Below are 144,179 nucleotides of genomic sequence, written 5' to 3'. Positions count from 1 at the left end.
AGTTGTTTCAAAGTACAGGACATTAAACTCACACACTGTAGAATAATAGAAATGGTCTCAGCTAGATTTTGTTTCTGATTACAGCTTTTGCTGAGCAACAGAACCTGATGGACTGTCATTAACCCAAGAATCTAAAAATGCTGGTTAGTAGATGAATAAACGCTGCTTACTCCCTTAAACAGCTATTAGTGAATGCACTTTGACATCTGACTTTGATTCTTACACTCTTTCTTTAGGAAATTGTGATGAGGACCTTTTTCTTTTGCTATAATGCACAACAGAAATGAGGATCTGGTGAATAAGGTAAAAAAAAATTGAGAGATGAGATGTAAAGGCATTAAATGCTTTCAGACAGGGCTTTCAAGAGGAGGGTGTGATCATAAACAAGAAATGCTATAACATTTTTGTTAATGATAAAGGACAACCCATGATGGGAGTTTAATGGGCTTCATAATGCATTTTATCAGATGTTTTTATGTTCCAAGCTGGTCTCTTCCACAAGGCTGGCAAGCTCTTTCAACATGCTGAGGGAAATCCAATCTGCAAAGACCAACCACTTACAAAAACTGAGTGTTGATGAGGTGCAGAAATAAAAAAAATGCAGGAAGACAGGATATAATGACTCCAGCTGCCTGGGTGGAGGGAAGGGCAGCCATTATCCAAATACAGCTCATTACAAGAGACAGATGGAAGCAGAGGGCCAGACCTCTTGAAAAGGAAACCCAGGCAGGTATCTGCAGGCAAGAGAGTATGGGGGCAAGTTTTTGGGAGCACTGAGAAGGGCTCTTTGTGCACTGATGTCTGAGCACCACCTGCGTGCCTGTTCTCTGCAAGGATTGCATGCAGTGACAATAAGGAGCTGCTCGGGTGCCTGCATTGCATCCTCAGCCTCCCCTGGGAACAGGGGGAAGGCTGATAAACTTTGGCAGTAGCCTTTCTTTCTGTCAGTAAATTACAGGCTGGAGTGTGGCACTTAAAGTGCTCTGTAGGAAGGAAGATGAGAGATCTTTATTTTCAATTATATGGAAATGCACGCAGAAGTTTTGATATTTAAACTGGCATACATTCATGGAGGTGGAGGCATAAGAAATTGAACTCCCATCAAGAGTGCCAGACTACTTCTCTTCAAGGAAAAGAGAAGAAGATGAGAATTCAGATAAAGTAGCTTGTTCTTGGAGTTCAGGGATCAGCACCATGTAGAGCAGCTCTTCCTAGGCCCAGATTTCATCTGAGGTTCTTGTTTTCCTGTATTTGAGAGACCAAAGAAAGCATCAGATCAGTATGTCCATATGCAGGCATTCCCTTTTGCATGCCACTGGTCTATATTAATGGTTTAATGCAAGGGAGACATTCCCTTGCACATAAGGAATTATTTTCTACAATAACATAGGTACATAGGTATCTGGGAATATGACTTCATAGTCCCATCTCCTCTGCATGGCTTGAACGCTGTATTTACTGTCAAAGTTAAACTGCTTCTTCTTCAAACAAATCATCATCTGTGCTAAAAATTAACTTCAGTATGATGCAATGCCAGTATTAGACCTTTTTATTACTATTAAAGTTATTTGCTTAGCATTCATGATTTGCTTACATGGACAATTAAACTATATCTGGTACTTAATTTGTTTCCAATTGGTTTAATTTCATGATGTGACTAGCATAGCAGCGTGTTATTTAAGGGTACACACTATGAAAAAATAGAAGGAAGTTCATACATTATTTAAAAATTTGCAAAAAATAACTCTCTTAATGGTTTGTTTTTTTTTTTTTTTTTGGCATAAGCAAGCCTCTCAGTGACTGTTTAGGCTACAGAAATGAAACTACTGCTGGGCATCTAGCCCCTAACCTTTGAAACACTGAAATAAAAGAGATGGTTCCTAATAATAGGGTTCTTGATAACTCCCAAATTTCTTGAGCTAGGTCACACCACTGTTTTACAACTAAGAAACAAATTATATAAAATGATGCATGCAGTGTTTCAGTCCTCAGAAAACTTCTATTCTTATGTCCTCATGCATCCCATGAATAATGTGGTTTCGATAGGGAAATTACTGCTGCTGGACAATATAACTATAGAAACGCTTTCTAGTATGATGAATCTCAGAATCACAGCAATGAGGACTGGAAAGGAGTCTAAGAGCTCATCTAGTTCATCCTTTTGCCTTGTGGCAGAGCCAGCCAGACCTTTTCCACATCGAGCAGATGTTATTAAGGCCACTTTCTGGCCTCCTTGTCCTGTCTCCCAGCCTTTACAGTTAAACTCTTTTTCTCCTAACATGTAACCTAAGTCTTCCTTGTTGCATTTGAAACCCTTTAGATCACATCTTCTCCATAGGAAATATTCTGATAAATAGTACTTCATTCCACTTTTCCAACCACTTACATATTTCAAGAGGCATCACATTCCCTGTCTTAATTCTTCTCCTTGCCTGACAAGAGAATTCCAATTCTTTTAACCTGTGCTTATAAAGCACAGTGTCTGATAACAGGGAGTTATATGTTGCTCTCACCCACCAGATACATCCTCTCCTCAGCCTGTTCTCCCACCATGCAAGAGTAAGTTTGACTTTTCTGTTAAATTAATGAGATACTTCAATTAGAAATGGTGCATGTAAATTAGTTAATGGTAATTCTTGTGATATGTAAACAATGTAAAGGATGAAATAGAAGAGATTATATGCAAAACACCTCTCTTTTTGGTTGACTTTGTAGTGGAACCTACCCCTTGCTGTCCAATTTTTACCATTTGCACAGAAAGAATATGTTGTTACTTGCATTCCTGGAGTTTCTGGTGACTGTAAATTTTTGTTTTCTCTCCTTTTGTCAGGGCTGATAGTGCCATCAATCCTCCAAGGGTAATATCCCAGTGAAGATCTGCTGAAACAGATCTGAAGACTCAAAACCTATTCAAATTTATAATTCTTCTAATGTCAAAAATATTTTATCTCATTCACAAAAACTGAGATGAGAAGTAAGATATTTAAGGTAAACTAGCCTGTTATATACTTGCTTTAAAGAGGTTTCCCACGTGTATTCTCTTAGAATCAATCACAGGATCCCCTAGGTTGCTTTTTCTGTATTGCATTCTACTGCAAGAATTTAGTGTAAGAGAAAAGCAGACAATTTTTTCAGTAGATGTCTAAAAATAACATTTGGGTTCTTATGTTAAAAGATTCTGAATCTTCCTGGAACTTCTTAGAAATGTTAACCTAGTGGGATATTTCTAAGTGCTGAGCTGCCTAATTTCATGAGAATCAAGTGGAGCTTGCTAGCTAAATATTTAGGCATTTTGGAAAGTCTCTTTAGCACCTGTCAGTGGTCACGGCAGATGTCCAATGCCATTCTTTGAGCAATTTGACTGTTTTGGTTCAGCTCAGTGAGATGAAAGTGCAAAGGACCGAAAGACTTTTCTTAATAATTTCTTATGCCTTGAAGGAGCACTGCTTTTTTTTTTCCCCAGATCTCAGCAATACACTGTAGCAGATTTCAGAGAATTACTAAAAAATTCATAACCTAGAAACATAAAAATGTAAACAGTAATACTGGATGCTGCACTATGCATGAAAATAACTGATGCCAATTCTAAATGTATACTGCTAATCAACGTAACTAGATTTGTAGACACTAAAATGACATCTTTGTCTTTCTTCCAACATGGGAAAATGAAACTACAAGAGGCAAAAACATCTCACAGCAGAAAACAAACTCAGTGTTGAAATCGGTCAGTAGTGCTTTCCACAGTCACTTGCTTAATTGTTTCTTGCTTTCCTTGTGCTGCTGCCAAGAACAAAGGTCATATTTAATGACTGCCTAAATAACTTGCAATATTTTTTAGACTTGACCTAGAGGTGGCTGATGTGGATCCTTTCATACATGGTAGGAAAGTCTCATATAGATTACCCAGTTAAAGAAACATTATCCTTCTAAACTGATGCAAATCCCTTCACATCCTCCAAAATACACACTTTTTCTTTTCTGTTTCATGCCAAATACTGTAGTGACAGCTCAAACAAGACAATAGTGTTTTTTCAAGATTATAGAACACTCAGGACATCCACATCACCTTTGAAGTAAGTTTTTGAAGCTATAATCCTCTGCCAAACAAAAAAAGAATATATGTCATCATAGCATCATTGTAATGACATGACCTTAACCAGGAGTTAGAGACAACAGCAAAAGCTGAGGACCTAAGTCTTCTCTGTCTTGTCCCTCAAGTAGAAAATGTCATGGCTCCATCACTTAGAAGTAGTGGTTTACTGTCTCTGGTCTAGAAAGTGAAATCCAATACAATCTCATTTTTTTTAATGACAGGGCACTCCTGGTATTTACACATCCTTGTCTTCTTGCTTTATTATAGGCCAGTAGTTGGGCAGTAAACAAAAGGAAAGTATGTTGTAACAAAACACTTCATGGTGAGGTGAAAACAGAAGCAAGAATAGAAGAAAAGGGAATATTAATTTCATAATATCAAGGACAGTCTGAGACAGACTGTTAGCTTCCCATTGGTCCCAAGACTGGGACACATGTGCCATGTTGAGGAGGGCTGGCAGTGGAAAGCATTGGGGCTCAAGAAAATGAATTTCATTCCATCTGAGGGACCTAGATCCTATTACAAAAGTGACCCTGTACTTTCTGTATTTTCAAAAACATCTCAGTAGGGCAGAGGGTGATCACAGAGGTGATGCCAAAAGCAGCATTACACAGATACTAAGAGAGTTTCCTTCTGTTCTCTTCTCCCATCAATAAAGGTGTTCCTGCCCCAGAGAATAAATAGGAATTCCACATTTTTTAATGTTTCTTTGAAAACTGATCATTGAAAACACAGATTAACTACTTAAATCTGCCTTGATGATTAAAATACAGTGTTTAATGTTTAGTGCATGACAGTTACTTTTCAACACTGCTGGTATCTGCCCTTGCTGTCATTTAAGTCCATAGCATCACAACACCATAGAATCACAGAATCATAGAATATGATGTGTTGGAAGAGACCCATCAGGATCATTGAGTCCAACTCCTGGCCCTGAACAGGACACCCCAAGAATCACACCATGTGCCTGAGAATGGTGTCCAAATGCTTCTTGAACTCTGTCTGACTTAGAGCTGTGGCCACTTCCCTGGGGAGCTGTTCCAGTGTCCATTCACCCTGTGGGTGAAAAACCTTTACCTGGTATCCAACCTAAACCTCCCCTGACTCTGCTTCATGCCATTTCCTCAAGTCCTGTCACTGGTCACGAGAGTGAAGAGATCAGTGCCTGCCCCTCCTCTTCCCATTGTGAGGATGCTGAAGACCACAGTGAGGTCTCCCCTCAGTCTCTTCTTCTCCAAGCCAAAGAGACCAAGTGATCTCATAAGGCCTCCCCACTTACTGATCCTGATGGGTCCCTTCCAAATCTGCATATTCCATGACTGTGCAATTCATTATCCTTGTGGCCTTCCTTCGGATGCTTTCTCATAGTTTAATGTCTTTTTTGTGTTGTGGCACTCAAAATTGCCCCCGGCACATGAGGTGAGGCTACCTCAGTGCCGAGCAGAGCAGGACAATCCCCTCCCTTGCTCAGCTGGCGATGCTGTGCCTCATGCACCCCAGGACACTGTTGACCCTCCTGGCTGCCAGGGCCCTGCTGACTCATGTTCAACTTGCCATCAACCATGACCCACAGTTCCCTTTCCACAGGGCTTCTCTCAGGCCTCTTGTTCCCTGGTCTATACACACAACCAGGATTGTCCTGTCCCAGGTGTCAAATCCTGCACTCTCCCTTGCTGAACTTCATTTAATTGGTGATTTCCCAAATCTAATTATTTGTCAAGGTCTCTCTGCAAGGCTGCTCTGCCCTTGAGGGAGTCCACAGCTTCTCCCAATTCAGTGTCATTGGCAAACTTTGGGTCCTGTGTCCAAGTCATTCATGAAGATGTTGAAGAGAAATGGGTGGAGGATGGTCCTGGTTTAGGGCAAATTTGGGAGAAAACTTGGTTTTCAGTCTAGAGCAGGGCTGATCAGTTCCAAGAAAAAGAAAAATCACAGTCTAGGGAACTTCTCTGCCTCAGCTGGCTAAAAAAAACTAAGAGCAAAGGAGAGCTCTCTCCCGCTGTCCGTGCTGCAGACAACAAAGTCCGGGAGAGAGAATGTATGGGAGCAAGTGCAGTTTCTGAAAACAGTTTCTGGGTTTTCTATCTCCCCTTTGCTCTCAGAACAGTCTTAAAGGTGTAGAATTTAATATCCAGCATAAATAGAACAGATGGCTGGGGATACAAGCATCATAAAGTCACCCAGGACAAGGATGGAGTCCTGGGGAACCCCCCTAGGACAGGACACCAGTCTAATGTCACCCCATTCCCTGTAATGCTTTGTGCCCGACCCGTGAGCCAGTTGCTCACCCATTGCATAACACTGTTATCCAGCTGTGTGCTGGACATTTTGTCCAGAAGGATACTGTGAGAGACAGTTTCAAAAGCTTTGCTGAAATCCAAAAAGATTACATCTACTGGTTTATGAGGTAATCCAAGTGGAAAGGCGCCTCTGGAGGGCTCCTGTCCTCAGGGCTCTAAACAGTCAGGTTCTTTAAAACCTCCAAGGATGCAGACTGTACAACCTCTCTGGGCAATGCTTTCCCATCCTCAATTTGCCTCATGATGTTTCTTTATATCCAGCCAGAGCATCTCCTCTTTCAAGCTACACCTGTTTTTTCACATGCCCTTGCCATGCACCACCATGAAAACCCTGTTTTTGTTTCCTCAAAAACCTCCTTATAGGCGCTGGAATTAAATGATGTGCAAAAGCAGAAGTAAATCCTAATTAGGCTACAATTTGTCAACAGTAAGATGAGAACTTCATATCAGTGTCTCCCATTTCCTCTCCTTCTTGATCCTTACTGAGCATTGGCTCCCTGTCCTTCCCCAGCATGCTGATCCACGAAGGTGTGACAAACAACTGCAAGGACACCTATGTAGAGGACCACTGACTTAAGACAAACTTTCATATGCATAAACAGTCTCTCAGAAACATGAGTGGCTACACTGTAACATCTTCATCTTCAGTATCATTCTTGGCTTGGAGCTAGGATTAACCATCCATTATCTCTCAGTCACAAAAGCTGGAAACCAAGCTTGAATTTATATTTTAAATGCAAACTGATATTCTGAAATCATTCCTTGGCCCGGGACTATGTGCTGGTAACACATTAACCAATGTGAGAACTGGTAACACTGCATCTATACCTAGGCATGTGCTTTCAGACCTTGCCAGACAGAGGGAAGAGAGAACAGCTAAGCCTTGCATATGCTCAGTTTCCCTCAACAAGACCATAAACCAGCAAATTGTTACACTAACCTTAACTCGCACATCGAGACATTCCATTGAAATGATACACTGTAGGCTTGTGATTAGCTATCAACAGATTGTCACTTAAATGTCATCCTTCACGAGTTATTTAAGATGAAATAAATTTAGCCGAGAACCAAGCCACACTGGGAGAAGTTCAGCTCATAGAAATTTGCTGTCCTATTAGCTCTGAGCCACAGTCATTTTTAGTAGTGTGTAATGACATGGGTAAAACTTACCCATATTTTGTATGATGGAGACACAGCAAATGTTAATAATGATTTAATTAGTCATTTGTACCAACAGTAAAAATATCCACAATTACTCTTATTAAGCCCAAACTGGAAGACTGCCTTTCATTCCCAAGAGAACAGGCACACTACCAGATCATTGGAATTAGGAAGAAAGTGCTTTCCTGACTGCATTCCACTTTTGTTCATTATTAATACATTTTTCATCCTCAAAAAGCATGACAAGAAATGCAAGAGCAAGACGAGGGAATGGTGGGGAGAGAGAAAAACTGTCAGTGAACGAACTTGAACTTACTAGCACTAGCCTGGCACTTCCTAATACACATCCATAAACTGTACTAGTAATAAATAGCATGAATCCTCAATTCAGAATTTGAAGTTTTGCTTATAGGGGGCTCTTCTGAAGCTTGTTATACTGTTTCCAGCAATGTCCAGTCTGTCAAGGAATGGCTTGCCCATTTCACATTTTTTCTCTTGAGTACTGCCAAATTCCAGGTCCTTCTCACCCACAGCAGAACATGTGTTTCTATTTCAAGGGGCAGTATTATTTAAGAAAAAACCCCAACATTGTGATTAACACGTGGTGGCAGCAGTGAGTAGCAAGGAAGGAATGATGAAATCACTACTCAAGCTTCAAGGAGCATGAAGTATGGACAAATTCCACAGAACTATTGAGTTTTCCACGTGCCCATGTGTATATTTCTGCACTCGTTATGTGTATCTTTGCAAGTCCAGGTGTGAGTATGAGTTTAAGTTTTTCCCGAGGGCATTTTATCCCACTCTGTGTGTGTGTGTGTGTATGAACGCTTCTAACGAGCAGTTCAGACCACAGACAGGAACGGATGATCCTCACAAACACAGGAGCAATGTAACACTTCTTAACTGTGGCTGCTTAGCCTGCTCCCCAAGCCTAGGCTGCAACTGCTCTGGTAATACCTAATGCCAGCTCAGGGCTGAGGATGGGATGCTGAAGCCAACAGTGAAATGCAGAGAGAAGGGTGTGCCTTGTTGTGTTGGGGTGTCATGTCCTTGCTTCTCTTTCTAGAGTACTGAGAAGAAGGCAAACCTAGTTAAGTTAAAATAGAGCTGTATGTAAGAAATAAATAATAATATAGAACCAGTTAAGCAAATAACAACTATGTTTAATATATTCATAATTTTCCTTGGAGAAAAATAAATATTAGTTATCTGAACATTGTCAGCACTATGTCAGTGTCAGGAGACTTAATTTTGGAAATTACTTTGTTATTTTGTGTTACATCTGAGCAGCCTAAAGATCAAGTATCATAACACATCTCTGGGCTCTGACTCAAGGAAAGGCACAGTAAGTGTTAGGAAACATGAGAAGATTAGTATTTCTGCCTCATTTTGGGACCTGTGAAGGTTCATTTTCAAATGACAGGCTGCAAATGGTTTAGGAACTGCTTCATGAACTCCTCTGCAGCCTGTGGAGCAGGGGTGGAGTAGGTGACTCCTGTGAGCTGAAGGACCTCCCCACCACAGGCTGCCTTTGCTCTTCAACCAGTGCCCTGGGAAGTTAGGGAGGAACATTAGCATGGATTTGCAGGCACAGGAAGGAATGAAGTCTATCCCCAGAAAAACTGCCAGCCACTAATGACAACAGTAATTCCAAGCATCTCTCATCCATCATGGAATTAGAGTCATTAGTGAGATGTCCCTTCAAAGGCAGGTGAGAGGATGGGAGAACATGACAGCATATTATTGTTTTATAAACAATAAACTAAACAAAAGGTTAACATTTGTACGGTTTCACTGCTTTTATAAAAATACTATGGACTGCAATTGTCATGGTCCACCGAGTGATGACAGAATTGAAGGCAGATGCACTTGCAGCAACAGTGATTTCAAAGCTGTTTCCCCAAGACTGTAGTATTTGTCATAAGTGTGCATGAAGAAGGGATGAAGCACTGTTGAAACACAGCAATGCTGGAACCATAATGGCGATGATAGTATTTAATGTGGGGAAAAAATAGTAAGGCAGGATTTTCCACTGATGCAAGAAGTAATAGCCTAATAATGTAGACTGTCCAGCCTTGTATTGCCATTTCTTTTATCCTGACTAATCATGTGTGAAAGCTATTACTCCTGATGAATCCATATTCCTGTCTGTGTCTTCTCATGATTTGTATTAACTACTCCCACCACACCCTTAAAGTGTCCTCAGAGGGATTTTATAGTGGCCTTAATGCTGTTGTTCACACAGGCTGATTGGTACCTTGGCCTGTGCTGTATTGCAGAGATGATTATAACATTGCCAGGCTGTAAAGACAAAGGGGAGGGGTTGTAGACTTTTTAACATGTAGACTTTGAACCCCCCACTTGTTGCCTGAGAAGAAGAGTTATCCTTGCCACAGTAGGGCTGTGTGAGAGAACACAACAGAAAAAAAGTGAAGCCACACATGATGGGTCCTGCCTGAGCCCAAAGAAATGCCCTGCCAAGGCATCAGTGAGAATTTCTGTCAGAGATCCTATCAGCCCAAAAGAGCAAATGGAGAACAGATATTAAGGATCTGTCTTGGGTTTTCTCAGAGGCACTTCAAAATTTTGCTAGCCCACTATGTTTCCCAGTGCCTGCTCCTCAGGATGGAGCACTGCCTTGGCAGGAAACAGGGAACAAGAAAGGAGGGCAATATAAATATTATTTGCATTAGCCTTGCACCTTTGGAGATGTGAATACAGGACAAGGAGAAAAGGTAAAAAAAAAAACAAACAAAAAAAACCAAAAAAAACACAAAAAAAACAAAAAAAAACAAAACAAAAAAAAACAAAAAAAAACAAAAAAACAAAAACAAAAAAACAACAACAACAAAAAAAAACCACCAAAAAAAATCCCAGATTTTCTATAGTTACCTCTTACTTTCTTTGTGTTCTTAGCAGGATTAGGTTTGGGGAACATGTGGCATAAGCTCCACCATGCAGCAAATTTCAGTATTCTGTGTGGTCATATGCTACAAAAATTTAGTTGCTGAGTGTGACAGTAGTTTTACAGCACTGTTAGAGGGTGGCAAGAACCATGGGCCCATTGCAGTTTCATTAGCATAATTGGCATTCGCACTTATATGGATTCAGCATTACTGAAGCAGTTTCAAAGGGACTGATTATGTGCTGTATTCCTTGCAGCAGAATTTCAGCAGGAGATCGCACTGGGATGGTGCAGACATGAAAAAGAGCCCTAAATTTTATAGTGTTGTGTCAGTATTACTACAAGAAAAGTGTGGTAACTAAAAGAAATTTGTCACACATGGGCAATTACCAGCTTGATGGATTTACATTGTTCTTTTAGATTTATCTTGATCAGTTCTCTGTTATAGCTTCCCTTGATCACCTAATAGGTTTGCTCTTTCCCTAGAAACTGAACTTCAGTGTTTTCTGTTACTTTCATGCAAAATGTAGTCACTGACTTTGTGATCTAGAAAATAAGGTGTAGCAGCACTCTAACAGTATTAAAGTACTTGTTTCTGCCAGCAGCAGGTTGTGCTCAGTTTTTTCTTTTCCTTTTTGAAGTAAATGCCCAAATGCAACTGCACAGCCAGCTGGGCAAAATCAGCAAGGAGGGTACAGCATCATGCACTTGCTTGTCCCCAGGTTTGAGGATATAGACTAGAACAGCCAAAAAAATTCTGACTATGGCAACACCTGCTGAGAGCTCCAACCTGTACTTGGATCTTGCTCAAGTTTCAAGGATGTCCCAGCTACCTTACAGCTCTTACTCCAGCCAGTCTTGCACTGCAACATAAAGTCGTCAGGATTCCACACTTCCTTCTTTTTTCTTTTTTTACCCTGGATATGCCAGAAAGTGGGTGTACTCCTCCAGGGTGATTTTGCACTGGAGGGCTAGTGCAAGGATGCTTAAGATGGTTGACAAACCTGACTTGTACTATTTTTTTTTTGGAAACCATTTCAGTTGTTAGATAAATACAACACATTTTTTTAACCTATTTATATATATATACATTATATATCCTTATATATGGGCTATGCAGATTTAACATCATAAAAATACATGTATTATGCATATAAGGAATAGTGAAATTATGAAAAATTATGTTTCTGCTCATTTTACAGTATATGTACCTGCAGCTGTGCACAACCTGTGAGACCTGATGGCTGCCAGCTCCCCTGCCCAGGTAGGGACACTGACAACCTACTGAAGAGTTTACAAGGACAGAAGCTAATCCAGTGCTGACTTTTGCTTTCACAGGTAGGAACCCAGATTCTCATTCTGGAGGGCAGCTGTGACATCCTTCTGGAGAAAGGTCTCCAATACCAGGTCCCTGCCATTCAATTACCCAAGAATTTCAGGGATCTGTCCTTAAGTCTCGGGGCTTAGTGGCTACAGGATCCCATCTAGATTTGTCATGTGCTACAAATGAAGAGAGATATGTTGGTAATGGAGAGCCAGTAGTCTTTAGATAGTCCTGTGTCTCTTACCATGCCAAGTTAATTTTCCCCTTCCCATACCTTGACCATGCAATTAAATGGTTTGAATACTATGTTTTCAAATTCATGGGTTTGTGTTTTTTTTTTCTTAACCCAAAGGGGATTAGAATATTGAGTGTAAATGTTAAATATAATCACAAAAATGACCACAGGTGCCCTTAAACTGTCTTTGGGACACAGAGAAGAAAATTGTTTTCTCCATTTTCTTCCTTAGACCACTGTGGGAGACAGCAAAGAAAGCATCACATATTTCTTTTGATATATCATAGAGAGTAAGCTGTGGGGTGCTGTAAAACAGTGTTAAATGCAAATATATTTTGGGAAGGATGATTAGATTTAATAAGGGTATTTAAAAGCAGCACTAAATATGTCACTGGGAATACAAATAGATCAGTTCTGTTATTTTTAAATTAAACTGATATAAGTATTTACATTTCTTTTTACTTTTTTTTCCTTTTAGAAGAAAGGAAAGAAAATCTAGGTTTACATTACAAAAGGGACAGTGAAGATTTCCCTGTTTACTCTCCAGAGTTTTTTAAGCCTGATATTTTGAACCAATGAGTTCAACAGAAATAGGATAGCCATGGATCACAAATGAGAAACCAGATACATATGGAGTTGATGAGGTGATTAATATCACTTTCTTGTACATTTCAAAGAAAATCTGTTGTGTCTGCACAGAAGTGTCTGTTTTGATGGGAACAGTCACCACCTATCCCACAGCTCCTTTATATGGTTTCAGCAGGAAAAAATTACAGTTTCTATCTACAATAGTCATTAGAAATCACATTTAACAAGGAACAAAGGGCCCTAGGTCAAGCTGTGAATGCCCAGACACATCCCAGCCTTGCTTGCAGGATGTGCTTTCACACGTGCGCTTGGCAGCAGCCAGTGGAAGCAGTCCCTTGACTCCCACCCCTCTCTCCCAGCCCTGTGCTGACCTTGACCATGCTTAGAAGGGTTATTTCTGTGACTGTGCAATGAGCTGGCTCAGTGGACAGGTCTTAGTTAAAGATCATTCAGGAAAAAAAAAATAGAAAGAAGAAAGTTATTTTTCAGCCTGCCTGCCCAGGTGGCAGAAGCAGGTTCTTGGCAGTGCATCCAGGGATGCTCACATCCCCAGCTGCTTGCAGCAGCTCCTGTGAAACCATAGCCTCACTGCAAAACTCCTCTTCTGAGGATTAGGAAAGAGTGAGGGGCATCCTATTAGCTCACTTTATCCACCCTGGTGTTTCATGAAATGGAAGAGCACCAATCTGGTTCAGGGGAGCTGGAAAAGGGATTGTGTGATAATGGAAATTATGGTAGTGCCAGCCCCAAGCATTCAGAAACCCTGAGTTGGGCAGGCAGAAGTCATAAGGTCTTTAAAAATAAGAAAGGCAGTTTTTCTTTTAATTCTTGCTGCAGTCTTAACCTTTAGGGTACATGAGATACTGAATGCACATCTTCTTAGACTTTTCAGAGGGACTAGATTGATACAACCACAAACCAAGATTTACATACTGCTCAGAAGACATAACCAGCCTTTTCTTGGTGGCTCTTTATTTACTCAGGATATCTGACACTTACATATCAGAAAACTGAATCTGACCCTGATAACTTAATCAAAACTTACCAGGCTGCTGTGGTGGGCACATGCTGCCTGGGGCTGGCTATGATTCCTTGCTGCCAGCTCCAGATGAGCAGTGAGGTCCCTGAGCTGCAGGCACCTCCAGGCACCCAGTGCTGGTGGGTCCCAGGCCACTGATCTCCTGGTGTGCCACACATCCCATTTTGGGTCACGTCCTGCTCCAGAGCCTGCCAAGTAAATTGTCATCAGGAAATACTTTTCCTTTGTACTCTTCTGATTTGATTTGGCAAATTGTCTGAAGATCAAAACCTCCCATGAACCAGTAAAAGTTTCAGATTATGTATATCTCCTCTTGGGTTTATGGGTGATCAGAGAATGCCCATATGCATTATTTATTATGCAGTTGAGGTGTTTTGACCGAGCTGGAAAATCGGCTATCAGGAGACGGTTCCAGCTCAGCACTGCTGATGGTCTGAGAGAAATCACAAGAATTATTACACTGGGTGAAAATCTGCAGCTCAGCACATGCAGACCTGCCAATACATACACACAGATCTATATCTTACATTAAGATATGCAGTTTTTACTACCATATTTTAAGTGTCAACTTTCTTTTTCCCTCCCCTCTAGTGTGTCCTCACACTGCTTGGCCTCATGCAGACCTGTACAAAAGCTAAAAGAAAACAAACACTGATTTCAGGTGGATGAATATGTGATTCCCAGCCAAAACCACTTTGCCTTGCACAGTACTTCTGTTTTGCATTGTGAGTCATTACATGTACCTGTGAACAATGGGCTAAGCAGTCACAGCCTGTTTTATGCAGGATTTGGCCACATCAGTGCAGAGGGAATCGCTGGGTTCCCATGGTGGGAGGGCAGTGGTGCAGTGACCTCAGCTCCAAAGATGTAAATGTCTGTACCACATGTGAGGTGAAGGAGTTTGTGCTGCGCTTTTTCATAGGGGAGAAGCAAAGGTATCAGACATAAAAGGACTTTTGAGCAACATTTTATTTGTATTTGTTTGGCACAAAGAGAAGCACAATTCTGGCCAATCTCCACTAGTGAAGCTATTAATAATGCCTAACACCAGATACGATCATGCAGTGGAGCTGATCCGTTGCTCTCACCAGGTGCAGTGCAAGGCTGGCACTGGCGGTTCTGGGTGGCTGGGGAAGATGCAATGCAGGCTGAGCAACTTGGCTTCCTTTTCTCTCCAAAAAGCTGCCAGAAATCTGTGGATTCAGGACTCTTTTTGTCCTATGACGCTCTGGTGGACATACTATTTTCTGGAAGTGTTAGAAGTATAGCCAGATTCATTCACCTCGACTCCACCGGTTTGCCCCCAACAAAAATGTCTCAGACCCCTGAAATCCACCTGGTGCCCAGCAGCTCTGACCTTTGGCTGGCCATTGCCACAGCAGCAACCTCTTCCATACAAACCCCTGGCAGAAGCGACCCTCAGAAGCCTCCTCTGCCCCCATCAGGCGCTCCTGCCGCTTTGCCACGGCTGTCGGCAGTCGTGCAGCCCTGCCCGTGGCAGGGAGTCCACTGAAAACCAATCCAGCCACGGCCTCAGCCCATCACCACTCCTGCGGCTGCCAGACACAGGTCAGGTTACCCGGGAGCTGACACAGCCACTGCTCTGCTCGTCCCTGCATCCTGCGCCACCGCCACCTGCCTCAGGCTTGCGGGGCGTGATCTCTGCCACAGAAACTGCATTTTTTTCTACCAAAACGATGTTTTTGCAGCTGAAAGGGTGTTGCTTTGATGCTTACAGAAACTTGTGAAAGAAATGAACAGCAGGAAATCTTAGCTGTAACAGTAATGCAAATAGTAATAATACCAAAAAAAGAAAACTTCCACATTCAGCCAAATATCTGCTCTAAATGACAGCAGTAATGAAATAGATATATTTATATGGGTAAAACATAGAGTTATGTGTGAGTGGGTGTGTCTGAGCTATAGTGCAGGGAGGATGCCACTTATCCTTGGATCCCTGGCAGGTCTAACATTGATTCTCATCCTCGATTCGTATTTCAGAGGGCAATCAACTTAAAACCAACTGTAATGGTAACACAATTCCACTGTATGACTGCAGGACATAATTCTCAGAAACACAATAAATAAATTTCATATTATTTTATAGAATTGGAAAACCTGCAATTTAGAAACATAACTACACAGTGTGTGCAGCACTTTCAATACATGCTCACATTCCAGTTCACTTACTATTGGGTGTGTGGGCAAATGCAAAGTCTTTTCCTAAGTCAACACTGTGTTGCACAGACCAGTCGCCTGTACAGAACCATTGCCAAATATGTTACATGGAACTTTTCCAGTATTTCTGTTAAATTATGCTATTTCTGTGTATATAAATTTAAATTTAGCAAATTCACCTCATGGCAATATAGTACTCTACAGTCCGTACTTGAGGGAATAATTGGTGTTAATGTCTTTAGTAAAAGAGCTTTAATTACCTCCATCCCAATGCTGGCTGATGTGGAGGTTATTCTCTCCACTTTTCCAAGAAAAGTATCCTACTTTGCTATTTAGAAAATGAAAATACAGGTTATTCAGCATGCCCTACAAGTTAAGAAACTCAGGCTGTGTCAGGTAAGGAGGGAGAGCAGATCACCAGTACAGATTCTGAGCAGAAAACACACCATATGCAGCTTGCTGGAGCTCAGGGCTCAATCTTTGCACCTACTAAATAAAACAAACAAACAAACAAACAAACAAAAAAAACAAAAAAAAAAAAACCAAAAAAAAACCCACCACACCACGGATTCCAGCACTGTAGTGGCAGACCCAACTATCAAAGAGCTGAAACGCCTTTCTGATTTCATTTGTTGTGGCATATGTTCTAGGGGAGGGCAGGAGCAGCAAGTTATCAAATCCTAATTAATAATAAAGGTGGAGGTATTTTAATGCATTTTCTTTGTGCATGTCAACTGTCAGGTCCAAAGCAACTCCAAAATCCATACTAATGAAAAATCTCAGACTAAAATATCCATATATTAGGTTCTCTGACTGCTGCAACTGACACAGTACTAACCTGTACCTGTACGGCTCCATTTTGTTTTAATATTTTATACAAATGAAAATCCTTTAGCATGAGAATGAAGACAACATGCTGAAAACAGGAATGAAGTTGTCTATTAAGATGCAAAGATAAATGCAAACTGTTTGCTTCATTTTCTCTTCTTTGAGTTACAAATTTCTTGCTGTCATGAAAAACCTTTTCATCTTTCCTGAAATCCATCACTGTGGCATTCGGTTGACAAATGTATTCATCACAGTAGTGTATTTCCCAGAGATTCCTGTCTTCTGCCTCAAGCACTTTATTCCTTTAGATGATAAAAGTACTTTCCTGAGAAGAGTTTACATACAAACCTGTGTGGCTGTAGGCTCATGCACATCATCAAAGTATTAAAAAAAATTGTACTTCCAAGAAAAAAATCAGCTTTAAGGACAGATATTCTTTATGACAGAATCTTATTTCCACAATGGCTGCACAGTGATCATCCTTCCGCTGTGTTTGGACAGTGAAATGCTCTCTGATGTAGCAATTAAGGAGCATGCAAGTGTATTTTGTGAACTTAAAAGTTTTTTGGAGGTTCTCAACGTGTGGCAATGCAGCTACATTACTACATTTGGATGTGTAGTAGCCATTTACATGAGATGGCATCAGGCAACACATTATTACTAGGTAAGAATAGGTGTGTATAGCTACTGCATTTTGGTTTATATAGCTGTCCTGAGAGGAATGAGAGCTGAGAAAGTTGACCATTACTGCAGAAACTGTGGTATTGGAAAAATAAGCTTTTCTTCACCTTCACTTTTCCTTATAGACACTGTTCCCTTTGTAATGGCACCTACTCCCAGAGTGTTGGGTGTGAAAGGGGAACTTCCATGAAAGCAGAACTCCAACTTGTCCTCCTTTCTGAGCTCATATTGTGTTACATGTAGCTAATTTTCACAGGTCTCATTTTCAGTGGAATTTGGCTAGTGGAAAAAATGTCTTTTCCCTTCTTCCCCTACCCCCACCCTGGTGACCACTTCAGTGCTTTATAGCCAAATACGTGAACTATTCACTGGAATCACTTTCCCACAATTGAAACCAAACCAGTCTGAAAGCAAAAACCAGAGGATATAGTCAATAAGGGATCTTCATCTCATCAGGAGAGGAAATTTATGTATGCAGAAATCCTCTTCTCTAAACAGGCAGCTTGTTGCAATATTAGAATTATATCATCCACCATCAGAAAGTAAGGGATTGGATGCCCAGAAATTTCTCATTCAGAAATCAGATCCTCTATTTTGCTTCTCGCATGAAAATCAGCCTTTCCATTTTAATACTTTCACTATTTCCACTTAATACTTTGCTACAGAACTGGTGAAATGCATTTCAACAAAATATCCTTGTGTAGCAGGTGAAACCTCCCAACAAGACTTCTGTGGTGCATAAAGCTTTCAGCTAGCCAAGGTGACTGACCAAAACTCATCCCCTCTCATTGGGCTTAGGTGCTTCATGTTGGGTGTTAGTCTTTAAAGAACTGGCCAAGCCAGAAAAAATAATTTGCAAAATCACATCCCACTGGAGTTTCCAGTTATTCAATACTGTCCACTCTGATATACAATGAGCATGAAAAAAATCCCGAAACATTTTGAGGTATTTGGTTATTTATATAAACAAAGCCGAGTATTTTGTTGAATAAATAAAATGTAAGTAAAATATTCCATTTTGTTATATAAAGAGATATGTAAGAAAATATTCTAGTCTGTAAACACTAATTCAAGGTAGGTTGATGTGAGACTGTATAAGGGTGCTGATATTCATTGTGTTTTAAGAAGGTGTCATCTTGGGGTGGGCTAATAGCAGAAAATATATTATGTTTTTCTTTCTCTTTCCATGTCTCAGGTAATTTTAAAGATAAAATTTATTTCTTTAATGCTTATTATATTCATTTTAGCTTCACAGCTACTCAGAACTAATAGTTTTTTTAAGATCTCATTCCCAAAAGCATACAACTTCATTTCACTACGCTTGGACAGTTTGGAGACAGTAAAAAAAGAAATCATAAGAAGATTTCGGATAAAATTCTCCTCTGTGTCAGCCCAGAGGCCAGGGTCCCTTGTACCTTTCATATGCCTCTTTGAGACCCTCTCCTGATGAAGAGATAAACTTAATTTATGGGGGAAAAAAGTTGCATGTTTTTCAAATAGCAGAAATGTGAACAAGATTTCTAATATGCAATTCCAGGTAAAATTGCTACCTTTGTAAAAGCTTCCTTTATATCCCGTTTTTACCAGTATTACTGTGTATTTTTTACCAGTAATACTGTAAAATAGGCAGCATAAGGACACACCAAACATCTTACAAACTTCCTGCAACATTTTTCCAATCAAAATGTGAGTGATGTAATTTCTTACCATTGCTTTCTCATTCTATATATTCTTAATTTTCTATTTTCTCTCACTTCTACTTGATTTTTTCGTAGAATACAGGACTGATAGGAACTTAGAGCTGTTTTGCTGGCCCCTGTCCCTTGCTGATTGTTCAAAGGACACTCATATTTGCCCTACCCTCCTCTGGATATTAAAGTTGTTCCTTGAATAAGGAGGGCACAGGAGTTCTCTCATGTCCTCTTTGCACTAGACAGGTATTAAGTTGGTCAAATGAGCTACCATAAGCATAATGGTGCTTTAGAAGTGCCAATCGATGCTATTTGATTGATGGAGACATTATGATACTTAATATGTTTCCACTTCAATCAGTAGCTATGAACAGCCAACAATTCAAAATGTAATCTCTGGGACAGAACTACAAAACCTTGACTGGTTTAGATTTTGATGGATAAAACGTGTCACAGAATGTGTAAAAATCTTTATGCTTCCAGCATACTATCATAAAATGAGTGCGGTTTCCATCTAGCTCCCCAGAAGTGCTGATTCAGGGCCATAAAGAGAAATGCATCCCTCTGTAGGAAACTATAACATTTCTATTGATTTTGGGCACCTTGTATTCTGTGCAAAAATAAAATTAGCCCTGCTTTAATTTAGGAGTACAGGGCAGTGTTTGGAGGAGATCAGTGGCAATGAGGACTCCTGGATTCTATTCCTAGCCACATCAGTGACTCATGCCATGACCTTGTGTAAGCCTGTTGACCTCTGTGCCTGTTTACCCACGTTGAACAATGAAAAAAGAATGAATACCTACTTCACTGGGGTTGAAGCCCTCAGTCAGAAAGAGCCAAGTATACAGGCATTCCTAGCAAAGTAAATAAATCAAGAGGACGTTTCCGATGAGCTCAAAAAATATCTCCAGTATGAGGTTTCTGTAGTCTCTTCAATTTGATCCCGTTATGTATTTCAGTGCAGCACATACAGGCCTATCTTTAAAACACTGGGTAGTGTTACGTGCTGTGGGATAAGTTACAGCATGAAGATTTAATATTAACATTAATGGGAGCTGTGCAGTCAAAGCCTATGGCTCTCTGCTGAAAGTGTGCCCTCAGGAGAACCGGGCTGCTAATAATTTACAAATTGTCCAATTAAAAAGTGTTGTGGAAATTTCTTAACTTCTGCAGACATATCTTCTGAACTCTATCAGAAATGCTGTGGCTTTTAGTATGTGTGTGTCAATACTCAGACTTGTGTGAAATATTCAGTGAATGTTCCTAAGGGACGCTTGGGCAGTTACTCACCCTTTAACAAAACATTTAAAATCACTCATTTTCTTGCGGCACTGTTACATCTAACTTCTGAGGTTTCATTTCTGTTCTATTTCTGTCACTCTGCAGTCAAATACTGTATTTTGTGGGACACTAGCAGATCAGACAGTACCAATATTGGTGATATTCTTATTTTTTTTTTATTTCAGTTCTAATAACAATTTGGGCTGCATTTCTCAGAATAAGAAATAAATTTATATTGTGCCTTGAGTAAAAATATCCACATGGAACTGATTGGTATCAGGGAAACAACACTCAGAAAATCCCCCACTTCTGTGTTATCCACCTTCATGTATGCAAGCCATCTCAACAACCTTTTGTGCTTAAACTGAAACAGACAGGTATCTCCAAGATCCATATTTTTACTTCTGCATGTTGCCATTTGAACTTTTTCATGCTATATTACCTTGTAACCCAGAGGGGAAAAAAAGCAAAGATCAGTGGTCAGAGATCTGTTGGTTGATGACATATTTAAGTGCAGATGGTACAGCCAACAGGCCTGTCCCTGGCTGTATCCTGAGTACTGGAACAAGGAGCTGGAAAACCAATAATGTAAAGATTTGCCTTCTCCTACTGAATCAGGACCTGGCTCCAAGCTGCACCAGGTGCTCCTGAGACAGGTGAGATATTTTCATGTGGGATAAGCTGTCTACATAAATTGCTTGAAATAGCAGGTGAGCTGAAAGTAGATGTTTCTTCTGAATAACTCCATCAGCTCACAAGCTTCACAGGGAGAATAACTTTTATCAGCTCCCAGACATTCTTTTCACTTTGAAAAGGAGCAGTCTAATTTGAGGACAGACAAAGGCAATGCTTCCTGATGTCATTTTCTCCTTCACTGACTGCATTGATAAAATTATCTCTAATTTCCACAACCATTGGTCTCTTTACCACATTGCTATCACAGTCCTTTACTGTTTTGCATAGTGTCAAAATTTACCTGTTTCATATTTGCAATTTACAAAATACTTCTATTCACAAACAACAACAACAACAAACCCCCATAGGTAGACAAATACACAAATAATAAATTAGAGGGCTCTTTGAAATTAGTTAAAACATTTACTTATCATAATCAGCATTCCTGGACATATCCACATGTCAAAAACATTAATTTAGAAAATGTGGCAATGTTGATTTTTTTTTTTTCTTTGCCTGGTAAAATCAGACTACAATTCTTAACTGGTTAAAATAAAATAACCCAAACAAACAGTGATTCCATCAGATCACTGGTATACAAAGCTAATTAAAATACCTGCCTCAGCTAGCACCTATAGAAAACCCTTCTGTTCTCATGCTGCCAGTCTCCAGAAGAACATGTCCATGTGCCAGGCTCCTGCAGGAATCAATAACAAGCACGAGTGAGGGCAAAACCACGCAAATGAGTGTTCACACAGAACACACTCATTGCTTTATTAAACATTCGTTTTTCTTAGGTTAATAATAAAGTCTAAGTAGATTTAACTGTATGTGGAGCAATAAAAAGTCACAGTCTATTTTGAAGCTAAAAGAAAATCAAGAAACTTGGAACATTCATATCATCGTTGTCTGTAGCAGTATGCAATTCCAGAAAGTCTGTCTCTCAAGTCTGCTATTTTTTTTTTTTTTTGGAGGGGAAATGAAAATTCAGGAGAAAATAACTGTCCCCAATCATAGTTACTATGTTGGGCTGGCTGACTGCAGCATTACTTTATGGAAGAGCAGCACAGTCTGGTTTCAGTGTCCTGTACACTGCTTCTCGTTCTTTTCACAAGAGATTTTTCAAGTCCCACCTATGTCCTACCTATCATAGTATGTCACTTCGTGCTTGATGTACAGCATACAATAAGCCTGTAAATTATCTGTAAAAATACAGTATCAGAGCGCTGCAGATGACATCTCTGCTGGTCCTCTGCTAAACGAGGTGAACACTGAACAAATACATTGCAAAACCATCTTTCTCTTTTTCGACTTAACTGTCTTCTGTGTTCTATCTGTACGTGTCTGTTCCGTCTGGCGTTTTGTCAGAGCGCCTCTCTGTGTGTTTCTGTGGCCTGCTGACACGCCCCAGCACGATGCCCCTCCAGCTCTCCTTCCTTCCCCTGGGATCAGGAGCTCCGAGCTGCCTTTGGTGCCGGAGGAATCCCGCCCCGGGCCAAGCCGCCTGTGCCGGTAACCCCCGTCTCGGGGCTTTTCGCTCCGAGTCGCCGAGCCCCCGCCTGGGGATTCCCCAGGGCCGCGCTGCTCCCGGGCCGTGCCCGCTCCCGCTCCGCTCCCATGTGCCCGTCCCACGTTATCGCCCCGTGCCGGGCCCGCCGCGCCCGGCCCGCCAATCAGCGCCGCCCTTACTTTGCCCCGCCTCCCAAGGGCCAATCAGCACCGCCCTTACTCTGTCCCGCCTCTCGAGGGCCAATCAGCGAGGGCCTTGGTGGAGCGGGCGGGCGGGTTCATTCGGGAAGCTGCTCGGGGGCGCGAGCGGCGGGGCGGGGTCGGGAGGGCGGGGCGCGAGGAGGCCCCGCCCCCAGCGGGACAGGGCGCGCGGCCCCGGCGCGGGGCGGCGGCGGCGGGCGCGGGGGGCGTGGCCGGGGGCGCGGCCGGCGCGCGGGCGGTGGCGGCGGGGGGGCGTGGCCGCGCGGCGCGCGGAGCCGGGAGTCGTTGGCGGCGGGCGGAGGCGGCGGCGCGCGCTCGCCATGGTGTTCCTGAAACTCCGCGAGCAGGTGGGCATTCCCGAGCTTCCCTTCCCTTCTCCTCCCCTCCCGGTGCCGCCGGCCGCGCCCTCCGCCGCCGCGGGGTGCCGTGCGTGCGCGGGTGACAGGCGGCGGGCAGCGGGAGGCAGCATGGCTGCTGCCGCCGCTGGGGTCCGGGCTGGGTGGGAGGCGCCATGTGCGCCCGGTGTGGGCGCCGGTGCCCCCGCGGGGCGGGCGGGAGCCGCCGTCCGTCGCAGGTACCGGGCCGAACAGGTGGCCGCGGCAGCCCGGCCGCCCCTCGCCTTGCCTCGCCCGCGGGTCCCTGCCGAGCCCCCGCCTCGGAGCGGAGGAGAAGCCCGCGAGGGGTGATGGGGGTGGGTCTGAGGGCTCCCCCCGGCCAGCCCTGCCCCGCGCCTGTTTTGGGGAGGGAAGGGTCTCTGGACGGGGCTCGCCGGGCCTGAGGAACTGGCCGGTGTGAGGAGATCGACCTGGAGGCTGCCCGCGGGAGGCGGCGTGCCCGGGAGATGCAGCTGCAGCTGGAGCTGGCGCCGCTCCCCCGGACCCGGACCCGGCCCTTGCCCTGCGCAGTTTCACGTGCCCGGGAGCCGCCTGCTCGTCCCTCCACCTTTCCCTTCCTGGCCTTTAAAATCTTTTGTTCGGCCGCCGTGTCTTTCGCCTCCCGCGGTCGTGACAGACCTTCCCCGAGCCCGCGCTCCCCTCCTGAAAGCGAAGGAGGTTCTTGGTGCCTTCAGTGGGTTGTTGCTCTCGTCGCATCACACCCTTCTTTGTCTGCCAGGCTCTTCGGTTTCCATCCCAGCTGGTGAAAAATACTTGTCTTCGCTGCTCTGTCCTTTCCTGGTGTCTCCCCTGTCCTACCTATTGTCTCCTGTGCGGTATCAGGATACAAAGGTGGGAGGGTCTGCGCTGCCACTTTGCCGCCTATGAAAAGATGGTTCTTAGCAATGGTATTTTCTCGTGTTTTCATGTGTGTGAGGCCAAATTCTGCGTAGAAAACTCGTACATCCTGCTGTGGGTCTCCTTGTTACTCTTCCTTGAAGATAACCAACTGTAACACTCGAAGACCCCACCCCCTTAAAAAAAAAAAAAAAAAAAAGCCCCGCAGAAAAAAAGCCTGTAGAAACTTGGGGGTGGTTAGGCAGCTGGTATTCTGTGTCTGTTTGTTATGCTGATCAGTATCAGCCCATCCTTACCTGCGAGTCCTTTCATTAGTTACATATCAGTGTTTTCACACTTAGGTTGCATGATCCCTCGGGATTTTGTTCTAAGGAATATCTGGTGATACGGGGCTGGGATCTCTCTCGTGTCCTGCTATGTTGTATGTAAACTTTGTGAAGTCTCGTTTTTGAACCTCCTCTATGAATCAGCAACAATTGTGGATCTGAAAGACACAGTGTCCCTTGAGTTAGGTTTCCTTTCAGGATTTGTTGCTGTTCTTCTATGGGAGACTTCCTACAGAAATAAGCATCTGTTCATCTCTTCTATTAAATAAACCCTTCTGTTAAAACCAAGAACTACAACCCCTCTGCAAGTAATCATTGCAAAATAGTTAGCAAAAACCCCATTATCAATATGTTAATGTGAAAGTACTGTATTTCAGAACTTTTCTTCTGGGGAGGATCCTGCTATTGACAGATGTTGAAGTGAAATATTGAACTGTGTGGGACCATTGGTTTGACAGAGTAATGCATGTGAGGCTTTCTACTTCTGCCATAATGTAAGTTTTAATCCAGAAGAAGTACAAGGTGGATTTTTTTAGAGGCTTCACAGATCTGTAAAGGTGAATTGATACACTGGGAATTGAAGTATTCTTTCACATAAAGGAGGGGATGCTAGGACAGGGGAGGGAAGGAAGGAAGGGAATGCTGGTTTTGACCAGTCTTTTATAGAGGGAATGATTTTTAGCAGCAGCTGCATTTCTGCTGCTAAAGTGTTAGTTGCTTGACAAATCAGTTATTTCAAACTGAATTGTGTTGTAACTGTGTAAGAATGCCAGAAAGTCATGAGGAATCATGACTTTCATGTTAACATGAAACTCCTCAGCTTTGGTATACACAGCATTCCTGCAGGTCAGTGTTGCAGTGTGCTGCAGGATGTCTTGACTTGAGGATGCTGTACTGAGAGTGTGGCACCACCTGCTCTTTATGAAAACCAGCCTGTGGTACTGTATAGGAGTAGAGGTGTTCCTCTTCAGTAGTTCATGAAACATGCTTCTTGTGTGCTTGAACCATTTGCTTTGCTCCGTAGTGGTGTGTTTGGTTAGAATAAAGTAAGTTGTCTTGTGTATTTGTAGTCCTTATAATGACTCTGTCTTCAGGGGTGGCTGTGCTTCACAGGGAAGTGCAAAGGCTGCTCTGTTGTTTGTACTCTTCAGCTGGTATGAAGAAGGGAAGTGATTTGCTAGTTTCTTTCTTCAACTGTCAGACGAATAACTTTCTGAAAAAAATTACTAAATAAAGTATTACTTAAATGTAATTATCAAGATTATTTTACCAAATTCAGCATATACCTGTTGAATTTATTCTTTGATAATGTAGAAGGGCTCTGTGTTAAATTTCAGAATTATGCTGGGGACAGGCAGACTTATGCCATACAAGAAGCTTAGTGTTTGCTTGCACTTGCTTAGTTTTTCAAGTTACTGCAAGCTGGTGTAAAAGCAGTGCTCAGGAAGTTACAGTGAGGTGAGAAATTCTGCTCTGAGGCTCTTAGTTGAGCCCAGAGGGTGAAATCCCAGTTCCGCTTGCTTGATTTAATTTACTTAGTACCTGATAAACAAAACTTTGATCCTGCAGATGCTTAATGTGTTTGTGAAGCTCAAATATTTGTTTGTCTGTGGAGGCTGATTTGACACGTTTAACCTTCAGAATACAGGTTTTCCACGAACTGAGAATAGTAGGCCTTTCCTTGGGTTCAACAGCCAGCCAGCCAGTACATTATCTATAAATTTGTGTTACTACTTTAGCTTTATTGTTTGCCATCCTACCAGGTAGGAATTTATTTCAAAGTTTTGACATAATTGAGGGTGTACATTGCACTTTCAGAAGTGATTTGTGTTTGCTTCAAAGTATATCAGGTATCAAAAAGCCAGGTTTGCAAAAATTGCATTTAAAGCTAAATTGAACTGTATTGGGCAAAGCTGATACCTGTAATGCTCAACAGCAAACTGTAACTCAGGTATAGAAAAGCAATCATTCAAGTGTCAAATTAGAAGTTGTAGATTGTTCTAGGTTGTTTGTGCAGTTGTTGTTTAATAACAAAGGAAGCAAATCTGCAAATTTTGAATGTTAAACTATTCAAGGTAGAGATGAAAAATATGGTAAATGTACATTATAATTGAGGTATCTGCTCTTAAGTTTGTTTGCTTTCGTATTGTCTTCATATATTGGTGCTTGCATACCAGGTTCTTCTAAGTGAGATGCTGCTTTAACTACAAAAATGCTAAGTGAAATGAAGTTTCTTTCTTCCTAAAATGCTGTGTTACTCTGCTGTTAGAAACTGCACTGACAGTCCAGTTTAGGTCAAGGGTCACTAATGTTTTATCACAGTCTTTTTTTTTTTTTTTTTTTTTTCTCCATTTCGAGGGAGTGTGTGGAAGAGAAGGTATGGGGTGGGGGGAACAGAAGGAGTAACTTGCTTCTGGGTATCCGTGGTGGTATGCCTTGGTCTCCTGTGTGGAAGCACTCTCACCTCTGCATAGCTAACTGTGAAAGGCTAAGTATCTTCTATGTTTTTTTTGTTATGCAGTCGTAGATTCTAGGTACACTGTTTCCCAGAACAGGTAAGTTCTTACTCCTTAAGGGGTTGCAAGTTAGTCTGTCTTACTCTAAGAGGTTATTGACAGCTTAGTTTTTCTTAATGTGTAGGTGAAATCTGGATTGCACAACAGCCCAGGGATTTATTCCTTTTCTGTTATAAGCTGTACCTGCATATGTGCCTATAGGTCATCTTTTATAGGCTCACATATGCCTACATCTCAGCAGAGTTTTGTTGAAAGGTATGAAACTAATCAAAACTGGCTTGTTGTTTTTTTTTCTTTAGTTTTGCAGCTATATAGCTATTTCTGTCAAAACTCACTGGATGCATTGTCACTGTAGTTGGTAAAGCTTTATTTTTTTCTTTCAGTGCATCATAGTTTTAATATTATACATTTGCCATTTTCTCTGAATCTGAAATGTGTAACAGGAAGATGTCTTAGAGCTAGTAATGATGGGCATGTGGAAGGATTTTGTATGGGATTTTCCTGTATGACTGCTAGACTGTGCTTGAGGCAGTTCATTTATTTCCCTAAGTCAGATATGAGTGGTAAGGATCTGAGCAGGAACAACTGCATGAGGATATGAGGATGACCACTTATCTTTAAAGTCCTTGAACAGTGAGAGCACTGACTTCTTTATTGCCCATTTATATCTTTCTCGTAGCTAAGATGGATCTTGTTCAATTGGCAGTTAAACAAATGTTTGCAGTGTCATAGTGAACACTCTGAATGCCTCTGTGGTTGCTATTTTCATTACTGCCAGCGTTAGACTTCATTCTTTTAGAATTTATGCCAAGAATAAATGTCCCAACTAGTTCCTTGTTACACTAAGAGGAGGAATGGTCTCCTGTGGTGATGAAAAGGAGCTGCTGCTGTTCCATGAGGGAGGGATATGGTGGGAATGGAATTATGTGGTATTGCTCTACAAATTCTGTTCAGATGTAGGCTAATGAGATGTGTGTTTTATTTTTGACTTTTTTGGTGGAAGTTACTTTAAAGTTACGCTTCTTTTAAAAAACCCAATAATTTCTTTCATGAATCTTGTAGTGGTTAAGAACCAGCTCTTTTGTACTCTGTTGCCCATCATATGTTCTTCCTAAAATTTGCATATAATCTTTTCAAACAGTATACAAAATAATTAAATTAAGAATTGGTAATTCTTACCAAGACACCTAAAGTCTTAATGTTAGTTCTCTTGTTCCCAGGCTAAGAACTTACATGTGCTGAGAAGATAAGTTTCTTTAGCTGATGGACAACTCTGAGTAACTTGAACTCTGTTTATCTTGTTATATGCAGTAATTACCAGCCCTTTCATTAGAATGTGTTGAGAGAACCTGGTTCTATCACGTGTTCCTTTGGGGGGATCAGATTGCCCCATGATAACTTTGGAACTTTTGACTTGTGAACAAGCAGTTCTCCTCAATCAAGAAAATAAACCTTTTAAAAGAAGAAGGAAAAAAAAGGTGGGGGAGAAACAAAGCAAGCCTTGATTCTGCAGTCAGATCCTTAAGGCGGAACCTGTTAACTCAGCAGCCTTCTGTGAGGATATAAAGGTCTATTCATGTAGATAGCATCGAAGGTTTCTGACCATTATTTGGAGGCAAATATCAGGGGAAATATGAAGCAAATGGGCATGTCTCTATGAAGAAGTGACTTCTTTAGCACCCACAAAAAAAGATGATTCCTGTAGAAAACTAGTAGCTGTTGAGACTCTGAACTAGCAGTCTGCTATCTGGCATGGATTGTTATTTTCCCAGATTCCTATGGTTGTTCCATTCACTGAAATGGGTTGTGGAATATGATTATTGAAATTAAATATATTTGGTATTATATACTCATATTCTCCATCTCTTCTTTTGTCAGCAAGTTTGTTTCTCATTTGCCATACCTGATATTTTTCTCTAATCAGCTGGGCCATACTGAGGTCAAACTAATATCTGATGATTTGTTTTCTTGTTCCTGCCAACTTTTTACTTTGTTCTTACCTCTATTCCTTACTCCTATTTTTGGAAATTGAGTGGGAGACTCGTTGCCTTAGTTACAGTGACTAGCTGTTTCAAAGTTATTTATAATGTTTGTTTTTAAATAACCTGTATCACAATAGAATCATAGAACATTTCACATCAATAAAAAAGTAAACAAAGCAGTACATCACTGGGAGCATGCTTACAGTGCTGATTTTTGGGAGGTTTGTTTTCCTTTCATTGCTGGGGGTGGAAGATTTCAAGATACATCTGAAATAAAGTGTCTCGGTGTTATCCTTTGTACAAAGAGAAAAGAATCTTAATGTTTAAGCTCCAAAATATCAGGGAATGTTACTCTTTCCTTAGTAAAGACATTAGCACTCTCCCCAGAGGGTGGCAATATACCGGTTTAACTCTGTTAGTTCAGTTATGATTCTGGTGTTGATGAATTATACAGCACTGACCCATTTCATCACAGAAACCAGAGCTAATGTAAGAGTGGTGGGACTGAGTAGTTGGGAGAGAAGGGGAGACTTGTAGCCAGCTGTGTGGGTGCAGAGATAAAGAGGAAGCACCAGCAGTGATATGCAAATAAAAGAGGGACAAAATAGTTGGTTTGTAGCATTCTTGTAGATTAGGAAACTGCTTGTTAGCTGAAGCTAATGACTTAGCTGATGATTTCTGTCCTTAAATGAGATGCTCTTTACTGTGAATTTAATATAATCTGAGATTTTCATTGTTTGTCTCTACAGTAACGCATGTATGTGAATTGAGTGAACTGTACTATGTAAGTAGATTGTTTTCTACAATAATAAAATCTACCTATTTAGGACAGTCTGAGAACAAATATTTTTCTCAGTAAGTTACTGAAATAGTATATAAATTTGAGAAGTATGAAGCAGAAGTCTGCCTATTCTAATGCTTAGCATCTGGTAATAAAAAAAAAAAAAAGGAAAAAATCAGCTTAAGCCTATGTTGTTAAACTTCAGAATTAAATTTACCTGGATGGGGGTGAAAGTGTTTACAGTTGTAAACTGACTCATTTTAGAGCTTCCTGAATGTTCAGGTTTTGTAGGTAACTGCCTGTTTACATGACGAGTCTAATTCTGACTGTGTCTTGAACTGTTGTGAAGTCATCCTAAATGTTTAATGTTTCCATATTCTCAGACAATGAACTTCACTTAATGGCCTTTCTAATTCAAGACGATGAGCATTTGCCTGTAAGTCATTCTTGGTAATTTTGCAGTCATGCAATTATACTTAAGGTCCACTCTCACTTTGTGCTGAAGTCCTGTACCCGCTTCCATCTGGTGCAGAGAAGAAAGCATGGATTTATTTCTTTTTTACTCTGGCAAAGTGAAGATACAGCACTGCCTTAATGAAGGAAGAGAAGGGAGCACAAGCAAGAACAGTCATCATGACAAAATGAAAATGAAATTGCAGTTAGTTAAAGCATTGAGACCAAAATGAGCCTTTTTTAGAGCTTACAGAACTTCTAGCAATCATTAAGAATCCATGTTTTGTTTCAAGATTTTGCTGTTTGTCCTCCTTTTTGACTTTATTTTGATAGTTCCACCTATGCTAGTCCCCTTGACAAAGGAGGAAGTTGAATTTTCCATCAGGAACCTGGTTATCAAGCAGCAGGCAGCATAACAGACCAGGGATCTACCCAGCTCATAGATGAAGGAGCTACTTGTCTCATAGACAGCTTACCTGGGGGCAGTGAAAAACATTTTCAGGAAGTTCTGTAGTTATTTATATACTAATATAATCTATAACTAATAAATTATTAAGTAATTTAAATCCATTGCTGCAGACTAAGTTTTGTACTGTGTTTGGGGTAATTGGTATACTCTCCTTCCCTGTCCTGTCTTCAGGTCATCTGCTTCTTCTGTCAGTTGCTCATGAGAGTGGGCAGATGATCTATGCAAGTCCTTTCATCCCAAGCACTTGATGTGTCTTTCCTGCCTCAGGAAATGTAGCGTCTACTAGCATTTCATACATTTCATTCACTCACCAGTGTGTGCCCAAAAAGTATTATTGGTAGGTTTAAATGAAGGACATAAAATCAGGAGAGGAAGAAAAACAAAATACTAAGATTGTTTTCCTGGTTACATTATTACTCATTGTTTCAAATTAGTACAATGTCCCAGGTCATGGTAGAAGGATGCTTCAGAAACAGCATGTTGATGGCATTCCTCACCCCTCTCCTCTGTCCCTTTGTAACTGCAGAGTTTTGTTCTTGCTGTGTTTGCTAAAACATGAGGGTCGATAGAAAGAGGTCTTACACTTAATTCTGTGTTGCTGTGCAGTCTTTGCCAAATCAGAACCCTGTAACCCTGTAATGGTACTGCCTGATGGCATTTATTTCCTTTGCTCCTTGTCTCAGTTCCAGGAGCTGTATTTTGTTTTATAGCTCTGCTGTATCTAGTACCTTTTTTTTTTTTTTTTTTTTTTTTTTTTAACAGTGCTCTTTCATTCAGGGGGATAATTTTCAATATTAAGGAGTACTTGTAGAAGAACACTTTCTCTTCTTGTTTCTGTCACCTGCAAGGCTGCAGAGGCCATTACTGACCTGCAGCAGTACTGATCCTGTAGTAACCAACCAGCTCATTTCCTCCAGTCCTACCCACTGACATGGTTTGCGGTTTCTTTCCATCCACAATCACAGGAAAATTTAACACGACTTAGATTACAGAATGGTAAATCTATTAAAATAAAACCTTTCGAGTAAAGAATATTTTATGACTTGTCCGTAGACATTTCTCTATTCTTTTTAACCATAAGTTTAGCAAATTATAATTACTGCAATCAGGGATGTAAATAGTCAAGTTAATCTACTCTGTAAGAAACAGAGTTGAAGAGAGGAGTTCTTTGAATGCTTTCATAATGAGAGTGAAAAGGCAAGGTAAAGAGAGCATTTATAAAACACCGGAGAGAACCAGGAGGACAGAAAGGGTTAGGATATCACAGCTTGTCAGCATTAGTGAACAGCAATGCTTTTCTGATGAACTTCAAGTTTCATGGTAAAGGATCATCCAAAAACCAACAGGTATGCAGCTACCCTGTGGAGCTATGTTTGCAATGACTTGAAGATACTGATTCCTTTTTCTACCTATTGCTTTTTCTACCTACCTTTTTATAGCACAGGAAGGGAACTTTCACAGCATCTATAATCTCAAAGTAACACTGTGAATAATACACAGAAGAGGATGCCTCCTGCTGTTTTTCTACACCCAGAGATATAAAAAATGGTTTTGGATCAAGTATATCAAATTTGTTATTTTGGAAGGGCAAATATAGCTGCATGCAGCCATATCTTTTATGACTGAAAGGACTTTGACTCTACATATCATGAATTTGCTCACTTTTTTTTTTTTTTAACTGTGAACATCTAGCAAGCCATAATTGTTTAAAAATGTGATATTTTTATAGCATGCATTTGAACAGATTATGGGGTTTTCATACCTGAAGGTTGATAAAATTTCTGTAATACTCTGCATGTGTTAAAACTGCATTTGTAATCATTTAAGTATTAAACTTACTGCAGATATAATTCAAGAATAATTACTAGAAGTGCCATGGTTCATGAGTCTGTGTCCACAAGTATTAGAAGAATTTTGCGGAAAAATTGCCATGACTGTTGAAAAATGGTTCATTAAATCTTTGCATTTTAGCCTTATTGCCATCTGGAAGGCTCTCTTTTGCTGTTGCAATAGCTGTACAAAATATCCCGCACATTTAGGGTGTCACACTGGTTTCCTGTCTCGACATCCAACCCCTTCCATGGGGGAGCAGTGAGATATGTTTCCTTCTATAAAGCTCTCTGCTGGAACTTACATAAGCCAAAGAAACAGTATCTGTTTGAACGGCAGGAGAAACAGCAATGCCAGTGGTGCTTTGGAGACTGTCAGAGAAGTTCAGCTCCCCGTCCCTGGAAGTTCGCCACACCGGTATTAGCAGTGCTCTCCTCCATGTTGACTGGAGGTGTTGCAGAGTTGCTTGGAAACTGTCATTCTGGAGTAAGTTCTTTGGAAAATTAGCTCCTTACCTCTGCAATGGCCACAAGCACAAATAAAACCTGCAGGCCTGAAGCTTGATCTGGTGGCAGCAGTTGGCCACAGTGAACTGAACCCAAAGACAGGATGAATGTACCTGCAGAAAAGATCTCAGTCTGCTGGAGCTCAGCCTTCCATGTTGTGGCAACCCTTATTATCCTTACTGACATACAGGTGTTTTAGATGTGTTCAGAAAAGCCCTGTTGTTTGTTTTTATACATATAGTATAGTCATACATATATGACTGCCATACCCACTAGAGCTTCATTTATGATGCCTGACACATGCCTTGTTTTTGGGAAAAGTAACCTGTAAAAGTAGGATGGATAATTGAAGATAAGAGGAGGAATTGTTTGAATGACATCATTTGGCTTCAAGGTTTCGTGACCTGCTCTTGTGTGGAGTGCAGTGATATGTAGCCTGCCTGGGAAGTGCTGTGTTGTCACAGGATGCCTGTTCAGAATGCCAAGTTCTTACTTTTCACTGTGTAGCATGGCTGCAGAAGTAAGGTGCAATTCCTTTGGTGTATATTTGCACTGTCTTGATTTTTTCACTAGATAAGAAGCAATGAAAATGACCTGTAACAAACAAGGTTAAAATACTGACAGAAACATTAGGATATGTTTTTCTTGTAATTCTGTTTTTCTTTTAAGAGGTTAATTAACAGCCAAAACGATGCTAATTATATGGCTTGGAAATTATCTACCACAGTGAATACCAACATTTTCAGCTGACAGATAAGAGAAAGAAATACAGATACATTAGCTACTGAATGCAAATGTATTTCTGGTGTAGGGTAGGACTGTGTGTGTGAGAAATGGAGTACATGCCTGAATCAACTCTGTTCTTTTAAGCCAGTGGAGTAGGTAAATTTTTATGAAACATTAGAGTTCTGTAATTTTAGGATGGAGTTTAATGATGTGCTTCTCCTTGAGTTGTTTTTTTTTTTTTTTAGATTTTTAGTTTTCATTTGCAATGTTTCTAACAATAATGGTTGAAACTCACTGGCTTCTCATCTACTGCCTAAGGCCATGGTTTGATATTAGGTGGTAGCTGAGTTTAAGCAGTCTCTCAGTCTTTTCTTCTGCAAAGCAGTGAAAAGGGAGGGGAGAGGCAAATTATTTAGGTTAGCATAGGTCTGTGAAGTTTTCTTGAAAGTTTTCCAAAGTAGGAAGTACAAATGAGTGTTTTGGATCATATAAACTTACTCTAATGTCTGTCTTTGTGTCAGATGTCCTGTAATCGCAGATGATGTGACTTGTGTTAATGTTCTTTGGTTTGGGGGCTGGAGGTGAGTGGAGAAACTTGAGTGTGGTCTGTCTACTTTGGACCTTTCTCTCTGAGTAGCTTTCATGCTGTTGGTCTTAAACTTCTTAGAATGTGTTTGAAAACTCAACAACAGGCTTGATTTTCTTGTCTAGTTCTTGATTGTTCTGGTCTTTGATTGTGGTTGTGAATTCTTCTTTAACTGTGAAAGAACCTAGGGTCTTCAGAAGTCTGCTTCTATTTATAACACACCATGTTGACTTACGTTGACTGAAAACTCCAAAAGAAGAAAAGTTCCACTGTAACATCCTTGTTTACCACATGTGCTGCCTGTCAGAATCCTCAGCTTTTTCCTCATCTCTGATCTGACAACAGCATGTCAGTTTTCCTGCAGCATTTTAAAGTTGCTTTTTCCCTCTCTTAGGGTGATCACATGCTCTACCAGTCAGTTTTACTGGAGCTCTGAAAATGACACCAAAAAGGCTTTCTCTTGCCTTCCATCTCTTCTCAAGAGGTTACAGTGAAAGTATAAGACCATGTTTGGGTAGTCCAGTTACCTGAAAACCACATGCCAAAAGTAGGCTGAACTTGCTGCAGCCTTTTTTTCTCATAGAAACATGTATGGATAGAAGGCCCTTCAACGTTTGTGCCTCTTATGCATGCAGCTTTAATTCTTGGACACCATCCAGTGATGGCTTGGAGTTATGCCTGTTGTGACTAGTGATCCCTCTATCTCCCTGCACAGAGATATATGCTTGGGGTAGGGAAATATCCAGTATGAAAACACGCTCATAGAAAAATTCCTAAGTAGAAATAAACTCTACAAATAGTAATTAACAAAGCATGCCAGTCTAAAAGCAAACTGCAACCTTCTGGAATAGAAGAAAAATTTTCATCTCAGCTCAGTAGGAAATGGAAGTGGAAAATAGTAAATAGTGTTTTATATTCCACACATCACCTCATATAGTTGTATGAATACCACAACATAAGCACACTGGTTGTGCAAATATTTTTATCAGCAGCTAGAGAAGATAACATTTTGAATTGCCATTAATGAAAACCTTATCTATCAAGGTGGACTGTTCCTTACTTTATTCTGTTTCTCAGTTTGATTGTGTTGCAATAACATTTAATTCAGCAGGTTGTGGCCATTCATCTGACTGGTTTTATTTTCTGGAATAAGCAATGGTAAAACTACAAAGCTTTGTTTAAAAGAAAATATTTTGACTGTGAGAATGCACTGAGAATAATTACCAGTATATTAGGGTATAATAAAATTGTTCTTAACAGTTTCCAAACAAACCGTTGCCTACATATCACGTGTATGTTTTTGAGGACTTAGGTTACAGCCCCTACTTCAGGTTGGTTCTTGAAGCTGGTCATCAGCACCATTTGATTTTTTTTTTTTTTTTTTTAAATTTTAGCCTAAAAGTCACAGGCAGCTGTTCAGGAGCTGCTTTCTGAGTAGGTCACCTGTCTCTGCTGTGGGCTGCTTCTAGTAGGTGTGAAAACCCAGATGGGTGGCATAAAAATGTAAAACATAAACAAATGAACCCAGGAAGGGTGGGAGAGGGAATGAGAATGACAAATATTAAATAAAGAATTATTTTGCACAGTGTTAATAAGAAACATAGCTTGATATTTAAAACAGCTCACCTAAGTATCAGATTATAGATTTTCTTGGTAAGAGGACAGAATATGAGAGGATAGCAGAATCTTCTTTGCTATGCTGAAATAAATCAAGTTACTTAAAGTATGCAAAGTTTTGAGAATACCTGTATTATGCAGCTATTAGTGTTTTAAAATCAGAGTCAGTGCTGCAAATTAAATTACATTTATGGCAAATTTCTTGTTATTCTGTACTTTATGTTCCTTGTTTTATAGGAGATACAAAGTACTTTTTGTTGTGCTTTTTGTATTTTGTTGTACAAGGGTTCTCAGTGATAAGACTAGACAAAAGGTTAATCTATTTTCAGTGTGGTTTATTGGCATGGATTGTGGGAACTTGGAGGGAATGTTTGAGCTAGAGTATGTAGAGAACAGGACAGAGAAATTTTTGATTTAAAAATTACATTAGGAAAAGATATGAGTATAGCTTGCTAAGATTTAAGTATAGCATCTAGTTGCTTTCAGAGAATTATAAAAAATAACACTTAAGCAGTATATATTTGTTGCCAGAGGATTGAATTCAAGCTGCTTCACGAACGGAAGTCATGAGCTAAGCACTTGGAACGAGTTTGTGAAAGCTCACTGTTTGAAAGCAGCATTAGACAGTAGCCTCTTCTGGAACAAATGGTATTTTCTTTACAATTACTCCTCTTAATTGGTCTGTTCAGTGTTGAAAATCAGAAGAAGCTGGGAAAAAGAAAAGCTTCTCCTATGAATTGAAGTCTGACAGAACTGTCCTAATCCTAAAATTTTGACAGACTTTGTGGCCAGGCCCAAGTCATTGATTCAGCTCATTAACTGTTGTTGTATGAAGGAAATACTGTGGACTACTTAACTCAAGACATTTTTGGAATATTTTAATGAGTGGTACATGTAATTAAAACAACTTAAAATATTTTTTTATTTCTGTCTTTGTTAGCTGCTCTGATACAATAACAAAAAGTATAGCAAAAGTAATAAGAGTAATTAGTGCATTAAAGTAATTAATACCATGTAAAGGTTATCATGTGCTATTTAAGTGCATCCAAAAAGCAAAAAGAGAACCCAGGATTTGCCCAGGTCTGTCCTTCTGAACACAGGTAGAGATTAGTTGAAAAAGTGTTAGTAAAATAATCAGCTGTCTGCTCTGAAGAGTGTTACACCTGGTGATCTTATTTAGTGGTAGCTTGCTTGTCTTCTCCCTATGGAGGGATTTAAGCAGTCAGGACTGAGAGATATTGCTGCAACATTGCATTGCTATTGTGGAGAGATGCTAGAATAATCATTTTATAGGAGTTTCTTTTGTGTCTGGTTTTGGTGTGCTGGATTACACCCTGCTTAGTGCACGTCATTTTGCTGTTCTGTGTTTTGAAGGTTGTCTTCATATCACTAGGGTTGGAAATGACCTCTGGGGATTTCAGTCCAACCCCTCCCAAGGCAGGGTCACACAGAGCAGGTGACAGAAACACACTCAGGTGGGTTTTAAACGTCTCTGGAGAGGGAAGCTCCACAACCTCTCTGGGCAGCCTGTTCCAGTGCTCTGCCACCTCAATGGAAATAAGTTGTTCCTTGTGTTGAGGTGAAACTTCTTGTGTTTTGGTTTATGGACACTGCTCCTTGTCCTGTCACTGGGCACCACTGAAAAGAATCTGCCACCATCCTCTTGGCATCCACCTTTAAGATATTTATAAGCACTGATGAGATCCCCTCTCTGTCTTCTCTAACCTAAGAGGTCCAGCTCCCACATTCTCCCATCATAAGAGGAGATGTGTTCTCACAATCTTTTCCCAACTGACCCCTGTCTTCACCCTGAAGAAGTGAAAAATTTGAAATTTTCATGTGGCATAGTTCTTGGATCCTGTCAAGAAAAAAAATCTGACTTGTTTTATTTGTTTTTAAGAGTATTGCACCTAGATAATTGCAGGTAGGCAAAAGTACTTTGGAAGTGAATTCTATTTAGTCAGCATAATGGCACTTTAACTGAGCAAGGTCTTGGTTTGGTTTATGTGATCTGCTTTAGATTCATGACTTGGTTGGGATTAATTTTCCTGAGAATGTCTGTGTCCACTGTGCAAGTGGACTTAGCTGTAACAGTTAACCTGTCTTTTTTCTCATCCCTTGAAGTGTTCCACTATCTGTGAAATGTAATATTTTTTTTTTTTTTAATTTACTCTTTGTTTTTTCCTGTAATGGCCAGATCTTGCTGAACTTCAAAATTGTGCTCTTAAGTAGAGCAGTCCTCAGGTCAGATAGAGAAGGGACTGACTTCTGGCATCAGAGGTATCTGATTTTCTTCCCTCTGCAGGCTGTATTGATGTAGTGGAATCTGCTGTGGCACTTGTGCACGGCAGGTAAGAATGCCAGTTGGCCTTGTGCAATTATGTGGAAGTGGCAGTCATGATTTAAGCTTTAAGCAATTGATAGAGTGCACATAAAGGAGATGTTTGGCCACGTGTCCTGTCCAAGCAACTGGATTTTTCCCTCGAATAAGAAAATCCTAAAGCGTGTGGTAGTACCCTCTGTGTTCCCGTGGAATTACAGTGAACTGGAAAATGCGGATCTTGTTTTTCACTCAAATATTTGACTTGAAACTCACTGATTTGTGCCTCTTGTAAGGTGAAGTTCTGCTACATCCATATGTGAAAATGTGACTCTTGAGTCTACTGGCCAGTTCTCTTTTACTGTTTTGCATTTTGGGCAATGAAAACTGTGTATCGTTTAGCAGTGTTAAAATATCAAAGCTTTGTTCTGACACACCTATGTGGAATGCCTCTATTCCAAGTGAATTTTGACTCTCCCATTTTAAAAACATGTTTTTATCCTGTTACAATAGCCTCAAGGCTAATAAGACAACACCACCCATGTATACTAGTGTTTATATGAAATTGCAGACTCTTAAATCTATTTAAAGAGCTGCTTATTCCATATATTTTGTTACATTTTCCATTTTTTTTCTTAAAAGGCCTAGTCAATAGGCTTAAGAAGACAATTGCTGTTTGCATTGGTGGCCCTGGAAATAGAGAAATGACTGCATGCACTGTTATTCCCTGTGTAGTATGGCACTTCCTCATTAAAGATCCAGTGAGGCCATTTGGATGTACTTCTATTTTTGCTTTCAAAAATTAATCTAAAATATTCTTTTTAAAGATACTGTTTTCCTTTCAGGGAGGGAGAAACAACTCCAAGGAAACTTTTACTTATGGTGGCTTGTTCCTGTTAGTGCATGAGCTGAATGTTTCCAATAGACATTCTTTTTTTTTTTATGCCTGTAACTTAATTGTGCAAATGCATACTTTTTTCATTTGAAATAGTATTTAGGTTTTATCATTCTGTCTGATGGATGTGTATTATCCAAAATACTCCTAACCCTTCTTCCTGTTTTTCCTACCCTTGTATTTGGTAGAGTGGGAATGTTAAAATTCAGACACATGAAAATTAAATAGTAATGATTAAAACCCATGAATCAAGAAACAATTTCCCAAAGGTGGCGTGCTGGTAAAAGACGACCTCACAAACTTCCACCCTGCTATCCTATAAATACTATTAATCAAGTCTAATCTTTGTGCCTTGGCAGATACCTAAAGTATGCAATTATTTCCTCCCTCTACCCAGTATCAATTTTTAACTGCTGTCTTCCCATAGATGTTCTGAAATATGTCATAGCTGTATACTACTAAGTCTCTGTTCCACAGTTATAATCTGAGGGTCTTAACTCTTCAGTCCTCTTGTGTGCTTTAAGCACTGAGGTTTCTGTGAAGACAGACTGTAGACTTTGAGAGGTAACCTGCTATGGACAAACATAGACTCAAATAACTCTAAACCTGTGCTTTCTTCTAATATCAATGTCTATGAACATCACTTCTTGATTTGTATTTCTCTTCGAATGTCACAGGCATCTATTCAGATTAGAAAGCATTACTCTTTTCTGGTCTTTTCAATGTTTTTGAAGAGTAGATGTAGGATCTAAAGAAGTCTGTCCTGGTTGTGAAGTTTCTTAATGGATTGATTTATGTATGAACTGCTGTGACTCATAGCATACCACCTCGTTTTTATCCAGATAATTACCTTGCTAAAAGATGTGTGAAATGTAAAGATTTCTCCCCTCAGCTTGAGGAGCAATGCTATTGTCTATCTGTCCTTTTGATGTTAAGTTTGATCAGAATTCATCTTCTGCTTGCTTTGCCTTCTTCCCAAATTTTTAACTGGAAATTACCTCTGAAGTGCTTAAAGAATTGTAAAAGTGAAAATGAAGGCTGTAGCTGCATCTGAGTGCAGTAGCTGCACTACTTTGTGTGTTTTTTTAAGGTGTATGTCATAAGAATTTTCTGTGTTGATATGGCTTTTTGTATAAGTAGTTATTGCTTGAAATTACACATGCTGAAATAACATGCAGGTAAAGATTTCTGGATTTTGTAGAGGATCTTACTCCTCTTGTGCTTTGATCATTTTTCATTTTTAACAGTGGTGTGAACATCAGAGGATCAACACGCGTTTTCACTTATGTCATTTGAAATGCTTCGTAGGTTCACAAATCTTCAGGCTTGTCAGTTCGTTATTTCACCTCTTGTTTTACACCATGGAACTGTTCAAGCTCAAAGCTTTTATCTGAATAGCAAATCACAGAGTCAGATTCAACATCAGGAGAACTATTAAATTTGGTGTTTACTTTTATTTAAAAATGGTCTAATACTTTTGCCATGATCTGTGACAGTTCTGCTGATTCATAATGAAACGGCTTGAATTACTGCTTTGTTTGCCTGTGAAGCTCCTCCACGTGGTTGTCCTTGGTAAACAGCAGTCACTGAGGAAATAGTAAGGGATAGCATCCTCCTACCCCCTCAAATCCTCCTCCTTTCCCTCAAATCAGCTCGGCTCACAGCTGCATGTGTATGTTAATGGTATTGATTTTATGTTAGTGTACCTACTTGTGAACTGTGATTACTGGGGACAGACATCCTTGTGAATATCTGCTTCTGCTAAACCTGCTGGGAGTTGTAAATGCTGTTAATATAACCTCTAGAACGCTCTGAAATAATATCCCTGATTTTAACCAACAAAAAATTAGAGGTTCAAGCAAGTAAATCAACATAAGTGCATCAGTGATCCTTTTTTAATAAAACAGTTTTCTCATATAATTAAAAGATGAAGACATGAAAACAAGGAGAAAGTGAGATACCTTTTTGAATTATTTGTACATTTCATGCTCCTCAAAGCTTGGTAAAAATATAAACAAATCATCACAAGGATTTTGGAACAGCAGATGGATGTCTATTCTCCTCCTTCCCGCCCCCAAGATATTCAGGAATATCTTGGGAAGAACTTGTTGTCCTTCCTGTACGTACTCTAGTTTATATGTAATGATGATAAATAAACTCTGTGTTTGTGCTACACTGAAACAGTCTTTAGCATCATTTGGTACCACTGACACTCATCAGATGTAAAAGATGGAGGGTTCGGTGCTACATATATTAAATTACATATCCTGAGATCCAAAGTAAAGCTTAGTTTTGTACTTTAAAATATATTGCTTTTATTACAACTAAAATAATGTTGGTAAGCTCTGCCTTTCACATACTTTGACTTTCCATGACTTTTTAAAAGAGTACTGAAGACACCTGAACTTGGCACATTTTTCCAGTATTATTAATTTGTTTCATGATAAGTCTTGGTTATGACTTCCATTAGTTTGGGTCCTCCACCCACCCAGCTGTTGCAGGACTAACAGTTTTCTGTGGCATGTTGCTCCAGATGCTGGTGATGGCTTTGTCTGCTCTGGCAGATAAAGATACTACCACCAGTCATCTTTTTGGATGAGACTTCCCCTACCTTTGCTGAGATTAGTCTCACACTGCATTTTTGTGAGCTCCTTGTTTCTTCTAACGTGGTTATTTCCTTTTACTCTGCTCAGCACAACTTGCTGCAGAAGGCTGCTTGCCAGTGTTGATTTTGTTGTTTTCATGTTGTTTTTTTCTTAGTCCATGCAATTTCTTAGTCAATGCATTTGGTCTTGTCTCTATAACAAATGGTTATCTTAAATAGCTTCTCTCTGAATTATTGATGTTCCACAATGACTTCTTGCTCTAATCTATTTATACTTTGAGCATATCTGCATTATTCTGTGAGACAGAAATATTCATGTGAAATACAGCATTAATCAGCCTCTGCAGTATTGTTATATATGAGTTTGTAGGTATTTCTGTACTATTGATTTCTGTATAGCATTCTACAACTAATTATAAATTCAGAGAATAAGGTGTTCAGAGTCTCTCATTGTAGGTAGTTCTTAGTTTAACTGCTAAGTCTCCCTCTATTTCCCAGCTTAACTGCATCCCTACCATTAAGAGCAGAGCATCATATTGCTTTGTGTTATCCCTGCTATCTTGCCAGACTATCATTTGAATGTGAGTACAGATGGTATGACTCATTTACACTTGTCCTAAGCAGGCAACGTACTTAACACCAAGTATGTGCCTCCAGCTTTTGATTCCTGTGAAAAAGAGTGTTTCCCTCTCACCACCCCAGCAAGAGTTATTTTGCTATGATTCAATCAGATTTTAGTTCACCTTCCTTTTAAAATTAGGGAAGCAGTCTATTATTGTTTCCCCTACCTAAAATGCAATTAACACTATTTTTAGAAGAAGCCCGACCTCTGCCAATTTTGCTGAGACCACTTTTAAATAGGAAAAATGAAGATGAGCAAATTAACGGCTCCATTGTTTGGATGTAGAAAATACACTGAGGTACTGTAGACCTACTCTGCTACTTTTTCAGGGCCTCTGGAATATAGACAACTGTTTTTTCCTAGTGTATGGGGAAGTTAGTGTATTCTGCAACTTGGGACATGGATAAATGGGCAAGCATTTTCCTTTTTGAAACAGAGTGGGTCTGATAGTGCTTCATTGTTGTCTAGACCTTGTATGACAGTCTTGAATATGATGAATGGTTTATCTTTCCTTTTTAGGAACAGGGATAAAAAAGAAATCTTAGAAAGCTGTGTGTGGTGGTGGTAGTAGTGAAATATTATTTCTTTTTACACAGAATCATTCTGTGGCGTCTCTTTTCTCCATGCCTCAGCTGAGGATCTGCTCTTACAGGTAATGTTGAGGAGCATGCAGTGTGTTGAAGGCACATTTGGCACTGAACAGCACTGAAGTGGAGCTGAGAGTTTGGGATAAAGTGCAGGTTGATATATAGTCCTGTGCCTTATTTGTTTAGCATTTAAGTCAGGCCCAAAATCAAGTTCCATGTTGTGATATAGAATGCTTTTTTTTTTTTTTTTTTTTTTTAAGGCAGTACATTTACTGAAAAAAAGGATCAGGAGCACATTTTCCCAACTTTTTGTAATATTAGTAATTTAAATGGGCAGAACTTTGAAGTTGTTTTTCATTGTCCCATGGCTATGTCTTTCTGCTTGCAAAAATAGTATAGCAGCTCTGTTTTTCAACAAAAACTTTGTTTTCTTGCAGCTTTTTCACATATATGCTGTTTCTCTACAAGAATTTGGAGGACCAGCCCTCCCTTAAAACTATGTAGGTGTTCATAATCAGAGAACTGTTTGTCTGCTCCCACCTGGAAGCTGAGCACTCTTGTTTAAAGCTCGTACTCCCTCTGATGGCAAACTGCTGCGTTTCTCTTGCCTTCTGTGTTCACTTTCATCTCTCTCTCTCGGTCTCCATTTTATCTTCTTGCTGCAATGCTGGATTAGGCTGTTGTTTCATGTATGTCCCACTGAAAGTGGAGTTTTAATGAAGCTGATAAAATTGAAGGGCCCTACCACACTGCATGTATACTAGACAACAGTAAGCTATTTGGTTAGGTAGGGAGAAAGGAGGGAGAGTTTATCTTCTCAGCTTGAATTTATTTAATATTTTTAACTACTGTAGTCACTCTTCTGTGGTACAAGTCATACTTACTTCCTAATGCTTAACTTCTACTGATGACTTTATCTCCCTGAAGCTTGCATATGAGTACTCTGCTCTTTTATGCTCAAATTCTTTGTTCCAGAAATCAATTGTTTGGATAATATCATCTTATGTTTGCTACAAAAACCCCTCAGTACTATAAAGACTTCATTAGTTGCTTTTGTAGGGGATCGTTACTAAGAAATGACTGTGTTTTAAATATTGTAGTTATAATAATAAAGGTCTAATATAGAGAAAATAGAACTGTTATTGCAACTTGTGTGTTAATGATGTGATAGTATATGGTAATCTTATGAATATATTTGGCACGTAGATTACAAATAGTAATCTAAACCAAAATTTTAGATTTTAGAATTCTAGCAAAACAAAGCTGTCTATCATGTGGTTACAAAAATGAGACATTGTATAGTTTGTATGTCTTTGTACATCAGTGTGTAGAAGACCAGTTTGAGAGAAAAGATAAGGATCCTGTTGGCCCTTTGATAAATGACCCTTTGCTACAACATTACTCAGTGGAGAAGGAAGTCAGCAGATCTTTGTGTTCTCACTGCATCTCTTTCCTGCTTCAGTAGTAGTTTCAAATGCTTCTTGAAAGCGTTTGCTAAATTATTTAATTATTATTAAATATTACTAATTTAATTAAATCTAACCTTTGCTTAACATCAATTATTTAAATGGGTAAAGACTATCAGTTCTTGTTCATTGTCACTGACTACAATAGCACTGTTGGGTACTGGTGTGTGGTGTTGCCTTTCACGTGTGATGCTGGCAAGAGCTTCAGCTGGTGGAAGAGATGTAGGACTGTAATGAGTTTTCTGGTGTGTTGTCAGGCCTTTTCTGGTGGCATGAAATCCAAGCCCATGGTGCACACAGGGTCCCCTATTTTGTTCACTTTGTTGGAACTGTTGGGATGCCAGGCTTTCAAGTATTGCTTCTGTTTTCTTGCTCAGCCTTGCACCTGTTTGGGAATACTATTTAGTATATTTCTGGCAATTTTGGTGGAGGTAGATGAACCTCTAAACATGTCAAAAAGACTGAAATAAAGCTCTTCTAATTTTGAGCCTTTAGTATCTCCTTGAATGTGAAGTCAGTAGTCTTAAAAATTTAGGTGCCTGCCTTAAATATATGAAGTGACTAGAAACTTCCAGGTATTCTGGCACTTGTAGGAGAGATATTAAAGTAGTATGTGCTGGGAAGCAATTTTGTGGTCTTGCTCAAGTGTTTTGGTTTTCTTTGGTGTGCTGCCACCAAGTGACAAGGCTTGATATTGCTGCTCTTGTTTTTTGTTTTTGTTCTGTTGGGGTTTTTTTTAAGAGTGATTTCCACTAATCACTCTCTTTTCTTTCTTTCAAACTGAAGAAGTTAGAATATTACTTTATGCTCCTGGTGCATTCGAATACAATATTCCAAATCATTATTCAGAATAACATGACTACTTGGAAAGTGACTGAAAATTTCTAGGATAAAAGAACTGTCAAAACTAAGCTTCCCCCCCCCCCCCAATCGTTCTGCTGTTGAGTTTAGATATTCTGGATTCTGTAAATTATTGTGGAATCTCTGTCACTAGAGATATTCAAGAATTGTCTGGATGCAATCCTGTGCCATGTACTCTAGGATTGAGCAGGGAGGTTGGACCAGATCACCCACTGTGGTCCCTTCCAACCTCACCCATGCTGTGATTCCATGATTGGAAATAATCTTCAATCCAAAACAATACAATGTAAGCACACGTCTGAAAATAAACATCAAGTATAAAAATGCTGAGATCAAAAAAACAGTATCTGGCAGATCAAAATGTATTATACTATTTGAATCCTACATTTAAACATTTCAGGGTATCTTTGGATGAACAATCTTACAAAAATAATCAGTATATTAAACCAATATTGTAAGCAACACTCAAAATGCTCAAAATACTTGCCTGTTTGCTAATCTATACAAAACTTGCTTTGCTTGGTAAGATAAAGGTTGTTGGTGTGTCTAAGGGGAGAGTGTGGCAGGTGGTGTGGGGGGTCATGAGGTGCTGGGGGTGACCTGACATCTGTGCAGCTCACACATGTGAGGTGTGCTGCCTATTTGACCTGCTGGGCACTGTGTTTGGATAGGAATGATGGTGGGGTGCAGAAATTAGAGAAAAGATGATGCATGGCTACTGATGGTTTATGCTCTTTATCTTTTGTTTCTTACAGACTTGAGTGCTATAGAAATTGCTGAGCAGTGAATTTATACTTTCTAAGAAAGTGAAGAAGTTTAAGACTTTAGTCTTAAAGCATTATTTGGGAATATGATTAGATGTCTGCTTTGTAGATGAGACCAGTAGCCAAGGTACATCTGCACAGATTAGCAAATCCTTACTAAAAGATGGATTTAAAAAGATGGCTGTTTAAAAATATTTCAGACTTCAAGCTCTTGCTAGGAAAGGTAGTCTCCCTTTATATCCCTCCCTTGGGAGTTTCCTGGCTGTTCTCTTGCACTGTTGTTCAGCAGATCTTACGGCAGGCAACTTTGGGGGCTGAATTAGCAGAAAACAGTTTTAGCTTTCTGCCAGTTGTTCTCTGTAGGTCAGCTTATGGGACAGTAAGGTAAATGCAGTGACAGCACAAAGAAAACACTGGGGACATGTAACTACAGCAGTAGTCCCTCTTTGTTCTTGGCTCTGCTGGAGCTGAATATGTCATGTGCTACTTTGCCCAGTTTGGAAAGGTGACTGAGGATGGTTTTTTTAACCTGATTAATTAATTTATCATTAAGACTCATCTAAACCATGTTTAATCATGCAGTTATTTTGGATTGTTCTGTACCTGCTTACCACAGCTGTTACCTTGCTGTTTATATTCTATACCCCCTCTTAACTATGAAAGCTGAATCTTTTGAGTTTTGCTCCCTGCTTTCCCCTTTTGCCCCTCCTCAGGTGGAAGGGAGGCATCTGTGAAAACTAGGCTTTCTTTGTAAATATCATGTGTAAAGGAGGAGGGGAAAACAGTGATTTACTTGTTTTGGTCCACAGAGAGGAAATCCGTCAGTAAAACCTAATAGCAATAAAGACCAAAACTGTTTATATAAATACATTGAAGCTTCCAGAGAACTCCTTTCTGGCACAGGAAATGTCACGTGTTGCTGACTATGCTGCCAGTTCTATCCCCAAGTATTGGCCTATCAATATGCCAGCTGTGCTTCTTATTTTCCAAAGAAAAAAATTAATTACCCAAGGTACAGTTTTGTTTGCCTCGGTAAACTATTGCAACAGTTTTAGCATACTTAAAATGTTTACTTATGAGGTGACAGTAGTTGTTCCTGTAAAATATATCCAGCATGTGATATATTGGGTTATATTTAAACCTAGTGAAAGAGGATTTAAGTTCTGAAATTTTTTTCCTGTAAATTAGGAATTAATTTTGCCTGTGGCCATTTCAACTCCAGTGTAAGTGTTCCTGTCTCATGATGCGTAAAGGCTGCTTCAGTCACGTGGCATTTCATAGGGTAAGATGCTTCTGTATAATTTTATTAAATGCTCTGTTTCCTGTTGTGTATTTCCTTGCTCTCCTAATGTTCTTCAAGTGCTTGTGTTATTTATTAAAATAGCAAAATAAGTAAGTTTAATTAAATCCACCATGTGTTTGATGACGTAAGATTCATTGGTTCCCCTTACAGAACAAACCTATAAAGGAATATCCAAAGTGTTTAGAACTGGTATTGTGGATAGACTTCTTAATTAAAAAACACTTCTCCTCCTAACTTTCAAAATAGTAGGGATGTGTAATTAAGCACTGTCTTTATTCTATTTAAGGTAAATATATCAAGGTTGTATGTTACCTTAATTCTGCCATTTTCTGGCTTGGTTTGATCCTGGTGGGCAGCTCAGTCCTATGCAGGCACTTGCTCATTCTTTACCAGTGTGATGGGGGAGAGAATCAGAAACATAAACATGAGAAAAGTCATGGGTTGAGATAAAGGTATTTCAGCAGGGAAAGCAAAAACTGTGCATACAAGCAAAGCAAAACAAGGAATTCATTCACCACTTCCCATAGGCAGGCAGGTGTTGAGCCATCTCCAGGAAAGCAGTGCCCCATCACACATAATAATGATGTGGGAAGACAAATGCCATCACTCCAAACACTCCTCTCTTTGTCCTCCTTCCCTCATCTTTATATGCTGAGTGTGATCTCATATGGCATGGGATATCTCTTGGGTCAGTTGGGGTCAGCTGTCTCAGCTCTGTCCCTTCCAGCTTTCAGATCACCAGCCTGCTTGCTGGTGGGGCTTTGTGAGAAGCAGAAAAGTCCTCGGTGCTGTGCAAGCACAGCTCAGCAATAACTAAAACAACCCTGTGTTATTAATATTGTTTTCATCACAAATCCAAACCACAGCCCCATTACAGCTACTGTGAAGAAAATTAACCTCTGTCCCAATACCAGTACACTGAGTACCTTAAGCTAGTGTTTTGTATGCAGTGTTTCTGTCCTTCAGGTGTTTGGACAAAGGCAACTACTGTAACTACCTATTTTGGCATATAAATAAAATGGATAAACAAAAAAAAGAGTGAAACTTGTCAGGATGTGATGCCTGTAATTTAACAAGCAAACTGTATGAGGTCATCTAGTTTGTGGCAGCACTTTTTTTGTTAACTGTATTTATTTTGATAGTGTCTGGATTGTAGAAGGCTAAGAGAAAAATTGGGTTGATAGAGCTGGTGATGGAAGCCTTTCAGAGAACACAAGTAGACTTCCATTACTGCTTTAGGGCCATGGGTGTGTTTTAGCTTTGCACCTGAAGTTGTATTTGGTGTAATTTCTTATATGTTGGGGAATTTTTGCTTCAGATTCTGAACTCTGTTTTATATGTTTGTCCTGGCTTAGGGCAAATATGGGAGACGTCCCAGTTTCAAGACTAAACATCATTGTTTCATTTGAAATTACAGATTTTTTTTTTTTTAACTGAAATATGTTTTCTTGTTTAGCCATGACAGTGACTCTTGACTAGTCTATTGCCTTCTGGCTTAGACTAGTTCAGCTACTTCCTTTCTTCCTTCTAGCATGGGAAAATAGATCAAGATTCTTTACCCTTAAAAGTAGTTCTGAAACTGTAAAAAGAGCATTAGTGTCAAGCTCTCTCCTAGGGCTAGAATCTCCCTAGAGGAGATTATCCTATGCTACTGTTGTCAGTGTGGTATCTATGGATTCTCTGAACAAAGTAGTCCCTGTTGGCAAAAGTCTAAATTACAGTTTGCTTGCATAACTGCTTTAGTGGTATAAAACCACGGTTCTTCCCAACTTGCACAGGCTTTCTGCAATTTTTTTTTTGTATAGGTCTCAAAGAAGTAGTTGCTTTACTCTTTATAGGGGCCAAAACACTTTTAAGCTGTTGCACTCTTTTTTGTTGATTCCTCTTGCTAAGCTGCAACACTTATGGACGGAAAGATATTTAAACCTGGCATAGACAAAAAAATCTTAAGAGCTTAGAGAAGATGTAAATCCCATCTTTATCTTGTCTGTTGAGGAAGAACTGGTTATTTGTTGACTATTCTGGATTTTTGGAAAAGCATTGTAGTTTTTTACTGCTTGACTTCAAAAGTAAATTTACGTGAGAAGCTAGTGTACATAATTTCGTATTATTACTGCTGAATAAAAGCTGAGAAGGCCAGTTTTGACCAACAGGCTGCATGTTCACCAGTTCTAATTAATATGGGTTTTTTTTACTCTGCTGGTTCTGTATTGAAGAAGCCTCTACTTTGAAAGAAGTAGCACCTACATGATTTTCTTCTGTGTTGCTACCACTAGGTTAAAAAACTGGGGGCTGTTGTCACTTAGCATGTTCTTACCCTATTCCACATACCGCTTCCATGTAGATTGGAACATAGAAACAAACAGCAGTAATACTTCTTGCCAATAATGAAAAGGTGCATTGTTCATATTATTTTGTTTTGAAAGCCCCAGATTCTGGGAGCAGTAACAATAATATTAGGACAATTTTGGTGACAAAATTGGTGGACAATTTTCCTAACTTTGCATTCTATAAGTTCATGATAGTACGATAGATTTCTAGGCAGAGGAATTGTTACTGGATGTAAGAGGAAGTAGTTTCAATATTTCTCTCTCTAGTCTCAACAACTTTCTGGATGAGGAAGATTGTCATGAAATGGAAATTTTTGCTTCAATGTGTGGGATGTGAACCTCGCTTAGTTCATTAAGACCTTTCATGCTTATACAGTAAGCCTTCTTTCTCTATGCATTTCTACTGCTTCAACATGTGACTTTCAAAATCAAACCCAGAAGCTGTGATTTGTCTTGGAGCTCCATATGGGCAAGTTTGTTCATAAAACTGAAGCAAGTAGTAGTCACTTGCTTTTCACAGCCCTCCCAGAGTTGATCTGGCCCTGGTCTCTGTGAGCTGGTCTCTGTTGGGACCTTGGAGTGGTCTCTTTTGGGACCTTGGAGCCTGGCAGTCCACGTCCCCAGCAAATGGGATACTTCTGGCTGGGTCCATACAGCGCCTGGGTTTGGCTGCTGGGGGCTCCCCAGTTGGGGTGCAGTGGAAGCCATCTCCCTTGTGAGTGACGTTCAGCAAGACCCACAACTTGCAGAGCTTAACAGTGTCTTTGGTTGGTAAGTGTTGCTTGTCGGTACTCCTGACTATACTTGCAGCATTTGCAGCAAAATTGTTAAAACTGGTACTGTTTGATTAAAGCTCTCTTTTGCAAGACACATTCCTGTTGAGACTAGTAGGGACTTCACATGGTTTCACTATACTCCTTTTGTTTTTGTCTGCAAGTTTCTGTAGTTGCTATGATTTGCACAGAGGTGTTTAATTTGGGATAGCTACCATATGGTTAAATGACCATGTCTTTCCAGGGTTTCAAGGTAAATTATATTCAGAATTTCATCTGAAAAGATGGCCAAACTCATGCTCGGCATCAGGAGAGAAATGGCGCACAGAACTCTTTCAGATCTTTGGTTAGAACAATCTCCCCAAACTGTTCCATTTATGTAGCTATTTATTTTGGGCTGTGACTGATATTTTCAAAAGTCTCCTCTATAAGGAATTCTTTGTTATAATTTTCTCTGCTATCAGTGAGGAAGAGGATGCATCGTTTTGCATCTGCTTGCCCCAGAAATTTGTAAACTTTGCATATAAAGTTGGGTCAAGTAGCCTAATGATTACGAAGCATCAAGATTTGTATAGGTGCTGGGTATTGGTCATTGTATTGTTTTTTTGTTCTTGTCTGCCTCCCCTGCCCTAATAAACCTTAATTCTCACTGAGAAGCTGTGTAACTGCTGTAACTGATACTCACTTAAATACAGGAGAAGTTCCTAACTTCTGGCTAGTGTGAGTAATTTGGGGTGTTTTTCTTCTTGAATCGGAACAATTTTATTGAATTATTATTGAACTTAGAAAATCCTGCAACTGGTAGAAACCTTAAAAAAATCCAACAAAAAATACATATAAAAAAAGTAGAACTAGCAAAAACCCTGAAACCCAGAGATGCTTCAGTTTACTGATACAGGTCTGTAATTAGGTTAAAAGTAGGCATCCCTTAGTAGGGAAGGTGCTGAGGTTTGCAGAACCTCTGCCAGCTCCCATCAGTCTATGCAGTCAACCTTTGCATCCTGATCTGGTACCGTGTGGCGAAGCCCAGTAGGGGTCTGCGACATTGTACCTTTCTGAGGGGTATACTTTAAGTTAGCCCTCACAGGGAGAAAAGTGGCTATATTTTCACTGGTTTCCAAGAGTAAAATTGTTCATAGCATTGTTGAAATGCTTCCAAGAACCTTTCTTATTTTCCCCAAGGAGGGAGGAATCCATTGGTCTGTTTCCCTGTATAGAATGGTTTGAGTTGGAAGGTTCATCTAGTTCCAATGCGTCTTCAACACGACCAGGTTGCTCAGAGCTCCAGCCAGGTCTTGAACACCTCCAGGGATGGGGAGTCCACAGCCTCTCTGGGAAACCTGTACTTCACCACACTTAGAGAAAATAATTTTTTCCCAATATCTAATCTGAACCTGCCCTCCTATAGTTTAAGGCCATTCCCCCTTGTCCTATTACTCCTTACCCTTAAGAAAAGCTTCTTTCCAGCTTTCTTCTAGGCCCCCTTTAGGTCCTGTAAGGTTGCTCTAAGGTCTCTTTGGAGCGTTCTCTTCTCCAGGCTGAGCAGCCCCAGGTCTCTTAGCCTGTGTTTGTAGGAGAGAGGTGCTACTGTCCTGTGTGATTGACTTTAAGGCTCTCCCCAGGGCTCATTGTAACAAGTCAATGCCTTTGTTGTGCTGGGGGCCCCAGAACAGGACACAGCACTCCAGGTGGGGGTCTCACTAGAGCAGAGCAGAGGGGGAGAATCATCTCGCTTGGCCCGCTGGCCATGCAGCTTTTGATGCAGCCCAGGACACATTTGGCTCTCTGTGCTGCAAGCACACATTGCTGAATTACAGTGAGCTTCTTGTCCACCCACACACCCAAGTCCTTCTCCCCAGGGCTACTCTCAATCCATTCTCAGCCCAGTCTGTACTTGTGTTTGGGATTGCCCCAACCCACATGCAGGACTTTGCACTTGGCTTGTTGAACCACATGAGGTTCACACAGGCTCACCTCTCAAGCCCATGAAGCTCCTTTACTCCAGCATGTTACTGCACCACACCACGCATCTTGGTATTGCTGGCAAGCTTGCTGAGGGTGCACGTGACCCCACTCTCCATGTCACTGACAAAAATGTTAAGAAAGATCAGCCCCAATACTGACCCCTGAGGGACATCACTCCTCAGTGTTCTCCACTTGGACATTGAGCTGCTGACCGCAGTTCTTTGAGTGAGGCCATCCAGCCAGTATTTTATCCACTGAGTGGTCCATCCATCAAATCCACATCTGTCCTGTTTAGAGGCAAGAATATTGTGCAGGACAGTGTCAAATGCTTTTCACAAGTCCAGGAAGGTGATGTCTGTTGCCCTTCTCTCATCCATCACTGCTGCAACACCATCACAGGAAGCCAGCAAATTTCTAAGGCATGATTTGCCTTCAGTGAAGCCAGTGCTGACTGTCACCAGTCACCACTTTATTTTCCATATGTCTAAGCATAGTTTAAAGAAGGATCTGTTCCATGATCTTGCCAGGTACTAAAGTGAGGCTGACCAGCCTGTAGTTGCCTGGGGCTTCCTTATTACCTTTTTTTAAAATGGGAATTATATTCCCCCTTTTCCAGTTAGTGAGAACTTCACTAGACTGCCATGACTTCTCAAATATGATGGATTAGCTTAGCCACTTCCCTTGGAAGTTGCTTTAGGACCCATGGATGTATCTTACCAGGTTCCATGGACTTGTGCACCTTCAGGTTCCTTAGATGATCTCGAGCTCGATCTTCTCCTACAGAGGGAGGTTCTTTTTTTTTCCCCAGTTCCTGGTTTCACATTCTGCAAATTGGGCAGTGTGGCTGGAGCGCTTGCTGGTAAAAACCAAGGCAAAATAGTCACTGAGTCCCTCAGCCTGGGTAACCAGGTCTCCCGTATCTTTCCTGAGAGAACCTATGTTTTTCCAAGTCTTTCCTTTATTAATAATGCACCTAAAGGAGTTTTATTTTTTACCCTTAATGCCTTGAATAGATTTACCACTGCCAATACTTCAGCTTTCCTAACCAAATCCCTGGCTGTTCAGTCAATTTGTCTCTATTCTTCCCAGGCTATCTGTCCTTGCTTCCACCCTCTGTAAACTGTTTCTGTTTGTTTGTCCAGAAGGTCCTTGTTATCCCTGCAGGCCTTCTGGTGTTCCCGAACTTTGTAGGGATACATTACTCTTGAGCCTGGAGCAGACAATCTTTGAATATCATCCAGCTTTCTTGGGCCTCTCTTCCCTCCAGGGCTCTCTCCCAGGCACTCTACTTAGGGGATCCTTGAAGACACCAAAGTCTGCCCTCATCATGTCTGAGGTAGTGAGCTTGCTGTGTGCTTTCCTGGGTGCCGTAAGGATCTTGAATTGAAGATCAAGTGGACTGTATACCATCCTGTTAAATGTCTTTTGTTAATAATAATAATAATAAAGTGGGTTCTGTTTTGTACTGCTGGTACCAGTTGTATTTTTTCAGATTTGAAGAGCGGCATCTTCTCTTAGTTCCTCAACATCACACGCTACAAACCTGGAGACCAAGCTGCTTTGTGGTGTAGATGTCCTCCTATAATTTGGGGCCTGTGTGAAGATCAAGTTCCAGATCTGTCCCCTCATCTGACCTTTTACAGTTTTATATGTCTAGTGGTTGTTTTTCTTGACTGACCTGACATGTAATCAAACTAGAGCAACTTTAGTGCAAATCATACTGTTAGAGAAAAATGTCCTGATTAATGTCCCAGAAGAAGACTTATTTTCCCCCTCTTCTCCTTGCATCTTTCCTGGGGTTGAAGTGGCTGTGAAGATAATGGTTTATGGTAGTTTAGTTTAGAAACTGAAAACCATGGTAGCTGATAAACCTTGTTTTGTGCCAATACAAAAAGTGATGCATGTCCTTATTTAGAAATACTGGAAACACATTGCTAGCTACAGTATTTCCAAAATGCACTTGCTGAAAGATGGGTGATTGGTTTTGGAGTGGAGCATGCAGTCCACTTTAAACATATTATGGGAATTGTTTATGCCTGGAAATTGTTCTTTTGGGGTAAATTATTCAGGAAACTGGGTCACCAGGCAGCTACAAGCTATCCAAACACATTGGTTGTGTACAGATAAGAGACTTTAACATATCCTTTATTTGTGTAATGGGTACCATAATGGTGCATGTTTCTTTCTTTGAATTTTCAAAATTTCAGCACCAGCTATAAAATACTGTGCTGCTATATAACACTTAGGGGGCTATAACTTAAATTACTGTGTGGATTAAACAGATGAAAATAAAATTTCTTTTTCTCATAATCTTAGTAATACTGGGTGGGTGGAGGTTCATTGTTGGTTTGGGGCTTTTTTGTTTGTTTGGGTTTTAAAATTTTTTTCTTTTCCCTATATTTTTAACTGATTCTGGCACCTGATAGAGAAAACTTGAGTCTGAATTTTTGCTGAGTTTTAAAGCTGTATGCCTGTGGTACTTAGTATGTGTGGTCTAACATTTGTGCAGATGTTGTGGTAACTCTAATGCAAATAAAGGGGAGCAGAATAAGTTTTAAGTGTGTTACCTTGGATTCTTTCTCCAGTGTGCACTTCATGATGACCTCATCTTAATCTTTTATAAATGTGACTACTTGTGATATTTCCATTGCTGCTGACCAGATGGTGATAGTAATGACTGAAAAATAAGCTCCCTTCCATGATGAATGGAATTTATTGGCTGCTGCTTTTTGGCAGGGGTGGGAGTTGTGTTGTAAAAATATGCTGACTGGCAGTTTGCTTGTTCCATCTCTGTTAAAGCCAGGAGTTCTGTGGGACAAGAAGTTCATTGGATGTTTCTCTGATATGGAAGGTGAATCTTTTTGTCCTTCTTGATCACATTTCAATGCTACAGGAATTCACTTCAATATATGAAAAACAAAGCTTATATTAAGTAAAGAGTAAATGCTTGAGAATCTTTTCCCTTAGACTTGGTAAAGAGGTGGTGGAGTAAAGGCTCATTTTACATTTACTTTGAATAATTTTTTTTTAAACATGGAAAGTTTTAAAGATTTTGCCAAAATATTAATATTGTATTCATTAATATTATAAATACTTTGGAGAACAGAATTCAAGTGTTCTTTCTTGGAAGGTCAAGAAATTTGAAGTAGCATCTCTAAAGCATCTGCTTTTCATTTTTATGAATGAATATCTTAAAATCAATATCCTCTAAATGGCTTTATCCTGCATATTTAGGTAAAGATAAATATTTCAAAAGAATGAGTCTTTTTTTCTGTGGATATTAGCATTTCTTGGATAATATTAATTCAGTTAGCTCTACGGTATTTTAAAAGAGTTGGTAATGTCCCTAGCAAATAACATTACAGGCCTATTACATATATATTACTTTTTATTTTTCACAGTTGAAGACTTTATAATTTTAGTTAGCAAGGAGCAGTTTGTCAGATTATCAGTCTTGAGATATGTAGTGTGTGACTTGACTATTTATGTAGATATGCTGCAGAGTTCTCAATCAAGAAGGAAGAAATAGCAGAGGTTTGGTGTTTTTTTCATACATATCACCCTGTTGGAAAGAGTGAAAAGTAACACACTTCTCCTTCCAGTATGAGAATCTGGAGGAAGTAGTGAATTTTATTAATATTCTTAGGTAATCATGTGTGTAACTTTGAAGGTTTTCATGTACTTCAAAGAGTGAAAGGCTTTTGTGTAATGCCAGAAATTTATCCAGGGGCTATTTCTGTCATCTGGGGAGGAACATTTCTGGTCTCATTCTTCTTATAGCAGTAGTCCTATTTATCTTCCTGGTGTCTCTGTTCTGTGAAGAGTTACAGCAGCTTTGGTTGCTTCCCTGCAGTTTGCAGGGTCTGAAGCTGGAGAGAAAAGGTACTTTGTCCTTCTGTCTTCCATGATTCAGTGTTTGTGGGGGGCAGAGTTTCTCACTGCTCATGAAAAATTAATGCTAAGTAGTTTCTTACTAAGAGAAAAGGAGCAATAGACCAAATAATGTCATATTAAGACTGACATTTCTAAAGAGAACATTTTATTGAAAGAAAAAGAAATTAATTGGAGTTTTTAAAAAAGAGAGAAAAACAGAACTAAGAGAGCGTAGACCTTAAGTATTTTTTAAATGGCCATGAGGTGTCAGTGTACATCCAAAAAGAAACTTGGCTGTTCAACACTTCTTCTGGAAAGATAGTTGCCTTTATTTCCTAGAGCCGGAAATAAATCTCTAGGGGACAAGGTTACAACAGCTGAGTCAAGACTATAAAAATTTATATCTGCCTGACTTAAAGATTACGTTTGCATAGCTACGTGGTGTTTTTTAACCAAGATGTGTAAGTTTATTGCTGTATTTCTAGACTCTAGTTTAGTTTGCAAACCAGTTCATGAGTTCAGTGGTGTTCTCTCTTCACTGCCCTGCATTATGAGCATGCTGGTTGCATGAGGTGTTTTTTGGGGAAGACACTTCACAGCTTGCTATATAAGATACAAACAAATAGGACTATTCCTAACCATATTACTGACTTGTTACTAAATATTGAAGTCTTCCTAACATATTTTATAGAAATCTGGTATCTGTTTTTATAATAAGCCTTTATATTTAAACTGCTTTTATTTTATAATGCTTTTATAAAATAAAAGTTGTCTTGCCAAGAAGAGGTAGAAAACAATTGCATACAAGATGACCTATGGCCTCGTTTTTGCCACAAAACTTGACCAAATACTCTCCCTTTTTATACACACTTATTTGCTGAGTGGGGTTTGGTTATTTGTAGGTTCTAAGACATCTAATCCTAAAGGAGTGTTAGAGGCAAAGAATATATAGAAGTTCATTTTCTTAATATTTTGAATAAGTAATATGCAGCTCATGTGTACTATGTATTGTGTTTTGATACCATCTTTCTGATTCTGTATGATACTATTCCTTTATAAAGCAACTTGCAAAATTTACTTTGCAAGTTCTCCTCTAGGTGTCGTCTTAATTGAATAAATCACTGATTGAAGCCAGTGTTAGGAAGATTTTGGAAGACATGAAGCCCAAAATAATCCTGATTGAAAAAAAAATACCAAGCCCCCCCAAACTCTCAAGTTTTAGATAATGCTGGATAACTTTGTAAAAGTTGTAACTACATTGTTGTGCTTGTATTTAATACATAAATTGCTTTTGTCTGGATTCTGGATACTTAATTGGCTTTGTTTGCTTTTTTTGAATTCTGGGCCCTAAAATTCTCTAGTATTTTCTTTATAAAGCCATAGGCTTTATAAATAGTGTTAGTACTGTAGGGACAGTTTGATTAACACAATCTGTGAAATTTCTATGTTGCAAAATGCTTTTTTTTTTTAAAGGAAATTTACCAGGAGCAATTTATATATTGAATCATGGGAGGAGAAACTTAGTAATTCTTTGCACGACTATGGTTTTGTGTAATTTGAAAAAAAATTGAGTGATATACGTGGTTGTAATAGTGTCCAAGTTTGGAAAAGTTCAGGTGTCAAGAAAACTATCTTGAGATATTTTAGGGAAAATACACGGAATGGAATAGTTCTGATACATGGTTGATGGAGGGAGCTCAGTTGATGGGTGTGGGTTTGCAAAGCCGTCTCATCACTGTCTGTTGCAGTGAGCAGTTTGAATGCTCCCACTGCTCTTTGGCAGCTTCAGGCCTGTGGTGAGCTGGCTCCCACAATTCACCAGCAAAAAAAAAAAAAAAAAAATAGAGACAGTTGGGTCATACAAGTCGCCTGTGCTGGCTCAGGAAAGGGATGTGAATGCGCAAGGATCATGCAGGGAAGGGAGGAGTGAAGAGTTGGTCTGGTGACCAGCAGTTAAAATCAGACGAATACACTTTTTCAAATGTCACTTAGGAAAAATACCAAAACAAACAAACCTACAAACAACAAACAAATAGATTTCTAGGGTGGTAAGAATTAGCATTCTAAAGTAATATTCTGTTGCATTTTATGAAATTTCATTTGGTAATAGACTTTTTAAGCAAAGTGCTTTTTAATCTTCTAAATATAGAATTGAAAAATTGCTAGGAAAAGTAACTAAGGAGTGAAGGTTGTGTACATGCTCTTATCCTGTAGTGATGTGTAAGAGCCCTCCTCCTGAAGAGCTGCTTCCCTTATGGGCATTTTGGGGAGGACTCCTTGGAAGGTTTGAAGCAGACAGGGAAGATTTTTGTCGGCAGCTGTTTCTCCTTGTTCAGTGTGGGAGAAGCCACATCTGTTTTGGCAGCTGCAGAAGTTTTAGATGAGCTCTGTCGTCCTGTAGTGGTGCCTCTATGTGTGTGTGTGTGTGTGAATATGTGCATTTTATCCAGCTGTGTTTTATAGAGTGTTTTCAGCTGCCAGAAAGGAGCTTTTTCTTGGACATGAGGGAGGTGTAAGGGGCTCCTAAAAACTTCTAGGAAGTTTAGCTTTCCCCAAGCAGTAAATCCTGATGCTTGAAGCAGCTATTGACACACACTATTTTAAAGATAATCATAATTTGTGTACAGTGACACTGTTTACATACTGAAAAGAGAAAAAAAAAAGTGGTATCCATAGCAACTGGGATTCATTTTGCTCACTTATATACAGTGTTTTGAGTTCCTGGTATGTATGGAAACCAAAATTTCCCATGTGAGTAAGCCAGCTGAACTGTGGCTTCTGTGGTCATAGTCTATTCCTATCTACCCAAAACTGAATTAAAAGTATTGCACTAGTAGGAATGTTACATGCGTTTTTAGTATTATAATAGTTAAATATTTATTTAAACTCTTATAACTCCAAATCTTGTAACTTCTGCAAGAGAGAACTGATTTTTAAAAAGTTTTCTTTAAAAGAAAACTTTTAAATATTCTAAAAAAAATTAATGTATTCAGGACCTTTCCCTCCTCAACTCCATCCTGGGAAAAAAACCCTCACCATTAAAGTGTGCCCCCCTTTTCGCTTCCTCTGTCCCTGCAACAACACTCATTCCTGGGTGGAACAGGGAGGGGGAGACTGGGTTGTAGGCAGATTGTGCCATCACATGACTAATGAGCAGGAAAATCTGAACAGAAACTTTTAAAGTTTTTCTGTTTTCTTTTAGAGCTATGAAATAATTCAGCCTCTTCCTTCCCTCAGTATTATGGACTCCCTCAACTTTCTACTAGGGGAATTTCAGTAATGACAAAAGTATTGAATAGGTATTTTGAAGGAGCAGATTTTGTAGTCCTTTTCTTCTTAACAAAACCAGAGCTTTGTTTTGAATAGCAGAAATTGTGTGGTCCTCTTAGAAAATATATGCTGCTATCACTCTGTCATTCTAAATAGTTTCCTCTAGATAGTGCATTTTAGTTCTTTTACTTATCAGACTAAGTGAATAGCAGACATATTTGAAGCTGAGTAAACTTTCCTTCCCTAAGATGGTCAGATTTGGAAGTGTTCTCTTCCTGATGCCCTTCTAGTAGAGGTAAAGCAGCCTGTACTGTATAGTTGCTCCTACTTAGGTTTTGTCTTTGTTCCTCAGTCCAACCTGTGTTATTTCCCCTTCTGGTCATTTAACCACTGAATCCAGTGAGTGCTGTTTAATGCTTATTTGGGTGCACTGCTCTGCTCTGATTCTTAGTTTTTCACAGGGTGTTCATTATGTCTCACTTTTAATTGGTTGTATATTCTTGCTTCTCTGACTGGATTAACATTTTCTTAGTATTTACTGCTGAAATAACACAACTATGAGTCCAAACAAAATGTGGACTAAGATAAAACCCTGCTAATATTGCTGAAATGAGACAGGTAATGCACTGTTTGCTGTAGCAGCATATCCAAGCTGATTCTTGCAAGTACTGCTAAAATCAAACTTAAATAAGCATAATTAGCAGTTGGAAGTTGGTGAGCTTTCTGACCTTGGCTAGCAGAGATAAATCTACTGAGCTTCTTGGGTTTGTGCTTTGGGAGGAGGTGGAGGGGTAAAAAAATAAAAACCCAACTCCTTCGTTTTTACTAATTCTCTGATAGTTGAATGGTTCTGTTGAAAGTGGGTTTGTCAGTGTTGTTTATTTTTTGAATAGGCAACTGTTGTTTGTTACTTGAGAGAAGCAACTGGTTCTGGAAATGTTCTAAACTGATGTGAGTCATCAGTGAAGGATTTAAATAGTTGAATATGATGTTTGTTTCCTCCCTTCCATGGCTCAAAATGGTATGAATCATTTTTTTTAGTGTTTCCCAGATAATAGTCTGAGTGGAAGTGGTATGTGTTTCTGACTCAAGTTCCTAAATGTTGGTGGAGCACTCCCAACCACTGCTGATTTTGGTCATGTGGGAATTCCATAGGAACTCCTGACAAATGTACAAAAGCAAACATTTTGTAACGATGGCAACTTACCCACAAGGATTGATGTGGTTGGTGACATAAAACTTTGAAAGTCCTCTTCTGACTGGCATAACTGACTTGACTTTTCTGCCTGAAATGTGTTAAGTGGTATAGGATAAAAATTCAGTAATGAAAATCGCTTTTCAAGTGCGTAGAATGTCTTGTAGAATGCTAGAATTTGTGTTGCATTTTTATATGGCTGCCTGCTACTGTTCCAAAACTGAGGTGTTTTTTATGAACCCACATCTCTGTAGTTTCATATGCTCTTAGCCAATTTCAGGTTTCCTTGCTCTTTCTACATAACTTGGAGCATCAAAAACGATGCATACTCCAGTGTTAACTGAAATTGTGCTGAAAAAATTAGTGAATTTTACAGGGGAAAGAGAAGGGTAAAAGGAAAAGAATGGGCACATGTGTGTTAAAGAATGGTATTAGGAGGATAATCTTGATGTAACCTGGAAAGGACTAACTGATTTGTCTGTCATCCCAAGCTTATCAAACATGCTGCAATGAAAGGTTTTATATGTCATCAATATAGTGGAGATTGGGATTGAATCAGAGTGGTTACTCACCATAGGCAGCAGAGCAATTCTCATTTCTAGAAATCTATCCGACTACCATTTTCTTCTTCAGAAGCTCAGCAGCATGGCAGGCCAGCAGAGTTTTAATGAGGAAATGATAAACCTTATGCCAAATTTCTTGGCTTCAGTGAGAACATCCTCATTTTCAGTCTCAACACCAGCACTGTCCAGTGCTGAATCTGGGTGTTTTGCATTGTGCTGCCTTTCCTTTAAGGGGGTTTCCAGCATTCTAGCTAAAGAACCAAGGTTAGAAAAAGAGCAAAGGATTAAGGTTATTGGTTTATAGCCCATCCAGCTAAATGAGCCTCTGTGGGGAATCTGAGCCCTGCAGGCCAAATGTAATGTGTTCCTAATCATCTCCTGGAGAAACAGCAGTTTGTTCAAAAACAAACCAGAAAAGCATACAAATCTGGGGAAACTGGGACTTGTTCTTTTCCCATGTAGCAATGGAAGATCACACTCAGGGTTTTTTTGAGTAAGCAGCTGCCAGGTGAGAATTGCTTCTTTTCCTTGGGATACGAACATAGAGAATTGGTTTCAGTGCACCAGAGACAGAAGAAGTGTGTTATGCCATATATTAGAAAATCCCAAAGAATTTCTGGTATTCAAGGATGCAGTCTCTGAGAGGCTTGTGGTGCTTATGTGTGTTATAGTGTCTGTCCTTGAATCCCATATGCTGTTCACAAACCCTGTAATTCCTGCTGAAGAGGGAAGAGCAAACCTATTACATGGTGAAAAATAAGGCAATGTTATGTTGACCTTCTGTGATGTGGGCTAGTTTTTCTGTAATGAATAATGAGTTTGATTTTTTTTTTCTCTGCGGGAACAGAATTGCAGGAAGAAATTTTCAAAGAGGAAATATGTAAAATCAGCACTTCCTCTGTTCATCTTGAGCATGACTATAGATCAGTAGAAAAGTAGATCAAAGGAGATGTACTAATTCTTCTCAGTATATGCGTGCACCCACAGGTCCAAAGGGAATTCTCTTAGTTGTTTTACCAGCTGCACTAATATAATTTAGTAGGATCATATTTTAGTTAATTTACAGGAGTGTGTACAGAATTGGTATAAACACTTTCAAAACAAGGTGATAGATTATATAAAACTATGATTAGGAATTCTGCAGTTGTTCATTTGCTCCAGCCAAGCTACCTGTGTCTTCTCCTTGGGAAAATGTAGTAGCATTGTTCCCTGAAGCATCAGGCTGTCAGTGCCAGCTGTGACAGTGGGTTGTGCTTCCAATGTGTCTGGGTTTTTATTTTTGCTGTGCTCTTGCTGGCATTCCTGTCCAGCCTCACCTCCCAGCAACGGGCTGGGTGTGCTGCAAAAGGGTGGTTGACATGTGAAAGAGCAAACAGGGACTGCTGAGACTGAGTCTTTGATTTTGTTTTGTTTTTGTCAACTCTGCTTTTAGAGCTGGTGTGCACAGCTGAAATTGCTGCCCTCAGTAATTATTCCTGGAAGGACACTGTGGTTATTATTGTAATTTATGCCATTTTTAGTGCAAAACCTGGAATTGGCTGGGGACATGGTATGAGCTGGAAGGAGCTAAGGAGGCCAGAAGATTTGCTCCTATCAGTGTCTCTTCTGTTTTTGCTCTGCCAACAGGTGGAAATACTTTCAACAAACCTCTGGGCCTTGCTTTTTGTATTATGAAAACATTTTTAAAAGCTGTCATGCTTGCAAAAACCTTAAGTGTACAACTAATAATATTGTGTTTGTGTGGGTTTAACAAATGCTGAAATGTTTTGCCTGCTTCTCTCTTTGACTAAACAGCTATTTTAAGATAATATCTTCGCCATTTTCCAGCAGAAATCATCTTCTCTCACTTACCTTCTCCCAGAAAGAAAAATTGCTTAAAAACCAACCTGTCTTCTGTCCAAAATCCACGCCACAGTCGCTAAAGCAGTTTGTCAAGGTCTTTGTCTTCATGGATGCAAACTTACCTTAACTGTTCATAATAATATATGTGGATAGGCGCACCTTTTTGTGGTCTCTCTTTCCTGAAACAGGAGTTGTTTTGACTTCTAGTCAGTTTTACAAGACTGACAATACCACCATCAGACTCGTGTGGTTGTTATTTAGAAAAGCTGTTGGATGTAATAGCTGCATTCTGTTTCTCAAAAGACAGAGAGGTGGCTGCTGTCAGGTGCAGCTGATAAATCTGAGCACACACATTTTCTACAAAGTACCTTGAGACCAGTGACTTCAGACAGACTAGAGGACTTCTTTTATGTACTGTGTGTTAACGTAAGAATGAATTGTTGATTTTGATTTACAGGGTTGTTGAAAGTGCACAAAGTACCTCCTCCTGCCAGTTAATTTAAATGCGGCCTAAAAGGAAAGTGTGCTGGGTGGTATCCTAGCTAGAAGACATGTTGGAAGATGCAGGACCCTCATATTTTCACTTTCTTTTAAGAGAAATAGGAGTTGCATTTGCTTTTCTGGATTTTGGTCTGTGCACAGTTTGATTGTTAGACTCCATATTTTGAACACCAGAGATAATTTTTTTCATGTATTTACTTATCTTGTACAGTGATGGCTGTATGGTCCTTCAGCCGAGAGCTTGTCTGCAGGTGTATTGTTCAGACATACAGAATAGAAGTCTTAAACAGGAAATTGCTTAGTAGACATTTAACACTTTCCAGGTTTATTGCTCTTTGGTCAGATGATATTTTTAACATATTACTGGGTGTTTAAGTATACAACTGAAGTTTGTGTCTGAATCACAGACATTTTTTATTATTAATTTTTCTTATGTTGCTCCAAATGAGAAAAGTTAGAATGAATGCTGGATTATTTTTCTTCTTTGTGTTTCAGTTTCAGCTGAAATGGCTTTTCAGATACTGGATTTTGTTAATTGCCAAGTGTTCAAAGATAGTATGTGACTATGTGAAATAGTCCTTTAGATTAACAGAGCCTGCATGAGAAAAAGTAGGAGTTGCCTATGGTATCATGAAGTGCAAGCAGAGCTATTTTGCTTGTCCTTAGAAGTAGAACTGTGGAGTCCAGGGGTTAAAACTATTCTGCAGATGCAGATGCTCTGGAATAAACAGAACAAAACTGTGAAGAAAGGTACTAATTTCTTGCTTTAGACTGTTCTCTTTCCTGACTCCACCTCATTCCCTCAGGAGTGGGGAGGAAACAGCAGAGGAGTTCAGATGAGTGACTCATGAGAAGTATTCTAGAAGTATTGTAACTTATATTCATGGTGATGCTGAACACTCATCTCTGTCTGTATGTGATAAAATCAGCTCATACTGAGGCATGCCTGTTTACATAGAGCTATAGCTGTTAAAAGCAATCTTTGTCTTCTGAAGAAATATACAGACTAGGTATTTGCCTTGCAAAGTTGATATATGACTTGGTTCTAAGTTTTTTTCATTTTTACTGGAACCTGACAGAACAATTTCGTTCCTTTCCTAGATCCTTTTAATCATACAAAATATTACCTGAAACCAGTTGGATTAACCTCAGCCCAGAAAAAAACTCGGTAAATGCTGATCGGCAAGAGAGAAATCTTTATCTGAGTAGATTCTTTGATATTGAATGTCCTTTGGTTTTGGTGTCATCAGCAGTGCTGCTCGTTTGTTCCTAGAGAAGAGGGCAGATCCATAGAAAAGGTTGCTATTTTTAGCTGATTCAGAGTTCATGTTTTTTCTGTCTAGTGTAGATGGCAGACATCTGTGTTTTAACCTGCAGGTTGCATTCTTGTAATATATTCTCTTTATATGCACACATTAAAGACTCTTGAAACTTGATTTACTTAAAGACAAGTGTAGTTTGAAAATTACAACACTTTTTTTTTTCCTTACAGCTACCATGTCAACAAAAGAGCCTTTATTTTTGCAAAAATTCGTATCATCATTGCACTTCTTAAAATTTGAGAGTTAAGTGTGGAGATCTTACTTTGCTAACAGATCTTGTGGAGTTCATCAGATCACTGCTCAAACCCTTGTAGACATGGACATAGACTTTTTTTAAGGCCATTTTTGAGCCTTCTTTCCTGCTTCTCATTTCATAAGCTTTTATATTGGAAATAGATGACATTTGGAGAAGATGGATGGTGATGACCTGCTGTCTTCAGTTATTTTAAGTTTTATTAATACAAACTGTTTGAGATGCAATGTTCTTTATACCTTCGCAAAGTTCTGTTATGATTCCTAAATTAGTTTGAGGAACAGAAGCTTAAATTAATCATCTTGAATTTACTCTGCTTTTATTCTCTGTTGCTATTAACTCTACACAGAAAGTTGTTAGTCTAGATAAGCTGCTGAAAAATTGAAACCTTAGTTTGGTTTCTCACAGTAGAATTCTAAACAGCTTTTGGGTTTTAGAAGACCTCTTAGGTAACATTGGAAACTGCATTTTGCACACCAGAAGATACTTTGGATGGTTTTTTGAAGATGAAAGAAGAGGTGATTAGAGATGCTGTTTGCATTGAAGTGAAGGCACAGCTTTTGGTTGAAGGGCATGTAAGGGGGAAATGCCAGTTAATTGTGACCAAAAATGAAATATCCAGAACTGGGTTTTCCTTTGGTTATGGAAACAATCGCACACACACAGTCCTATCATAAGCAGGGTGTTTTTGCTTACTTACATGGTTTAGACTGCTATGGAAATCAATATAATATTGACTCAGTTGTGTTGGTTGTCTTTCTAATGCAAACTGTGATGTACTGGCTTTTAACTCTCTGTTGTAATGTCACAATTCAAAACATACAATGTTAGGTGAGATGTTAACTTGCTTTTGGAAATAATTTATATTAATTGTATTATATATAAGATCGCTAAAATAATTATCAGAATAAATTAAAATGTTCTGAATTTTCACAATTAACTGAGTGTGAAAGCTACTTTTTTAAGGTAACTTGAATTTCTAGCTGACTTTGGAGCATTAATTACAAAGGTAAAAAATGGACCACATGCAGATAATTTGAATTAAATTAGGCATTATCTCTATGTAGCACTGTGTCCAGTTGGTAATTCCAAAGAAAGCGTATGGAACCCTTGGCATTTGCATACTGTATAAATGTACTGACTCTTGAGAAGTGTTCATTTACACTGAACGTATGGGCTTAGCTGGAAAACCATTGTCTAGCAAGAGTGTGTGTATCATATGAAGCTTGAGTATGCATTTTGCCAGTATTTTGCTTTTACACATAAAATCTGAGTTTTAATTTTTTTCAAATGCATGTTTAGTTACGCAAATAAGCCAAAGTGTCTGTTCCTGAGGGCATTTTTCACAAATAGAAAGCAAGCTATTTTCTATGTTGTGGTTGTTGTGTTCCATAGCAGGCAGTAGGGCGTTGCAATAGCTGAGCTTTGAGGATGTTCATAGTTTATTAGAACTAGTTCTGCTGTGGCCAAGAAGAACATGAGTTGTCATATGTACTCAGGTGAATCTGTGCTGTTGCTTTTTAATAAATGGCTGAAATGCTAGAACAAAGCAGCGTGGTGTACAGATCATTGTTTTTTTTTGTAATTAAGACCAAAAGGATGAGATTTCAAAACAACTGGACTCTATGTAATGAACAGAATATATTTATAAAGTTATTTGTTAGTCTTGAAAAATTTTAATCTGAAATGTCATGATGAATCAGAATCTGGTGCTATATTCTGCCAGGTCAGGACTCCAGAGGTCAGGGAGCCCTTGCCCAAAGTATTCTTTTGCACTTAGAAAAGTTTCACCTGCATAGTGTCAGGGGGAAAGGGAGGTGTTTAAGCAATTCATTATATTACAATCAAGCTACTGTAGGCATTTTTGCAAAAGAGTTCATGTAAGCTTTTCCTGTCTGTACCCCCCAAAGGTGGAAATCAGTATGTCTATTTATAGCCAAACCATTTACACACCATTTAAACCTGTCTTTCTCTCTGCTTGGATTTGTGTGTGAAACTTGAGTGCAAATACTTTATTGAAGAGCTATAAACTTGCTCACCATTGACAAATTCTGCTCTTAGCAGCCACTGAAGGACATCAGAATTGCCTTCGTGCTGCACAGCAGGAGCAAAAACCCTCCCTCTGTTCTGTAACACTGAAGCTTATCCAGCAACTTTTGACAGAAGCCATTTACATAATACACCCACGAGCCAGCACCATTTAGGCAGATTCAAGCTGAAGTATTTATTCAGCAAGTTGTAGGGCTTCATATTATACCTCATTATTATGGTATATTTTAATAATATTATATTTAAATTATACTTAATGTAATTTTTTTTTTCAAGCTGTGGTTGTGTTTGTCTGTACTAATTGCAAAAAACCCATGGCTTTCGTTAATAGCTGGCTTTTTAATAATCAGCCTATTGCTTTAAGATTTTACTTTTCATTTAATATTCAGAGGATTTATGTGGGGCATTTATTGTCTTTAGTGAGTTAAGTGAGGACTGTTTTGCTGTCTGACCAGTGCCATATGAAAGCAGTTAAAGTACTGGAATTGTTTACAGCCTAAAGTGTAGTTAGTCAGCACAGCCAGTACACCACATTTCTTTGCGGCTTTTAGTGGAAAATATTAAACAGTCGCTCTTTCTTCAGTTATAGAATTTTTATGTTTTCAGCTGCGTTAGTCACCGATCTGGCGCAGGCTGCAAAGACTGCCCCCAAAAAAAGCAAAAGGCGGGTTTTTTTTGTGCCAGAGGAAGTTACCCTGGGAGCGGTGGCTGGGTGCTCTGGTAAGTGTGACATGTGAGCATTACTAGGCATTGCACCCTGGCAGGCTGCAGGCGCTGCTCGCCAGGCTGCTGCTCGGGGGGAGCGCTGCCGTGGCACTGCTTGGTGCGCCACTCCTGCCGCCTCGGACAGCCAAGCTGTTTTTTGAGCCTTGCAAGGCTATCTGCTGATTGTATAATTTAATTTGTCAAGGAAAAAAACTGATAAGCAGAAGCTCTCACTGAAGAGGAGAATCAGGTTGGCGCAGTGACAGATGTTCGGATAAAGAAGTTGGCTCAGAGAAGATGTACAGAGTCTGATTTTTTTCTTCCTTTTTTTTCCTCCCCCTCAATCTGAATGAAGACTATCATGGGAACTGCATTCACATGGTGATCAAAAGAAACACTTGAGTGATGAACTGCTTTTGCAGAAGTCGTCTAAAGCAGTAATTTGAGCTTTTGTGTGCAGTAGCTAGCTTGTTTTGCTGAAGCATTCCTCCTCGACAGTATTTCTGCCTTACGCATTCCCTGATGGAGAAGCCACAGCTACTGCCTGGTGAAGGAAAAATGAACGCTCCGCTTGTGTCCCTGACGGAGTAGCACCGGCTGCACTGCTTTTGCTGGATTCAGCCGGCAGTATTATTCAAGGAGTTCATTGTCCCTGTGGTCTGACTCATTGCATGTAAATGTGCTGCAGCCGTGCTGCATGTTGCAGCTATTTTCTTGCATGGGAAAGAATTCTTTTCCTCTGGGCAGGTCCTGAATAACTGCTGAACCGAGATGTGCTTTTCTGTCTGGACTGTTTTTGACATTGAGAAAGGAAGTTGGAGAATGGCAGGATGATTGGGAGGCACGTTTCTTTTCAGTCACCAGAAAGCCTGTGAGGGTTGATCTAAACTGACCTTGCAGGAGTGGGAATAGCGGCGGCCGTCTCTCTCGGGGCAATTGTTCCTTGTTCCGTCCTCTGCAGGACAGAGTCGTGTCTTCTGCAACAATGACTTCACTGTGGGGGTAGAAGGACGCTGTGGAAGTTGTGACATTAACAAAGACAAATTTGCTTCTGAAAGGACAGCTGTGTGCGACAGTGAGTGCTGTTCGAATGGAATTGGATCTTGGGATATTTTTATCAGCTGTTCCACGGTTTTGTTATTGTGCTTTCGATGCTTAGGGACTTTTTATTTTATAAAGAACAACTTTTTTTCAGCAGTGTCTTGAACATCTCGTGGTGTTTTAAGTCTGGAAAATGAAGTGTGAGGGGGGATTGGAATGTCCCTTTCTAGATGGTAAGACACCAGCAGTAGCACTCACAAGTTTGTGAGGGCCTGTGAAACAGGTGAAAGTATTTCCTCTATGGTCACTACTGCGATACCTGCAGTCTGCTTCCAAAAATACCATTGCTGGCATTTTCTTGGTTGCTTTTGCTTCCTCAAACGGATCGAATGAGTCGAGTCTGTATTGTTGTTTTGGAGGAGGAGGAAGATGATTCTCCCACATTTATTTCCAGTTTACCTCAGGAAAATGTATCTGTACATCCATCACCCTCTGGAAACGTGCTGGTAAGGCATGTTGTTTGTTGGCATATTTCCTGTTTATAATGCTGTCTCAAATGCCAATAGCTATATTCCTAAGATAAGGATGAATACGTACGTCGAAACAAGACAAGGTGATACAATCTGCATGTAATAAAGATGGAAAAAGCTGAAACTTAGTGGTAGAATTTATGCTTGCAAAGGTCCTTTCTATTTCATGTAACCTTATTTATGGTGCGGCAAGAACAGGTCTCGATTCATGTGTAATAGCAGTGGGGTTTTAGAAGGCTTGGGAAAGTGTATTTAAAGTAAAGGGGTTTTCCCTGCTCCACTTCTCACTCTTCAACAGTACATTTATGCAGTACTACTTTAGAAACTGATGTGATCATTGTATTATAATCATATGCTATGTTTATTTTGAGAACTGATAGAGTATATAGTTATATCAAACGAGTAATTCTAAACTAAAATAAAAATTAACATAAGTCACAATCGTGGTATTAGTTAGAGTCAAGTTAGCACTTTCTGAAAATTATCAACACTGGGGACTGTGCTTTTATTGCTTTAAATTATTTTATTCTGTCAAGTGTCTGACTTAAATCTTGCTAGCATACCTCAGCCGCTTTTCTTACTTACTAAGAAATCCTGCTATATTTAGTAATAGATGTGTGTGAGTGTGAATTTGTTACCATACTTATCTGATGCACTTTGCTTTCCCACTCTGTCTAAACAGGTGAAAGACTTCCAGTAACTTGAGTCACTTGCTAATGTAAAAGGGGATTGTTTGCTTATACTGTATAGAATTTGCAGCATGTAATGACAACCCTAATTTTGTTCTAAGGCATTCTCTTTTCAGCTGTTATAAGCTTGTCTTCTCAGCTCCTTTTTTTTTTTTCTCTCACATATATATTTAATTGACTTGGAGGATGTCTGTGTGTTTGAGGTTTTTAAAACTTGCAATTTCTCTGATTCTAAATACTGGTGCTGGTTTCTTTGTTTTACTGCCTGGAATGGGTTTTTTGTCATTACCTTGAGTTTCTGTTATGTATCAAAAAAACTGTATGTGTATCACTAAAACCTAAAATGGGGTTTTATTTTAAGATGTGTTTTTTCTTCATTTTAGCCACCATTGGTTCAAGCTATATTTAATGGAGATCCTGATGAAGTTCGAGCACTAATATTTAAGAAAGAAGATGTTAATTTTCAGGTAAAATCAAATATAATTATCTTTGAATAGATTTTAATTTTTAATATATTTTAATTTTGTTTGTTATATATTTCTGCTGTACTAATCTCCTTAAAACTTTGCTAATTATTGAGCTGTACATTTTATATTCTAGGCTAAGTAACACCTATACATTCATATAATACTGGGAATCAGATGTATAGCTGTACAGATTTGTGTGAATAGTAAAGACCTAATTTTATGTTCCTTGTAAATGATAGTTCTGCAGTGCCTGGGTAACTGCAAAGTTTGTTTATACAGTTGCATCAGACTAATTTGGAGAAAGCTAGACTGGCTGAGTGTGATGCTATGTAGACTTGAATTGTTTTAAAATTGAATATAGCATATAGTATACATTAGACAAATATAAGGACATAGTCTGGGGTTTCAGTAGGTACATTTAATGGTGAATTTTAAAAGGGGAAGCCTAATGATTGTATTAGTAAGAATGAGAAACTGGGTTTTTATTTTTGCAGTGCTGCAAACTCAGGCACTGCAGACATAAAAATTATACTGAAATGGTACCAAGTTTGTTCCATTGGGTGATATTCAAGATTTGAACAGCATGCAGTTACTGTATTTCTATTAAAATTCTAATATGTGTGTTTGACACTCTGAAAGGTAATATAGCATAAACTCTTTACATGGATTAGAAATTGCTTTGATTATTGCAGCAAAGTAACACCAACCATTTAGGGCTTATGCTACAGGAATGTATATAGCTGTTTCTCCTCCAAATGCCTCAGAACAAGAGTGATGCTAAAAGGCAAAGGCTAAGATGTAGTTGCTACCTAGGGGCCCATTTAAGATGATAATGATTGTTTACACTTTCTTCTGGGGAGATGTAAACCAAAAGCAAATATTTGGTTTGGTATGTCTCTTTTGACATTTAAAAGCATTCCACAGAATTTACAGCTGAGAAATGCCATGTGTAAAGTCCCAGTGGAAGGGAGCTCTCCTATTGTCTTGAAGAGCTTGAGTAGGACCCTATATAAAGAAATTTTCTGTCAAATCTGAAGCTTTGTTTGATAAGGTTGGACTTTTTATCCCCTTTCAGGAGTTTTGTATGTCCTTAAGCAAGACTGTAGGATGAATTATACCAAAAGACTTAATATTCTTTTTAGTTCTGAGAGCATTAGTTTTGTATCCTTCCCATGTCTGCATCTATATGCTCTGGTCACATTGCCATTTTTATTTCTAGAAGATAATTAATGTTGTTACTTTGTATTCATTCATGTGTTAAAGTCAGGTTTAGCATTCATAGCTATAGAGCTTGTAAACAAAGTTAGGTTTACTATCTTTCTGCTTTTTTTTTATTATTATGTATTACCAAAGCCTCTGCTGTATTTCAGTATGTATGTGGGAGAGGTTTGGTGTTGGGTTTTGTTCTTTCTCAAGTTTTGTCAAACACTTTCAAATAAATATGAAGATAGAAAGTCAACTGACATGCTTAAATAGGAAAGTTCATATTTTTTTGCTGTCTTTAAAGATAATTACTTCAGACTGCCAGGTACTTATATTGTAGAAAAAATAGTCAAAATCTGGAGGTTTTTACATTTTACGTCTTAATTTTATTTTTTTTTTTTAATTTGTTTCCGTGGATACATCTCGCTTTAATAGAACATGTGTGCACTAGGTGTTAGCACAGTAACACCCAAGGTGTGGTTAGAGTCCACACAGGACAAATATGCCATTTTTTCACAACCACCTTCTCCAGCATAGGGAGATGCTTATCACACGTGACCACTGTTTATTATCATGGCAATCCTAGTCCTGCTACATTAGATTTACATTTATCCTTAAATGCTGTTTGTTGAGACTAATTGAGTATGTAAATTCTCCCATTGTCCGGTAGACAATGAAGTAGACAGCCTAATACATTTTTCTGTGTGTCTGTGTGCAGTTTATTCCTTTCCTTGGGTTTTTTGTTGAAGACATCCTTGGCTGGAGGTAATATATCTCTACATAAGTCTAGATCCAGAGTTGCTCCCTGAGTTATGTGTTACAAATTGGTGTGGACAGAAGGAGGGAAAAAGTGAAGAAAATGCAGTAGTTTTTTATATTCCTAAAAAAGAGAAGGATCAGGGTAAACTGTTTTGACCATTGTGGATTGTATTAGACCAGTGTATATACTGGATTTTTTTCCACTTTGCTATCCAAATATTTCAGTACAGTTATTTGAATTCCAGAGTCACTCCCTCCAATGCCTCTGCAGAGTCATTTCCCCCTCTCAAGAGTAACTAATTATTTTGCAGTTTGTATTCTAATAGTTGAGATTCCTTCCATCCTCCCTTCCCCTGTGCATGGGCTGGACTTTGTAACTGGAGACCCAGCAGTGTTCTGTGAGTTAATTTTACCCAAAAGTGAACTGAAGATAGGGCTGTTGTACATCTTTGTTGTGACAGTGACATTCATCTAGGAAGGTTTTTTATGATGAAATGTGGGTATTTTTTCCTTCTGTTTCATCTAGCTTCATTTACCGTCTCACTTTTACGAAGTCTTTCAGATTGTGAGTGACTTTCAGCTTTGTGTGTGACTGTAAGATGATGTACAAATAGCAAATGGGCTTTTTTCAGGAAGAAGATTGTTGTCTGTTCATGCCACACCATCCTCTTGAGTCACAGGCTCAGTTTAGATTTAGAAAGTATGTATTGTGTTCTGTCTGCTCTTGTAATCTTTGGTGAAGAAAGAAAAAATTGAGTGTATCCCTAGCTGCGTAAACTGGGTTCAAAAAGGCTAACCCTCCCTGCAAGCTGGAAATGTGCAGCTCTTTATAGATAAAACTGATTTATAGGAACTTTGTTCAAATGAATTGTTTGGAGTGTGTACTTTTCTGAGGCTTCAGTTAATGGAAAAATAAACCAGAGGGGATGGGTTTGCTTCTCACTCATCTTTCCCCAAGAAAGCTTGAGCAACTGTAGCTGCTTTTTTCAGGAATCAGGCTTAAATCACATGCATCACATATGTCAAACAGCACAGAGTTTTTGTTACAAGCATGGCTTTTGCTATACTATTTGTGTGTTTGCTTAAAAAATAATTACTATTTCTTGATACCATCTTGAGCTTTAGAGACTTGACAGAAAGGAAAATCTTGCATGATAATGGACACACTTAATATCTATTAGTTAATGGAGATCCTCAACATTTCCTGCTCTTGCTGATTAGGTTAGTGTGGCTGGTTTGAATTCTACTTTTCAGCAATTAGTTTTAGCTAACTGAATGATTTCAGCATTGCATTTATAAATTAGTATTGGTTTGGACTTTTTTTTTTAAGGTTTGGAGACCTGTTACTGGTGTAAATTCTGCCATTTCTGTTTGTAATCAAAACTTGGATGATGTATGCTTAGTTTAAAAGATCATTAAAATGGAATCTTTCATCTCAGCTATTAGTTAAGAATGTAATTCTCTCAAGGGAACACCAGCTCAGTGTCAAAAATGATTTAAAGGTTGCAAATCTGACTACTGAAGCGATTGTTCAAAATCAGAACAATTTTTCCTCCTCCTAGACCTATTAGGGTAGTATTTCTTGCCATGAAAATTGATACTTCAGGTAACCCAATATGCATTTTTTATAACCCCATTGCACTTGATCTTAGCTGAGGGGACAAACATCTGATCCTCTCTGGAACTGGTGTCAGTGTGCCCCTTGCTCTTCTCATACTAAAGCCAAACAAGCTTTTTTTTGGAGGATTCCCAAAACCACACAGATCTCTCACAATGCTCAAAAGTGCTCACTGTTGCTATATAAAATATATATTATATGTGTAATATTGACATATGTGACAAGTGACTTAAAAATGAAGTACCTGGATCTTACTTTATATTGTGCTTTGTGAGATTAAAATAGATTTAAACCATGAAATGTTCTAAAGCTGCTTTATGTGTGAGTTGGTGTCTTTCCCAACATAAAATGTAATAATGGGAAGTTAAATTCCTCATACTGTACTATTACAGCCATTGTTACCCTGTAGCAATCAAGATTCTCTGTATAGTTTCTATTCTGAATTATTGATCCAGCATGGCTCCTAATTTCATGTCTTTTTTGTGTAGTAAGTAACCACAAAGTAAAAATTCACCTGTGCTGCTATTTGAGGAAGAAGGTAAAAACAAAACAGTACCATGGAACCAAATGAGCTTTCATCTGCACTCCCTAACCCACACCTATCTTAGATAGCAATGAAATGTTGCCCATAAATCCCAATATTTTTTTTTTTTGGTGGGACTGACAAAGAGTATGATCCTGTAGCACCAAAGTGCTGGGTACAAACAGGATGGCTAAAGTTGTACCTGACTGGTGGTAGGGTGGATCCATGGATAGTTGTTCCAGTAGAGATGTGGGCTTCGTTCCCAGTCCTGCCAAATGTGGGTTTATGTAACTTCTTCTTTGTGTTTTTTTGCATAGTAGGAGAATGCTGCTGGATATTGTTCTAGGGTAAGACACAACATCAGGTTATCCTACTCTGCAAGTCACTGTGTATCCTGAAAGAGGAAGAAAGTTGGCTTTTCAGTCCAGTGACAAGTCTAGGACTCCTTATACAGCATCAGGTCTGGGTACCAGGAGACTCAAATGAATATATTAGTAATTTAAGAATAAATAATGAAAATTTCAGTAGAGTTTAAATAACAAGAAAGATTCTTTGAGATGATGGTTTTGGTCAGCAAAGCCTTAAATGAGTTTAAATAGAAAAAATAGGTAATGGATGTATGGTCACCTGGCTTTCATCTTTATACTTGTCTGAACTACTGAAGTAACAGGTGTTTTTCTGTACACTTGAGAGTGCAGTGTAGAACAGGAAAGCCTGAATTACTTGGCTGCAGTATGGAACATTCTACAAGATCTAATAAAGTTTGATGTTCTGATCATGCAAATGAATCCTGTGCCTATTTCAAACATTAAAAGAATTTTTATATATGTTGTTTTTTGGGAAATTGTAATTGTTCTCTAATTCAGCAATTACATTGAAATATTTCTCAGTGTAAAGAATCTCACATGAGTAAATATCATGGACTTGCATTAAATATCATGGACGAATGAATGAGACGCCATAATTTGTAATGAAGTAAAAATAACCATTAGGTATTTTCTTACCTTTGTGTTCATAATGTTTCTGTAGCCAATTATTTTAGCAATTACTAATGTGGATTTTTTCATTTGTTTGTATTTTATAAGAAGTATACATGCAGACTACAAATGTAAATTCACTTTAGTTTGACTTACCTGTTATTCTAGAAACTTTTCTGCATTAATTGATATGCATAAAGTGTTTGAGCTATGCCTTTTGTTATCAGTGCCTTTGTAACTTAAAGTCACTGTTAGTATAAGAATTTGCTGGTTGGAACAACTAGAAGTAGTTCTCAAAGCAGGTTAATATGTGATGCTCTTCAACCAGTTGTGGTTGCTGTGCAGCCCCATGTTTCTTGCCCTCACCATGTGCTATTGGTGAGGGCAAGACTCAAAAGATGCTGTGTTTAACAGGGAGTGGAAATAATTTTGAGAAGAGGGGAGAAGATTTTGGCAGTTCTGCAGTGATTTGTATGGGCCAGATAAAAGGAATGGGAAGATAGGCATGTCCTAACAGTCCTCCTTTCCACTTCAGGAATGCTGACACTATTGATCGAGAAAAGGAGTTCATAGTGGTTTGTGATTTGGAGCATTCATTTGGAGCATTCAGAGTATGTTTGCAGGGAAATAATTATCTAGACCAGTTCAGCTGCAACACCTCTTGGTTCTAGAGAAAGCTTTTGGCAGTCACAGCAAAGCTACCCTCTGGTTTTTGTACCCAAACTGGTGAGAGTAAACAGTGGTTAAAAACGAGTGTAATGTAGCAAAAGCTAAGCAAGAATTGTGAAGAGTTTTTAACTCTTTAAGTTGTGTTTCTGAAGAAGTGAGATTATGGGTTTACTAACCAGTCTGTTTGTCCCAGACATGCCTCACACACAGTGTTGGTAACTATTTTGTCAGGCTCCTGCAGGCAAATCAGATGATTTACAGGAAGAACTTTTTCACTGGCAACTGGAGTTGGCAACAAAAACTTGGACTAAAGTATTTGTTACTGTGGAGCAGCATCTTACTGTATTCCTTGGCAGGACAGACATAATGTCTGGTTTGCTCATTTGAATGCGAGGGAAGAATTTAAAAGATGCCCAGAAAATTATAAAATATTCTGAAGAGCACAATTTATTTATTTTTTTAGTTTCTTTTTTAATAGGTCAGGTTATATACTTTTTGTTTCTTAGTTGTTGCCATTGCTTAAGAGTTTCAATCAGTTATGCATTTTTGTTCTCTAAAAGTCAGTCACTGTTTTTTTTATAGGGTCTTTTACCAGTTTCCAAATGCAGGCAAGCTTTTAATAAAGAGACACTGTAGTTATTGTAACTTGAACCATGTAGACTGACATTGTGAAAGTGTAGCTGCAGTAGTATTTTGGAGAAGTGCACAGTTTAGACCTATTAAAATAAAACTTGAATTTAAGGCCTTCTTTCCAAAAATGTTGTAATATCTTGAGTCTCTAATCATAGCAAAGAAGTATTTAGTGAAAATGGTAACTTTTGAGGTATTAATAAAGTGAAGAAATATTATAGAAATATTTGCATGTTTTCTGCTATATTGAGAACACTTTTTTTCCTCAGAGATAGTCAGAATAAGGACGAATGTAGTTTCCTGTTTTTGTAATGTGCTTTTATATAGCTGGTGTGTATCTTAATGTTTATATCTTCACATTGTAGCAATCAAATCTAGAGGAAAAATTGTTTTAAAACTGCTTGCTTATTTCCCATATTATTTATCTATTTTAAAATCTGTTTGACCTTGAAGCCCTTTCTTTCTCCACTAGAAAGTTTTCTGCTTGTTTGAACATTCTTTGTAGTATGTTTTTGTGTTCAGTTTAGAGTATAGCAGATTTGGGGGATAAAATTAAAGGTATTTGTGAGTTTGAAAGACTTTTTAATATGATGAGAACATAGGATATGTTGTAACTTGGAGCTTGGTGCTAGTTACTTTAATTCAGTTTCATCCTTTGGATTTTCAAGCAGTAATTCCCCCTCAGTTTTCCTGCAAATAAGAACTATATATTGAAAGAACACATACATGTGTATGCCTGTATGTAAATGCATGCAAGTTATACATAAAATGTGAGCTTATTTTTTTAAATGGTCACTTACCTCATGTTAACAACAGTAGGCATGTAATGAAATGACAGTGAGAACTGACCTCTGAAATAACTGCAGGAGCTTGGAGAGGAAATAAAACATTCCCGTATAAACAAGCACTAATAAAGAGAATTCCTGCAATAAAATACACTGCTGAGAAATTCAGGGCAGCAGCTGCTGCCTGGCAGCCTCTGCCTGGAACCCAGCTTCATGTGCTGCAGCAGAGGCCAGGAAATCTTATATTGGTCAAGTGAGACTTTACAAAGCACAGGTGAACTCAGGGTGGACTTAAATCACAAAACAAGCTGTGTGTGCCTTCAGACCCTACTACTGCTAACTTCTAATAGAAGAATTTTTATTACCCATTTAAATAACAATAATTATACCTATCTCTTACTAAGTACTGATCTCTAATAAGATCTGAGAGGTTTTGTAATTAGATAGAGGCATTTAAAATGGTTAATGGCTTTAATTTGGTATGTTTTCATTTTGTGCAAAGTATATATAAATAGATATTTTGAATGTATGGGTGAGAAAACTACAGTGTATAACTACAGAGATTGATGGTAGTTCTTATCTTCTCTATTTCTTTGCCCACATACTTCTAATAAAATACAGCTTTCTAATGGGAGCAAGATGTTCTTTCTTCTTAAACCTGTGTTTGGATTTTTGTCCAGTGTGCATCTCAGTGTACTGTATTGCTTTCTGCTTCTAGATAGTTTCTGTACTAAACTTTCTAAGTGTTTTAACCACAAACAGGAACCCCCATTTCCTGTGTGACCAGCCTGATGAAATGATGAGTCATATGAGACTCTTGCTTTATAATGTGTTCAGTTAATTGAAAGTTCCTCACATCTGAAAAATTGCAAGAAGAGTCTGTGAGGAATTCTGGTTTTGAGGGGGAGTGTTTGTGATCTTGAACAAACAGGAGCAGGTTGTGGCTGCTCAGAATGTGCACCTATGCATTGGTTTTTAACGTGGAGCTGAAGTATCTTGCATGTAAGAAAGTCCAGGAATTGGTTTTTAGAAGGACATTTTGTGAATAACAGAGGCCAAAATGTGTAGTGTTGCATTAACAAGAGACAAAGCTTGTAAAACACCTTGTCACTAAACCTGATCAATTTTTAGTGAGGTGTTTTTAAAGGAGGAGATGGAGTGCAGCACTATGAAGCGGGAATGTCCAGGAGTTATTTTGATAAAGAATTAAATACCTTCTTAAATACATAAATATTCATGTTTTATGTCTGAAGAGATAAGAAGAAACTTTGCTGTAGGAAATGTAGAGAAGCTCTTTCTATATAAAAGCTGATTCTACTTCTAAAGGGTTGGGGGTATTAGGTTGTTTGATCCATTGATCTGAAGCCTGACTGAGTCTAGAAATGGGGAACTTTGGAGACTAATTCTTCCAGGTGTAGTGGAAACTTGCTGCCAGTTGTATATTGTAAACAGTATCCACCAGCTACTCAAAGATTATTTAAATTCTTCATACAGAAGTTATTTACTGTAACTTAACTTTGAAGTTGAGCAGTTTCTGTTCATTAATGTAGGATGTTTTTCAAGCATGTCATCTGTAATGATTAATTAGATGTCTTAGTTCCTCTGTAGTCTTTTAGAGTGAATCATGTTTTTCAGCCTCAATATAAAGTCTGTCCAAATGGTGTTGAGTTCCTCTTCTGGTGTAGAAATAGATTCAAGATGTTTTAAATACAAATCTTTATAATTAAGCATTTTCCTTCAGAATTGAAATGTTTAATGAGAGAAATTTGCCAGTCCAGAGAGGAATAAGTTTTTGCTTCATGTCAATAGCACTGTCTTTAGCCTCTGCAAATGAGATTTTTAGCTGTATCAAGTTATTACTCATATTAGAGTGGTACAAACAAACCTTCAGCAGAGTTACAGGAGAATCTAACCAACATCAGCAAATTGGTACTCAGTACAGCGGTCATATGGGCCGTAGCTCTTGAAAAGTTACCATTGCAGAGGGTAGAGCTGAGAACATTGTGCTTACATGGCATGCTGCTGCCGTGAACAGGAAATGAGAATTATTCTTTAGGGACTTCAGTAGGAATTAATATTGGTGTGCTACTCAGGCAAACATCTCCCCCTCCTCATCAGACCTAGTAAGCTTGCTCAGTACTGTGCTAATGTGGATTTACTCTTTGCTAAACTGGGCAAACAAGCCTGGATGTCTGCATGGCAGTGGTTTACAGTATTGGCCAAACACTGAATTTCTTCTGCAGTAATTGGGAATTTGACAGACAGCTTTTGTTTCAGTCACTGTGATTTCTTTAACGTTGAAAAATTCTCATTGGTGTAGAGAGTCATGAATAACTGCTTCAAATTTAAAAGTTTGAAGAGTTTTTAAAGTTTCAAGGGTTTTGTGTTTGAGTCTTCTGTATGATTCTTAGTGATAATGATTTTGTAGATCATGTCTAATTTGCCTTTTTACTTTTAGTGATTATTGCTTGAGATTGTAACCTTCAAAGCATAGTTGAAGTTCTGCATTTCTTGCTGCTTTTACAAAACAAGCTAGAGGCAAAGTCTTGAATACTTAGAGCTTACTGGAGTTATTCCTGGCAGTTGCTGCGCCTGACATGCAAAGAATTGGTATTTTAGAATAGAACATCCCCACTGAAAGAGCAGAGAGAAGAAAAACGTTCAATAGTCTTAATGTGCATTAGCTTCCAGCATAGCCACAGTCCTTAAAGAGGGCATTGTTGGGAAAAGTAAGATAGGATTTGAATTTACTATTTGTAGTCATTTTCTGGATGAAAACCCTTTATGTATATATAACATGCCTTTGAAACAAGACAATTTTCTCCAATATGCAAGTTGTTGAAGCTATCTTAACTGTGGGGTATCCAATCAGTAAACATAATTTAATTTGTCCAGTTTGCCCCTTGTACACAAGCTCTATGTGAAGTAGATGCATCTTTTAAGGTCCTTAAATTTTCTTTAATAAAGGATGGATATACATCAAAAACAATGAAAAGAAAATGTTTCTAATTTGTTTGCTACATGATGTAGGGAGGGCTGTCCCATAAATACCCAAGGAGGAGGACTCTTGTCTATTGTCAGTAGGACCTGAAAAGGCTCATACTGATGTCAGGTATCAGGACAAAGGAACTGGAAGGTCATTGCAATGAGTTTGTGCTGAAGAGTACGCTCTAAAATTTCAGATACAATGTCTTCATTATGAAGTTTGAGGGGCCTATGATATCAGGCTGTACCTTTCTGTTTCCAAAACCACTAGAATTCTGTTCTCTTTCCAGTCTTTTGAAGTCCTACATTATTATTATCATCCTTCCTGATCATTAATTTAATTTCTGTTCGAATTTGTGGTAAATACTAGTTATATACATACGTAGATGTGTAATTATGGTAACTTATAAATAAATTACATGATACTGACTTGCTGCCTCAAAGGAGTGCAAATATCTTGCCTTAGTTTTTGCAGGCATTTCCTGTAATGACAGTTATCTTCTAAGGTTTTCCTGTGTCCACTTAGCCTAAGAAATACTGCACATAAGATACTTTGATCCTAAGGTAACCAGGAGGTTTAGATGAGTTCTTATCCTCACTGTCAGAGGCTTTGTGTTGGGTTTCTTTTGTGATCAGTGTAGAGACTTCTCATTTTCCATTGCTGGGTGGAATTTTTTTTTTACTCTTGTTTTACTCGTGTTTTTCAGAATAGATGTGTTCCACAGGATTTTTCTTGCCTAACAATTAGCCTTTGAATTAGCATAGATTGTGTTGCATGCTGTTTGGAGTTCAGAATGGTGCAAAAGTCTCTTAAAAGGACGGCTTTGCATATTCCAACTAGATGACCTTACTTCATGAAGCTTAACACACACCATGAAAATGTTTTGGCTTGCTCCAAGAAGAGGTGCAAACATTAAACATACACCTGAAAGGCAGATCTTTTCCTATCAGCAAGACAATGCAGTTAGTGGGACAAATACCTGTTTTACATTGGTGGTTGTCATTTGAACACTTGCCTTTGCAATGAAAAGGGCAGAAACCCCAGCTTTTCTGAACAAAAGTGTCAGTGGCCCGAACGTAATGTGCTGGATTTAAACTGTGGTGGAGCTGTGCATACCTTACCTAGTGTGGTGTGTGATCTCTCACTGGAGTATAAACAGAGCCTGTATTGTACTGATTTCACTCTTGGCATATTTTCTTACTTGTGTCCTCAGACATTACAGATGATGACACTGTAAGACGAGGCAGTGCCCCTGTTCCAGCCCACTCTGTGAGCCCAGGCTGGGTTACATAACATGCTCCACAGCACTGTACTCTCATTATGGAAAATCCATTGTTTTCTCATATTGCTTTTTTTTTTTTTCAGAAATGGTTTCAGAATTACTTATCATTTTTCTTACCAGCAACTCCATTCTGTTTAAAAGCTGGGTTTTTGTCTGCCATACCTACCAGCTAAATGTTTGCAAATCATATAACTGGAATTTGGGAAGGATAAAGCCAAGGGCAAGTATTTTCAATGATATATTGGTTTGGGGGGGGGGTTTGGGTTTATTTTTTTTTGGTGGCTGTTGTTGTTGGGTTTTTGTGGTTTGTTTTTTGTTTTTTTTTTTAGTATAGCAGAGTTCTGAATTCTGTAAAGGTTAATGAATGAGTGTTTTTAAACTTTAGTGAATTTTTTTTGCTCTCTCCCTCCACAGGGATCTAGCATGCGAACAAATTGTCATGGCCCTAAAAGTTGCTTTGTTTTTTATTCCCAAGTTAAAGGAAGGAAAGTACATCCAAAATGCCTCAGCTGCGCTGTGAGATCAAGTTGGTCTTACCAGAGGGTACAGAACAGCTCTTTATTCATTCTATGTATGGGGCAAGAATTCCGTATTTATCACTTTATTAGTGATAAATGGGAGCAGTTCTTGATATTGGAACTTTTCTGTGAAAGGGAGCAGCAGCTTGCAAAGCCTGCTTCGTTACTCATGTCCTTATCCAATATCCAAATGATTGCTTGGGTTTGCTCACAAGAAATCCTGGCCTTTCTAATTCAGCCAGAAGCATTTATATGTTGTGTAAAAATATTGTTGTGTCTACAGAACATGTAAAAATGTAGAAGCATGTAAAAACCTGGGTTTAGCTTTTCTTACGAGCCATGCTTTGTACAGAAGTTTTAAAATCTGACCAGCAGAATTATGATAGCAATATTACAAAACCTGCATGGAGCATCAAGGTTAAAGGGTGTGAGAAGATGAATATTTCCAAAAAACACTTGGACTCAGTACTTTCAAAAAAGAAAAATTGAAGATAAATTGTTATGAGCTGAATTACTTGGAAGTGGAACAATTCAGAGATGTTTAGTTGTTTCAAAATCTGCTTCTTGAAATACTTGACAGCAAGTCAAAAAGTCTTCTTGCTGTGGACCTCTTTAGTTGAGACAAATAAAGATGCAATGTCTCACGCGTTCCTGTGCTCAAATGTGAACAAGGTGTGCTCAAGTACTGAATCTCACTTCTTAAACATCTTAACCACATCAAAAGAACTTGTTGGGGTTTTTTTACTGTACATATTTAAAAGAGAATTTTTTACTCTCGTGTTCTGAATGAGACATTAGCTGGCTGTAAGATCCAGCAATCATAATCTTAGATGAAGTTTGAAGCCTAATAGCTGTTCCTTGCTCTAAGTGTGACTCACTTTCTATTGTGTGTCTTTCTTTTGGGGCCACTCTTATAAGAGGAACAGGGCTTCAAACAATTACACCTGAATGATGTTTTGTACCCAATTTTTGTCATGTAAGACATCATTTGAACTCATTTAATGAAAGATACCTGCAGTGGTGTTATTTAACAACATGAATTGTTCTGAACTTTGGGTTCCTTTTTTACCAATCTTTTTTTGTAGTGTAGTATCAACTTACATTTTAAAATCTCACTTCACTGAGTTTCTATGGACATTAAAGTTTGGGATTCAATAAAGGTTAAGCCAGCAAATTTTTTTCCTGTCCTCTTGCTGTCAAGTTGTCCTGCTCTGTGCCAAAATCAAAGATGAGATAGTCTTTTAGAAAGTGTAGTTTGGCATCCGATGTTTGCTCATGTGACTTTAACTGTCAATATTTTTTGTACCATTTTTTATAAAAGGTATTTTCCGGTGTTATTTTAAAATACTTAAAAGATACAAATGGGCTATCTTACTTGTTTCTAAAACTGAATTTTTAAAAATAAGTGGTTGAATGTAAGTGGTTAATGTTTTTTCTGTGCTGCAAACTTAATTTTAAGATTAATCCCATCAGATTGCTTTTTGTATTCAGGCACTTTAGAAATTAACCAAATCTTCAATGTGCTTTTTGTTTATAAGTTTTTATCTTATAAACAGTATGAATTGTTTGCAGTGGTTCAGTAAGGATAGAGATTTTTATCAATTTTAGGTTTATTATTTGACTAATATTAACTGAATGGGAAGTAAATTATTTTCCAGGATTTTAGTGCTGTTCTGTGAACTTGAGCCTAAATTCAGTCACAACAATTCAATTTTAAAAATGCCAAGAGGCATCATGCTAAACAAGGATGCTTTTGAAACTGCCAAGTATGTCTGTACAGCAAAGCCATGCAATGTGAATTCTTTCCTGCCTCCTCCTTGGTAGGGATTCTCATTTGTGTGTATGCAATGTGGAATGGTGTGCAAAAAGATAATGTCATTCTGTTCTTCTCTAGATAAAGGTAAAGCTCAAATGTTTGACTTTTTCAGGTAAAACTTTTAAATATTTCCCAGGAATATTTAAATGTCAGGAAAGAAACTTGATTGCCTGGATGTCACGCTATGACATGAAATAACCTGCACATTTATGCTAGACGTAAAAGAGGGAAAAGAGAGGAAACTTATTTCTGACTTCGTAATATATAGAATTCTAAAAGTGACAGTGATTGGAGGATGGAATTGCTACCTCTCCAACCACACTGGTCAAACCAACAGTCTGTCAATTTTCTCCTTTCACAAAGAAGAATGCGTGAGAAATTCCAGTAGAAATATGTAGTAGAAACATTAGAAGGCATAGAAAACTTCCAGAAGAACTTTAAAACTTTCAAAAAAACCAGGGTGACACCTGGAATGTTCCAATAGTCTGAAAAGGAAAAGGACAGTTGTTTGGTTATGAAATGCATTATAGTTGGTCAGGTGGACACTGTTTTTATAGACTCTAAAACTCTAATTTGGCATAGGTGATACTTTTTTTCCCCCTTAGGCTTTCACCATGACAGATAACCTATTTTCCAGGAGAAGGAGGTTTCCAGACCAAGATTCACTGTGTTGCTCTTACTCATTCATTTTTCATTATGGAAATGTGAATATATCTTGATAGTTTTTATAGGCAAATTTCTTAGCCAATTATGACTGCCATAAGTATTGAAATCAGAATAGATCAGACTTTTTCATTGCTGTAGTTTTTAATGCCACTCTGCATGGGTTTCCACCGTTTTGCTCATCTCATTCACCCAAACTCAGACTTCTGTCTTGTTTCTGAAACATGCCCATATGCAAAATCTGAGCATTTGCAGTTGCTGAGGGATTTTGATATTTGGAAAATCAGATCTTGGAGTGGAAAGTTATTGTCACCTTTGCAATTATATAGCTAGCAGTCATTTCTTCTAATATGCTACAAGTATGGTGCTTCATGGTTGTTTTGTGGGTCAGTGTAGATCTACTCAAAGTTATCTTATAATGGGATTTTATTTTTTATTATTGGTCCTTGTGACAATTTGGAAAACTATGAGCCTGTGCTCTTGAGGAACTCAGGTGTTTAGAATGACTTATATTCAGGTAAACTCTTGGTTTGTCATAAAATGGTGCTCTGGTGACATTTTTCCAGGCTACTTTGTAGTTCTCTTCTGACTTATTGTTTATTTTTTATTGTAACCAACAGCTGCTATCCAGTTTTTTTAAGGCCTCCACAAACTCACAGTGCCACAAATGGTAGCCATGAGTAGAAGATTTTGTGGTTTATTCCATGGTGTGCCAGTTTTTGTTGTTGTTGTTACTATTATCATTAGCATTATTATCAGCTAGAAACAAGTAAAGAGCATGCACTATTAAACCAGTACTGAAGATCCTAACTAGAAACAACAGTGGGGTTTGGCAGATTATGGTTTATGTGACCCTTGTTGTTAAAACCACTTCTTTTCTCCTACAAGATAAGATGTCTCTCATCAATGGTCACTCTATCTTAATGAGCACAATAGGGCAAAAATTCCTCTTTTTTTTTTTGTGATTGCTTGGAGTTCTAGATTTGCTCTGCCCTCCAAACAGATGGCATGAAGAGGACAGGTCCTGAAATTTAAGGAGTAGTGATAAGGTCTGACTAGTGAAAGTTTAATACTAGGCTTTCAAAAATGTTTCTTGTAAATGCACTGCAAGCGTTCATACAAATAGGAGTATGACAATTAGTTCAAAAAATTAATGCAGTCAGTATGCCAAATCTAATAATTTCAACTAAAATGTATCTGTGGTCTGGCTTCAAAGGATACTTTGTGGTTAGCCATGTAATATATGTTGGTTCTGTGGTTACTGTCATGCTTTCTTCATATTTTAAGCATGCAGGAGACCATTAGTGTTACTTTAGCTTACTCTCTGTATTGGATATGGATCTTAATTTTGAAATATGGGTAGAAAATAGGAGTCTACTTCCAAAATTATGTCAAACAAAATTAGTTAGAAATTGGTTGATTTTTGGCAATGCAAAGTTCTGAGAATTGACTTAAAAATACAAGAAAAAGTCCAAAGACATAGCAGATGAGTTACAGTTAAGGTTGGGTAGGGATACAGTATTAATTTCTCACATATTTACAAGTCTTTAAAGTCTAGTACCTAATCTTTTTCTTCTAGTTTCAATTCACTAATTTTCAAATGCTAGCTATATGTTTCTAAGACACAGTTGTGATTGAACATACTTCTGAAGAGTTAGTCCTCATTTCTGGAATCAAGTACCTAAAGTAAACTTCTAAGAAGTGTTGGAATGTAAAGGCCAAATATTTATGTGTGCTCTTTTTTTAATATAGGAACAAAAAATTTAGTTAGAGTAGACAGTTATTCCACCTGAGGAAATGATTATTTGAAAAACTGTAGCAAAATTTGTAACTAAAATTTGTTGTTGTAATGATTCCCAAGAGTAGCTCTGGGACTTTACACTGTGATACTGGGCACTCTCAAAAAATTGGAAATACTTTGTAATAATTTCTTAGACATTTGCTGTGAAATCAGGAGTTATACATCATCCTGGTTGAAAAGTCCTATCTCTCTAAACTAACTGAAAAATACACTAAGAGTTATATTTAAACTCAGTTTCACTTAAAAGGAATGTTAAAGCTACTGCAGGGTATGTTGGGATTGAAATTCGTTCAAGGTTTGTGATTGTGTATTTAGGGTTGATTTCTACCAGGAACAGATGGCACTAGAACCAGACAGATGACAAGTGATACAGCACAAAACACCTATTAAAAGATATTTTGTAACTGTGATCATGAAATAATGAGAGTATATTAAAGTGTTATTGCAGAATTGCATTTTGAAGAGCAGATAGCTAAAGAGGAGTTTTCATGAAGGGGGAAGTTGCATTCAGGCTATTTCAAAAAATGCTTTAATTCAAAGATTCCAGATCAGTAGACGTTGAACTATTTGAAGGGCAAATTGAAGTTATATTCTCATGTACTCTTGGGGGTGTCATAGACTGGTTATGGCAGTCTTGCTGGATATGCATGGGATAAGAGATTTGCCTTTAAGGCATCTAGCTCCTTAAATCTCACTGTAGTTGTATGTGGTTAGTCTAAATCAATTACTGAGATAGAACCCAAACCAGGAATAATTTTTTTTTATCTCAAAGGACACTTACTCAAAGGATACTTTAAAAAGAGATAGGTTTAAAACCTGCATCTTTAAATTAGCATAGATTTGTCCATTGTAGAAGTTTTGATCCATGAAATAAGCAATGAAGCCATTAAAGCTTCTGGTTTAGGTCAAAAGAAACAAAAGGTGGCATTACCATTGTTCTAGGTTAGAGTTTATGAAGAAACTCAGTGCCACCATCAATGTCACTTTATTCCAAATTTGGTTTTGGCAGGGTCAAAAGGCCTTCTCCTATGCATTTCTCATATTGTCATTTTATGCAAACTTCTGTGTAGATTAAATGCTTGGTAAACTTGATAGATGGAATTACTGGGAATGGCAGGATTATATATTTTTCACGTAATGCAACTCAAAGACACATATAGATATGATGCTGGGGCTTTTGTGATGCAGAAGTATCATTCTGAAAACTCATTCCTTAAGATCTGAGCCCTTTTATTGCTTTTTAGTTTAATGACAGTACTGACCAATATCTGGAATTAAACTTGAGACTTTCTTATTGGGAATATAAATTGCTTTGTTGTTTCCACAGGAAATAAGTTTTAAAAAGTTGAAAGATCTCTTTCAACTATGTAAAACCTGCTTAATACAATCAGTGTGATCTGTGTCCTTACTACCATTACAGCTGATTCATAATTGTAATAGTCCCATTTGCCTTGCAGAGTTTTGAATTGGAAAATGAAGGTGCCACAGCACTTGCTTTTCTGTGTTATAAATACTGCTGCAGCACTGCAATACTTGGAATTAAATAGTACCAACAGTGTTAGATTTTGCATTCTGTATAACAGTGACTATTATGTACAAAATCACTTCTCTAGTGAAATTTTTCTTTCAATGTCATTTAAATTTGTGAAATTAAAGGAAGAATATTAGGGCCAGTATTTATATTAGTATGACAATACCAGTATTGCAAGGTGTTGGCTTCCAAAGTTCCTTGTTAAGGCTGAAAGCTTTCTTAGTGTTATTTAAAGTAGTCCTTTATATGCAGTAGTTTGTATTTACAGATGAAATTTGTTCATCAAATTGTTACTTTTTAAATAAAAAGTTAGTTGATCTGTTCAGCAGTACTTTAGTGCCATTTAAAATACAGAATTCTCTTTAATTTTATTGAGATTTCATTTATTTAAATTCATTATTTAAATGTAAGTCTTCAGATGGAGCAAAATGAGAGTTTTCCTTTAGTGGAAGTAGAAACTTCATCATGAGAGGTTGCTGAATGCAGCATTTCTTCTTTTTTTAACAGGTTCTGAAAACCAGGTTTTTAAATACTAAACAAAAAATGTTTTGCACAGAGACATTAATTTTTTTAAAAAATGTTTGGAAGCATCAAAAAAATCACCAGCTGTGAAACTAGAGAGGAATGAAAGGCCAGGGCTTCTGTCAGAGCACCCTCAGCATGTGGAATATTTGTGGTCGGTAGATACCCTGGGGCTTGGGATTGTTGAAATTCCAGTCTCTGGAGCTGACCCAGAAAGTGACAAGCCCAAGTGTCCCGGCAGTGCTGCCATGATGCTGCAGAGAGCAGGGATGTGTCCATCCTCTGCCTAGGTGTGCTCCCTGCTGCAGAACTGAGACTGAAACAAACTGCATGGCTGGAAACACAGCTTGGAAACAGGAGTAGTGAAGTGGAAATGTTGCTTGTGTTTAAGCTGCATTTATGTTTGTATCTTGGTGGTTTCAGGATGGGTTTTCATTACTAGATGTTGGATTTTTTTGGGAAGTATCTCTGAAATTCATCAGAAGTTTAGACCATGGATGTTTCAGGAAAATGGATTTGTGGCTTGGTGAGCTAGATAAACACCTCCCTTCTGTCCACCGTTTTATTGGAAGATTTCTGATTCATTGGTTACTGGTATGACTTCTGTCACTGAGATGTTAAAAAAAACACAAAAGAAAACAAAGTCATCAATACAAGTGTGATGAACATTTTTATAATAATGAGTTTTGCCTGTTGAGTGGGGAATGCAGTTTTTCTCATGTTCCTGTGTAAATGCTGCCTCTACAGAAGAATGTGCTCATGGCCCATCTTATTTTCTCTGATTCTATGATGAAATTGCAGACAGTATACTCTGATACTCATGTGTTCCCTAATCTCTAGTTTATAGGCTTCTTAGCATTATCAAAAAGGCTTCAATGCCAGATACCTAAAGGAGTTCTGTTTTCCATACTGGAGGAATAAAACCAGAATTTCATTGCTGGCTGGTCTTTACTGTCTTTCAGCTGGGGAAGCAAGTTTAATATTTGAATTGCCTTTCTTTTTCCTTTGTGCTTCTGGTATTTTTGCTTTCCTTTTTTTCTTGTTTGTTTTTGGTTTTGTGGGGGATTTTTTGTTTTGTTTTGTATTTTTGTTGTAGTTGTTTGTTTGTTTGCATTTTGGTTTTGTTTGTTTGTCTTTTTTGTTTAGTTGGTCTTTTGGGGGAGTGGTATTTGGTTTTTCTCCCTTTTTTTTAAGGTTTTTTTTTTTTTTTCAAAATAGCAAGTTCTTAGTGCCAGAGGCCTGTCTTTTTTTATCCTAGATGTGTAAGCTGCATTTGAGACATCCTGGCAAGAAACTGGTGAGGTACTATGTGGTGTTAGTGATAAGTGTAGCATTGATTCCTTAGGGTGCATCAGTGTCAGGTTTGCACTGCTCAGTTTGGAATTTCTTGAGTGTAATTCAGATATTTTGTTAGGAAACATTGCTAATATGGTGAACTGTGTAGCTTTAACTTTTTCTGAGCAGGGACTAGGCAGGGAGTGGGTTGTTTGGGGCAAGGGGTTGTGTGTGTGGTGGTGTTTTTTTAGAGGGGGTGGTTTGAATGCTCTGAATTCTGAAGTTGTCTTTTATGTTTCAGAAGAACTTCTTGGGTCTCAGCTCCAGTTTTGCTCTAAGATCTTGCTTGCCATGAACTCTAATTTTATTCTTACATCATGCTAGCTGTCAAGTTAGGATTCACTAAATAAGGTTATTCTAGCAAGGGAGAAGATTGCTTTTCACTATAAAATGTCAATAAAAAATGTGTGTTAATTTTATGATAGTCGTGACACAACAGTTGAGTTAATAGAAATGTCTTGCCACTTAAAATTTCTTGCTGCATATAATCTTGATCCCTCACCCCCGTGTATTTGAAACTCTACTGAAAGGATCTAAGCAGAGCTTAGGCCAGAACCAGGATGCTGACTGATTATCTGTCTTTTTTCTGATTTCTCACCAGCTTTCCCTCAGAGAGCAAACTGGTTGGTTCTTGTTCATTTTTATCACTCACTGTGATGTGATCTTATTTTTCTGATTAATCTATAAACTGGTGCAGGGAAATTGGCACTGATCCTGAAAGAGTTACAAGATATTTTGTGTTAATATTTCAAAAGAGTGCTTCGTTGATATATATTGTGTATGAATAAATAAGATCTCTTACTGGTGCCTTCAGAAGGACCTTAGATCAGCTTGAAATAATTAAAAGTACTGGGTGTTACTTGCAGAGTGGGTTTTTTGGAAAAGAAATTTCACCTCTGTCTTCTCTTTATTTATTTACAGTAATTGAAACAGCTGAAATTGGATTCCACTATTTTTGCCCTTAAACACTCTAGCTTCTTTTCTATTTTCTATTCAAATAATAGCTTCTGAAATTGCTTTAAACTTAACAAAGAAAGTGTTTCTCACTAATTGTTGCATATGACAATAACATGCTGGTTTTAACTGTGTAGGACAGACTCGAGTTCTTGTCTCAGGAGACAAGTGAATGGTGATTTATAACTGGTGGGTTAATCTAAAGATGTGATGAGCATCCTGTGTGTGTCAGGAAAACAGTGGTTGACTGTGTAGGTGTTAAGAGCTCCTTAGGGAGAAGCATGCTTGTCTTAGTAAATTTGACTGATGTCTTTAGAGTAATTATAGGGTTTTTTAATATATATAATGTAGAATATTTGAAAGATTAACTTTTATGCAGTGTTTTTTTATAACATACAAAATGCTAAACTATACTTTTAAATAAAACCTTTTTTCCCCCCTCTTACCACAGGATAATGAGAAAAGGACCCCTTTACATGCTGCTGCCTATCTGGGAGATGCAGAAATTATTGAACTACTTATTTTATCTGGTATGTTCTGTTCCTGTTAATGGAAAACAAATAACTCTATGCACATCCAAGGAAGTATTTATGTACATCTTATTCTGTGTAGCTTTTTTTGAGATATTTAATGTACTAGAAATTAAAGATGCTTGTACTGAAATTTTAGTTTCCAGACTTATTAGTGTTACAATACTGTGTATTTCTGTAGTTCTGCTCTAAAATATTTCTTTGTAGAAAGCTTTCTCAGTTATAGCTATTTTTATTTGTAGCTTGATCAGCTTTCAATAGTTCAACACTAGTTTAAAGAAGTAATTGTGTATATGGTACCAGTAGGTGTTAGCAGCATTGCTTTAATTCTGAAATTCCTTTCAGAAAAGCATTTACATTTGAACATAAAGATTCCATCCAGAACTGGTTGTATTATATTAAGTATCTTTGCCTGTTGGCTTGAATGCACAGAATATAATTAGAACCAGCTAAAAATGTTAAAACTTTTTTTTCTTATTTATTTGTACTAATAAAAATTCCAAGTTCTGTAAAACAGTATACTGGGTTGTGGGTTTGGTTGCTTTGTTTTTTTTTGTTTTGGTTTGGTTTTGGTTGTTTGTTTGTTTGTTTGTTTGGGTTTTTTGTTTGGGTGTTTTTGTTTTGTTTTGGTTTTTTTTTGTTAAAGGGTAGAAAACCAAGAAACTAAACCAAAAACCTGAAGAACATCATGACTGAAGGGCTGAATTGACTGTCTTTGATCTTGGAGAGACCTACCCATCAAGTAGCTTGAGGCTGAATTCATAATACAGAGCTTCAAGCTTACATAGCAAGATGAAAACTTGTAGCAGTCCCACAGAACTACTTTAATCTTCAGCCTGCTTAATTGCCTGCCTTACCTGTGCAAAGCTGGCTACTTCCACCACCCCCCATCAACCCCTTCTAACAAATTCTGCTTTAAGGAAATACCACTTTCAATATTATAGGATTTGCTTCCAGACCTTCAACTGAATTTGCTAGGCATAATTTAATTTGTTATAATTTTAGTGTGATGTAGTATTTTCATTATATATATTACTTGTACTCTCTCTATATAAGTATATATGTGCATGTCATAAATATACATGATGTGATATTAATTAATATATCTATTGTATGGATATACTCTATAGTGACATTTTGTCCAGAAAAGTTCACTTTGGAAAAGGGTCAATGTTTGAAAATCTAAAAAGGTGCTGTTTTTCCCTATGAAGAAGAAAGGCAAGTTCTAGTGGCTCTTGAAAATACATAGTGACCCCCTCATCAGCTAACAATGTTACAAACTTTGCAAAGTTGTAGTCAGCTACTTCTGAGAGGGAATCTTCTGTCAGGTTTAGATGAACGCAGTCTGTTTACCAGATCGGTGATAGAACAAAATACCCTTTCTGGGCCAAAGGTCTTATGGAAGGAGGGGAATTCTAGTTCAGATGGGAAAGAAACAAGATCCTGACTGGGGAGAGGTGATAGGAGAAGAAATATTAGTCCTGCTATTGGGGCACATAGCCTGGGGTTAAGCATAAGGAAAAATGGAGAACAAAGAAGGGAGGTAAGAATTAGGACTGTACAAGTAGTCCAAAGCTGAGCAGTTGCATGAAGGAGAGGTTGTAGGTGCTGCAGTGTCTGCTGATTGTCCAGGGAGGATGTGAGGCATTGATATATCCCAGATAACATTTATTTAATGAAAATCAAAATTTGCTTACAACAAAACAATGCATTGGATAGTTGCAAATCAAAAGCTTTGAAAGCTGTGGCGATGTCAGTCCAACCTTGCTGTGCTCATGTGCTGTGCTGTGGACTGCAGTGCCATGTTGTGCCTTGCTGGAGGGGCACAGCCTCCTGAAAGTCCCAGGGAGAGGCTGCACTGGGAGTGAGCCGGGGTGGTGCAGTGAGGGGTGCACAGGTAGGTGTGAGTTGTTGACATGTTTGTAAGTGAGTGAAGAAAGGAATCAGCTACAGGGTGGAAGTGATGTCTGAGTGTTCAGGCTGTTCAGTTTGCAAGGCTGTGCTGTACTTGGGCACAAATCTGTATATTACCTGCCTGCAAGCAGTAGTTTTAGGTGAGGCTCTTAAATCTTTAAAAAGTATTCACCAATTTAGACTTCCTCATTCATTGAATGCTGGATTTGAAATCTCTGTGGTTGGTAAAGTATGAGCACTCAGCTGTATCAGAAGTGCTGAGCCAGCTGCTTCTCAGAGAAATCAGGTCTAGATGTCTCAAAATGCACAAGCTATGATTTATCTTTTAGCTCTCTTAATTGAAAGGTGGGGAACAGAGGTTAAGTGTATTTATCCTCTCCATTTCATAAAGATAAGGAAAATTCATCTGTTGTGTTTCAGCTGGAAATCAAATCTCTCCTTTGAGACAGATGTATAATGTTACATTTTGTCGTAAGAGATGAGCATTAGGGAGCAAATAAAGAACATCTGTTACTCCAGCAAGGCTTGAAAACTGTTTGTTGTGTTGCAAGACCTCTTTTTTAAATTGAGGAGAGTGGTTTGTTGAATAGCATTTCTGTGCAACCATCTTCTCTGTGCAGTAAATTTGCATGCAAAAATTGGGTTATGTGACTTTAACTGACTTATTGTAACATACCTGCACAAGGGATTGAATGAAGTGTAGACTACTTTCATCCTAACAATTCTCACCTTATGAAAGCTTGTCTTTGCAACTTTTAATGTCCTCTAACATAGCTTTGCTGGAATGTTACTAGGAACCACTTTACAGTTTTCCTGCTGTGCAAACTATTCTATAAAGACTGGTTGCTTTGATTTTTTTTATTCTTTCTTCAAACTAGACCTCAAAATTATGAAGTTAATATTAATCTTCCCACTATTTGGTGGCTCATACTTGATTCTTTCTTATTATTATCTATTCTTAAAGTGTTATTATAGACTACTTAGACATAGGTTTTTTTTAAATTTGATTGGAATGTCTTTTTCATCCTGCTCCAGGGGATCCACATTGCTTTCAAATATGTATTGTGGATCATATATTGTAGTCACAATGTCTTTATATTACTTTGCTATGGACCTAAGTAACCCATATTGCAGTTAAATCCTGAAGATTTAACTGATCCAACCTTTTTGCAGACTATTTTGGAGTAAATTTTCAGTCTCAAGAGCATTCTTACTTAGTTGTTGAATTCTTGAGATATTTTTCTACTAAATCTTAAGGTTGCTCTGTGACCTTTCCTATTGTCTTTCACCTGGACAGGGAATCTGAAGGTGATGGTTTGCATACAGGCTCCAAACATCAAAGAAAAATTGCTTTACTGACTCCATATTGGGCCTGGACATTAAATTGCCTTTTTTTTTTTTTTTTTTTATTTTGAGACACTGAACACTAATAAACTTATCCCCTGAGGATGTGAATGTCTTACCAACAGTTTTTTCATACCACTGCAGTTTGTGGAAGTTTAAATTTTCAAATAATCTCTCACTTTTGGATTGTAGCTTGATAAGCAATTAGCATTCCTAGATTTGTTGTGTAGGGAGGTAACCAAGAGGAGTCATGAAGATTATATATAGCATCCAGAAGGATAGAACAGAAGTTTATATTTTACTCACTTGAGAATCATAATTTTAGAAGCATTTTCCTTTTTGTATTACTCTGGGAAGAGTAGTAGCACTCATCACAGTTGTATTTTTATGACCTTTGTACAGCTCTACATCCTGGTATACGAATACATCTGTCTACTTTGCATAATTGCACTGACTTTAAGAGTGTAAATGATGGCAAACTACTGAAAAGTAGAAAAGTATAATAGTTAAGTCTTAATTAACTGAATGTCCAGCTTTTTGTTCTTTCCAAGAAGTCCTGATTAAAAAAAAGCAAACGCTTCTTTAAGTCTGCCATATGAACTGTTCTGGAAAGGCTTCTTGCTTTATAAAAAAGTCCTTTTTTCCAGCTGTCCTATGATTTTTAACAACATCAGAGTCTACTGTGCCAGGAAGTGTCATGTGAAAAGCAGAACAAATTAGTGTGATCTCCAAATGTATTTTTTTGATTACTAACTTTTTCCATTTATTTTCTAAAAATACTGTGGAGATGATTATTGCTTTCACTGAAATCAATGTAATTCATGAAAATCAACATTTGAATTGTCTGTTGTTTTCTTCTGAATAGATTTATTTACTATATTGCATTGATACTTAAATACTAACACAACACACTGCTGTTTGCTTAACCCAACATTTTCTCTGCATGAAGCTCAGTGTTATGTGAGTGTGGTCAAACTCAATCTCATTAAGGTTTGGCAGCCTACAAGTTTTTGTTTTCTCTGGATCAGGTGGAAAATGTAAGAACCTTGCTGATGCTGGAAAACTGCCACTGTAGTAATAACAGATTTTGGAAGATAGTAAAGACCTTTCAGTGTTACACTACTCTACCTCTGTTTCTTTCATCTAATTATGAATCTCTGCAAGTATTAGAAATCCATGCCGTGACAGTCACATAGCTCAGCTGCTGAAAGGCTCTTGCTGCCTCAGTCCCAGCAGAGTGAAGCTCCCTTTGTTGGGATTGCAGATGTACCCACCAGCTGAGGGCGTTTCACAGGGGCCCCTTTGACACTGACTGTATCTTTCAGCCGCTTCCTCTTCTTTTGACAGCGATGTTGGTCAGTGTTTTTCTTTTCTAAGCTGGCCTAGCTTCCCCCTGGCAGCAGTAAAAGTCAGTTGCTGGGAAGAAAGTAGCTCTGATGTTCTTTGAGAGAAAAAGTTAAGCTGACTCAGGAAAAGATAGAACTTTCAGTAGCTTGAGTCAGAGAACCTCATGTTGCTCACTGAAGCTCAAGGGGGGTGGTGGCTAAGATGCGGCAGAAGCTGAAATTCTGAAAGGAAATTGGCTTATATTGACAAATCAGTAAAGTCCTGGAAGAATGGCTTTGACTTGATTGTGGTTTTCTTCACTTTTCTGGCCAGTGTGTCTCCATGTGTATTTGTTTTGTGGGGTTGTTTTGGGGTTTGGGAGTGGTTTTATTTGTTTGTTTCTTAAAGAACAAAAATTAAAATTTTTCTTGAAGTCTTATTCTGTCTGGACAAAAGATTCCAAACCTGTTCCTCTTGGATTTTTTCACTATTCTATGTGCTGCTGTGCATTTAGCTTTTAAATAGCAAGAAGCTTTCTCTCCATAAGGTCTTATTCATTATTTTTGCAGCAATGATTTTCCAAGTCTCTAAGTTTTCAATGGAAATAGTTTTCCATTACTGATTATTCCAATTCATATCTCCAGTCTTCTTATACTTAAAAAACTTCTGTATCTCCTTCTGACTCTTTGCATATTTTTCTATCTAAGGAAAAGTTTTCATCTCTATCTGTTTATTCCTCAGTATGGTCTGAGAATTTCTGCTTGCCAGTTAAGTGCTTTCAAGGTCATTGTCTCTAGATAAAAAAGTGGATCATTCAAAAGGAAGAACTTCTGAACCTATTACTAGCTCTTAGGAAAATAATTAAGTAGAATCTAATTACAGTAGGACTAGTGGTTACTCTCAGTGATTTATACCTGAAATCCTCCTAATTTCTCCAAAGATAATATCTAAAATTATTTCAGAACACTAGTTTTTAAGACAAGATTTGTTACTTTCTTAAATGCACTCTATAAAGATGTTATTTACATCTTTTACTCCTAAGTAGACATTTCAGAGTTTCAAATACCGAACATTGGGTGTCTGTATTGCATAACTGAATGAAAACACTTTTGCTTTCTTTGCTTATGTTGTGATTTTGCTCAGTCACTAGCACATCTTGTACAATAACAAAGGAAAATGCCATCCTCGAGAGTCTAAAAATACAGACTGCAAACAGAACAGTGGAAGGCAATTGAGCACTTAAATCAGTACTGTGAACAAAGATGAAAATGTCTTGTCTGTTCTGTTGTATTTCTTAATCTATTTCCAACTAGTGACGCATAAGTAATTCAGCCACTGCATTCATTAGTCTTCTGAGGACATTTCCAAATAGGAAGAGTTCTGATGCAGAGGAGCTGTGGAGGAGTGTCACAGCAAGTTTTTGTGAGAGGAACACAGAGGTGGTGTGAGACAGGGCAGTGTGAGAGTTGCGTGGCAATTTATGGGTGAAGGAAGAGATGCGTGGTTGTTCCTTGCAGCATTTCCTACCCAGTTGTTCCTTGTCTGTCTTTCAAAGAGATGGTTGAGATGCTAGATCTTGCTGGAATGTAAGGATATGGATACCAAGAAGTATGCAAAAATATATGTCCAGGGATTGGTGGCTAATAGCACATTTAAATGTGCAATTGCCACACGTGGGCTGGTAGAATTATACCCTCCAGGATCATTCTGCAAATCAGTGCACATACTCAATCACAACATTTGTCTCTTGAAACATAAACTTGCTAGAAGTAAGCATCACAGAGCTTTTCAGTAGCCTCTGTACTTTATTTATTAAATAAAATGTGTCTCTCTAATTGTCAGTTTCGTGAATGCAACCTGACGAGATGTAACATTCAGGGACTTTGAAGAAAATTATGTCATACTTCTCTCTCACCCCATGTTATATAGAGCAAAAGTCCTGCTTTAATATTTGTCTACATGTGTAAACTTACTGGGCTGTAGTAGCAAAATTAGTGATGAAAGGGGTGATCTTCTTTAATGTTTTGGCTTAGTGCACCAACATGGAGTAATAATTCACTTCGTTTGGAAGGTGCTGTTTTAGGGGAGGGTCGTTCACATTTCTGGTTCTTAAGTTCAAGCTGAATATTTTGTTCCAGCATTGTGATTGCTCTGACAAGCACCCACATCTTTTTCCTGCAAACTCTGTGGCATTAAAATAAATTTTATAGTCAGCAAATGGGAAGTTTTAATAAACATATTAAGACCAGGCCCTTGGAGTCTTGAGGATCCAAGGGACAGAGGCAGAGAGGGAGGAGAACAGCAGTTTCTTAGGGTTGTTTTTTGTTTTGTTTTTTTTTGGTTTTGCAAACAGGGAATTAAGATACACTGTACTGTGCTTTGAAAGAGCAAACTGCTCATAGCTGGCATTTGAAATGTGAGAAATGCCCTGGTTAACATGTCAGCAGGTTGGGCTTCACAGGGATAATATTGCATTGGCAGTGCTGTGCAGTGGGTTACACACATACATGTGTTCAGACTCTCTTTAAGCCAAATGTGAAGCAATATCTTAAAGCAAGAGCTATTCAGTGGAGGTGTAACATTTGATGTACATTTTTGCTACATTTATTTGCAGTGATCTGGAGTAGGGCTTTACCTCAGATGATCAAGGCTATAAACTCCCTCACTGTTGCAGGGTAGGACTGTGATGGGTTTGAGAGAGCCTGTGAAGAGTCAGGGAGGAACAGTGACATTTTCCCCAAATCATGTGCTAGGCAGTAAAGAGCAGCCTACAGGAGGATTATGTCCTCACATATAAGGCTGTTTGGAGAAGCTCCTTTATGAAATTTAAATGATTCTTGGCAGCATGGCTTCTTGGCGATGATTAAGGGCAAAGTCTCTCTCGTTAATTTAAAAATGTTATTTTGTTTAATGTATCTAAACTGGCAATCTTCCAGTCCCCAAATTAATAAGGCTTATGTGGTTTTTGGTAGAACAATTATTCTAATTATTGCTTAAAAACTTTCTTTCAATATAACAATTTTGCAACTTTTTTAGGAGTTTTTTTTGTGGAAGGAAAAAACAAGCTTCGTGATTCTTTCTTAAGTAATTCCATCAGAGATTCAGATTTGTTAGCAAAAGTCAACTTTGGCTTTTTCTCTGTCAGGGAATCCATAATTTTTTGTGTATTTGAAAAGTTAACTTATTTTAGTATCTGTATTTTACACTGTTTCAATGTGCTAGACCTAGGCATGCTTTTTTCTTTGGGTGGAAGACTACTTATGGAACAGGGGGCAGGTATTTGCTATGTTGATTTTTGTTCTTTTAAGAGGACCATGTTACTTTTAGATATCACTTTAAATTTCCTTAGACATTTCTCTGGCTAATGCTGATTTTCTTTCATACTTTCACATATTCTTTTCTTTAAGTCTTAGCAAGTGTGATTAACTTACCATTGTGAAAACCTTTTTACAGTGTCTTTTTGTATTTATTTCTTCTTTCTTCTGGTGGAGTTTTTAGGCTGTGTGTTAGATGTACCAGAAATGTCAGTAAAATCTGAACACTTCCACACTGCTTGGACTCTAAGCACATTTTCACTGAGAGCTAGAGCTTAGGTAACTGCTGCTTTTTTGGAGCGGAAACATGCATTTCTTCTCTTCTGATGGGCACATTGCTTTTCCTATCTTGGGCTTCATTACCTGGATGGATCTGAGCGGACCCCAAGTCTTGCAACTGCATTTTCTTCAGGAAGATCAGGATAGTAATTAATGGCTTAGTAACTCACTCAAGTTCTTTCAAATGCTTTAAAGACGTTTGTATCCTAAAGTTGGAGATATAAATCAGTTTATGAAAGTCTTTATTTTTTGGTTGTTGGCTGCATGTGAAGTCAGGTGGAGCTTGGAGTACGATTTTAGCTCTTGTTTTTTGTCTCATCTGCTAAAAACAAGATGTGGTGAACAGTTACCTGGAATATAATCAAGAATTACAGATACTTTTGACATATATTGATTACATTCTCACCAATCATTACCTCATTACATTTGTGATGTCATTCATCCCTTGCTGTCTTCTAGGAAGGATTGCCAAAAATCCTCAGGTGTTTCTAGTGACTTTTAGAATACTCAGACTCTTTCTTTGCTTGAGTTCTATGCAAGACTTGATATAGTACAGTCTGCTATGGCACATGATGTGTTGCAGTGCACCACTCAGTCCTTAGGATGTGTGACGAAAACAGATACTTGTGGTATCTCCTAAATTTTTGTTAGACTGTGGGGGTTTTCTTCAAATGGGCTTGGACTTTCTTCCTTGTTTACTAGTCTTACTTTTCAAAAACTTTTGCACTTAGGAAAATAGGACAACATCCTATTCTGAAATTTAGGTAAGGAAAGGTGGAAATCCGTGAAATTGTAGCCAGCAGCTAGATCTCAGTCTCTGTCCAGTGGGTGGAAGACCTAGGATCAAAGTGGAAGTTTGGATCCTGCTTCCATGTTCTGTTCTTATGACTGAAAGGGATGGATTGAGTAGAATTCCAGAGAATTGACCTCAGATATTTTGGTTGCTTAGTATATACAACCATGATTTTGTACACACTGCTGTGTTTCTTGATCGGATGGGCTGGGAGAGACTTCTTTGCTAGTGCAGATCTTGGATCAAAATACCCTGTCTCTCAGTTGAATATCCTGTCTTGACGAGCAACCTTTTTGGCATCTTCTGTCTTACTGGCCTTCCATCCTTTTCTGTTATTTGCATAGAAAAAAGTTGGTTCTGACATACCAGTATTATGTTTAGCTTGAGATGTGACTCAGCTCCAGTCATGTAGCATTAATATTACTGTGTGATTCTTTCCAACAGTATTTCCAAACTCTTTTTTCTCAAAAATATAAGATTTTATCTAAGCTATCCCTGTAAAATATCAGAAGTTTCAAAATAAAGATGGGTAAGTTTCCAGTCAGGGTATAAATATCCCACAAGTTTCTGTATGTGTGTGTATCAGTAAGAAATTAAATTATTAACCTTAATCATTAGGTTTTCTTGTTTGTTGGAGTTCACTGGAAGTTAAGATGTAGCTCAGCTGCTTCCTTCAGGGGAAAGAAGTTCCCAAACCCTTCTTTCCTTTTATTATTAAGAAAAAAATTAAAATCCAAACCCGGGCTTGTGTCTCTTAGAGATGTTTGTGCAGCTTTATTTCCTGGGGACAGGGAGGGCTGTTCCTTGAGTGTGCTTTCAGAAGTAGAGACATGTGGCTGTTCGTCTCTCTCATGAAGGGTGGACCAGGAGGTACCAGGGTGGGCTAGGTGACCTGCTGGAGTAGTGTCCCAGCGGAAGAATCATGGTTATTCTATATACCTGTCCATCAGACATTGCAACCACAAGGAAACTTCAGGCTTGGGGAGTAAATGCAGACTCTTTCTATATTTTCATAGAGAATTTCAACTATAATGGGAAACCATGAGATTTTTTTTGCTGTGTGAAGGCAAGGAGTTTGTATTTCTTACACAGCAGCCTTTTATGTGGCTTTGGAAGGGCAAAATATTATAGAGGATGACCTAGTATAAAAATATGAGTATATTTTGATGTGGAAGACTATTATTGGTAGTGTTAAAAGAATTTCCTCAAAAGGTTGAGTTCAGCTGGGGAACAGATTCCTTTTCATTTTTTTACATGAAAAATGCAAAGAAATGCCTAGAATAAGTAAATTAATTTTACTAGAATAAGTAAATAGTTCTATTTCTGAAAATATCTTCTTGAAAATATCTTCTTGAAAATATTTTAATCACTCTGTAAATACCTTTTAAATTTCTGTTGTTTTTATTTTTTGTTACAGGAGCTAGAGTTAATGCCAAAGACAGCAAATGGTTGACTCCTTTACACAGGGCTGTAGCATCTTGTAGTGAGGTAAGTTACTCTTTTTGACTACTTTGTGTTAAAATAAGACATCTCAAATTACCTTCTGTCCATTGTTCATTTTTTAAAAAGTGCAACTTCTCAAACGTTTGGAATTCAGATCATTTTTGCAAATTTTTTGCAAAATCTTTTTTTTGCCCTTTGAGGGAATGTATATATTTGTATCTATTGCTTAAGCTGTAAGAAAGGAGGAAAACGATAAACTTTGAGTTCTCAGCTTTGCTCTCTGTGACTTCCCAAGCAGAGGACTCTGCATGCAGTATTCTCAAGGCCCTTTTAGTTCTCCTAAGGTAACCAGAATGGTTTGACATGAGGGAAGTACAGATGAATTAAGATTTAGAACAACTTCTACAGCATGGTCTTTGCATTGCTTCATAATTTTTTTACATGCTTTTGTGTTGAGGCATTGAAGAAATAAATGGTTCTATTAAAGGCCTGGCAGTATCTTTTTTTAAAAAGTGACTAATTAATAGTATTGAATATTACTTTAAAATTCTTAAGTTGAATGTAGACTGCTTCTTGAAGTCTACCAGTTATACAGTTATGAGAATATCATAATGCAAGAAATTACTTGGTTTTTGTTTCCCTGTGGTGATTGTCCTAATAAAAAATTTAAATGCCTGTAGAAGATCAAAACAAACAGAGAAATGCTGATCTTGTTATGTGGAAGAGTTTATGCAAAACTATCTCCTTTGAGATCCTGAATCAAATTGATGCTCATTTCAGTATGTTTCAAATAAAGGGTTTTAATAGTAAACTTTTGTTTGGGAAGATAGAATTGAATATTTTAGTTTTGACAAGCATTGAACTTCAAGTGTTTGATCCATGAGCTATCTAAACAAGCCTAGTTTCAGTTTTTGCTTTTGAATTCCCTGGATAAACTGCAGTATTTTGTCACTAGCATTAATAGCAAAGTTATGTAGAGATCATGTTATTCAAAAAAACAGTATTTGAAAATGAATCTTCAAGGGCTCCTTATTCCCAAATGCTATTTGTTCTTGAGATATTTTTAGGCTGTTCCTTTGGGAGCTGACCAAAGCACCAAATGCTGCATTCTTCAGAGCTGAGGAACAATAAAAGCTCTCCACATCAGTTATGCTTGCAGAGGCAGAGGAGTGCTGCAAACAAACTGGGATTAAATTATAACTTCAAGAAATGCAACCATGGTCATAGTTTTTTTTTTAAATATGGAAGATTTCAAACAAAAGATTTCAATCAAAGGCAAACAAGACAAGTAAACCAGTCAGACGCTTGATAGGCGCTTGTCAGAATTCTCTATTTATAAACACAGTGAGTCATGGGAGCCCATATTCAGGGTTGGCACATGTAGGCACTGTTTTCTAGCTGACAGACCTATATGGGTTTGGGGCACTGGATGAAAAGCTGTAATGAAAAAACTGGATACTGATTTCAGTAAAACATCTGGACTCTTGAAGGACAGCTGCAATTTAACAAGGACATTGAAGCTTAAAAAATAGCTGGAGTTATGGATTTAGCTGTCAGCTGCACAAATTCAGGCAGCTTCATGTCAAGGCAGTCACATTTCTATTTGTGTGTGCCTGCTGTATGTTGCAAATTAAAAAAAAGAAACCCCAAATAGATTCAGTCATGAAATTCATTAATGCAATTGCACATAAAAATTAGATTCATTATTTTTATACTAATTTTGGGGTGCTTCCTTCTGCAAAAGAGGTAATAGCTGTTCTGAAATTTCCTTGTTCTGATATGGTATTTCTTAATATTTAGTTTAAAAAAGATAAGACTTAAAATATAATTAGTTTTTTAAAGTACTATATCTGCTTCAGTTTCTCAGAGAAGACCTATTCAATTTTCTCGTTAAATTACAAGCCTGTGATGCAGTATTTTCACTTTTGTGTTTGTTCCTATCTTCTTTTTTATTAACAGTACAGGAAATTTCAACATGTTAAATATTATTTATTCTAGTATAAATAGGATCAATAGTGACTTAGCATTCTGCCCATAGACCTTGCTGTTGTACCAGAGTGTAATTCAGAATCTCTAGGAGCAATTTGTGGTAACATGTTTTAAGTTCAAAGTGGTAATCAATTATTTGTGTGCTCAGTGACTGAGTTGGCAGTCACCAAAAGCAATTAGGGGAATCGTGGGAAGGTCACAAAGCTGATGCAAAATGCAATATTCATCATCATGTTGATACCGCCAACATGTTTATTTTTTTATGCATTCCAATTGTGTGCATATATTTTAATGGGATTTATCTTGCTGTAAGAATTACAGTCTTATTTGTCAAATTTTCACAGCTTCTACTTCTAACAAAAGGAAATGAATAATCATTTTGAGAGATGGAATTCAGTGCAATATTTTAAAACGGTTTGCAGGAGTTTTGCAACAGTGCATGTTGAAACTTTTTGTGACCGTGCACTGTTTTATTTGTGGTTCTCTAAATGTACATTTACTAATCTCGGGTTTGCCATTTGTAGACTTGGACAGTTGAAAAATTTTACTTGGCAGATTGATGGAAATTCATTATAAGTTCATAGTATTTCACTAATCTTTGGCTAAGAATTCCACTAAGGGAAGAAATCCTAGGGTGGTTTATTAAACTTTGGAAAGCAGTTGTGATGACAAAACAATTTTCCATGTTGCTTAAGGAACTGGATGAAAGATCTGGAAATGGTTGATTTGGTTAAATTATTCACTTGAACATTATTGTCCTTAAGAACATCCCCAGCTTTGGGTTTATGATAAAGTACAAATCCCAAAATGTCCCAAAGAATGTTTGCAAATGAACAAATTGTAAAGAGTTGTTTTCCACTGTACTGTCCTTAAATCCAAGGCTGTCAGTTCTGATCTTTACTAAGTGGTTTGTTTTTTTGTAAATGCTTTCAGGATGCAGTTCAGGTGTTGTTAAAGCATTCAGCAGATGTCAATGCTCGTGATAAAAACTGGCAGACACCCCTACACATAGCAGCTGCAAACAAAGCTGTAAAGTGTGCTGAAGCTTTGGTGCCTCTCCTAAGCAATGTAAATGTGTCTGATCGAGCAGGCAGAACTGCACTGCATCATGCAGCCTTCAGTGGACACGTTGAGGTAAAAGTTCATTTTCTTGTCTTCCACTCGTCACTCTGTCCCTCACATTTCTGATATTTCATTTTTGAGTTTAAAACCATTTCTCCCCCATTCCAAAAATCCTCAACCCCTATTTTGTATTTAAATTTGCTTTCCATATGCATCTCTGTGCAGAAAGGTTGTGGAAAATAAATGTTACATCATTCAATTTAAAGTTTATTACAGTGCTCAATTTCTTACGACAGAAGCAAATTTGTTAAGTGGAGTTAAATTAGTAACAGGTAATTTTAAAATGGAAAAGCCAGGATATTTTTCTGTTCAGTAAATAGTGAACATAGGGAGTATGTTGTCACTGAAATTTGGAGGCAATATATGTAATAAGCTCTGACTCATTAGTCCCTTAGTAATAACCTGAAGATTTAAAAGATTTGATGGCTTTGCACTATTTAACTGAGAAGTGTTTTTGTTGACACCAAGTTTTGTGTTCCTTACAGTCGCTTCATTGTGACAGCCAGTTTTTTCAAACTAACAGAATATGCAAAACCCAACGCATTTAAATCCTCTGAAAACGCATAAATTTTTGTTTTCTTCCATGGTTTTCTCTGTTGAAGCAAGGTTTTTTCCATTATGAATAGAAGATTTCTGTTGATTTTCTTTATCTCAGATGGTCAGCTTACTGTTGTCTAGAGGGGCCAATATTAATGCATTTGACAAGAAAGACAGACGAGCTATACATTGGGCAGCATATATGGGTATGTACATATTTCAGTTGATTAATACTGAATAATATGAGTAGTAATTAAAAAATCATCTCATATTTAGTAGTTTGACATATTTCTAGGAAAAATATTTGCATTGTAAGCATTGAGGTTATCTGTGTCTGCCAAAAAAACATTAATAGTATAATTCAAATTGCCTTGTAAATGTGTATTTTGTGGTGAGGAAAATCAATTTGTTGGAAAAAGAAAAGTAAGGTAAGTAGTTTTGTCCTTTAAAAAAGAGGAACTATGTTCTTCAGTCAGCAAGTCTAGTCACAGATGAAAAATTTTTCAGAGATGCTAAATAAAAAGTAAGCAAGTTAATACAAGGGGTACCTGAAACAGAGGATCATTACAGCATCCTTGGGGATTGTATTTTCAAAAAATATTTCATCTATGAAACTACAAATTCTTGCCTCGCCATTCTTATTCCAGGAGTGGATAATTGTTGTTCTCAAGGTCTTGATCAATGCCCTGGCAGTACTGTCAGAGTAATGTTCTTCTCTGCCTTTCATCAGACTTGAAAAGAATTGAATGTGCCATTCAATTATGAAATTATCATCACAGCAGTAATGCTCTTAATTTATTATATGAAGCTGGATGAGATTGCACTTCAGGAATTGATACCAGTGCTTAAAACCCCAGAAGTTAAAGAACAATCTTCATTATTGATCTAATGTTCTTTGAATATTTTGCATTACTGTTTTTAATGTACTTAGAGCTGTAAAGCAATGTCTTTGGCCAGCCATCTTACTGAATGTGGTTATTTGCAAAATTTTATTGAATGAAACTTGTACATGAAATTTCAGAGAACTGACAAGTGTCAGTGAGAGGCCAGAGACACCTTCTGTCTTGTGCTTTTTCGCAGATAAGCTACGTTTATTCCAGTTTTAATCAGAGCTATTTTGTAGCCTATTTACAGGGAATTCTCTTAACAGTGTTTGGGCAGGAAAAATGTAATTTAATTGATGTTGATCTGCCTAAATTTCCCTGTAGACAATAGAGAAGAAAAAGCTTTTGAAAGTCTTCAATCAAAGTAAAAATAATTATGACATTCTCCCTCACAATTTAGAGCCACTGTACATTGCTCCAGTTGTTTGAAGAAAACCTTAAAAACTTTTCCACCATGTAAAACTGACCATAAAACAAAAGTTATGCTTTTCGTCACTCTACTATAAATAACTTTCCAGGGTGATATCCATTGTTTTGCTTCCTTCCTGCTTTTCACCCGGCTCCATTGCTGTCCAGCTGCAAAGCTGTGACTGACATGGACTTAGAGTCCTGTGTGCTGGTGTTGCCCTCACTGGTGCACCGGGATGTCTCTGCAGCACTTCTCACGCCAAGTACCTTGCTCTTCTCTGTGAGAGTCTTCCACTGATCGCTGCTTGCCTTTTCAATGCAGGTCAGGGTTTTTTTTTTTGGCTTTTTACCCTCCCTTTGAAGTTTTCTCTGCCACTGTTCTGTTCACTGTCTCTATTCCTTTCTATATCTTCTGTACTTCTGTCTCTCCTGTAGGACTTGCTTTCATTCTTGTCCCCAATGTATTTGGGTCAAAATATTAGTATTGTGTTTGCATTTCTCTTTTCCTTCTTTTCTACTATAGTGAGGTAATTAAGAAGTGAAATATTATTGCAGCACTTCACTTTGCACTGGTAAAGTCTTATGGTTTTGGTTGGTATAGCTAGGTGAAATGGTGTTTTGTGTGCTGTTGGGTACGCAGCATAAAATAAGTATCACAGTGTCTGAGTGTTTATAAAAATAGCTTTGTCTGTATTGTTTTGGGTATACACTTCAAACTTTTGCAAATTCTCTTAACTGCTTAAGGAGCAGAGACCCATACTCTTTGTGAAGCACCTAAACTGAAAGCTGGATTTGATACTTTCTTCGTAGGTGTCTGATTGGATAAGTATAAACATAAGTATTCAGTGTGCCCCGCACCACTTCTTTAACTAAGGAAAGGGTGTCACTTGAAAGGTAAAATAAAGAGTCCCACAAGGGTCAGTTACAAAAGTAAAGCACCAAGTTAATTGTGCTCTGTTAAAGTAATGTATTTCTTTATTCAGCAGTCTTTGTCATGATTATCCACATGCTTTCAGTAATGAGTTGTTTGGCAGTTAAATTAATAATAGAGCAAGAATGACAGATACTTGGTTACCCCATTTTCATGGCTTCTCAGCAGGCAGTGTCACAAGTGCCTGCAAGCAGAGGAGGAGCATTTGGGCATGGAAGGGAAAAGCTCATTGCCCTTTGCAGCTGGGGTGGGTGTTGGTGTTGGGGTCCCTGGCCCAAAGCTGGCAGTGAGAGCTACTGCCCACCACTTCAGGGTGGGCTCCCTGCCCTCTCTTCTCTTTTCCACCTGGAACTTCCCCCATGTCATGCCTTCCTCATTATCCCAACTCTTACTCGTACTTGTACTCTTACTCTTACCCTTACTCTTACTCTACTTCCATTGTCTTAGGAGAGCAGCTGATGCTTTTTAAAAGGCTGTGGTTCCTCAAAGACCATCTGAATCAGTCTTGAAAAATAGAACTATTCTAAATCCTGTATGATATGACTTAACATTTTAAATGCTTTGTGGGTAAAGGGAGTTGGATCGAGGGGTATATTTTAATGTAAAAGTAGAATATTTTCTTCTTTTCGTGTTTGAGTCAATTTTTCAAAGTCTCTGCCTAAGATTTAAAAATCTTACTGGGCATGTTTGGAATTGGGATGACAGTGGAAGATTGACAGTCACATTTGTCTCTCAAGTTGTTAATGTAAAATTGTGATAAATACTTAATAATTACTAAGTTACCTTGCCTCTCTAGTTCTCAAGTCTTCAAAAAAACACCTTCTTTTTAAGCAGAAGACAGGATTGTGTTTTGAGTATACAAATTTATTTCTGCAGTCTCAATGCTATGATTGTTGGGTGGGGTGTGTGGAGATGATTATTTTATGTTGCTTTATAGTTCATGACAGGATTAGAAAACAAGAACAATTCTTTGTTTTCCACATTAGGTACAAAGGAATAATGTCCTGATCATGTTATAACAGTTGTAGAATTATTAAGTTTGTGAACCTGTGCTGATTAATAAAATATGATGCTTCATTTTATTTGTCTTTATTATTTTAGGTCATATTGATGTTGTGAAATTACTTGTGACCCATACAGCTGAGGTGACATGCAAAGACAAGAAATCATATACACCCTTACATGCTGCAGCATCTAGTGGGATGATTAGTGTAGTCAAATATCTTCTGGACCTTGGAGTTGATGTAAGGAAAAATAAAATTAAATGGGAAATATTTGTTTTAATTGTTTGAAATGCTCTTGTTAGTACCGTAGCACACTGTTTATTTAGGGACAGGTTGGGATATAGTGGAAGTTTGTGAAGGAATATCTCTGGAAGTACTTTTTATTCTATAAACCCTCATTTCTCCATTAAAAGTAAACCTCCTTAAGAGCCTTGAAGATTTTGCACAATAGTTGGAAAATAAATGTATATTTAATAGGGCTTTTTGTTTATTTGATATTTCTTGCTCTTAATTCATTGGACTGGAAGTCAGGAAATAGGAATTCCGATCCTAGCTTTGCCACACAATAATTTTTGAAGTGCAGGAAATTAAATGCTTTTGCCTCAGTTGGTAAAATATGCATGGAACTGACTTTCCTACGTGACATAAATTTTAGATAATACTAAAAATTGTGTGAAACTTCAGTACTGCAGTAAATGAGGCCATATTAATAGTGAAGTGTAAATTAAAAGGTTCTACAGTACCTGCCTGTAGAAAGTGTGTTAACAGTAAACTGTGAAACTGTGTAAGAAATCTACATTGTGAATCACAGTCTTAGTCTTGCAAGGCTGGAGATTGCAACTCAAGCTCAATATTGAGAAGTAGATCAGAATTCAGTGTCATGTGTGTACAACAAGAAATTCTGTTTCTATATGTGCACATATACACACAAAAGGGATCTTTGACCTCTGTTTTTAATGAAAACTTGCAATGCTGTTTTGTAGAGGTCTGTGCTATGCTTTGTGTGTAGCATCTGTGCAAATTGCCACAGGTGATATTTTTGGCCTGTGTTACCTCTCTTAAAGCTGCATGCAGGAAACTGGTATGAAGACAATTGGAGGAGGTTGGCTCTCTTGTAAAGCAATCATATCTTCCCCAGAACACAGATCTCAATTAAAATGCTATATCCAGAAAGAACTTAATTTTAATTTCTGGTTTGGAAGAGTTCCAAAACATAATCTTGTGACATGAGATTTTTCCTTTGCTAGAATTAAATGCTGCATTAAGTACAGCTTTTTATCTACTAAGTAATCTTGGGCTTTTTTTTCTCTTATAGATGAATGAGCCAAATGCCTATGGAAATACTCCTCTCCATGTAGCTTGTTACAATGGGCAAGATGTTGTAGTGAATGAACTCATAGACTGTGGTGCTAATGTAAATCAAGTGAATGAGAAGGGGTTTACACCTTTGCACTTTGCTGCTGCATCAACACATGGAGCATTGTGTTTAGAACTCTTGGTCTGCAATGGAGCAGATGTAAATATAAAGGTAGGTGTATCCAAAGCCATCCTTTCACACTTAAAAATCCTGTACATCTTTATCAGAGGTAGTTTTTTCAAAAATACTTGTTTTGATAACATGGAGAGGTTCCCACTGATAGATGGAGTATTTGTTTGAAAATTACTACAGTAAAAATGAGCCAGTATGTTGCTTCAAGAAACTTGATCTGAATCTGGAAACCTCAATGGGATTTATTATATAGCCCAAAAGGATGAAGAAAAATGACCATATTGTCTGGCCAATCACAATTACATTTTAATGTCAGAATTCTATATGCTTTGTTTTCCCTAGTCTAGCCATATAAGTAAGAGCAAATAATTTGAAAAAATGCAAAAGTACATATTTTTCTTATGAATAAGTAACATGAACAAAATCAGGGATATTTCGGGGAAATGTATATGGCCTGGCTAATTACTAGAGCAGTTGAAGAGGTGATAATGTAAGATCTTAGAATCTAATCAGTCAGGGAGATTTGGGAAGAGTATATTTAAAATACAAACATAAATAGATCAGGCTAGTGGAAAGTCTTAAACAGCTGGTGTTTTAATTACTCCAGTGAAATTTTGTGAGCAGAGTCAGTATAAATTTTACATCTCTGTTTGGTCACAAGTTTTTGACTGCAGGATATTCCTTAGAATCCAGCCTTGTTGTAGGTGGAATTTAAAACAAGCAAGCTTCAAAGAAAACTATAACCTATACCTTCTATTTTCTTCTCCAGTGTGTAGGGTAAAGTCTTGAGATATATGAGAGAAATGTAAGACCTTCTGGTTTGTATTATGTTGATTTTTACTCTAGTAATGAAAACTTAACTGTATTCAGAAATATTTAGTGGCAGTATCTGGTGTCTTGGCAGGTTTTAGGCTGAGGGAAGTAGGAAATGGGTGTATGGAATGAAGTGTCCAAGTGTTCCTTATGGCAAAATGTCTGGTTGCCTGAACTGTCACCTACATGTAGTATGAAGGGAATTATCTGTTATTTAATTTCTTGGGAAAAAATGGAAAAGAAATCTGATTAATAGGTTTATGCTTGAATTTCAGCACAATCTGTGCAGGAGGTGAATGTTAGAGTAGCTGACATTTCTATTAAAAATCTTGGGGTTTGTGGTTCACTTCATGTAAGCAGTGATTTTTACAGCGATTCAAGCTGATTTTTTCAGTTAACTAATTCCAAAATACAATTTTATATCTACTGTTAGTACAAAACCCATAGCCAACTGAAAATTTGAGAGTATTTTAAAAATAAGCTCTTTGATGTGGAAAAATCCGAAATGTATGTTCCTGCTCACTGTTACGTATATTTAGACATGCAGCTCATTTAATGAAAATGTGCATAACTCAGTTGTGGAAAAATTCATCACCAAAGTGCCCTGCAGAAGTAAGGAGCTGTGTTACAGGGTTTATTGCCAACTTGTCCTAAAATATCCAGGTCACAGTCCATTTATTTTTGTTGCCAGCTTTCTGCTCTGCCTAATGTCCCCGGCTGCATATGACTGAGTGTTCAGTGTTGCAGGGCTGGTTGACTTTTGTCCTATATTCTTGAAACATCATTTTTCAGTAAAGTGTGCTCTGCCATGAAAATAATCCCACAATGTTAAATATACTACTGATTGTATTTGTGTGTTACTTACACAAATAAGAGCAAAAGAGAGCTTATAGCACCTTCTAGTACCTGAAGGGGGCCTGCAAGAGAGCTGGAGAGGGACTTTGTTCAAGGGCATGGAGTTACAGGACAAGGGGAAATGGCTTCAGACTTTGAGAGTAGGGTTAGGTTAGTTTCTGTTGTAATTCTGTTAGTAGCATTTCTGTGGATTTATACCAGTATGACTGAATTTGGCCTGTAAATTTTACACCTGAAGGCGTGAACAGCCTTACTTTGCATATGAAAACTTAGCATTGCACTGTGGAAAAGTGCAAGAACTGAGGCAAAAGAAAATAATTTTTAAGTCAACTTCTACTTCCCTGAAAAGGCCTATAAAGATAAATCTTGGATTTAATCAGAAGAGCAATCCCTAAAAAAATAATATATTGCGTAACTAAGAAAGAATTGTGGATTTAAAATGAGATGGAATTAGGGTGTTCTTACTAAATATTTATTGAAACCAAGCCTGTTCAATTTCCAAATACTGAGGCTGGAGTTCAAAGTACTTCTTAAAATGGCTATAAGATCTATTTTTCATCATAATTATAATGCTTTTGTAGGCTGATTCAATCATTTCCTCCCATGTGCAATTTTTCCTGTGATTTTAGAGGTAAGAGACAGGATAATGTAGGTGCAGACTAGACAGTACTATTACAGTGCTTCCTGCTCTGGATGACTAGTGGGGAGAGCAAAAGGGAAACACTCTTATTCTTGCTGGCAGATAGAGGGGAAGTTCTTGTGCATATCTGTGAGTGCTGGCCTCATCTCAAGAAGGGATTATGTCGCAGAAAATAATAGAACAGTTGAAATATGTTATATGCTTTTTAGCACCTCTGGACATAATTTCCTACTTGTTTTCATAGCCTTGTCAGTGTCCACTGTAGAACAGTGAATCTTATTAAGTATTGCTCATTACTGCAGCACTCCCTCCTCACTATTCAGGATTTCCATGCATGGAAGAACACATTGAAATGAGTATGTAATGGGGCAGTATTAATTGTTTTATGGACCCCATTGCTGCTTGAAAATTCAGTGACCTAAATAGAAGAAGTTTTTTACTTTCATTGGTGGTACTAGAACATAAGAATTGTTGCTAGGGGGAGATTTCATTTGGAGGAATGCTGTGACATGATAGACCCACATTTCCTCTCCCTCAGTGAAGCTCAGTAGTCCGAGTACACTTAATATGTGAGTAATCACTCAATAAGACACCTTGTGCTGTGTATTATTTCTGTCTAATAGCAATTACTGTTCTTAGCAAATTTGCTATGATCTAAGTATTTTGTGGTTATATTTTCTCTAGTGATAGAAGTGATTTGGGTGATTCCTTTCCTATTACCACATTTAGCTGAGTTTCAGTGAAGACAACAAAAATTATCATTAGCCCATAGCTGTCCCATCATGTGCTGTGATCCTGTCTGAGCTCATTAAATCACACAGCTGTAGTTAGTTTGATATTTAGAGAGAAGACCCTAAAGACATAAAGAAAGGGAAATGGAAGCAAAGTTTAGAAGATACCTCCCCGCTTCTGCAGTCCAATCTCCTGGCATCTCAGGAAATAGTGATTTGCTTAATAGAGCCTTGATATTTCATTGCTTAAAGAAATATTTGGCTACTGGTTCTGGTCCTACGTATCCTTTTCTAGTGTCTTAGAAGGCAATTCTGAATGCAATCCTATACCTGGCAGTTCAGCTTCAACATGGGAATTGTCTTCATTAAATTTTATACCTGTTCTATGTTTATATGTTGATAGTCAATTGCATGTTGTGTTATTCCTGAGCTGGAAAGGAGCCTGAGACTGTTAGACATGAGAGAGGCACTCTCATAAAATCCATTGTTTTAGGAATCTATGTTAAGTGAATTTTTAAGTAAATTTGAACAGAACAAATCTAAAAATCTCTTATTGATTGTACTGTATTTTCATTTATAAGTGGAAAATGATTCTGTAGCTTATTTTGCTGTTTTTTGCAAGATCTTACTGAAGTTTTCTTGTGAGAAACTTAACCACAATGCTCTTCAGTTTCCAATAGTGTCACCTTAAGTTATTCCTATGTCTTTGTAAGGTGCATTATGAGATCTATGTTTTTTCAGCACCATCTTCTTCATCTTCATTAGCCTGCCTTTGAGATACAGATTTATCCCATCTAAGCCAGTGAGACTGCAGGCTACTTTTATCTGAGCCCTGAAATTCTTCTGTCTGTTACCTCACTAACCTTATTTTATATGATAATTTTTCTTTCGATTAATAGAGTCTATAGATTCTTCAGGTTAAAGAAGGATAAAAATGAAGGGAGAAGTAACCAGATGTCTAACAGTTGTTTTAAAGTAATTGGACACAGAGACTTTTTCATCTCTTGGATGAAGAGATAAGAACTAAACTGTAGGGAGAAACATGAAAGAAAATTGGAGCACAGAGATTGCTTGGAGAAGTTGTCACTTATGGTGTGTTTATTTGGCTTTTTCTTAAGGCCTCCAATGACAGAATTAAAATTGATTGTCTAATTCCTCAAAAGGGTTTCAATCCCATTTTCTGTGTTTATTTGTATCTGATATGGATATGTGGATGTTGTCTTTTGGAGTATTTATGGTCAAAGAAATCTGCTAGCTGGAAGAGCTAGAGACAGCTTGGCATTCCTTATCAATTGTTTTATTTCTTTTAATCTATGTCTGAGAAGACAGTGTTTCACATAATTGTGGTGTTATGCTGGTCTGGGCAGTGACACAATGAAAAATTCTGTATCCATCTCTAAAAGGGTCTTCAGCAGACTTTCAGTATCACATCCATAGAACCATGTCCATTTGGTGCCAAAGGGAGAGTAAAGATGGGAAGACACTTTTTGTGTCAACAATTTATGATGTTTCAATACATATGTTCATGTCATATGTTCCCCTGCCATCTTTGTCTGATTTAACTTTGTATTTTGTGAACATTTCATGCTTTTCAAAGCCATCATTGAAAACACAGATGAGGTGTGCGTGTGCATTCAAGGGTCCTTTGATTTTCTGTGTCGTGTTTGAAATTTTTTGAGTGCATGTGTAGGAACTTTTTTCAGCAGTAAAGATTTCCCATTACCTGTGACAATTATGAGGGGAAGATCATTCCAAATTAATAGCAACAGTAAAAATGGGTGCTTGGAGACTGAACTGTTAAAAAGTGAAGTTTCCTTATGCTTTACTGTTGGCCTGCTTCAAGGATGTCTTTACTGGGTGAATGACATTCAAGATGCGCATTTCAAATGTATAGTACCTAGTAGGGTTGAATAGTTCTACCTTAGGACTACTTGTGGTTTATGATCAATTGCTTGCAAACATCACTTTACAGAAATTTCTAGGAAACACATGAGCTTTGTAATGTGTTGTCTTCTAATACAATGTGTAAACCCCTCTAGTAAATACAGCTACTTTCTTTCCAGAAACAAACTTAAAACATTGTTTTATTTTAGCCTTGCGGAGGGGAGGGGTTAGACATAGACTTGTTGCTGAAATTATGTGCTGTCATCATCCTCTTGAGAGTTATTACCTTAGGGACAGAAGTGTGAGTGAGTGGGCATCCCTGAGTTGTCACTGGCAGCTGGAAGAGTGACTAAGAGCAACTCTTGTGAAAAGCTCACCATATCATGCCAACTTGTCATTGCCATTATCCGTCTGGCAAAAGTGCATAGAAACAATTTAAAGGTTGGAGTGTAGAGAGAAAAGAAAATAGAAATATCCTTTTTGTTAGGTTTTTTTTGATCAGATCTGATTAATTGCTGTTACTGGTGATAAGTTAAGCAATTTTTTTTCTCTTCCAGAGTAAAGATGGGAAAACACCTTTGCACATGACAGCGATACATGGTAGATTTTCAAGATCCCAAACCATCATTCAAAATGGTAAAAAGGGGGAGGGAGTATTTTTGTCATAAGCTTTCCATTTTGGATGTTTTCGTCCTCTTGTATTGGTAACTACTTGCTGAATTTTTTTAATGTCCAGTGTCCAGTAATAGTGGTGGAGTCTGGCATATCTGTTTATAAAGTTTGATAAGTTACACTGATGAATCATTTATTTTTAAGAATGCAGGAATATGTATATAGATTTGTTTTCCATAACCCAGGCTGTTTTCCATAACCCAGTTTTTCGTATAAGGTTACATAATAAAATGATTTTCTCTACCACTGAAATCTCTATAAATTTTAAATCCAAACTAGTCAGTCACTGACAATTAATAATGTTACTTAAATGATCATGTGTCCTATTTTTCTAACAAAGTATCTGTATGCCTACATATACCCTTACTTAGTAATTACTCTTTATTATAGGAGCTGAAATAGACTGTGAAGATAAGAATGGAAATACCCCTTTGCACATAGCAGCTAGATATGGCCATGAGCTATTAATCAACACTCTGATTACGAGTGGTGCTGACACTGCAAAGTAGGTAACTTTACTGACATGAGTGCAAGCTGATATAATTTAGAAGTGTATTTATTAGGTTAACAGAACTAGTGCAATTTTTAATATCATCTTCAACTTGCAATAGGAAATACTTTGTTTATTATGCTGTATTGTACTTGTAAGTAGCTAGTCAGTATATCACAATTTGTGCCAAAATAAAGAGAAGTAGAGTTTTCTGTAATGTATTTGAAGTAAAGCTCTGAAAGTTTTAATAGGCTGTTGCACTGATAATGCATGTTGATAGCTTGGAAGGAAGTGTTTAAGATGCGAAGTTAGCTCAGTATTCTAATTAGGTGGTTTGCTGAACCCACCATGCATGTGCACTCTGGCACACAGTCATGTTTGTTTTATTTTAATTGTAATGAAACTGTGATACCTGATTATGGTGTATCTTAGGCGGGGTATACATGGGATGTTTCCTCTCCATTTGGCAGCATTAAGTGGATTTTCAGACTGCTGCAGAAAGCTCCTCTCATCAGGTAGGACACTCTTTTAAATTCTTACAAGGTGCTTTGTACTTCATTGTTTATTTCACGGAATAGCTTTTAATTATATCTTAATTTAGTGATGCATAGAAATCCTAATAGATTGCTAGTACCCTGGGGCCAATGCTTGTTTTTTAATGAACAGTCCATTTTTTTTTATTTTTGTTTTTAATGAATAGTCCACAGTTAAAGTGAATGAAAATTTTTGCAGACACAAGTTTAAAAAAATTCATCCAAATTTTAATAATACATTTATAATTTATTATTGTGTTTGTGCATTTCGAGTTGGCCATAGAGGTGGGATGACTGGTTTAGGCCATAATGAAACTTCAAGGAGAAAGATTGATAATCTTTTTTATTACTTCATGGAGCATCCAATTTCCATTCCATGATGTCTTTAGCTTAATACAGATGAGTCTTTTCCCATCTGTGCCTGTAGTGGGCACCTAATAGCACTGAAGACTTTGTGGACTGCTGTATTAAGAAAATGTTGCATTGCTATTATGTTGTTAACTAAATGCAATGCAAGCTGCTCTTTTCTTTGATGTTTGACTCCTCTCTGATGATACGGATGTTGGTAGGTCATTACTTCTCTTGTTGGCCCAAATCTTAGGGAATTCTGAGCAAATAGATTTATCCAAATGAAGCTTTTGGAACAGAAGAAGAATAAGAATAAACAAATTGGTTCTGTATTAATCTGAAGACACTTAATGCTTTTTGAAAAAAGATAAGTGGGGAGGAGAGAGTTGGGGAAAAGGAAGTGTAAGAAGTTGCTTCCCCAGCTTTATACTGTTTGTTAGGGAAGCCTGGGAGAAGAACTAGAGGAATATTACTAAAACTACCTATTGGAAAAGCTTTTTATTTACTGTCCTGTCATGGGCAAACTTGCAAGGATTCGCTTCAGGAAAGAACTGTGCAATAGTTGACAATATTTCAATTGGATGTGTTCAAAATGAGGGATTTCTCATTTTGAAGCTCTTTCTCCTTGCTGTGCTGTGGTGCTAGCTGTGCCCTTACTGGAGGTTCAGTATGGCAAAAGAAATCATGTGGAGGACTTACAAGTGGTTCCTGTGGCTTTTACATGAATTGAGAAAACTTGGATGCAAATCTAGCCTGGAGCAGATAAGGACTTGAAGAGTATGTTCCGCCTTCAGGCTAGAAAGACTACATACTGCCAAGAGCTTTTAGGATGTGCTCTTGGTGTGGGGATTGGTGTGCTTTTGGTGTGTGCAGAGTATGTGTCCTTTTTGGGGTTGGGAGATGTCTCTTTTATGTAAATTAAAGGTCTTTGATTTTTAAATTCATTGATATTCATGTACAAACCTTAACAAAATGTCACCAATCTGCCTTGTCCCAGTACTGACTGACATTCAAGTAGTTAGTGATGATAGACAAAAAACTTAGCGATGTGGTAAAGGCACCAAAGGCATTTCTTCAAACCAAACTAGGAAACTCTCCTAAATTATTTGCTATAGAGCATTCCCTATTGAAATGGGATAAGAGCATAGTGGTGCATACAAAAACTGTTTTAGGGGATATGGAGTAGGAAAATAGTCTTGAAATAATAGTATATTTGAATAACATGTCTTATGTTGTTCATTATCTATTGTTGTTGAACAGTTCTTAAAAGGGAAAAAAAAAAAAACAAACCAGCATTCTCAGGTACCACAAATGGAGATTTAGTAAATAAGTTACATTACACAAGAGCAAAACACTCATGAGAGCATCAGTTTTCTCAAACCAAAAATGTAGCTTTGAAACCCGATTTAAACAGTAATCTTTCTGTCAAAATATATGGGTAGATATGGAATTACACAGCTAATGTTTGTGATCTTGGATTTGAAATTCCAGAGCTGAGCCTTTTCAGAAAGAGAAAACTACAGTGTTCTGCAAAGAGCTCCTCTGTAATTAACTGCTATTTGCAGCCATCACTCCAACTCAATAAAGTTCTTTCTTTGGGATTAAAGCACTAAACTCAAGAGTGAAATTTAAGTAGCTCCTATATTTAGTATTACTGACATGCCCAAAATTATTAATCTCTGCACAACAATGATAAACTCTAGTGTATTCTTAAATTTTCATATAACCTGCATATGTCTTAATAGTAAATGGCACTGAAATATTAACAGGTAAATAGAATGAGAAAGAACACAGCCTCAGTGCAGCTACTTGTCTTTTACCTTACCCCTTTCAGTTTTATTTAAATGCCGGTTTTTCAAAACATTGGAAATAGCAAGGACATGTTTCAAATGAAGTAATTTTTAATGCTTGAGTGCTCTTTTGCAAATAGCTGTTAAGTTTGCTTAGCAAGCATTTCTCTTAACAGCAGATGACAGCAGTTTTGTGAAAGGTGATGTTACATAATGATTTTACAAAATCTTTTACAAATGCTTTGTAGGTTTTGACATTGACACACCAGATGACTTTGGCAGGACTTGTCTTCATGCAGCTGCAGCTGGAGGGTGTGTAAAAAAGCATTCATAATTTCATATTCAGTATTTCTTTTTCAGTTGTTGATCATTCTTGTTCTTTTTTTTTTTTTTTTTTTTTTTTTTTTTTTTTTTTTTTTTTTTGTATTATCTCCTCTCTGTTTTTCCTGCCCTCTCCCCTTGGAACTTTTGTAAACATGAAAATAATATCAAGATGGATTCTATCTACAAACAAAAAAATTATTTAAAAGTTCAGCTCAGTAAGTCATTGCTGGAGTACAGTGTCCAAGTATCATCAGCCTTACCTTAGGTTTATGTTTGGGGATGAATTGATTCCTTTTTTTTTAAATTCCCATGGATGATGACAAATTTTTTAGAATTCACAGCATTCAAAGATGGCATGCCCACCTCAGATCACTATGGGACATGAGATAGAGAACAGCAACTTTGGGAAATTTGTTTCCCATAAAAACCCATAAATAAAAGGTCAGTCTAAATAAACTAAAAGCAATAATTAAATTCCAGAGTTTAGGTGGATGAAGTAGTCAGAACTACTTGCTCATCACTTGAGTTGTGATCCATATTGATTATTGTTATTGTATTGTAGGTTTTCTATAGCAGCTACTCAAAATTGCCTGGAAGAATTGGGTAATAAATTTCATGATACACTTTGTGGGACACAAGAACTCCATGATATTGATATTTTCATTTTTCTGTTTGAATGTTGTTTAAGTAATACTGTTAAGTAATCATTCTAAGTCAAAAGTACTTGCTAGATACATCCTTGTTGCAAATGATAAAAGTTAAAATGCTATCTTTTCATATAAAAACCAAATAATTTGTGACACATTCCCTCACTCATCTCCAGTTTAGGAAAGTTACCAAAATAGCATTTAAACAATTAACAATATAGTACATCTATTATGATGATCATATTTTATTGAAAATTGATTAGATTAAAAAGTAAAATATACATGTTTCAACTTACATTTGGCCTTAAAAAATATGCAGTAAAATCTTGCCTCTGTGCTGGAATCCTGGTAGCAAAAGCATGTGACATGCAGGTGTTATTGTTTGTTTGTTTATAAGAATTGAATTATTTATTGAATTAGGTTCATGTTTATGTGCTTTATGCATGCCAATTGGTATCAATTAAATTTATATATGTGGTCTTGAAATAATTTATATTCTTTTGGTTTGGTCCAGAAATTATGGAATCTGTTTTACATACAGAAATGTATATATCAAAAATTCCATATTATAGTTCAGTTCCATTAAACTTAACATATGAGATGTACATGTGTAGTAGTTCTGATATTTGTAGGGGCCAGTATTAAGGAAATAAAATTTGCAATGACAAGTAATAGTGTATTAATTTAATAGGAATTTGGAGTGCCTAAATCTTCTGCTAAATACTGGTGCAGACTTCAACAAAAAGGACAAATTTGGAAGGTAAGACATTCCAGATTTGTATATTAGAAAGGTCTGTTAAAAGTATTGCAGGAGCAGCTTATAGATATGTGGCCATGTCTGTGTTCCAGTTTAACTGGTTTTTTATGACATCATGTCTCTAATAAACTATGTTTCAGCATATGTTCTCAAAAATCACAAACATATTTTGTAATCCTATTTTGTTAGGTAGGTGTTTAGTCTTGTTTTTAAAAACTGAATTTCATATTCAACTGTAATTTTTGTGAACCTTCTTTCCTTATAACATGGATCTAATATGTTTAAAATGCTCTCATCCAAAGACATTACTAAAGTTTTCCAAATCATGTATTAGTCAAATCTATAAATCTGTGGCTATTTCTGAGCTCTTTTATTAAAATGCCCAGTATTTTATTATAACTGCTTCACCTTTTTAATTTCACAGTATCGATCCCTTTCTGCTTCCCTGTTTGAGCTCTGAACTCTTTTGGAATGACATTAATTTCTATTTTTAGTATATGATTAAGTTTAGATGGCAGGATCAGTACTAATGTAAAATCTCTCATCACATCATGGAAAATACGGTTTTCTGGGATGTGAAGAGCAGGAGTAAGATTTAAAGAAAAAGTTATGGATCCAAAGTTGTATTTTGGTTTAAATTCCACTTCCATTATTGTCACACTATGACACGAAATAACTCACGCACGCACACTAAGATCAAGAGAGCAAAAGGAAGCAAGTTTTATTTCTGACTTCGCAATATATAGAATTCCAAAAGTGACAGTGGATTGAAGTATAAAATTGTTACCTGTCCAACTATATTGGTCAAACCAACAGTCTATCAATTCTTGCTTCTCACAAAGAAGAATATAAAACAATCATTATTTACATGATAGTGGGTGAGAAACTCTAGTAGAAATATGTAAACGTCAGAAGGCATAGAAAACTTTTAAAATAACTTTAAAACTTTTAAAAGAACAGGGCGACACATTATTTCTTGTGAAAGATACAACTATGTCACAATTTTGTCATCAAAAGTTGGGGTTTCCTTTTGGTTTGGTTTAGATTTTGGTTTAACGTTCATGTTATATAGAGCAATTTTTTCAGGAGATGGAAAATACTAGTTTAAAATGGGGAGAAATGGGAAAAAGACATTTTAAGGGAGAGGAAGGAGCCTGAATATCTCCTCAAAATCAAGATATTTATAGCTGCAGTCTCTTTAAAAATAGAAAATTAAATTCTGAGTCATATTGGTCTTTTTAAAATTTTAGCTAAACTGGCATATTTAGAGAATTGTTTATGTATTTGAAGCTGGGATAAGTTTTCTCTGACATTTTACATCAGTACTAATATTTCATGGTTTTGATACATGGTATATTTAACAGTGCCTCTGCTATGTCAGTATAGATAAAAATAAATAAAAATGTTTTCCTCTCTTAGGCAAAATTGTGCTTTGTTTATTAAAAATGTCTGTTTGTGCAATTGTTCTATTTTATTCGTGCTATATTTAGTTGTTGTGCAGATTTTAATTTGTCTATATTTTTCCACACGGCTTAAAATTACTTAACAGAAAATAGTATTTCTAATGTAAACTGGATTTCCCTCTCTAAGTTTACACAAGAAAATTCAAATAAAGCTTCATTTAATATGAAGTTTGTGCATATTTTGGCTGGCATATATGGTTCAGCATCATTAAGTGGTCCCTAGAAAGTGGCCCTATTCATTAGTACTGTGATGATGCATTTTTCGCCACAAATACTTACTTAAAAATGTAAGGAGGATTTAAGTTTCACTTTATTTTGCTTTTTTTGTCTCTATAATATTATTTTGCTGTTATTTACCATTGTACTTTTTATTTAAATGTGTACTAAAGAACTCCACTCCATTATGCTGCTGCCAATTGTAATTATCAGTGCCTGTTTGCCCTTGTGGGATCTGGAGCTAGTGTGAATGACCTTGATGAGAGGGGTTGTACACCTCTGCACTATGCAGCTGCATCAGACACAGATGGGAAGTAAGTGGCATGCTTTGTACTAAAGCCTTTCTCTTTAGGGACATTTGAGCTGTGAATTTCATGTGTGTTCTGCCTTCAGATTTGCCAAATGCATTTCTTGTATTTTTAAAGATTAAACTTAACAGAAGTGTGTGCTTTGTATATAAAAGACATAATGTAACAAATATATCAGAGGAAAAAATGAACAGCAGGAAAATAGTATTGTAAGAATTTTATGTCCTATAATGCAGATGTCCTAAATCAGGAATTAATTAGGAATAGAGTTCTTAATCCTATGTGTTGTGCAGTGGTTAAATAAATATCCTTTGTGGTGGTTATTAAGTTAATTGTGGGGGCAGTAGGGTCATTTTGCCTTAAAATCAAATTCTGATGAAGGATGGATATTAACTTGATATTTCAATATGAGATGCTTTGTCTATTTGATGTTTGAGTAAACTACAGCTGTAATGCCAAACATGACTATCTGTTGATAGTGTAAATTTTTATGATGTAGTTACACTTTTATTAATGAGATGCATCCAGAATCTTTCATAAATCCACTGATCTCTTACATGTGTTTATTTTCTAACCAGTGGTTATATTTGGCATATTTATGTCAATGACTTAAATACATATATGCAAAGTGTATGTAGGTAGGACCAAAGTGATGATTAATTAAGCTCCAGACATTGGATGTATTGAGGAGACAATGTGCACACATTGCATATGCAGCAGCACATTCCACATGCACACAGTGACACCTTCCCTGGAGAAGTGCTGCTTCATGCCAAATCACCTTTTTTTTTTAATACAGCAACTTTTAAAGGGTGAGATAGCAATAAGAATGAGGTGTTGTATTACTTACAGATTGGGTTTTGAAGGCTAAATAAAGAATACATGTATGGCCATTTAACTTATATTTGAACAATGTGCCTTTTTTATGTAAAGCCAGATTTCAAAATTAAATTGTCTGCTGCTTTTTAGAAATAATTTCGATTCCTGCTGGAGCTTGCTGAGATAATTTTACTGTAATTGCCCTCTTACAAGTTGAGCTAGGATTAATTTTAGCTTCACAGTTGCTCTGAAAACCTCCAAACTATAATGGTTCTTCAGATGACATAGTTTTGCCATCTGTCTTACAAAAGGCAGGAGCAGGAATGATGATGACAATACTGCAGAGCTTTGGGAGGTAACTCAGAGCATCATCTCTGGAGCCCACGGGCTGTTGCCCTTCTGATAAACATCTGGGTCTCTGGAAGACAGACTGCAAAGCAGAATGGCCTGGGGGGAAGCTTTTTATATTGATGCACCAAGATGAGTAGTAACAGCTGGAAAACCAGTACTGCTCAGCTCATTCAAAACAGGAATGAAGTTAAAAATGATTACTGGAGTTGGAATATAAAGTCTGGGAAAAAACATTTCAGGAAAACATCTACATAAAATTCCAAAAATATTTATGTGCAATTTTATGGTCTTTATTCACACATCTTTAAAGACAGATTTTAGAGACAAGGATGTTTTTGTTGAAAATTATTTTCCAGTTTATTCCTGTTTGAAAGTGTTTGTTTTGTATCTTTAACAAATGCTTTTGATCTGGAATGAACACCACTAAGCCCCATTTTACCAAGACTAGAGAGAAAAGCATGATTTCAGAATGAGGTAGAATAAGCAGCATCTTAGAGGAGAAAAAAAAAAGTTGCTTCTAATTATACTTTTCTAATGGAAAATAAATAAATAAATAAATAATATATGGGAAATAAATTTAATTTCAGAAAGTTTGATTAATATTCTCTTTAAGAGACCTATTGAGGACAGTTAATTATGTGAAAGATGCAGGAGTAATCTCTCTCTTGGATGCAAAAAAAATCAAAAATAATTATCTGGTTTGCACTTGAAAGATTGGGTAGTTGAGGATTTTTAGTAGACTTGGCTCCATGCAGTGTATTTAGTGTATTGTAGAAATTTAGGTAGCCAAAGCCAGTGACATGTAACATTTATTAATCACCCATGAATGCTAACACAAAATTACTGATCCAAATTAAAAAGAAAGTTAGATGATTGGACAAATGAAATGTAAGAACTCTAATTCTTACTTAATGAGACAAATTGATTTGTCTTTGAGTTCTCATAAATCTCATCTCATTTTAATTCAAACAAAAACATGCAAGCACAGTTGTCATTAATGAAGTCCAGGCATTTGTTTACTGTACAAATAAAACCTGAGTTGATTGGTTAAAAACATAGATGTGCTTTACAAGTAGCTTTTTATTAGCTATACTGAACTAGTTTTAAAGTTACTTGCATCTTATGTTAAATGTGTTATTCTTTAAAACTCAAGAAATTTTACCTTTTTGACTACATACTAAGTCCTTGTTTATGCTGGGCAAAAAATTATGGAAGTGGGAGTGCACCTCTGATAAGGAAGTATTTAGTGATCCCAGAGAAAAGAAGGGATGTTGACCTGTTGTACACTTCAGAATAACGAATAGCTTCACCAGCAAGTTCAAGGTTATAATAATGACTTTGGAAAATGTTGCTGAAATTATAGACAACATAAAAGTATGAAACAGTAGGGTTATTGCTTGCAATCATTTAGCGTGCACACATGGGGTCTCTTAAAAGCAGAAAACTAGGGAGAGATTGAGCTGACTTGAATCCCCCGTTTCCCATTCTTCTGACTGAGTGTGGTTGAAACTGGGCTGATCATATTCTACCTTAGAAATTTGTCTAGTGAAAGTAAGGAATGGTAAGATATATGTATGACAATAACTGAGTATTTACTGTACAAACAAATTTTTTTAATTGTGTCTGGTAGTGGAAGAGCGTGTGATGTTCTTGTATGCTACCATGAAGATCTGCTTCTCTTCTTTGCCTATAAAATACAGAAGAAGGGATAAATGCAGAAAAACATAGAAAATAGTAATCATTGATATTAGCAAAGGTAACGGCGGTTGTGTTAGCCAGGAGGAAAATAGCTGTGAAATACTAGTTTTAACCAAGTCAGAGAACTTGGAAGATGCAGGATGTCTGCAGAGAAGGATTATTTCAAATTTTGAAGCTTTGTGATTGACCTTAATGTTTGATGTAATGAGGTAGCTTTCTCTAGTCCTAGCCAATATTGTACATTAAATCAGTGTCCCTGTGTGCTGTATTCTATTTTCCAGTTGAATTGGAACAATTTATCACTTAGCATTAAGTTGAAATTCAGCATTTAGATACATGGTTGCATATGTCAATTTGAATAGGTGCCTGGAATACTTGCTAAGAAACGATGCCAACCCTGGGATCCGAGACAAACAAGGATACAATGCAGTTCATTATTCAGCTGCTTACGGTCATCGCTTGTGTCTTGAATTGGTAAGAGAGCATACCCTAGATGAAAGGTGTACCAGCTGCTCTTACAGGGTGTGGTGGAGAGGCCAGGGCATTCCTCCACTTTGGCTGTCAGCTGAGTCACTACTGTTTTTCAGCCTTTGTGCAGATAAATTTAAGCATTTGATATTCCTAAAACAGAAGCAAGGTGAGGAGGTAGGATGCCAGATACTGGCTTAAAAAGGTGAAAAATTCTCAGATGAAGAGGTAACTGGATGAAGATGTGGGATATTAGTTTTGAAGATGTGGGATATTGTTTCTTAATTTAGACTACATTACTAATTTTTTCTTTTGCTGATGGCTGAAATAAAATAACCACAAGTTATCCCACTGAAAACTTTAAAGAAATTTCATGAGTATAATTTGAAAGGAGCAAATGAAATGTGGGGGAAGAAAGGGTGCCTTATGAAATAGTTCATGCAGTTCCAGTAACTAGTGGCCACATAATAGAATTTCAGATAATAAAGCCATGGTTAGTTTTTTATTGCTCCCTTTGCAAAAATATGTATGTTATTTGATATACTGTGTTTTACAACTTCAGTATTTTTTATTAAAATTGCACTTTTATATTTAAATGTATTCAAACATGAATTTTGGATGTTTTTAATTACAGATTGCAAGTGAAACGCCTCTAGATGTTGTAAGTGTATTATTTCTCACTTTTAAGTATTTCTATAGAGCAAAAGAGAACATGTAGTTTTAAAAATATTGCTTTCTTTTTAGACTTACTCAACCATTTCTTCAATGCATGAATGTATTATTAATTTCAACTACAGTTTAGATTTAATTGGACTTTACAGTTTTAAAATGGGAAATTACTTTTTAAGCCATGTGGTTTTTTAGTTAAACAGTTGGTTGACTGTGATATAAATGTGTGATAATGAAAATGAAATTTGAATGTAGTTGGTGTTCTTCAAATACTTTGAATGTTTTAATTCCACTAATGTACATAATTAAATACGGTCTTGAAAAACTTCAGAACACATCCGAAAGTCGCAAATAGAAACGTATATACGTAGATATTTTAATGCTATAATTATTTTGCTTTTTTTGAGTCCATTTTTTCTCTCTGAGAAATGTTTTTCTGTTCTGTGAAATCCATCCTGCTGTCTGGCCTTTCATATTGTTTTCTGCTGACTTTTCACCTAATCAGAATGCTTACTTGGCTGATGTTTGGGGCTTTTTTTTTCCTGCTGCTGTTGTCACCTGTCCTTGTCTTCCCTTTGTATTCATCTTTCATATGGCTACTTCAGAAAAAATATTAATATTAATTTAATTTCTGATTGAATTATTGCATTGTTATGCAAAATTAAACTCCTGGGGTTGGAACATGAATATGGGGGAGGTGTTGCAGTTGATTCAAACTAAAATGTTGACAATCAGGACATCTGTAATTCTATACTATTCTTCCTACTTTTTCTCCTTTATTTTTCAATCTGTGTATATGGGAAACTGTAGCAATTATTACTGAGTGTTTTTAAAGGTGAGGGGGTTTGCACTCACTCTGACTTTCTCTCTCTAAGCTGATGGAAACATCAGGCACTGACATGCTGAATGACTCAGACAACAGAGCACCTATAAGTCCGCTGCATTTAGCTGTGAGTTCTCAGTTCTTTAGTGATGACAGCTCATCTGGTAGCAAACAGTTGTTACACAGGTTTATTCATTCTGGATTTTTTCAAAATAGGTTAATAAACAAAATGCAAACATATGTACTAATATTCCTGAATGAGTTATAAAGGATGAGTTTTGCATGTCACTTGAAATTTGCTTTCATGTGGAATCCTCTAATTAAAATCTATGCTAATGAAATTTTATAAGACTTGTTCTATAAGTAATTATGACTTTTTTCATCATTACATTGTTTTACTTTCTTAATTGTTAAGTATGAGAAATGTTTGTCCTTGATACTTTAGGAAAGATTTGCACAAGGAGTAGTGTAGGACAGTGATGAAATTCTGTCTATAAAAAAATATTCAAAATACAGAGTAACCAGCTCAATATGTAGCTTTGATCTTTTCACTGAATTTAAAGCAATTGAAAAACCACACTATACTTTCTGCAAATAGAGTCTCATGCAGTACATAAATATATACATATATATATATATCTACAAAGTAAAAAATAATCTTTTATAGTGGTAAATGAAAGCTATTTGTACTGCATTCTTATTATAGGAGCTTTTTTTAATATTTTATGTAAAAAGCTAAAAGAAATTACTTAAGTTTGCTTATGTTCCTCACTTGAAATAATCTGAGGATGATGTAACTACAACATAAAGCAATGAAACATTGTGCAGTAGTCACAATACTGTTATTTATGCGGATTGAAGACAGATGATTTTCTGGAGTAGTTGCAGTTGTTGACTGAAAGGATAAAATAGGAAAGAACCACCAACCTTCTTGCTGAAATTGTGGGGTTTTTTAAACTAGTCATAACTGTTGTAACTACTTATGTGCTGCATCAGTTGCTCTTCTGCATGCTAAAGTAAGAATAGTCTCTTTACAGACAGTTTCATTTATGTAGTTCTGGCAAGAAAGGGAAAAATGTTCAGGATGGGAAAATTGAAGAACTTTCTTATTCTTGTAGGCCTATCATGGCCACCATCAAGCTCTGGAAGTGCTGGTACAGTCACTGCTGGACCTCGATGTGAGGAATAAAAATGGAAGGACACCACTGGATCTTGCTGCCTTTAAGGGACACGTGGAATGTGTAGACGTGCTCATTAATCAGGGAGCATCAATCTTGGTGAAAGATTATGTTGTAAAGAGGACCCCAATTCATGCTGCAGGTATGTGCTAGCTACTAACCTCTAAAATTTTGGATTTTGAAGTGGATAATCTGTTTAGAAGTCTCTGTCATTAATGTTCTAAGAAATAGTATTTAGGAACAGAGGATGACTTTCAAGGTATATGCTGTGCTGAGAAACATGTAGCAAAAGAGTTGCAGGCAGAAACCAAGATTAATCCAATAAACCAGTGGAGTCCAAAGAGTGCTGTCTCACACACACTTCTCTCTGGAAGGGTGCATTGTCCTTGTCCATTCAAATGGCTGCGCTGACAGGTGTCAGTGACATGTCCCTGCTTCTCTACTCATCTTTCACGCAGCCTGACCTGCAGGCCCAAATTTAGACAGGCAAATTGCATTGCCTGTCTTGGCAGTAAAATACTTCTAAAAATGACTGGAGTCTTGGAGAATTTTGGCAGTTTGAGAAGAGACATGAAAACTTACTTTGATTTTTTTCCAAGGATTTAAATGACTCCTGAGCATTTTCAAAATACCAGCAATCCTTTGCAGTATTTTCTTGCTGACTTTCCTAGAAAACATCTCTAGGCCTGCCTTTCTGAGTCTAGAATCCACACTATAGTCTTATTTTTTTCCTCGCATTAAAAATAGGCTTATTAAATTTGACATTTATAGTAATGGTGTTACAGAAGTGTTGCAGTTAAAAAGAGCATTATGTACAAAACATCATCATTCTAACCACTTGATTTGTTGTCCATGAGCACAAGCTGCATTCTTCTGTTTGATTGAGCTTTCCTAACTTGTGTTAGCATGTCTGTCAGCTACAGAAACATGAATTGTCGCTGTGCTTGTGTGAACTGAATACTGCAGCTGTAGGTCAGAAATAATTTCCCTTCCAAGAAGCAATCATTTCTCTTTCATGAGTTGCATTTAAATGAGATTTCTCAATTTTCTGTTTGTTCTTTTTCCATTTTTTTAACTGCTTGGTTTATTACATCTATGCATTACATTTCCTTCCCCTTTCTAAATGTGATTTCCATTATTATTTTATAACTAGGTGCATGCTACAGTTGCTAACAAAATCTGACTATGATTTGCTAGGTATGTGCTTTCCAGTGCCTTAAAACAAGCAAAAATTATGCTAATTCCTATATTTTAATCTTCCTTCTTATGTATGTTGTATAAGCATATATTCCAATTACTTTTAATATATACAACTTCTTATATCTATATATATATAGATATATATATAATCTGTTGGCAATTGATAGTTGGAATCAGTTGTTTCTAACACTGTACAGTTGAGAATACCTAATTTCTGAAATTATTTTCTAGTGTTCATATTTTAATTTAAGTTACAACAATGGTAAAGCTGTACAGTGGGTTTTCAAGCTAATGGGCTTTACTCTGGGCAGGTAGGTTGCCATTCTGTTTGAGCTGTCTACTCAAAGGCAATTAATATAAACCCCATATTTTTATAATGTTTTACAGCTACAAATGGTCATTCAGAATGTTTGCGGCTATTGATAGGAAATGCAGAGCCACAGAATGCAGTGGACATTCAAGATGGAAATGGACAGTGAGTTTAAATGATGGACATTCTGTTCTACACAAGTTATTGCATTTCATAAAAGAAAAAAACCAAATATTTTACAGTAGCTATTTTTAACTTATTTTAAAAGGAAATTATTGCAATAAACATAAACTTGAGCATGAAAAATGTTCAGTTGGGAGGAAACTAAAATGTGTCTTACTGTCCAGATGCTGAAAAATGGATTCTAGTTACTTAATCGGGATTTCTGAACTGGGGCATGGTACTTTATTTTCTCAAATCGAAAAAGCAAATGAGTAGAAGGTCATTGATAATGTAAATAACGTAAACAGTGTTTACATTGGAAGGATAGCAGTTGTTATACTTGAGCTGAGTGCTAATTTGTTAAATTTCCAAGTGTAAATTTCCACTTTATTTCTGTCTCTGCTTAGGACTCCTCTGATGTTGTCAGTTCTCAATGGGCACACTGACTGTGTTTATTCACTCCTTAACAAAGGAGCAAATGTAGATGCCAAAGATAAGTGGGGAAGGACAGCATTACATAGAGGGGTAAGAGAATATTCCCTTTCTTTCATTTCCGGTTTCCTACATGCTAATTTCAAATAAGGACTTAATATGTAGTGTTAATAAATCTCTCATTATTCTCATGTTGCCATTTTAATTTTTAATTCTATTTTTAATTGCATTCAAAAAGTGGATTCTGCCTGTTTACTACCTACCCTCAGAATTTCTTTGGACTTCTAGAACCTCCTAATCTTGCTGTAAAGTGTTGACTGGAGAGGTCCTAGAGTACAGTTTTTTGTTGAAGGGAAGGCAGTGTTAATGGGAGGAAGAAAAGCATGATGCATGCCACTTGCCAAACATTTTGTTTATAGTGTCTACCAGATAAGACAGTTGAATGTGCCCAAGAGATTAGTAGTTCATTCAGTTGTATTCCAAGAAAATATTCTGTCATAAGTATTATAATACATTGCTATTTTCCCAACAGAATGTCTGTTTTCAAGAATAAAAATAACAACTTATTTTGTTTATTTCATTACACCTTAAAAATGCAAAAATTTGCCTGAGGTTTGCTTGCTTTAGTTCTACACTTTGGCTTATGTACATGAATTTTTTCAAACTGGCCCTTTCCTCTCTCCCTCTCACAGGCAGTTACTGGGCATGAGGAATGTGTGGAAGCATTGCTTCAACATGGTGCTAAGTCCTTACTACGGGACTGTAGGGGACGGACCCCCATCCACTTGTCAGCTGCGTGTGGCCATATAGGTGTCCTGGGAGCTCTGCTGCAGTCAGCTGCTTCTGTGGATGCAGCACCTGCAATGGCAGACAATCACGGCTACACATCACTGCACTGGGCCTGCTATAATGGTAAAATGCATTGAAATACACCTCTAAATCTATTTGGTGATATTGGGGTAGAAGTATTAATACAAAACCAATATATAAAGTCCATCCTCTTTCAGTTCCTTTCAGTGAATGAGAGAAAATGACAGACATGGTGTCTTGAAGAGGAATGTATTAACATCTAATATATAAGAGATGTTTACATTTGTCCTACATTTTTGTCATACACTATCTTAGTTTTATGCCTCAAGGAGTCTTTAAAGAAATTCAGCATAATACCTTTGAATAGAATTGTGTCCCACACATCCCAAAAAATAGTTTTCATAAGGAGGAATGGTTTCAGATTAAATCTATTTTAAACTTCATATCAACTATGGTAGGCATAAGAAAATTAAATATATAAAAGTGATTCAATAAGATTTTTTTTTCCACTGATACTTTTCATGGATTTGAGAGTGAGGGAGACCTTAAATGTAGGAAAATCATTCAGCTCCTTTGCTAAAGATTTTGTTCTCTGTGTTCATTTAGAACATAGCAGAGGTTGCTTTCTATTTCATCTCTGAATTACATGATAGAGAAAAATCAAGAAGTAAGAGATTAAACCTTAATTTCACCACTTATTATTACGTGAATAACTACTGAGTTGATGCAGCTGGGTGATAATTTCAACTAAATGTGGAACAAAAATAAACCTCAAATGGTGGAGTTGTTTTCATGGTGACAAAGTGATGAATGTACAGAAGAGTTTGCAATGCAGAGGTGTAAAGAATTCAATTAGGTGTTCTGGATGTTATTCAGACAGCGTGAGGTACCTTATAAATTTCATAAGGTTTACAGTATTATGTGTCAGTTTGATTTTCAGGATTCTAAGAATGTATTGGTTCCTAAATGTTGAATATTCAGCCCTGTTGAATATAACCAGTCTTTCTTTGAAATTTTCAAATACAATACTGCCTAATCTAATTTAGATACATATTTTTCATTGTAAGCCATAATTAGACCTTTTCCCTTCTTTTCAATACCTAACTCTTATATTTGCTTTAGGTCACGACAGTTGTGTAGAGCTACTCCTGGAACAGGAAGTCTTTCAGAAAATGGAAGGAAATTCTTTCAGTCCCTTGCATTGTGCTGTGTAAGGAAGTGCAAAATTATTCTTCATAAATTTCATTGCTGTATTTAACAAAAGATTTATCATTCTGTAAATAACAGTCTGTTTAATTCATTATAGGATAAATGACAATGAAGGTGCTGCAGAAATGTTAATCGATACACTAGGTGGTGGTATTGTAAATTCAACAGATTCAAAAGGAAGGTAAGAGTGCAAATGCAGAAAGAATGTTTGTAACGTAATACAGTCGATGTGCTAAATTCTTCAGTCGTTTGGGGGGTTTGTATTTGCTACTTAACATTAATTCCTTGTTCCCCCGGCTTTATTCTTTGAAGGTTTTTGTTTTATTCTGTGCTAGAAATAAATTTTAGATTTTTAAAATCCTGATCTAGTTCAGTAAACTTGAATCGGCTTTTTGTTATACAGGCAAGTTAGAGCATGTTTTAAATTTTATCACTTTGTGGCTAGAGCTTTATGCATCTTTCGATTTTCTGAATCAAATTGTATCTCTATTATAAACTGTGTGGGTGGCGTTAGTTGAACCTAGAAAGGGACTTTTTAAAGGCAGCAGTCACAACTCTAGCAATACTTATTGCAAAGGATCAGTGGGAGAGACTGCAGAGTCTTTTTTTATTTGTAGGATCACAGGCAGGAATGCCCCATTGAATACAGTAGAAAGCATGGCTGAACATGGCCAAATTGTCTTTTGATCTGTTGTAGAACACCTCTGCATGCAGCAGCTTTTACAGATCACGTTGAGTGTCTACAGCTTCTGCTTGGTCACAGTGCTCAAGTAAATGCTGTAGATTCTTCTGGGAAAACACCTCTAATGATGGCTGCAGAGAATGGACAGACGAATACAGTTGGTAAAGAGAAAGCTTTATATACTTCTGCTCTTAGCTCTGTTAATCTTACTGTGGGAAGTAGCCTTACAGTTAATGTTCTTGTGAATATATTTTGCCAAAATTTTTATTTTGCCGTTTAGATTTTAAGGACTATGCTTTTAGTTAACAAAAGTCTTTATTTCCCCAGAGGTGCTGGTTAGCAGTGCTAAGGCTGATCTGACTTTGCAAGACAATTCTAAGAACACAGCGCTCCATTTGGCTTGCAGCAAGGTGTGTGCATCGTCTGACTTATCAGTGCTGAGCTTTGTGTTATCAAGCACTGTTTGAAAGTATTGCTACTTTGAGAAAACACTCAAAGCAATCTGTGAAGAATATTTGTTATGTGACAGATGTTTGTTCTGTGTTAAGGGTCATGAAACTAGTGCCTTGTTAATCCTGGAGAAGATTACAGATAGAAACCTCATCAACGCCACCAACGCAGCGTTGCAAACGTACGTATCAGCAGGGAGCGTGTTTGAAAGATGAGTTCTTGGTGTGTATCTTGCTCATAAAGAGGAATATTTTTCAGATTTTTTTTTCAAACTCATTGAATTTAAACTGTTAATAGGTACCAAGAGTTGAACCAATATGGAATTGAAAGGGTGTTTTGCTCATATTTAAAGCTCTGGATGTTTTTTTTTCTTCTGGGTCAATAGGATGATAAAAAAAAAAAAAACTTAAATTATTGTAATTCATTTGTGGAGTTACTGCAATCCACTGAGATTACCTGTAAACTGAGGTTTTTCTATTTTAAAAATTATCCAGTTTTTCAATTGAAAATCACTTTATTTAACAACTTGAGACAAACTAAGACTTGGTCTTCAAAGATGGCTACTTTAAAAAAAATACCTGCCTGAAGTGTGCTTTTATTCTTCAGCATGCTTTCTGTTTCATAATTCAAGGTCTTTTTTATTAAATATCATGGAGAGCACACTATTCTTAGACCTTCCTGAAGATAGTCTCTCAAGTAGAATTAAACCTGTTTGGTTAGCCTAAATCAGAAGGAAACCTTAGAAATGTGTGGTATGTCATACCAATCAAGATGAGCTACTGAAATTACTCTTAAGACTTTTCTGTGTTTTTTCCTTTTAGAGAATGCATTTGTGTTCAGGGAATACTTGACACATGATGTATAGCTGAGTTATGCACATGAATTATTAGACTGCTTCAATAATGATATCACAGACCATTTAGGGACAAAAAAAAAAAACACCAAAACTACCTTATACTGGAACTTGTAAGCAACTCATATATTATTCTGGCCTTACATCCCTTCTGGAATCTTGCCACATTCAAGCTCATACAGTGCTTCCAAGTATTCCCTGAGAACTGCTTGAATTAAGGAGTTAAAATAGTAAGAATTCTTCCTTTGCTTTTGCTGCTCACCATGGTGCACCTCAGGCAGCATGAAATAACCAGAAAGCAGGAAAGGATTGATTGCCTCATTTCTGGCTTTAAGCAAGGATGTCTTGGGAGAAGGAAAAGCAAAAAGGAGATGGGAACAGATGTGGGAAAGTATGCTATCACAAGCTCATGTAATTCCACCCACATGCCTTGGCTCAAATAGTTTGATCAAGAGATGTCATGGGATAAAATAGGTACACATTTGCACCTCCATAAAGTGTTTATATAAATTGCAAGGATTTAACAGTTGTTTAAATAATACTGCTTTAGCAAATGTTTAATAACTAAATTGTCTTTCTGAACAGCTTAAACAAAGTCCTTCTTTGTGGCAAGATAAGCATGAAAATTTTTGGTCTCTAGATTAAAATTATTTTAATTACAGCATATTTTCAGTATATCTTGTGGGGTGTCGTCATTCTTCAATTTTTAGTACTTTAATGTAAGCACCATAGAGACAGCTGCTCCTGTTTGTATCTGTATTTCTGATATATAAGTAAGGCGTTTGTTTCCAACTCAAAATATAGCTTATAGTTAATTCAAACAACTTCAGGAATCTTAGAATGAATGAAGAGCAATATAAAGCAGAAGGGAAGTAAGCTGATAATTCTGTTTCCTGCTGAGTGATAGTAAGGTTTTATTTAAGCCAGTGGGAACCAATTTGAAAAACTGTTGCATTTGAAAAAGATATAATTGGAATATTTGAGATAAAGCTAGACTTCCCTTTATAGAGCAAGTCAACACAAAATTGATTTATGGTTAGTAGTTTGAGGTTTTGAAAAGTAATCTGCTTTTCTTGCTTCATGCATTATACTGTGAAATATTTTTTCTTCTATAATATAATCACAATGGAATATAGTGGTTTCTAGAAGGCAAATTGATGAAGTACTTCTTCATCTCTTTACGGGTATTTCCATGTAGCGGCAAAGGACTGCCATTCTGCTGTTAGAGCTTCAGTGACTGATGGCAGTGATATGCAGTTACTCTCACATGTGACAGAATCTGTTACAGCAGTTGAGTGGGGGATTTATCAACAGTAGGGTGCCAAGTGTTTCTGACTTTCTAATGTGATAAAGTCAGTAAGCAGGCACATCTTTACTAGCAGCTGCTTCCTCACTGTGTGCTGCCATGGAAAGAAGTTCACAATTAGTATTGTAGAGTTTCTGTGCAATGAGAAAAGAGATTTGCTGAGTTTCCCATCTTAGTTATTACAGCTACAATATTTATATAATGTGTAAATAACATAGAAGTATAAGTATTACATTTAACTAGATGCAAGCTATCTATCTTACTTAATGACTTGTTCTAAGGTTTATATATGAGTTTGCTTGTCTTCACAGACCTCTGCATGTTGCTGCTCGAAATGGACTAACGGTTGTAGTTCAAGAGCTTTTAGGGAAGGGAGCAAGTGTACTTGCTGTAGATGAAAATGGTAAGAAAAATCTAACTTTGTTTTCCTGTAAGGAACTGTGGTTCTAAACTCAACTCCCTGAAAAGCAGTAACTCTGGAAACTCCAGATGAGCCTTGCAGTAGGTTGCCCTCACAGAAAAAAATGTGTTGGTGGTGGATCATTTTAGCAAGGCAGCAGAAGGATAGCGAGAGGGAAAACTTTCAGAACGATGCAGGTCACGGCACAGAAAAGTTTGGTTTGCGTTTGTAGTTTTATGATGCACTATAAAAGTAGTTTTATGATGCACCTATAAATGCACTAGCTTTGGCATACCAAAAATGGTCAGAAAAACATAATGGTCAAAGTAAAATATAACTTTCAGCTGTTAAGCTGGATTGAATTGCTATTTGTTTTGTCACAGTAGGTATACTGGCATTAGCTTTTAAAAGCTAGTATGATTTACAGCTCACAGTTACTGTTCTCAAGCTTCTGGCTCTTCAAAGTTTTTTGGCACTTAGAAGTAAGAAGTAACTGCTTTATCACGAGAATAAATCCTGCATCTTGTAAGAACAAAAGAAAATTAGATTTACTGACTAATTCACATATTTTCATGTAAGATATTTGTGGTCCTCTAAAGCTGTGCTTTTGAAAGCATAAGACTCTGTCTCTTATGCCATGAAAGCAGTAGCTGGGATTTGGGGAGGGGTGAGGCAATGGATTGTTTGCTTTTTGACTTTGTTTGGGTTTGTTTGTTATTTTTTATTCCAAAAGTGATGTGCCTAATTAATAGTTCTAATTATATTTCCGGTTTGGAAAGTTTTTCCTCTTTTAATGTTCATTGTGACTTTCTCTGTGTGTTTCTCAAATTACATTGCTTAAAGTGACATGGGTGACTTAAAGATCATTCCTTGCCTGAAATAGGGCACAAGAATAAGTGCTGAAAGAAACTCTCCTAAAATGAAAAGAATGAAAGATGTATCTTCTTTATTTTTGCTTCTCATCACATGTACGCTGACTGGAGACATTTGCATTTTTGTGGGCTTCTCATATACAGCCAGCCAGTCCCTTGTTAGGATGGATCTTTGACATAACAGAGGAAAAACATTTGTGTCAAAGTACTCTTGGCAGCTTGGGGATCTAAAAATCTTCTTTTTAATTCTGCTCACATTTTAAATTTTAAAATAGGTCTGAGCGCTATCTAATATTTTTCCTCACTGTGGTTCTTTCTAATAGCAATTGCTTGGTTTATAAAATTTTAAGCAGCCTTGAAAATACATATCAAGCAGCCTTGATGCTTTTTCTGACTGAAGAAGTAGGCAGTGGAATATTTTGGATCACAACACTGATATTCTCTTGCTTTAGCATAGTCCAGATAAGTTCAGTGATCTGCCAAACAAGATTGGCATTTCATACAGAATTAGATGATATGGGAGTTTAATTTTAGTTTTAGAAAGTTTTAGTGTTTTACATGGAACCTGTCTTGATATATGGAACATGTAACTAGCAGAGCCTCAGCTGTTATGATGATCCACTTTTTGTCTTTGAATTTGTCCCTTTCTGTAAAAACTACATTGATTTTTTGCAAGCAGTCTGTACTTCTATCTATAACTGTATAAACTGAATCCTCTGCTGCTATATCTGAGCTATAGATCATTATTGAAAAACATGAGCTTTGACAAAAAATCATCACTCCCGTTACCTGCATTTCAGTTTATAAATAGTTTATAAGATTTTTAAAACTCTGAATTTGAAGTCACATTGCTTTTGTCATAGAGCATTTCTTAAAATGGTGAGATTTTTAAGAACTAATGTCAGTAGAAAAGATCTAATCCTCTTGGTTCTTAATAGATTAAATGCAGCTGAAACAGAACATTAACTCTCCAGTATACTTCCCAAAAGCAGTTGTGTTGAGGGTTCATTTTCAGCTCTGTATCAGTTCTTATTCAAATTTCTTTTTTTTTCCCCATTTTTCTGCACCAGTCATGATGAAGCTGCCATCACCTTCAGCTACAAAAATTCTATTGAATTGGGCATTATTAATGCAAATTTGCCCATCTTAAAAGAAATTATTGGCTTTTTCTTTCATTTGACACCATATGAAGTTTTATTTTGTCACTCAACCAACATTTCAGGGGGAGTTTTTTTGTGTGTTTTGTTTTGTAGTGGATTTTTTTTTCCCAGCCATTTAACTTGTATTTTAGTTTATATTGGAGATGTCCAGTTTTCTGGAAGGAATTTTTCTGCAAGTAGTTATGACTTGTGCCTCAGACTCTCATCTCTTTCCCAGTGTTAATACCTCATTCTTGAGAATGGTTAGTAGTTTGAGGTTCTCAAGTTGATCTTGAGAACTCTCATTGCACTGACCACATTAATAACCCTCTGATTTTCCTGTAGATGCCTTCCTGGCAACTTTCAAGCCCTAGGGGAGGGAGCAGCTCTGCATTTGAGCAGAGAGAGCCTCAGCCTTAAGTCGGTGTCCATCATGCAGACCCTTGTTTTCTGTTGTGCAAGGATGCTGCCCCAACTCACTCTACTTGTATTGCCCCATCTACAAATGAAGATAACCAATATTTTGTTATTGTTGTTCTGTGAAGCCTTCCACAGGTACAAGTGCAGATTATGGGGACCATTACAGGAGAGCTGAGTAAGAGTATTTCAGTGGAGTCAGTTCATTTACCAACATCATCTTCAAAGCAAATATAAAGTATTTATATCTGCTGTTTCCCTGGCTTATGAATTATCACTCTGCAGTTAAGTGACATAAAATTAAAATTTGTTCTTATAAATTTGAATTTGATATAGTGGAGTTAATATAAGTTAATGTGGTGGAGGACACAGATGTCAGTCTTCTGTGGTGTAAGCAGTTACTTCATCTTGCTATGTCTAAGGCAGGAATAAAACTGGGGTATTTCATTCCTGCTTGTGAAAGCCAGGAGCTTGAGACCTACAATTGTATATTAATTATAAGCACAGATTTTAGAGAACAGAGAACTTTTAACAGGAGCAAGTATTTTGTTTAATCCTTACATTGATCTTTTTATGATGAACTGGGATGCTCTGCTCCAGAAGGAACATGTGTATTCATGACCCTAGAAGTCTTTAAAAGGGGGGAGGGGGGAAGGAGTCAAACAAACAAATAAAACCCTTAAAATAGCAGATGACTGCTTGTTTTTCTTCTTTGAACTTTTATCAAGTCACGTGAGTGAAAGGAATGGTGTTGAATATGACCAGCTTGAATAAACTTACTTTGTGTGTCATCTTACCTTCATACAACCTCCAGCAACTGTAGATATTAAATGGTGTTCCTCTGAGTATCAGTTCTGAGCCTTCTGTTCTGCCTTATATGCCTGAAATGCAGTCATGATCGAGGTGTGGCAAGCCCTGGCCCTTGCTTCTGAATCCTCTCAAAATGTATCTCTTCTGCAGACTGTCACTGTTAACTCTGAGCTGTTTAAGTGCTGTGGTACCTTACTAACAATGAAAACATCCGCTGCGCTGCACTTCTGTACGGCCCTATCGCATGGTCAGCTGGTGCGTTCTGTGCTTGACTTATCTGTGTTTCCTTGGATTGTGTGCTCCTTTGGGCAGGGACTCTTGTCTTGCTCTGTTCAAAGCATCAAGCACAAGGTCTGTCCTGAGTGAATAACAGTTCAACTGCAAGACTGTCCCCTGCTTGCTGTTTTCTTAATTTTTAGCTACAGTTATTTTCCATAATGTGCTTACTGGTTTAATACTTATGTGCAGTTGTACGGTACAGTAACTGCTCCTGAGCTCTATCCTAAAACTTGATCTGGACCTACTTTCTAAAATAAAGATGATTCCTTTGAAGTAGTTGAAACACTTGCTGGTAGAATGAGCATTGTCTTGTTTTCCCTGCCTTCCTAAAGTCTGGATAGAAGTCTATCATGCACTTTGCGTTAAAGCCATCTATTATTTAAAATTACTTGTGTGCTGTTTACTTGGATGTTGTACACCTTGAACTTGTGGACTTTGGGGTAGTGCAGGACTTCAGACTCCCAAATGTACCTGAATATGAGTCTTCCTGTTGAGCTCATTGTGGGCATTTCTGTCCCACACACTGAGAGATGCTGCAGGGTGACCTGGGCACACGCTGCCGGGTGGAGTCAGGGAGGGGAACTTGTCCTGCTCTTGGCAGCAGAATTAGCTGTGATCTCTGGTGGTACTTAGGAGACTGCCCTGCTTTTAGAGCTGCCAGTGGCACCACCAAGGACAGTCCCTTGGTGCTGTAGATGCACCGAGACCTGTGCCAGAACTCACTCTCAGACGCCATCCGAATGGTTAAGCCTGAGACAGGAGCAGTGCAGGATCTCTGCTGAGGAGAATTTGAAGCATTTTTCTTGGCATTGAATGAATAGAGACAAGTATACAGAGAAGGGGAAGCTGCAGAAGGAGCAATGGTGGAGGATTGTTAGAGCCACAGAAACCCAGAAGAGATGTCACAGCTATGTGACCTGACTGCAAATCATTCCACAGCCTGAGACCTCCTGCATTTGGGGGTTTTCACAGGAGCAATGCCTGGCAGAAGTTTGGTTGGACCAACTGGGCAACCAAGTGGTCTCCCTGCAAGTTCTAGCCTGCTAACCCAGCTGGCATTTACTCAAACGTCTCTGGATTTCTTAATTGATACCATGCAAATAAAAATCAGGCATTGGCTTCATAATTTATTTATTGAACATTGTAATGAAGTATATTACACTATTGTAATGAAATAATTATACTCTGCCTTTTCAATTGACTGGCCTTGATCCTTTAGCCAGCTTGTTACTGAGACAGCACAGTGTTATTGAAGTACCTGTCTGTGATGAACAGCTGTGGTGGAGATTCTGGATGAAGAAACATTTGAGCTGTAGTTTGTGCAGTAGCACTTTAGTGAACGCTGTCACCTATCCCTGCTGGCTGCTTTTAGTTGTCTCTCCTCAGCCAGGTGACTTTCTCACCATTTTCAGATCTGGGCTTTTCTCACTGGCCTAGAGTGTTTGGCTGTGCTTAACAAAGCAATTACATCTTTTCTGCAAAGCCAAATAATTTCAAGATTGTTTTTGTAACCAGAAGTTTAAAAATACTAATTGATAATGTATTTATTTCTTTTTTTTTGGTTCTTTAAACAGTGCGGAACTAAGCAATGTAAAATACTTTTGCAGCTAAAAGATTGTATGAACTTGGAGAATTTTGTACATTGTCTTTATTTTAAGGTTTTTTTTCTCTCCATTTGTAGGTTACACGCCGGCTTTGGCCTGCGCGCCCAGCAAGGACGTGGCCGATTGCCTGGCTCTCATCCTGGCCACCATGATGCCTGTTTCATCGAGCAGCACATTGCCCTCCCTCACCTTCAATGCCATTAATCATTACACCAACACCTCAAAAACTGTCACCTTCGATTCCTTGCCAATCATGAGGAGTGACCACAGCTCCTACTGTACTTTCAACAACATTGGCAGGGAGGGTGGCTACCCCTACACAGAAGAAGATGAGCTCAATGACTCAGATTCTGAGACCTATTAGAAGATACTTTTGTAGGTCTGAGTGAACCCTCACGCTGGAAGGTCAGACTCGTGCTATCAGAAAGCTGTTGCTGTTTGAATACAGAAGGAAGACACACCTTTGAGAAGATGTTTTTTATTGTGGTTACATATAAAAAAAAATCTGTGAGACTCTAGGAAGATTTTTAAGAGCATATTTTGCAGAAGAAGCATAAATTCTTGAATAAGTACTTTGAATCCATGGCAAAAAAAAAAAAAAAATAAAGAATGTCAGAACTGTTTTATTTAACTGTATTCTACCATTCTGTTTCTGGTGCCAGAAGTAATTCCTGCAGACTGGGCACCCAACTTGGTGTAAATGAACAACACTATTGTACAAGACAAAGGATGCTAGATACAAATGCTCTCAATAAACCTACAACCATTTTGAAGGCAATAAATGAGTTTGGTACAGTAGGCATTGTTTGTGCTGCAAATTGCCAAAGGACCAAATAACTTAAAGATTTTTTTTAATTAAATACGTTTTTGTGAAAACTGGAATAGGTTATTTGAGAAGTTCTTTCAACCAAACCTTAATTACTTCTGAAAAAGAAGCTTAGATTTGGGTTTAAATGTTGAATTTTATTTTTTTTTAATCATCTGAAAGCCTTCCGACACTATTAAATGTACCATAAAAGAAAGCAGATTTGCTCCTTAAGTTTTATTTTCTTTTTCTTTTAGGTGAAATGAAAATTATCTGTCATACTTTTATAATATTAAATTAAACCAGCTAACAAGGTGAAGTCAGGGTGAAAAATGTACAGTGTAATAAGGGAAGGAAGGGGTGGGACATGTGGGAGAAGTAATTGTTGCACAGTTACAGGTTTTTTTTTTTAACTTGGGTTTTGGATGGAATTTTTCTTAATTTAAAAATACACTAGTAACTTGCAAACTATGAAACTGCATAAAAAATTGAATTGAAATGTCTTGATAACTCTGTTGTGACTGAGAGTTCTTTTCAGTAATTTATCTACTTCCTTACATCATAAGTTTGTATGTAAGATTAAAATTGTATATCCCTGTCACTTTTTTTTTTAATCCCAGATTTACAGAGGGGGAGGGAGGAGGGGAGGTGAATTTAAAAGTATATTTCCCTATTAGAGAAAAAAGTACAGTGTCTGGTCTGTGGGAAGAGCTGTGTATCTTTGTTGTGCTCCATTTAGAAAATAAACAGCAGGTTTACAGGTCCCTGTAATGTAGTTCAGACTTGCCCAAATATTTTTTTTTAATTTATAACAGACTACTGTGTTTTTTTTAATTGCCTGAAGAATGAAAAACTGACATAAGTAAGCTGAAGTTTTGTCTGTTAAATATGGATTTACTTTATTGGGCTCTGCTTTAACTATAACTGTTACTTTTCAAGTGAATTTGTTTATGTACATGCAAGGAATCCTTGCGTGTCCTGGCAAAGTACAAATAAATTACTACAAACTGATTCCAATTTCATTTTTATCCTTTTTTTGTATTGTGAAACTGGAAATCTTTGATATTGTAAATTAACAGCTGCTTTTCTGAACATAGTATGGAAACATGGGACAATATTTTGATCTATTTGATAATTTTGTGGGGTTTTTGAAAAATTAATGAGCATGTACATAGAAATAGTGACTGCTTGAATACTGTATTTACCTGCACTCTTTCAGTACTTCAAGATTCCTGTATATTTTACAGAGTATAATAAAACCCAAATGTGAGTTCTACTAATGAATAATTTATTTGTATGTACTAAGAATTAATGACAAAGTCTCTTGTCAAACTGTCGGAGTTTATAAAATCTTCATAAAGGCTTTGCCAGCATTTTAATTCTAAAATGAAGATGAGCTACTTAAAGTAATTTTAAATATTACATTACTTCATTATTTCTTTAGGCTTCCTTATAAATATTGCTTTCTTAACCATTTGTGCCTGTGTTCATTGTTTATCTCTGAGCAGAGTTAGAGTACTTCAGGGAGGTGGTGATTTCTGTGCTCTCTTCCCTCTGAATCTCTCACATGTGGCTCTGT

At 37.6% G+C, this 144,179-nt stretch overlaps 1 protein-coding gene and 1 long non-coding RNA gene across 4 annotated transcripts in view; both read left to right on the top strand.

The window, feature by feature from the left end:
• LOC128786411 (uncharacterized) overlaps positions 1-12,059 on the top strand; it is an 18,865-nt gene extending 6,806 nt beyond the window's left edge. The window contains exon 3 of the long non-coding RNA XR_008430280.1: positions 11,662-12,059. This is a non-coding gene — a long non-coding RNA (uncharacterized LOC128786411). The remainder of the gene's footprint in view (positions 1-11,661) is intronic.
• Positions 12,060-22,971: 10,912 nt separating this feature from the next.
• On the top strand, positions 22,972-143,876 carry ANKRD28 (ankyrin repeat domain 28). 3 transcript variants are annotated; one of them, XM_053939530.1, is made up of 29 exons: positions 22,984-23,036; positions 47,022-47,115; positions 70,421-70,504; positions 91,528-91,606; positions 101,994-102,064; positions 104,942-105,142; positions 105,786-105,873; positions 108,992-109,134; positions 110,210-110,422; positions 115,864-115,942; positions 116,369-116,483; positions 116,901-116,983; positions 119,388-119,451; positions 120,802-120,870; positions 122,720-122,860; positions 126,085-126,196; positions 126,825-126,851; positions 127,735-127,809; positions 128,801-129,002; positions 130,448-130,535; positions 130,940-131,057; positions 131,657-131,876; positions 132,897-132,984; positions 133,081-133,164; positions 133,681-133,826; positions 133,993-134,075; positions 134,214-134,296; positions 136,586-136,677; positions 141,873-143,876. In XM_053939530.1, the coding sequence occupies exons 2-29, from the start codon at positions 47,074-47,076 to the stop codon at positions 142,157-142,159; spliced, it is 3,177 nt and encodes a 1,058-aa protein (XP_053795505.1). In that variant the 5' UTR covers positions 22,984-23,036; positions 47,022-47,073; the 3' UTR covers positions 142,160-143,876. The 3 variants fall into 3 exon arrangements, with proteins under 3 accessions (XP_053795512.1, XP_053795505.1, XP_053795497.1); XM_053939537.1 differs by lacking the exon at positions 47,022-47,115 and having other exon boundaries at positions 22,972-23,036; XM_053939522.1 differs by lacking the exons at positions 22,984-23,036; positions 47,022-47,115 and adding an exon at positions 67,966-69,324.
• Positions 143,877-144,179: the final 303 nt, after the last annotated feature.

This window comes from Vidua chalybeata, chromosome 1 (assembly GCF_026979565.1).
Source record: "Vidua chalybeata isolate OUT-0048 chromosome 1, bVidCha1 merged haplotype, whole genome shotgun sequence".
In the NCBI taxonomy this organism is placed as follows: Eukaryota; Metazoa; Chordata; class Aves; order Passeriformes; family Viduidae; genus Vidua; species Vidua chalybeata.
The sequence above is the reverse complement of the archived record's forward strand: the minus strand, read 5'-3'. Positions and strand labels throughout refer to the sequence as shown.

What these genes read in the sequence shown, in the direction of transcription:
- ANKRD28 (XM_053939522.1), top strand. Translation starts at nt 69,208, where the DNA reads ATGAGTCGAGTCTGTATTGTTGTTTTGGAGGAGGAGGAAGATGATTCT. An exon ending in CACCCTCTGGAAACGTGCTG is followed by an intron (nt 69,325 to 70,420) that starts GTAAGGCATGTT and finishes TCTTCATTTTAG; the next exon opens with CCACCATTGGTTCAAGCTAT. An exon ending in CAGAAAGCTCCTCTCATCAG is followed by an intron (nt 116,984 to 119,387) that starts GTAGGACACTCT and finishes AATGCTTTGTAG; the next exon opens with GTTTTGACATTGACACACCA.